At 37.9% G+C, this 144,179-nt stretch overlaps 1 protein-coding gene across 3 annotated transcripts; it reads left to right on the forward strand.

Moving 5' to 3' along the window:
- The first annotated feature begins 14,597 nt into the window (after positions 1–14,597).
- Positions 14,598–116,705, forward strand: PXDN (peroxidasin). 3 transcript variants are annotated; one of them, XR_012041339.1, is made up of 24 exons: positions 14,602–14,968; positions 43,304–43,375; positions 44,996–45,067; positions 51,800–51,871; positions 59,160–59,231; positions 59,826–59,897; positions 61,917–62,086; positions 63,427–63,544; positions 65,726–65,895; positions 66,848–67,120; positions 68,485–68,601; positions 69,804–69,962; positions 72,395–72,507; positions 73,511–73,667; positions 77,335–77,443; positions 77,870–78,027; positions 83,134–84,637; positions 85,480–85,614; positions 88,017–88,225; positions 97,270–97,390; positions 99,942–100,074; positions 101,322–101,435; positions 102,028–102,219; positions 116,568–116,705. XR_012041339.1 is itself a non-coding variant. In XM_072855111.1 (23 exons), the coding sequence occupies exons 1-23, from the start codon at positions 14,733–14,735 to the stop codon at positions 102,148–102,150; spliced, it is 4,479 nt and encodes a 1,492-aa protein (XP_072711212.1). In that variant the 5' UTR covers positions 14,603–14,732; the 3' UTR covers positions 102,151–103,746. The 3 variants fall into 3 exon arrangements, 1 of the variants encoding a protein (XP_072711212.1); XM_072855111.1 differs by lacking the exon at positions 116,568–116,705 and having other exon boundaries at positions 14,603–14,968; positions 102,028–103,746; XR_012041340.1 differs by lacking the exons at positions 97,270–97,390; positions 99,942–100,074; positions 101,322–101,435; positions 102,028–102,219; positions 116,568–116,705 and having other exon boundaries at positions 14,598–14,968; positions 83,134–84,405; positions 88,017–88,153.
- Positions 116,706–144,179: the final 27,474 nt, after the last annotated feature.

A 144,179-nucleotide genomic window follows, 5' to 3' on the forward strand; every position in this document is an offset into this window, starting at 1 on the left:
GCCAGTGGGCTAGTATGACGCAGGGTACATAAAAGCTTCATGTTCCCTATGTTAGTAGTCAGCTGATCAGCGGTAGGTGAGGTAGTTAATGCCCACTCCCCGCTTCTGTTTCCTGCCAACATTAGTATTCCTTCTGAGAAATCCTTTTGCCAAAGGATATGAGCCAACTCCTCTGGTCTTGTAAGACTATTTTTCCATTGTTGTGATCAACAGGCCCTCCTCTGTGCCTATGGACTTAATCCTTCTCAAACTTTCTTTGACTTGATCCTTCTTGAGCCTACTGTTCCCAGTATCCCAAGAAATGTATTCATAAATCATAGAATCACAGAATCATTTAGGTTGAAAAAGACCTTTAAGATCACCAAGTCCAACTGTAAACCTAACACTGCCAAGCCCACCACTAAACCATGTCCCTAAGCACCACATCTACACACCTTTTAAATACCTCCAGGGATGGTGACTCAACCACTTCCCTGGGCAGCCTGTTCCAATGCTTGACAACCCTTTCAGTAAAGAAATTATTCCTAATAGCCTGTCTAAACCTCCCCTGGTGCAACTTGAGGCCATTTCCTCTTGTCCTATCACTTGTTACCTGGGAGAAGAGACTGACCCCCACCTCCCTACAACCTCCTTTCAGGTAGTTGTAGAGAGCAATAAGGTCTCCCCTCAGCCTCCGCTCCTCCAGGCTAAACAACCCCAGTTCCCTCAGCCAATCCTCATAAGACTTCTGCTCTAGACCCTTCACCAGCTTCGTTGCCCTTCTCTGCACACGCTCCAGCACCTCAATGTCTCTCTTGTAGTGGGGGGCCCAAAACTGAACACAGTATTCCAGGTGTAGCTTCACCAGTGCCAAGTACAGGGGGACGATCACTTCCCTAGTCCTGCTGGCCACACTATTTCTGATACAAGCCAGGATGCTATTGGCCTTCTTGGCCACCTGGGCACACTGCTGGCTCATATTCAGCCAGCTGTCAACCAACACCCCCAGGTCCTTTTTCTGCCTGGCAGCTTTCCAGCCACTCTTCCCCAAGCCTGTAGCATTGCATGGGGTTGCTGTGACCCAAGTGCAGGACCCAGCACTTGGCCTTGTTAAACCTCATACAATTGACTCTGGCCCATCGATCCAGCCTGTCCAGGTCCCTCTGCAGAGCCTTCCTACCCTCAAGCAGATCAACACTCCCGCACAACTTGGTGTCATCTGCAAAATTCCTGAGGGTGCGCTCAATCCCCTCATCCAGATCATTGATAAAGATATTAAACAGAACTGGCCCCAAAACTGAGCCCTGGGGAACACCGCTTGTGACCGGCCACCAACTGGATTTAACTCCATTCACCACCACTCTTTGGGCCTGGCCATCCAGCCGGTTCCTTACCCAGCAAAGAGTACACCCATCCAAGCCATGAGCAGCCAGTTTCTCCAGGAGAATGCTGTGGGAAACATGTCAAAGGCTTTACTAAAGTCTAGGTAGACAACATCCACAGCCTTTCCTTCCTCCACTAAGCAGGAACACTAGATCTCTCTGCTGCTATTGCCCAGAAATACTTTCCATGTTGTTACATCCTCATATTACATTTTCCTTTTTCTTGCCTGTTCACTGATGACTCTTAGACCTGTGATCAACTGTACATTTTGATCAAGTTTTGGAGTATAGCAAAAAAGATTCTATTGCCTCTAAGTAATCTCTAACCTTGCCTTTTTATTTAGTCTGTCACGTCAACAAGTTCTTCAGGTACAATATAACAATTCTGTGCTGATCAATCTTCCCATCTTTGGTCATTTCTGGTATTTTTATTTAAGATCACTAATGAGATTATTTGCCTCAGTAGTACCAAAAAGAGAAAAACGATGGCAGAAACTATATTCACAAATAACTGTGAGCTCTGTCTTGTTGCTACGATATATAGAGAATTTTTACTTCCATCATAAAGGGAGGGATGATGTGGAATGGGGCATGTGTAATCAATCACACTTTTTGTGAAGAAAAACAGATCTAAGTCTAGAGCAAGAGTTTTCATTGCAGACACTTTTTTCAATGGAGGCATTGATGTCTAAACAGAACATTTAACCCTGCCGACAGTAGACTTGATTTTCTTAACTACCTCTCATGGACTGTTAGGAATAATTTGTGGATTCTCTGGGGTACACTGACTGTACATTGAAAATCACTCCTCTCGCAAATACTTCCAAAGAGCACAATCAGCCAAACTGTCTGTGGAAGGGATCAAAACGGAAGAATAAAAAGCTGTGGAACAAGTACACAGGGTCAGTAACAAGCAAAAGAAACAGGACAGAGTCAGACCATCAAAAATGCAGGCGTATAAACTGGAGAAAGTAACAAAAAAGATAGTAACAGTTGTGCTATGGCATCACAACTCTTCCAAGAAGAAAAAGGATGCACGATACAGTGGAGCTGGAGGATGCAGGCATGCCCAGGGGAAGTTGTTCAGAAGCCATTTTGTTTTTCTGAAATTCGCATATTAACACTTGCACTTATAACTTCCTTTTGCGTTAGGCTCTGGGGTCTGTCCTGTCTGAAAATGTTGCTCCTTTTGCTATATGATTTAGGCTGAGAAGCTTTAATCTTAAATTAGCTTCAAATGTGTCCTGCTTTTATGATCTGAAAATAAGAAATTCTTAACATTGAAAAGTCAAACAATGCTTTATTGAAAAAAACAAAATTCTGTCTCCTACTGCACAGTAAATGTTAGGGCCACAAACACTTCCCATTGAGCACCTGATGTCTGAGGAGCAACCAACTGTACTGTTGGGATTACTGATCAAGTTTCTTTCTCCAGCCCCAAAACACTGTGTGTGTTGCATCACCTACATTTGTGGGCACCCGTAATTTTGCTCAAGCACCCAGTTTTCATTTGGCACTTAAAGAAAGAGTGAGTATCCCCCTAAAGAACAGAACCTTGGGCCAGGTTATCTTCTTTGTGAGATCTTGTATCCTCACACGAGGATGTCCCTTGCTCCTGACTCCTCTGGTGATGCTCGTCCTGCTATGCCTTACCAGTAGCTCTGAGGCTGCAGGCACTGAGTGGTCCTGGGGCAGTGAGACCTGCAGCAGCTTCAGGGACACCAGCAGCTGCAGCAGAGAAGACACTGGGGTGACTGCTTCGAATTAGGCTTTAGAGAACACTCTTAGTTTAGGTCCTTTCTGCCGTTATTTGTCATGAAAATGTGGCATCAATTTCTACGCAGCGATTACTTATAATGGGAACAGTACAAGTAGCTGCATTTTTCCATTTTTGTGGTGATCATAAGCTGGCTGTGGTTATTTTTAAATGGTTTTGTTACTTGAATTAATAGAAGTAAACATGTTATATTCAATAGGATCTGAGCAGTGTGCTGTTAGTAAATAATATGGTTTATATAGAATGAGCTATTCAGTGACCCTCCTAACATATGGAATTGCTTCTACACCATTCTTCACTAAGCATGGCTTTTATAAAGAGAGAACAGAAGTGCACAAGTCATTACTGGCTTTACACATTAAGGAGATGCAGCAAAATGAAAGCCGGTTTCGAGATTTTTCACACATTTAAATCTTTCTCTGTATGGACCGTGTTGTCATTGCCTGGGACATCATTCCTAAAGAGATTTATTCTCCACATGCATGAAACTTTGATTTTTTTCTTGTAACATTAGCACAAAAGATTAGTGTGTGCATATGTGCACATAATCTTAAATTGTGAAGTGTGCTGCCTCACAAAATGCCTGGCCATGCCCCAGAGCCCTCAGGCTCTGCCCAGATGGATGCCTGAGATGTGTGAGCCACATTCATATTTAATCAGATCATTGTAAACACCTCCACCAACAGACATGTTTAAGCCTAGGTAGAAGTAAGGTCTCCACTCTGATATGAGTAACATCTAACCCTTATTGCTAAAATAGACATTTCAGCTCTTCTCACTACACATGACAGTACCTGTTCACCTCTCATGTCTATGTACCCAGACACATTTTTAGAGTTAATCTTCTGTGATTAAAATGCTGATACCCCAAAACTTCATGTTTCCTAAGAAAAGATGGATCAGGAGAGCCGTTGCCTCTTGGACCAAGAAAGAACTTTAGCTTTTAGCTCACCTTTCACTAAAGCTTTCAGTAAACTGCAAAAAGAAAACTTCACAGTAAAATCTATTTTTGCTGCTCCACCCAGGAAACTAGCATGTCACCAGCAAATTTAACTAACTCAGGCCTGTTCAGGAGAAACTTATTTCTGTCAGGTGTCAATTTTTCTCACTTCCTTAGTTATATTCTACTTTCTTAAAAAAAAAAAAGGTTTTAATCTTTTGAATTTCACTTCCAGTTATTCCACCCTTTCTCATTTTCACCATCTATGGTTATCAGAATACGTGAGGAAAATTTCTGAAAATAAGTTAAGCTGAATTTCCATCTCAGGAGGCAGCTCTGGAATACACTGTCTGGAAGAAGAATTCATTCCATGCAAAAGAAAGGAATGATCTTTTTAAGCAATTGCATTTACTGTAGGGCAGCTGATGCAAAATATTTAAAATTAAGAGCAAAATTGTGGTATGTCTAAAACCAGATATTGCATGATCAGCTGAATTGCTAAGTTTTTGTAGTTATAACTTATATGACTGTGTATCATTATAAGCTGTTTTGAACTGACTGGCATAAAAAGAATCTTTTTCAGGGTAGGTGGGTAAATAAGCAAGAAGCAATAGCAATATTCATGGCAAGGGCTGCGCCTCTAATCGGACATGCTGATTCAGGTGAGGCTGCTAGCATTGCACGTGACGTGATCTTATCTATAGATAGGGATCATGCAAACCATCCCATGGTGCATCTTGTCTACACATGACCAGAAGCTGTCTGAACAGAGGTGCTCAGCACCCTGGAAAATTATTGTTCTTACATGCTTCAGTTTGAAAAACCTTGATTTTTCAAACTGCAATTTGAATTCATCCACTATTTCCTAAGGAATCTGATACGCATAGTTAAATGCTGATTACAAACAAATCCATAGATAAAAGGTAAAATATATATGCTACCTGTTATTATTAATACTTGTCTATTAAATTATCTGTTTCAAACATTCCAAGTGCACTCCCTCAAAATCTCACTGAAGTCAAGGGAAACTATGATTTTAATGAGCAGGACTTCAAAATGTGAATGTGACAAGGTCCTGAGCTGGCTTTGAAGAGGATCTGCCTAGGTGTTCTCCTCACAGTAAGCTCTCCAAAGAAGATCAAAAAGATTTTAAACACAAAAAGACAGGTTTTGAACAAAAGTAAGAGTTTTATTTTTTAAACAGGGAAGGCTCACAGCAGCTAGAAGAGAAATAAAAAGATTGTACAGATGTCCCCATGTGCTCCTTGCAAGTATGTCCTTACTTCCAATGACTTTCTGAGTCACTGACTGAGCCCTTGGTTAGGCCCCTTTGTCCCAGGAAGCTCTTTGAACCCTCTCTGCTATGACTCAACCGCTCGCTCCTCCAGGCCCCAGCGTTCAGACAAAGGAGCAACCCTTCTGCTTCTGTGCCACTGGGTTTCACCTTCCTCGATATTTTTTTAGTAACAAAAAATTTATAACAATCAAATAAAATTAACACCGTGAGTCAAAAATAGAAAATGGAATTAGGAATCACTCAAGCACCTTCTAATGTTCTGGTTTTTAAATCTAAGACCTAAAAACTTTGTGCCTTGGTGAGAAAGGGCAGGGAAAACATTAAGAAGAACAATGAAAAAGAAAGTCTGAAATGAAGAATTAATGGCTGTGTCCTTTTAATTCTGGTACCTCTGCAAAACTTACAAACTAAAATACTAAAAGTATGTTGTTCATTATGATCTTACAAATGATACTGAGATTTATTTTTTTATTTTAAGGGCTAGCATTTTGTACTAAAATGCCAGTCAACTGTCAGTTTGCTAATAGATTCCTGTTAAAGAGGACAAGGTCTTTTCTTGTCTGTTTCTCCACAAAATTCTTGATTAGACTTTAGCTAATTGAATTGCAATGCAATTATATTTCAACATAATTGAAAAAATACTGTGCAAATTATAATATGCCATTTTGCTACTGGTTCAATATGTATTTGTCAGGTAAGAGACATTTGGTGCATATTTACAGTAAAAATATTTTCATTTTTTCAGTGGGGAGAGAAGACATGAATTAAAGTTTCAGATTGAAATATGATATATCTTCACTACAGAACATTTCAAATGAATGGAACATTTTAATTGCACTGGATTTTTAAAAGTATTTGCTTTTTTGATAAAACAAATTAGAAGTTTTAAAAAAAACCCTTCCTCCCTCACCCTCATTACTTCCTGACAGCTTTTTTTAGCTGTTGTTGTTCTGCTAGCAAAAAGAGACAGTGAGGAGAATAGAATGAGAACTAACAATGAAACAAAACCAAAGAAAACCAGAAAAATCAACAGAAAAAAACCCTGAAATTTGCTAATTTTCTAAAATTCTTCCACCTAACTAAAGTTTCAAGCTATATGATAGGGATAAATAATAGAACCTTAACTCATGTAACCCAGCCATATTTTAAAGATATCATCACTTCCAGTCAGAACTGGATGGGAATCATTTTGCTTTCCACAGGCTATGCAAAAAGAAACAAAGAAGAACAAACCAGCCAAATGTCCATTTTGTGGATGAGTGTAGGACAGAGTGATTAGTGGAGGACAGTGGAGGATGTACAGCAAAGGTCGTTGAGAATATAATTACTGTCTGTGCAACTGAAGAGAATTGTACATTACATTGATTTGCATGCAAAAGGTACCGGTACTGCTACAGGATTTAGTAGTGGGAGTTTTTTTCTCCATTTATTTCTTAAGCAGGCCCTGTTTTGCTTACTCTTGTCTAAGCCTTGCATCTGGAAAGGCTGTTTTGCTCCTCTGATGGGTCATTCTAAAATTCAAGGGCCAATAGGAAGAGAGCATAGATGGCAGACATTAGGTTTTGGTCATGATTCAATAACCCGAGTTACAAATCAAGACCCCTGATTTCACTGCTACTGTAACTCAGGGTTGGCCACCTGGAGCAAAGAACATATTTTTGTTTTGTTCTCTTTTTAGTACTTATTTGTCTGTATTCCCCTTTGCAAGACTGTTTTACTGTCTAAAATTACTTAATCCTAACCAGAGATCCTGTAACAAACAACAACAGAACATCAAAGGTGACTAAAGGAGGAAGATCAAACAGGAATTAGGCAATCCAGGGAGCAATTAGAGGACGTCAAAACTACCCTGAGGGAGCGAACAGGACTGAGCTAGCCCACCCTAGTTGAACAGTCCTATTGACTTTGATCAGACAGGAAAACATGGATGAGTTGAGGGAGGTCTGTTGATAGCCCAAATCTCAGACAACCTAGCTGAACACACCCTCTTGCCTCTTAGTGTACTTTGGTATCTGACCCGAAAGTTTGAGGAACTGTATCTTTCTGGCATATTATTTTTAAACATAAAAATCTATGTGGAAAAAAAAAATTTCTTCTGAATGTCCTGTTAAAGTATCACATTGCTTCTGGTTTTTCAAAGGCCTTTGTTTAACTATTACTCTAATCAAATTATGGTAAGTTGATTCTGCTCCCGAGAACTGTTGCATTTCACTGCAGGCTAAGGCCATGATGACTACAGCAGACCATTCCTGTCCCAGATTGTGTCATACTGGTAAAGCTGCTAATGACTCACCTTTTAGGCTTGTGAGGCATCTTGCCCGAGCTAGTCACCTAGGCTCACACTATTGTTAACAGCGAGATGGGCATTTCCAAAGGGCAAGTCAGCTGAGGACAAAACCACAGAGATGTTAGCTGGAAGGGATGTCTGAAGGCCTCTTGGCCAGCCTCCTGCTCAGACAAGGACTATTGCCAGCACTGTCTCATATCAGCCACGGCTTTGTCTAATCGAATCTTGAGAATCCCTCAGAAAAAGGATTCCCAGCATTTCTGTGTAACCTGTGCCAGTGCCACACTACCATGCTGGTGAGAAGTATTTTTACGCAATATCCGACCTAAACTTTTCAAGTCACAATTTACAGCCATTGCACCTTGCTGTGTATATCACCTGCCACTGCAAAGAACTGATTCGCTTTATCAATTTTTGTAGTTTCTCTTCAAGGTGTCATAGGTTACTGTTGGATCACAACCTTGCTCCCACTTCACCAGATGAAACAAGCCCGGATCCCTCAGCCTATGCTTATAGGTCAGGTACTCAAGGCCCTTGGGCATCTTGGTGGTCCTCCTTCCAGCTTCCCATCATCCCCATTGACCTGGAGAGCCCAGAACAGGATGTGTCCTTCCAGGTGGGACGTCACATGCACCAGCTGAGGAGGAAAGCAGCTTCCCTTGGTCTGCTGACTATGTTTCTCCTGATGATGCTCATTCTTTTAAAATTAAGAACAGAAAACATTTACACTGCTCTGGATTGTTCAACGGGGTTTGTTCAACACTACCTCTAGGACCCTTCCTAGGATTTGGTATCCCCGTGGCAGGAGCAGCGGGGGCTTCTGGGGGCGGCAGCGCAGGGCCTGGCAGCCAGGGCCCGTCCCGTTCCCCAGCCAGGAGCAGGGCAGCTGGGGGCACCGGGCCAGCCCCAGCCCTGGGCATCAGGCACCTCCCTGGGGACTGCGGTGAGCCAAGGCTGGGCCAGGATGTTGACCCGTGGGTTGGGATCACACCCACTGGGGGAACCGGGGTTAGACACAGCCCTGGGGTGGCTGGGCAGGGCCGTGGGGATGGGGCTGAGCTGAGGCCAGGCTGGAAGCGGCAGTTAGCTTAACAGCAGGGCTGTTTGCCCTTGCAGCGGGGGCCTGGCTTTCCCCACAACAGCTGCCTCTCCTCAGGGACCGGCTCTGCTCTTTCTAGGCTGGCACTGCACCCCAGTAGCCAGGCCCCCAGGCTCAGGGCACCCAGGACCCTGACGGTATCCATCTGGGAAATGGGCATAGTCTTACTGCATTCGTCTGTCTTCAGAAAAGGCACCGTTTTTTATTTATGTCTGTAAAACATGTGGCTGGGTGGCTCTGATCCTGGCTGAGGCCTCCAGGCAGAGCTGTAGTACAAATAATAGCCTAGAATCTCTTCTGGGTGAGGTATTTCCTCAGTGTAGGCAAGGGATTAAACTAATAACAGCCAATTTCCCGCTATGCTGATATTAAGGAAAATTACTCTGTGGGAAACCAGGAGCTTGTTGGTTTGAGTAAATTTTCCTTGGGGCAAGTCTCTTCAGGGGAGTTTTCTTATTTTCCTTTACCATTACAGGCCAGCTCTTCCACTAGGTACGTCGGCTGGCTATTGAGCAAGGACCTATGGTTTCCTACGTTTTAAGCAAGGCTTAATATATAAAGCTTAATATAAAGCAAGGCTTAATATTATTTTTAATTTTTTTTTCTAGCATATTGTTTAAAAGGCAGGATAAAAAGAGGGTTATCCTATTGCATTATCTATTTTTCAAGCTGACTTTACTCGCCAATGCAGGTTAATAAGTGTTTTAACCCCACTGCCATCTGTGATATCGTGTGCAATAAAAAAAAAAGGCAAATAGATCTAATAGATCCATATTGCACAGTTAGTAAAAACCAAAGCTTACGGGCATTTCCTTAAATATCAGATAATGGGTTAGCAAGGTCCATTTCCTATAGCTACACCCAACAAACTCCCTTTGAAAGGGAGGACACATTAATAAAAAACTTTGTTCAAAAAAACCCCAGAAATATCTGGCAAATGTAAGCTATACTGGCTGATTTAAGATATGGTAAGCATCTGTCCTCGGACACGTACACTAGCACCAGGTAGCCTAGCTGAGGTGAAGACTCAAAGATACTTTGAAGAGAACCTTTGCTTTTTTTGCCAGTTTATATAGAACCTGTCCCAGGAATTTCTTATTATATAAGAGACTAACAATGCATATTTAGATGATCTACAAGACATGAGGCAGTTAGAGATACCCTAGCACATTCCAGAGAATGGTACACTCTTGTTTGAACTTGGAAGGAACCTTTCTCATAATGTAACCAGTGAAGGAGTAACTTTCCCCAGAAATTCATATTATATTCAGGAAAGGAAAATGACAGCTTTTAAAGATATCAACATCACTTTCGCAGCTGAGAGGAAGAAGGATATTTGAATCTGACTTCTGTGGAGAAAACATCTTCAATCTTCTTTGCTGGACTCGATGATCTTAAAGGTCTTTTCCAACCTAAATGATTCTATGATTCTATGTCATAAACTCTTGAATGTCCATGGTCAGAGAAGTTATATTGCCTCTGACTGATCTATGAAGAAGCATGCAGTATTTCAAAAAGTATTTATCCAAGTATAGCATAAGGTTTCCTGGATAGTTGAGAAAAGTTTATGAACAAGCATTTATGAACTTAAATAATCGACTTGGCTGATACCCTGAGTGTAGCACATTTGCTGACATGCCATCCAGCTACCCCATAATACTCGCTTTGCATGTGTAATAGAAATAAAAGGTATTATTATATGCTTCCAAAACCAGTCTGAATTTTGCTTCTGCCTTTAAAAGGTTAAAGATCAGGTGTGTTTAAGCTTTAGTCCTGTGCTGGTATATTGTAATAAAACCATTTTAAATATATGTTTTTATTATGCTTCTTTATCAGTTATTTTGACAATTTGTTCCTCTTAACTGTTACTGTTACTGTTAACCAAAAGGGTCCTAAACAATAAACTAGGTCACGATTCTGTGTCTGCCGAAGTCAATGCAAAGCCCTTCCATTGTCAGGTATCTGAAGGCATATTGAAATGTCTCAAATGCCTCATTTTACATCCAGAGACAGAATGTTAACCTGGAGATATAAAGTAAACCGAAGAGGATTTGAGCTTGTATTTCTTATACCTGAATTTTTTGGAAAACAAAAGTATTAAGTATTTGATATTTTGGAAATTTTTTTTTATTACTTCAGCAGAGCAAAAGCTACAAAACTAAATTACTGGCATGGAATAAAACCAGCAAGTGGCAGTATTTGACAAAAATCTGAGAGGTAAGTAGGAAACTTTTAAAAGCAAATGGAGATTTACACTATATCTAGCTATAAGGTATGCACTTCTACTAGCATTCAGAAGGAAAGATCTCTCATTTCCAGCATAAATACCTTATTTTTTTTGTTAGGTCAACTCCTCAACTAGAGAAATCGGAAACAGAAGATAAATTTCCCATGGATATTTATATGCAGGGTCAACAAAAATGACCCTGCACATTTTATAAAAATTCTTCTATGAAAACTGGCTAAGAATAGAAAGATATATCAAAACCATTTGGAAGTCTTATTTATCAGAAACCTTCCCTGCCACCAATTTAGAATAGCATGCAATCAATATTAAAATCATTATACATTTTTTTTCAGTGCATTTTATAAAAGAAAATAAGACGTAGATAAACCAGAAAAAAAAAAGACAACTGCAATTTTAAATCATAACAGAGGTCTCAGAAGCCAAAAAGGATGTCAGCATTATTGAAAAGTATAATTATGGAGTGTTGTCTATATTTTCAGCACCAAAAACACGCAAGGACCAGAAGACAGAGAGTTAAATTAAATTCACAGCAGAAGTTTTTCTCCAATCTTTAAAAACTACAGATCCATGAATACCATAAATGACCACACAGAAGAAGCCTTTGGGACTGATTTTCTTCTTACTTACCGAAGTCACCGAAGTCACAGAACTGCTTGTCATTGATTTCGGCTATAGTAACGCTGAATAGTTTGTGGCTCAAGTTTGCTCAAGACAAACTTCTTACTCCTGTTATTTTATTACACAAATACTGTTTGTGGAGGAAAAAAAAGAAATAGGAAAGATTTTGAGGTTGTAAAATCAAACAATAAAAAACTTAGGAAACACTAGAAATTTGCCTTCTCCCTTGTGCAACTGCATTGAAACAGTCTTCAGTTACTTAATAAAAGACATTTTCCCACAGGTTTCCTACTTTATTTAGTTCAAAGAATAAATAATAATCTGGGGATGAAAGCTCTCTTATTCCAGAAAGTTTGTGAAGAACAGTTAAGAAACTGTGAGGACTTCCAAAAGTTAGCTTAACTTACAACACATAATAACGTAAATACCTTTCCTATGCAGCTTTAAGTAAAATGGATTTCCTTTTTAACCCACTCTCTAAGCATCTTTTTAAACTCCCCCTTGACTACTGGGGAAAATCTCTTGAAAGCTTTTTTGGATCTTCTTATTCATTTCTGTGAAGACTTTTCAATCCACCCATATTTCTCTCTTCTCTTCCCTGCCAAACTAGCATTTTATAGACTGAAAACAAGATGCAGTTCTTGGCCTCAGAAAATGTAGCCTTGACTCTTTAATCAGTGCACTGACGAGGAAGGAACTGACTGCTGTCTCAGCATCTCAATGAATGTCAAGTTGTTCTGCATTATATTTTAACTAGAAGCATTAATATTCTATGCAGTGTCTGGTGCTGAGCTAATTGCACGCCACCTCATACTCTACTGGATTCCACAGGGCATGAAAAAAGTCCAACTTAAATGACTTATGAGGCATTAATACTATATTAACCAAGAGCCTGGAGGTTACGTGTAACTTAAAGTAAATGGCAAGAATGCTACATAGCATGTTAAGGCTAAATTGCCTAATTAGAGTGAAAATACCTATGCACTTTTAATCTCACTCTCAGAATTAGATATGTATAGCATAGATCCTTCCAATGCATAGTACAATGGTCTAGCAAGTCCCCAAATGCTAAAAATTTTTCAGAACAATTTTAATTTCCTATAGAAAACATAATTAATTTTGACTATGTACTTTATTTTTGAAAATAATAATCATAAAGCACCAAAATGCCACAAAATAAACTGTCATCATATTTTTCTAAATGCTATGAATATCCCAATTTAGTGATATCTCTATATTACTGTGTTTAATTATCTGACCTCAGATGTTCTGCTGCTTTTAGTATGGGCACTGCAGGTGACAGATTTACAACCAACAAGATGCTCTAATGTGAGTGGCATTTCCGGGACAAAAACTTACTTGTGCCAACACTCGCACTTTGTAGGTTAAAAGTGTCCGAGCTTTTCCTGGACCAGGAAACAAACACAATTTTCAGATTAAGACATGCATATATCCCCACACTGATTACAAATGCAGAGGAGGTGATACACAGAGCCGCTGCTTGCTGAATCGACATTGAGGTGACGCACATTTTAACCTGCTTCTTCCGTAAACTCTCACAAGGCTCTCCAGGCTCCCAGTTAGCCAGCCTCCAGCTCACTGGGAGGCTGAAGGATGCTTTAAAGGACTCAGGACTCCTTAGAACAAGAAAAACACTTCTATCCTTCCATCAGCTAACTCCTTTTGAAGATATAAGCAGACATGCCTCACTTTAGAGAAGAGAGACATAGTGACTCAAGAAAAACACAGTCAAATAGTACTTCTGCAGAAAGAAAGTTACAGATAACGACTCATCTCAGCATATTCTGATTCTGGGCTCATGAGTGATTCCCAGCACTGATACTTCCAGGCTCTGATTTCCTACATGAGGTGTTTGACTTGGTGTTAAAAAAAAAAAAAGGTAATTCCCTGACTCATGTGCTAAACCCAAGTTTTCACAGTGAGATTCAGAGTAAGAATTACAATAGTTAAGCTGTAGGCAAGAATGGCCTCTATGTTTTTCCTTGGAGCAAAAGGCATGCAGGCAACCCTGCAGAAGTGCCATGGCTTATTTCTGGGGTGGAACTGGGAGCGCTGACACCCATCACTTGTAAGAGAATATGTTGCTGTTACACTTCCTAGGTTAGTTGTGATCACTTATTGTCCTCACAGAAATGACATTCCAATGTTTTCACCCGGGATAGTCAAAACATGGAGAGGGTTGGAGAAAAGGTATCTATCTACTTTGGACCTGACACCACAGAAGAATGACAACATATTTAGGGCAACGTTAGCAATCTCAAAGGTAATCCAGTTTTGTTCTCACGCAAGATTTGTTTTGAGAAAGTGTTGAGATCATGGGAATTCAGGCTGCAACCATTATTCTTGTACGTAAAGTTACGTTCTGGTACGGTTCTTCCACCTCCTTGCCAGTGTACGCACCTACCTAAAAACATCAACTGAATGTAATTCAGGGCAAATCCGAGAGATTTTCCTGGTTCAGCAGTGTAAGTTGCAGCACTAAGAGGGGGTAGGTCCAAGCGTTGTGTATGCGAGTCTTTCAGAGCGGGGCTGAAACGGGACTCTGTTGAACTTGCTTCTTCCCATAAGGGTTTCTCTTTCCCTTCTCTTTTCCCCTCATCTCTTCGCTTCGCTTTCTGCCTCTTTTCCTCTTCTCTTTTTTCCTTTCCCTTTCTTTTCCCTTCTCCACCCCTCTCACTTCCTTTTCCCTTCCTTCTCTCCTCTCCCGGGGTGCACGCAGCCGCCCGTCTCAGGGGGTACCTTCACCCCTCCCTTCCCGGGGGTGGAGGCGAGGGCCGGGGAGCAGCAGCCCGGCAGCGACGGCCGGGCCCCCCGCCCTCGGGGCGCTGCGCGGCGCGGCGCAGCCCCGCGGTGCGTGCGCAGGGCGGCGCGGAGCCCCCGCAGCGGGGCGGCCGCCCAGCCCGCCGCCGGCCGGGGCGGGCCCACCGCCGTCCCCTCCTCCAGCCTGCGCGGGGGGACGGGATCGCCCCGCCGCCGACCAGAGCGGCAGCCGCGGCCGGGGAGCGGAGCGGGCGCGACGCGGACCTGCCGGAGCCCCTCTCCTCCTCCTCCTCCTCCTCCTCCTCCTGCCCCGCGCCCTGCAGCATGGCCCGGCGCGAAGCGGCGGCCGCCCCCGGCCTCTGCCTCCTGCTCCTGCTGCTGCTCCGCAGCGGGGGGCTCGCCCCCCCCGCCGCCGCGCAGCCCCCGCCGCCGCCGCTGCCGCCGCAGCAGCGCGGGAGCGTGTGGTGCCCCAGCCGCTGCCTCTGCTTCCGCACCACGGTGCGCTGCATGCATCTGATGCTGGAGAGCGTCCCCGCCGTGTCCCCCCAAACCACCATCCTGTGAGTAGCCGGGCGGGAGCTGCGGCGGCGGCAGCTCGGCGGGGCGAGCGGCGGCCCGGCGGGCAGGGAGAGGGGCGGAGGGAGGGCAGAGGAGGAGGAGGGGATACCTGGGGTGGGAGGCACTTTGGGTGGCGGTGGAGCCTCGGCCCTTTGTCTGCGGTCGGGGGAGGGGGCTCGGACCCGCGGCGCTGGCTCTACCCGGGCGGCCCCGGCCGCCCGCCCCCCCGTTGCTGGCGGGGCTCCTCGGTGAGCGGCGGCGGGGCGGCCCGGGGCTGCCCGCGGCTCGGCGGGGCTGGGCTGGGCTGGGCAGGGCAGGGCTGGGCTCGCCGCCCCGGGCTCGCTGCCTGCGCGGCCCCGCGGCGGGTCCCAGGGGGCGGCGGTGCCCGGCGCGCTCCTGCCCGGCTTTGGCAGCGCGGGGCGGGCGGGGTCTGGCCGGTGCCCGGGCTTTGCGGGGGCGGTTAGAGGTGGATGTGCCGGTTAACCTGCGGGCATTGCGTCGCCAGCTTAATCGTCCCTGGAAGGATTTCGCTGCTTCCTTAGTATCCTGCTGAAAAGCACATTCAGTTGGCAGGAGGATCGACCGGGATATATGTAGCACTTTTCTGTTCAGTTCTGAGACATGGTGGGGATGTATGAGCAAACCGGGACCCAGCCCTGGGCTTACTGAAAACTAACCCGGTTCAAGTTCCTGCAGAGACTTGTGGACATTATTTAATGTCCTGTTTTTTAATTCAGGCACTAATGTGTCAGTCGAAGTGTCCGGCCATTCCTCTATAGGGTCTGGTCACTGTTTTTGAGTGGGATTGTGTTGGTAATAAAATTCAGTATTGACAATGATTAACGTTTATTTCATTCGCATTGATTTTACTGAAACTGTTACCTTTCCAGCCATATTTGCCTGTAATAAATGCAAAGTTCTAGACGAACATCACACACTATTTTGTTTCGAGGCTTGCTGCGAGGAACGGATTTGTTCCACTGACCTGCTTATATGTTACTTGGGCTCAGAAAGCTCTTGGCACCAGCCCTGTCCTTCCCTTACACACACGCAGCCGTGGAAGCTGAGCAGAGCTTGGCCCTGGGAATTTTCTGCGGGGCCTCCTGTAATAAATTGACTTGTGACTTTGTCAGATATTTTCAAAAGGGATCTATAAAGCCTTGGTGTGTTTCAGCTTCCAAGTATTATTTAATGTGAAGAGTACAGTCATTTAACATTAACTGAGTCCCTCTTTGGCAAGAAGCGCAGCCTTTTGGCAGAATGGGGTTAGTCCTGCAGTACTTGTAAACCTTTTAGGGAACAATACAGGAAGTGGGTGGTTAATGTTTCTTACATTTGAAACAAAAGTACATTTACAGAACACCTTTTGCCTTGAGATTACAGGAAACTGTGTAAAGCTAGTTTTGTGAATCATCTTAAATGTAAAAAAAAAAAAAAAAAAGAAAATCTTTAGGGTATGGAATCAAGTCTTAATGGCTTGGTTTCATGTTAAAGGTAGAAGGGCCTGCAACAGCAGAAAGTATTAGGTTAAACCTAGCCAGGGTGGAGCTCCCCTTACGGTGGGTATTTATAATCTTGCAGTGAGTCAGAGGAGAACGTGTGAACAATGCAAGCATTATACTCGTCTAACCCCACTAATATATCAAATTGTCTAGTATCCCAAATCTGAATTATCATTCTGGTATAATGCAAGCTGCAATGCAGCAGAAGTAATGAAAAAGAAGTTAAAAACATTTTTTTCAGCTGGACAAAGAACAGTAATTCTCAAAATATGCCTGCGGATGACCAGCATTCTTCAAAACAGAATGGTGGCCTTACTTGTCATCTGGTAATGGGTATTATCCTTTTTCACCAACTGACTAGGGGACTTATAAATAAAGTAAGTAATACTACGTCTGTAAATGCCAATTACTCTTTCTGCTACAGTTCTGCTGAATGGCTGTGAATGGGGAGGAGATGGGCCAGAAGATAGTCAGGCAGTAGGAATCTCTGGGACAAAGAAAAATTGCACAATTTATTTAGTAATCAGTAGCTTGAAGGTAGCAACTATACATAAATAGCTTACCTATTGTATATGAATTGCCTGCCTTTAGCTGTGGGATGTACTTTCAGAATAATTACATGTCTGAGGTACTCATTGAATTACTAGAGGGTTTACCACTCATTTTTACCTTACTCCGATGTAGAACTGCAGTTCTACACAGCAGTGTTGTGCTTCATGGAGGTAGCCCATCACCCACAGAGGGCTTTCTACACTCAAGAATAGTTTCTTTTTTAAGCATGAAAATAAGAAGCAGTTATTTCATCTCTGGTTTGACTCTCACAGTTTGTCTTTCATGTGGAGCCTGTATATTAAATGTATTTTCTTTAGTAGTGGTGTTGATAGCTAGGTAATTAGAAATAATGAATTAATTTCAGTTGAATGCCTTCCCCTTTAAAACATGGAATTATGAAATCCTGCAAAGTGTGTTGCTGATGGGTTAAGCCCATTTTTACTGGCATTGGTAAATTCCACATTCTTGTCTGTTTTATTTCTTCCTTAGGGCACAGACTGACCGTGCAAAGTAATTTTGTAAAAAACCATCACCATAAGTTTTTCATCGTTTATAAGTATATAGTTATATTGGTTTTTGCTGAGCACTGGTTCTGAAAACTGTCCCATTTTGGAAGCTGAGTTGACTTTGCTTTATTTCACATATAATTTGTTATATGGATTAAAACAGCATGGGGCCCAGACCAACAGTGCAGCCAAATGTTTTTCCCCACATATCAAAAATGTCTACTCCTAATCTCAGGCTCTCTTTTGAAAACTGTTCATAACATTACTAGTTGCTGACCTTGCCAGTGCTACTTCTGGCTGTACATTTTCTCACTCTCTCCTGCTTCCCCCACTTTCTGGCACTTCCCCCTTCCCTGCTGCAGGCTGGGATCCATGGCTTAAATTTCTTCTGCAGGGTGGATTCTGCGAGCTTCAAAAGTGCTCGTGGAGCCTTGCGTGAGCACGTGGTTTCACCCAAGATGAGATTATTGCCCAGACTCTTTGTAGGACTGAGGCCGGCATCCCAGTCAGCAGGTCCTGTGCTGACTTCCCTTAAGAATGGAGACCCACTTCCAAAGCGGTTTGCAAAACCACTTCATGCCTAAGTACGGTCCTGGAAGTTTCCTTTCATCTCTGACTAAATACAGAGTGCTCATGTATTCATGGAAATTGCTGAAACATATTTACATTAGATTGTTTAAACGGTTGAGGAATGTAAAATCCTGGGTACAGTATTATTCCTGTCCTCTCTTCTTTGAATTGTATCCTATCTTACATTTATTTAGGGGATTTCTGTGTTTTACAGCCATTTCTAGTTCATGGTATTTGTAATTCTGACAGCGGTCCTCTGAGTATCGATGCAATCTGTTACTATTTGTATCTTCTCTAAACATGACCAAAATCCAAACCTGTCTACAGGACTAGTTACACATACCCAGACCACTACTAAAACTTGTTCAAAGTTTTTCTTGGCAGCACCTGGATGCTCTCTGATTTTTTGCTAGCTGTACAAGCATAATTGCATTCACTGCAGCTGGGTCTCAAAGACTGAACAAGAGTAGAAACTAATGTTCTCTTGTAAGCAGAAAAGGTAAAAATTGACAAAATAAATTGTCACAAAAGAAAGTGGACTTGATTTGCACTAAGAATGGCATGCAAATTATTGAGGAGAAAAATTTATTTTGAAATAAGTCACTCGTAATAATATTTGCTACAGGCAATTATTACTTTGGCTCTCCTGCATGTCTGTTTATGAATAAAACACCTTTTCAACACACAAGTATAATTTTAAGTGATCAGACCTTAATAGGACTTTTTAAATTGCAGTCATTCCACTGCAAGAAGGTAGTCACTGAAATTAAGTTGAAGGCAACAGTCTCGGTGTTGCTTGTTACTGCTTTTGTTTACATGATTCCAACATATTCTAAAAATTGGATAGTTTAAATATGCATACCTTTTTATTTATTTTTCTGTTTTAATTTCTGGTTTGTCATGTAAATGTCAAGGATCCACCCAAAGGGCAAGGGGAAAGCGTTAATTGTTTAATTCTATGGTGAGTTTCTAGACAGCTGTATAAGAAATACTTACATTTTTTTCATAGCTCCATGAGAATTTTTGTGGAATCTAATGTACAGTCACAGTGCCAGTGAAAAGCATTACTGATGCTTTTCAAGAGCATCTATCTTAATACAATTTAAAAAAAAAACTGAATTACACAAATCACACATCTGTTTGGAGTGTACATGAGTTACCAAAGAGATAGGGGTAATGGAAACATAATGACACTTTGCATTTCAGTGTTGATTTATGATCTCATTATGCCTCTTAACGGAGGCATTTAGGGAAAAGAAATGGGTGATATGTATGCATTCTGTCAGTGCAGGAGTCTCTGGGCTATCATAGCAGACGGATGCATGCTATTTGCAGATGCGCTGTTTGCAAATGATGCATTATCAGTCAGCAAACCACCAGCCCATTCTCATCTGAAAAATGCAGGATCCTTGCTTCTGATAAGATCTTTGAAACTCTTTTAGAAAAATTCCAGTAGATTAAGCAATTAAAACAGCAAATAAATACACCTCGACACTGTGATGGACAAAGGACTGTAGTCTCCAATCTGGACTGTGAGTAAGCTCGATTACTGCTGAGCATCAATTTACATATAGGAGGTAGTTGAGAGATATGGCACTGGTATAAGATTTTAGTTAAGACACAGAGATTTGTATACTTAGTGTTCAAAAAAGAAGAACAGATACTGAAGTTTTACTTGAAGTGTTTAGAATAGTTGAATACCAACACAGATCTTGACAGACTCTTGGCTGGGCAGCAAACTGCATTAGGTGCCAATGATGATTTACTTGAATTACACAAAGCAGGGGGAAAGCGTAAGATTATTTCAATAAAAATTATCTTAGGTCATCCTTCATGGAAATTTTTATGACCAAGTGCAGAACTCAATTTGAGATTAAAACATGTACATTTAAGTCTCTATACACAGGAATCTACAGCCATGTTTGGTGTCTGAGCTTGCCTTCTAGTGTATAGCAACTTAGTCAATACAGCCCATGGTGCCTGGAGCAGGACTCGGCTCACCCGAAAGGGGACACCTTCATTTGCTAACTATAGTGTCTAGCACCATTTGAATTCCCTTGAGAAAACAATTTCTAGCCTCCAGCTGCCTCTCAAAAAAGAACACTGGTCTCCCATTGTGCCTGCTTGCTCCCAACAGATGTCTCAGATAGCTTAGGACATCTAAACCAAGAGCAGGCACCAGTGTTTGGACAACTGAATTAAGCTGCTACTGTTTGGGCAGTTTATTCATTCTCCAGCCTTCTCAGCATGAGTGTGTTTAGTCTTCTGTTGACACTAAAAGGAGTTTAAACATCTGTATGTAGATGTTGATATTTATTCATCTAAACAAAAGCTTAAAATATTTTTCAGAAGAGAATGCTTTCGTAGTATTTTCGACAGAAGGAAACTACTTGCAAAAATCAGGCTAAGGAGTCATACACAATACAGAAAGTAACTTACTTTCAAGTATGTTAATTGTTGCTAAAAGGAGAGTATTTCTCCTCCATTAAGCCCTGTTCTCTGAGTACCAACAAATCAAATGGATACCGCAAAAGATACCAGACCTCCTCAGCAAAGCGACTTTGGAGGGTGTGTAGGATGTGAACCCAGCTGAAGTCATTCCTGGACAATGTGTCTGTACTGCTGATGGAATGAGCCAGGAGCAAGGCATTAATGTGTTAAGGAGACATTTGCAGAGCTTGCAGAATGTGCTTGGTCATTGGGGGGGGGGGCAGAAGGGCACAATATTGATAGAGTGTTTGGCATTTACTGGGAGACATTAGGCAAAGCTGCTGAGGGATGCAGCGGAAGGCCCAAATGAGTCTTCGTTTCAAGAACGTATCTGCAAGTCACTACATCCGCTAGTGGGAAACTATTTTTGTCATCTCAGCAGCAAGTTAACCCTCATCAAATTCTTTATTGAAGAATGGGAAAACATGTGGAGCAAAATCATACCCATCGTTTCCTGCAAGTATCTTACTGTATATTTTACACACTGTCATCAGAGGAATACGTCGTCTTATGTTACAGCTAATAAATACAATTTCTGGTTTTCATCTTTTTTACTAAGATGTATTTTTGACCAGTAAATGCTTAACATTTGAGTGTTAAAATGCTAAATATGTACTTATTTACAGAAAGATGTCCGTAATGAGTAAAACCAAAGATCCATTTGACCTAATATCTGTTCTCTGAGGGTGACTGAAAGTGCAGCTTATAAACAAGTAGACAGCATAGAGCAGCATGTAGTAGTTCATCCCTATAGTAATTTGCAGCTTAGGGATTTTCTGAGCTAAAGATTATTTCTATATTAGATGTAAATCTTCATGGATTTCTCCTCCACAAATTGTGTAACCTCAGGTTTTCAACTAATTTAGCTGTTACTTACACTGATAACTTTTGGTGACGAGTACCACACAAACTACATGGTGTAAATTGCTCTCCTCTTTTGTTTGAAGCCTGCAAGTTGCTAGCTTCACTTGGTGTCCCCCATTTCTTCTGTTGGAAGAGACAGTGAATACTTGATCCCTCTCTATCATCTCAATGCCAGCCATGATTTTATGACCTTTGATCCTAAGTTTCTCCATTCATTTATTTTTAAAGTTGAGGAGTCTTCTCACTGAAAAGTTGGTGTTCTTAACCTCTCATCACCTGAATTGCTCCTTCCCCACTCTGCTGTGTTTTGAGGTGAGGGAATTAGAAGTTTCCCCAGTATTTGCATGGACAGATCTGGTATGTGGGCTAAATGGGAGCATTAGAGCAGCATTAGGAGGGTCTCTTGTTTTTATTTTCTGTTCCTTTCCTAATAATTCCCAACATCATATTTCCTTTTCTTGAACTGTTGTTTTAATGGAATTATCAAGGGTAGTTAAGATCTTGTCCTAAGTAGTAATGATCAGTTCTATGCCCACCATTTTATTTGTAAAGTTTGGTTTTCTCCATATATGTTACTTTGTACTAATATGCATTAGGTCTACATTTTAATAGCCATTCACGGACTGTTGACAGGTCCTTCTGCTGTTCTTCCTAGTCAGACTTTGTTAAAATAGATAAATATCGTAACTAAAACTTTGTTGTCTCTGTTGTTCATCCCTCTTCCACTTATGAATAAATTGAACAATGCAGAAAGCAGCACAACTCTCTGTGAAACTGGTGACCTTCCCCCACTATGAAAATTCACCATTTACTACCAGCGTCTCTTTATATGCTCATCTGGACTGTCTAGGATATTTGCTTTCTAGCTGTTTCAAAGCTTTGGGAGTTTGGACTGTGGTCAGCACAAGATTTTTTTGTTTGTTCTACTGAAACGTTTTAGAAAGCCATGAAGATTATATACATCAGTGGATTGCTTGGTATTGTTGTCTAGGCCCCCAGTTGAAAATCACAGTTTTAAACATTTTTCTGTATTCCTGATTCTACTGGCAGATAGCTTCAGTGCCTCTGCTGTTACTCAGTATTCCCAAACAAGAGCAAAATTAAAAGTGACGAGTTATATCAATTCTCATCATTACTTTGGGGAATTTAAGGGCATGAGAGACATTGAACAAGAAATTTTTGAGTTGCAGAGACAAACATGGGATTACTCACTGGAAAGAGTAAGAAATGGATGCTTGGACATGAGTAAATACACTTTTTTCCAAAGAAGGCTGGTGAAAAAATAACAGGGAGATGCCTATCCCTTGCATCATCAGGAGGGTCTGGATCTGAGACACAAGGAGAGGGGTGAGTGTCTCATCTAACATTGTGGTAAACACATGCCTAAGAGAAAAATATGACTAACAAATATTCTAACCTCCTCCATTTTTCTGAGTAACTCTTACTGACTTCTCTCCCGGATGAGGTCAGTGATACGAGATGGGGATAGATACGAGATGGGGATGTCATTAGCTAGCAGAAAACTTGGTCATTTAGATATTAAATAAATGTTAGGCTGCCTACATGTGCTTATGGATTGGCTTGTAAGTAAACTAAGTTTAAATTAAAAGGTTGAAAGTCTAGCAGAAAAGAAAAATAGAAAGTATAGCCAGTAAAGAAGAGAACAGAGCTTGGGGTAAAGATAGAAGGAAGCTGTGGAAAGAAAACAACATAATAGAAGAAATTGCTATTGCTATTATGACATGGAAAAATAGCAGACAACTATTCAGAAAATGACAAAAGAAGAAGAGAAATAGTGCATGATGTGTAAAATTGTGTAATATTTTATTTTTTTAATTACAAAATGTCCTTTTACAGGAATATTTTACTGTGTATAATGCGTAAAATGAAAATGCTAGATTAATGTTTTCAGACCCCAATTCTATTTTGAACAATTGAAAAACAAACTATAAATTTTCACCCATCTTGATTCATCTCTCAAATGGTATTTTTTCAATTATTTCTTTTTGGATTCATGTTTCTGAGACTTTCAAAGCTTACTGTAGTTTGTTTACAGTATTTTTCCCCACTTCATATATTATTTTGTGATCAAATATTCTGTACACTCTAGATCTCATCTTGCAAATGTGAACTTATGCTGAGCTTTCTGTACATGAGTAATCCCCAGGTTTCTGGTTCTTCCTGGGTTTGGACATTGGCCAAGTCTCTTTCCAGCAAGCCAAAGTATTTACAGCCTTATAGGCTAAGACTTCACTTACAGAAAAGGTCCATTTATAAAGGTGACATTTAAAATCTATATCACACAAGCTAAATGTTTATAGTTGCTTGTCTTTCTGGAGAAGTTTATGTATAAAAATAAGTTAATATTTTAAATACTTGTATGTGTGTCTGGGTTTATATATATATATACACACACACATGCTATACATATTGTGTGTGTGTGTGTATATAGATACAGTAAAATGGAAACAACTGAACCAAATTGTCTTTATCATTTGTTCCATTTGGAGTTGACGAAAAAAAACCAAAACAAAAATAGCTTCAAAACCAAAACAAAAATAGCTTTACAGGCGTTATTATTGCAAACATGGGCAGTCTCAAGACAATCCAAAGAGATGGTGCAATGAGAGCTGGCTGAGCTGGAAGGGAATGACTCAAGGTTTATTAGGCTGCCAAATTTGATTTCTTTTTGGTATGGAATTATTACTGTTGCTAATGAGAGTCAAGCGATTCTTTGAAAAAGAAAATTTAATGAATGTTTAATTTATTGCAAATAACAAAGATTCTCAGGTTTCTTGAGAAAGACACGAGGGAGAGACCAGTGTGAGCTCTCAGCTTCACGTCTTTTTGTTTAATCTGTATATACAAAGATTAGCAAAGATTAGGACATTGAAGAGTTTGTGCAGTGCCTGGCATGGCTTCTTGAACCTTGTGAAAGTTTGTAGAGTGAAAACTGTGAAGTTTGGTGCAATGTAGTGTTCTCTCTTGGTTTTTATCTGCGTTGTTCTCTAAGTTTTACTAAGCAAAACAATGAGCATACGTATTTAACTCCAAAATTAGTTTTAATGACTGTGACATTGCTCCTTTTTCTGTTGTGATCTGTTGTTTGGACTTTCAGATCTTTTATTCTCTTTCCAGTTGCCACTCCCCGGATCTTTCGGAAACATTTTCTTTCAGCATTCTTTCCCCTTAAATCACTTATTACAACAGTCTGGTCATTGCCTGGCTGGTCTAAAAAAGGAAAATAATATTACTTTGTACACAGCATTACCTTAACTAGTGACTGTTTTTGGTAAGCAGGATGGTGACTGCTAAGTGTCAAGTTATTTGCATTGTGTTAGCCAGACTGATGGACTTAATAGCCTTTTATTAGCCATATGGCTGGCGGTTTCCTTTGTAGGAGAAAAAATACAGAATAAGCAAGTCCATGCTTGCTTTGACTTATCTCCAGGCAGTGTGAGCATCATAGCTGGAGCAGCATGAAATTCAGTGCAAACTTCTCAAAACAGTTAAATTTATAGGCTTATAGTCTCTGTCCAAGGTCCACCGTGCTCTACAGTAGGTAAATATTTTGTTTTTACATGGTTTTGGTTGGCCACTTCGATATAAAATCTCACTCTGATATCTTGCGGTGGCTTCTATTTCATGACTGATTGTCATGATAATCAGATAAATTTCATGATAATCAGATGAAATCTGTCATCAATATTCAAATCTTTAAAGTGTGTCTGTCATAATGTCTTATAAGTCTTATAATGTTTTAATGTCCTATAATGTTTTAATGGTGGGTCTTACAATGTTTTAATGGTGGGTGAGGAAACTTTTTTTCCAGTTTTTCAAAAATATTTTGGAAAATATGTGGGGCAGTGTGTGGTCTGGTGCACAGGTAACTCTAGCGAGCCATTCAAAACTCAAAATAAATACAAAAAATGCTGCATTACATTGTCTGCTAAGATAACGTAAAAAGCTGGAGCAGCAGTGTGATGGTGTGGCATATGTATATAAAAAATACACAGTGATTGATTTGCTGCTGGAAAGCTGCCTATCAAAGCACGATGCCTTTTAAGGGATATTTTGTCACTCTTTGGGATAATAACTAATTTGGGTTCAAGAAAAAAGTTTTGGTTTGATGGCATTTTGATAAACTCTCTGAGAAATTTGAGAGGTGGGAGTATTTTAAGTTATGTTTTAAAGACATAAACTGAATCATAAAATTCAGATCTTTGACTTGGGTAACATTCTCAGGCTCCAATAAAAAAGGTCCAGGCATTTCGTTTAAAGTGCCCAGAGAAAGGACAGGCTTTCATTGGGCAGGAGGAGCTGCAGAGCTGCAACAGGGCTCCAAGAGCAAGTGAGAACAATTTGATTATGTGAGTAGGTGGTTTGCTCTGGCCAGATTCAAGTCATTAACTTTCTGATTTAATTTTATTGGCCTGGGCAAAGCTTAAGTGTAATAGCACCTATGTAGGGGGTAGAATCAGCTAAAGTAAATAAATTAAAATGTTTGCTAGTTAGACTTTTATATATAGATAAAGCATGTTTTATGTATAGATTGAAGACACAGCTGACAGGCATGTAAATAATTGCTACCAGGCAATTATTAAAGGTCTGTAAAGACCTTTCTTAGTATAGAAACATCTCCTATACTTTATTTAAAGCAATTTTTAAAACTCAGACTATTCTTTTTCCTGAGTGCTCTATTAATAAGCTACATCACTTGAAATTTCTAAAATTTTGATACATGCCGAAACATCTTTCCTGATTTAGTGAATGACAGTTTTGCAAACTTAGCCAGAAAATCTTCTAATCTTCCCATTATGACATTAGTGTTTTCTGAGATGTTTTATAATGTGTTAACATCATGTTCTTGCTGGAGTAGATGTTTTCTTTTTGACATCTTCTGTTTTCCTTATACATTTTGGATACATCTTGCATGTGAAGAATTGCATAAAAGTAGTGGAAACAGAAGAAATATTGTCTAAAATGTAAAAATAGTCTGAGACACAATATTCATTGGATAATTCCAACTGAACAGTTTGGCAAAGTAATTTAAGTGGCAGAAAGCAAGATTTACAATAAAAAAATATTAACCAGCATTCAGTGTCAATCTTTATACTGTCATATCTGTATAAAAGATATCTATCCATCAATAGGTGTAAGATATAACTATCTTTGGAAGAAACTTGTGGGTATGCCAAACACTTTAGATAGTACAGGGGAAGTTTTCCATTTGTGATGAACTTGCAATGTGAACAACACTTAGAGAACAGATACAAGAGGCAGGTAAGTAACTTGTGTACGGCCCCCATACTCAAGTAGTCAGGTGTATTATGTAGGTCAGTTTTGTAACTCCATGGCATGTGTTTATAATCCCTTATTCATCAAAGAAAGAAATAAGAACTAGTTGTGGTTTGGCACTCACCATTCAACAATATCAAACCATTCAACAATATCAAATTGAATTCAAACTAGTTTTGTCTTTTCAATATTGGTAAAATTTTGAATTCCCACAATATATATGAAACCAGTAATATCTGTGCAACCCAGATTCTTCAGGTAACTGTTTTCCATTACCTTTCATTTACTTCTTTTCTGTGGATATCCATGAGGAGTTGTTTTTTAATAGCATTAGCATAGAGCAAGTACCTGTCTCGCTTGTCAGACATTGTTTATGACAGAATTTGTATCCTGGTTGTTTTTTGGGCTTTTTTTTTTCCATAACTACCTTCCCAAACTCTTGTCCTGAAAATCAGAAAAAAAAAAAATCTCATCATTAGTCTATAATAAAAAATACATCTTGGTATCTGAAGTAGAATTTGCATTTATAGGATCCTGAAATATTAAAATATCTTTTATTTACTTATTGGCTTTTGCAGGTTGACATTGCTTTGAAAATATCCTTACTTCTCTGGAGGGATATTTCATTTTTCAGGAGCCAATCTTCTGGACAGTATAAACAAAAAACTGCTTTTTTTATTTTTTAACTTTGAACTTTGGAGATAATTGGACATGATGGTAGATGCCCATAAAATAAATTCTTTTTAAGATCTGGACCCACATGCAAGAAATTTCCAGTAGCATCAGGATTTGAAAAACTTGTTGAATGACTTGTGGATTTAAAATTTGCTTATTTTTCTCTTGGTTGGTGTCTCTTTTGTTCCGTAAATCTGTTGTTTTTAACTGCAGAGTGACAGAGCTTCAGTGGGAGGGAAATAAAACGTCCATTCAGCTCAGCCTTATCTTTAGCCCTCTGGTTTGGACATGGGAAGGATTTGTTGCTCCAGAGATCAGAGCAAGTGTATAATCTCTCAGGAGAGATTTCAGCCATAACACTACTGTAGTAGCACAACATCTGATACCTGAGGAAAGTTTACCAATAGAAATTTATGCACTTAAGAGGTTAAGTAAGTGCTGGGTTTGTGGCTTGCAGTCTTCAGCCTCTTGAATTTTACTTAAGGTGTCTTAAGTATTTGTGGAAATCCCAGCCATAAATTGGCATTTGTATGCCTCTGGATCAGAGGGTGTATTTGTACTTCTGACCAGTCTTACAGCAATGATAGTTTAGCTGTGGGTCCAGAGGATTCTTTTTCAGGTGAACTTAAAATTTGGTAAATAATATTTGTGGGAAAGAATTTTTTCACTGGCTTTTAAGCCATATATATGGCAGTGTTCTTAGTCAGGCGGAGTACTAGCAGTTTATACATTTCCAAGACATGTAAATATGTATTTTTGGGTAGTAGAAACATTCTAAGGACCTATTATTCAAAGCTGAAAAGTAATTAGTAGATATATCTGCTTATTGAAACTCGTTTTTTAAAAATTTTTGGCTGCATATAGTATTCCTTTTTTTGAGATGACTATTTATACTGTATATTAAAAGAAAATAGTAAGTCTAATGTATTTACGTAGCTGGTCTATTTAGTATATTAATGCTAGTATCTACCTACTTGTTTTGCTTCAATTTTCTGTTTTAATTTACAAAATAGAGATTGTACCCCTTTGCAGTTAAAAAAACCCAACCCAGAAACGCCCTGTGAGTGGTACTTGGGTTTATTTTGGCTGCTGGGTGCCCACAGGAGTTGCTCGGTCCTGCCCTTGGTCTTCTCAGTCAGTTCTCAGAGTTAGCTGAAAAATAAACAAGGGAAAAAAAATTGGTTTCAGTCTGAATCATTTCCCTGATTTTGTGGCCTGTGATGTCCGTGGCCACTGTGTCAGCCCCGGTGAGAAGGTGGCCTGGCAGGCGGCAGGAGGGGAGGAGCGTTTCCTGAGGGAAGCTGTTAGCTGGCCCCTGCGGCCGCTCGCTTTACCACAGAAACAGGCCTGCCCTCAGGGCAAACCTTAAAAATAAGCTGAGTTTGTGATACAGTTTGAAGGGCCAGGTTCTGCACACACGAGGGCTGTAAATGCCCATGCTGAGACCTCCTTGCAGAAAAAGTCTCCTTCCACTTTCCCTCCTTGCCGGGAAGCGAGAGCCGCCTGCCCCAGCTCCGCACTTCCCCGGGCCTGCTGCTCCCGCCCAGCAGCAAAGGCAATGTCTTTCTTTGGCAACGTTTACAATTTTGACTTTCCCGAATTAATTTTTAGTTAACGTCCCATCTATTGAGTTGTCATGCTAGGTATTTATTATGTGGATATTTTAAAACATCTGATTTTCCTAAAATGCAGGTATGTGTTTTAGCTTAGAGATATTTCTAATATTTTCTTTCCATTCTACTTTTGCAAGACTAATCAAATGTTCTAACTTTTCCCCTTTTGTTGCATATGCGTGTGTTTGAAAGCATTTTTCTTTCCTTTTGAACTCTGGGAAAGACCCCTTGAGAGTCCATGTTAGCTGTGATGTGTTACTGGGAAGCACGTGAAGTTGCTCTCCATGTGGCCCAAATGGTTTTTATATGGCCTGAGTGATAGCTAGTGTGTAACTGATAAGGGGTGATGAAAACAAGGATGTAAGTTGAAACGTGTTCAAAATGGAAAAATCAGATTGAATTATAACTTTAAAAATGGCATTAGACAGTGAAGACTGAAGTAGTACAGAATTGTCTTCTCTTACACTCAGAAATATTTGGCCTTAGGAACAACATGTGTGTAAAAACATTTTCTGTATAAAAGTGTTTCATGCTTCTTTTTTAGTGTTTTTAGTACTTTGTTAATGTGATGAAATAATTACAGAGATATTAAAAAGTGCTTTCTAATTAATTGTTGACTTAATACTGCCAATATTAGAACTGCTAGGAAGAGGGTGCATGACTTAAAGCAAAATAGATGTGATCTCCTGAGACCACTGGAATTTGAAATAACTAACAAACACACAAGACTAGTAACACTTATTTGGAAATTTCAGACACATCTATAATTTGCAGCAATCCAATTTTCCAAGTTTTTTTTAATCTGGTCAATCCAGATTTACTTTAGGTAGAGAAAGAAGAAAAAGAAATATGCAGGGAAGGAACTTGTAGGCATTTTATTTAGTTCAGTTCTACTTTTGCAGTGTGAGGTAAAATGAGATGGGTCTTGATTGATTCAAGTTATGGCACATGATAAACATGTATAAAGCATAATATTTATGATTAATATTTTATTTATTCTCTTGATGCATTCTGTAAGATAACTTGTTCCCTAATGAGTAGGAAGCAGGAGTTGGAAATGAGTAGTAAATTGCTTTAATTGTTTTTTTGTTTACAATTTTGATATTGATGTTAGGATGGACATAGCAAGAAGAAAAAGGAAGGAATAATCTCTGTTCCCAGAGATTCCCTTCCCTGGAAGTCATTCAGCTGGGTATTTTAAAGTTGAATGTCTTCTTCTAGTAGCCGCTTCCATTGCTCTTTGTAGGCAGAAAGCAGCTTCTCTTCTCCCAGGCGACAGGAATGCAGAGATGCCTGTGCTGAGGCTGTCTGCACCCATGAGGAATGAGGAGATAAATATCGGAGGAGTCCTAACGCAGCCCTGTCACTCCCGGTTCCTGTTCTGAGTTTGCTTTGCCAGGAGCAGGAGGAGCTGGAGGCAGAGCAAGAAAATAATTAACTTATCTGCTCTGGCAGCCTGTTGTTAACCTCAGGAAGCAGAAAATACGATTCCAAGAGCTGCGGCCTTTTCAGTGAGGTGACCTGGGATTTTCCATAAAGTGGAAGGAAGAGCTGTCGCTTTGTCTGAAACCAGGAAGCTGGTCTGCAGCCAAGTGATAGAGTACCTGAATTTTTGTTTTTACTCTTTATGCAAGCCAGTAGTGCTTTCCATATTAATAGTAAAATGTCCTTGGCATTCGATAAGAACAAGTGTCCAGATAAATTCTAACAACACCTCTTGAGTCTGTTTGAATCTAATACGGCAATCTCTGTATTGGAAATAACTGGAAAGTACGTAACAGTTGGAAATACGTTGCGATAAAATCCACCTAGTAGAGAGGGAAGAGTGACGCATAGATTTACAATGAATAAAGGCTTTTGAGTCAAATTTAGATGTTATTTTTAGATGCAGTAATTCCTTCAATTTTCCACATCCTTTGGCTTGATGTTGATCTTGTATTGCAAGACTTCTTTTTGAATTGAAGGAGACAAAATGGGCATTCTTTAGTAAGGTCATTGGCATTGTAGATGCTGGATGTTATTTACTGGTATAGTAAATATAATGCAAGCTCACATGCACTGCATCAGTGAGGCTTCCTGCCCTGAGGAAAGAAAAGCCCCCAAAACTGCACTGATGGGGAAATCACACTTCTATGCTAGAAGTGTGCTTCTGTGCTTCTATTAGTTTACCTGCCCAGTCTGTTACCAGTTCTTTCCCAGCACTCAGTCACATCCCTGTTTTCGGCTGTAGGGTCTTCTGTTGCTGAGAGCTCATGGCCCTCAGCTCTCCGCTGATACTCGCCCAGTGCGGGGGGTACCCAGCTGGTTACTCCTGTGGGAGGGGGGCTGATGTGTCAGAGCTAGAAGGAGGCTTAAGAAACAATCTGACCTCTGGCACTCTGGTAAAATGGAGGTGACTTGTCTGTATCAGGGCATATTCTCTTTTATGAATATGCATGCTCATTTGCTTGCATTGCACCTGCATCCGTTTTCCTGACAGGGAAGGAAGAACTAATCCACCATAGAACATAATCAGAAAAATCCTCGTTACAAAGAATTGTGAGTATATTTTCCTGCCCACCCATATTTGGTGTTTTAGGATTTTTTTTTTCAATTAGTCTTTAAGAACTGCTGCAAAAAAAAATTCATGTATGAACTTCAGTGCTTAACTCCTCTGGACCTATTTTAAGAAAAACAGTCAATGCTACTCCTCACTTACAGCTGTTTGCTTCTAGTGAACGGAATCTGAAGATAAACACACTCAAGCTGGATGCAGGGTTAGACTATCCCATTTTTAACAGTGAATATAGTTAACTGCCAGAATAACTTGCTTTAAGTTTTGCTTGATTCATGGTCTTTTGAATCACAGTTTTATATTTTTCTCAAAGGGATGGCTCAGCTCTGACAGCAATAATTGCCTTAAGACAGGAACTTCTCTACCATTGTATGACTTGTCCTCTGTGGGAGGTCAGGGGATGATAATGTTTCTTTCTGGCTTTCAGTTCTTTCCTCTGAGAATATCAATATTTCATGGATATAGAATTTACACTTAAGCATCCCTGTGAGATGGAGAAGTGCAGAAACATTATTGATTTTGCAAAATGGTAGATGGGGCGGGGGAAGACTAATTTATGACTATAGCATGAAAGCAGTATTTCTGTAGGGTTTTTCACAGTAGTAATTCACATGACTATTAACTACAAAACCAAACAAAACTGCTATCTATCTCATTTGTTTCAGTAGTTCATGGTATTCCATAAACTAGTCAGCTTCCCTTTTTGGTGTCTTCTTTAGCCTACTATAGAGGAGAAACTTTTTTTTTTAATTGAAAAGTAAACTTTTTTTTTTAGTTGAAACAATAAATATTGAGAAGGAAACCGAGAGAGGTCGCATCTCCAACTGTTGCTAATCCTCTAAAAATATTTCAATGTATCAGTAGCTCTTTACAATACAGACTGTGCCAACCATCAGTTCACTCTGTGCTTGATCCAAGACCTTAACTGTCATGTACTTCTCTTTAACACAGCACTCATGCACAGCTATCGTGCCCTGTTTTATTGGGCACAGCACAAATGCAGGACAAGAAAGCAGCCCTTTCCCAAGGGTATTTCTGTAAAAAATAATCAGTAATGAATCATATGGCTGTACTGTCAACAATCTTTTCATTGTTTGGTTTTAGAAATAGATCCTCCTGAGAGGAATAAAGACAGATTTCGCCTTTTCTTGTTATTTCTTCAGACTGCAGAAATAGCATTACATCTCTTTGAGTTCTACCCATACTGTTAAAAGGAGGGGGTTTTGGTTGTGTGTTTTGGTTTTTTGTTGTTGTTGTTGTTTTTTAAGATAGCATGAGAATTAGAAACAATTATAAAATAAAATTTATAATTTCAAAATACAGTATTTCTGTAGTGGATGGATTTTGGAAGACTCTGAAGGTGCATGAGACTAAGAGCCATGATCATGCCAGAGTAAAATTTCCATGTATAATTCTTGACAATTAAGCCTACATGCCTAAAACTTAGAACCAGCAAATCCCACTTGAATCCTATTAATGGCACTGCATAGCTGGTTGGAAAAATTGGCAACAAGGGCAGCAGAGGGATCTACAGACTTAGTAAGACAATACTGTATTGCTTTTCATTGAGTTCACATTTAAATGTTTTCCTTTCAACTCTAATGGCAAAATAATTGTTAGTTAAAACAAATCCTTAGCTCTTGGAGAAGGCTGTGTCATAAGCTTTCCATTCACCAAAGCTGTACCTGATAAATATATTTTTTAAGACTTATAAACTTAAAGTCCCTTTCAACAAATCTTAAATATTTGTGCAAATCAGGTATTATTTTAATTAGATAATTAATAGATCATCCAGATTTCATTCTTTATATTTTCGTAAGCATGGTTTTATATCAAGGTGAGTACTGCCAAATGTTCTGCATCCTGTTCTACAGATTTCAATATTTTTGTGATCCTACCATTTACTTTTGTTACAAAGATTATGGTATACTGAATATTATTGACTATGATACCCACTCACCATGTAAGAGTGATCTTTTAATTTCCCATCTAAAAATGCAGTGGCTTTATTTTATGTGCTGAGCGCTGATGTACAGATAATAAAAATCTCTCAACGTAAATTAGAGAATATCGCATATTGTATCTAGTAATTAGACTGGGGAAGAATTCATCCAGAAAATGAATTGCCAAGAAAAAGGAGAACAATGTAATTTTGTTTGTAAAAGAATCACTAGGGCTAAATCTTAAAACCAGGCAAAAAAAAAATCTTGGTTCCTCTGGTATTCTAGAAAATGTTATGCTGCTAGCAGTGAGGATTACTGTAAGTAGTGCTATAGCTGAAAGTGGGGTTTGGTTTTATTTTTTTAAAGTGGTGGCCTTCTCTTTGTTTGTTCAACAAAGTGACACATTTTTTTACAGGGCAGTAGTTAAAGCAGCATTAAAGTGCCATTGACATCATCCAGTTACTGCACTGACTTGATTATATAACCTCTTTTGTGCAATTTTCATGCTCTGCTCTGTTTGAATGTTTTTACTATGCTGATGGCTGTTTTTCATTTCCTGCTGGGATGACCTTGAATAAAAAAAGAATAAGAATAAAGTAGACATAAGCAATGTAGTCTTGCTGGCATTTGCAGATCTTTTGTTCTGTGTTGAGAAACATAGTAGTTTGGCATTTATGGTATAGGTTATTTCTGCTGGGTAGTAATTAATCTTCAATGGTTAGAAAAAATTAATGTTTTTCTCTTATTTTGTTCTTTTGAATTTGCCAATGGCAAAGGGATCCAGTTATGACAATTCCTACCTTATTAAAACATCTGAAGAGAGCTAAACAAATGATAAATACATTGGTCATTCTTTAACTTAGGTTATTAATTTAACCTGTTAAATCTAATAGATCTATGAATCTATTAAATTGCTCCCTCTTTTTTTAAAGGAAAAGAAGATTAACTAGTTTGCACTTTTTTCCAGATTCAGTACATATCATGCAGCTGAAGGAACTGTTATTTTTCTGATTTGGCACTTCTTGTTGTTGCCAATCCACATTTCATAACTAGCCTTACAAATTAATAAGAGACTACATTGTCTTTCACATCTACATCTTTTTCAGAGTTTTTATATCTCTCAGTATCAGAGCAGTTATAACGATGAGAAGTCCATCCTTTGAAAGTAGTTTGCATTATTCCTGTTGATTCTTACCACGCCAAAGCCACTGCCTCCTTTTAATTTGTCAAATTTAAGTCATAAAGATTATATTACCATACAGTTTACAATCACATATAGAGGAAGAGTTTTAGCTTTAAATAGTTTTCACTGGAGCTTTTAAAAGTGTCTACCTTTGGGGCAGGGGGTTGGGCTTGTTCTTTTATGGTCCACACTTAGTAGTTTTTAAGAGACTTAAGACAGTAGTATCCTTTCAGATATTTCCATTTTGCTGCTGTGGTGTTTTTGCTTTTCTGAGGAAATATCTGTGAATTTAAGTTCATCCAATGCTGAAGTACTGGTTAACCCTTGAAACAAGGTAATGAGATACTTACCTTCACTGCTAATAAAAGATCAAGATGTGATTTCATTGGCAAATGTTTCAGTATTTTTCGTTTTAATGAAGATTGACAATAGAAGTCATTAATGTGTCAACATCATATTTCAAACATCAGTGTATCATACAACTATGTTGATTGCATCCACGTTGCCTTTTTCGTGTCCAAAGCTAAAAGTTGCACAAATATTTTCATCTTGAAGTATGAAATCAGATGCTTTCAATATGATGGGCTAATACAAAAGCAGATCTTCTAAACTTGAGTTTAAATGCATTGTTTTATTTTGCCAATGGTAAATCTGATGCCTTGGCTTTATTCTGTCTTGATAGATAACTGTTTTTGGAGAAACTTGGCAGTCCTACTTTTTTTTAAATTCTTTTTGGTTTTTGTTTCACTGAATCTGATTTTCATGTAGTGTTTACGTGAATGTATGAATGTGATTTATAATCTATCTGAGAGCAGTACACTGGAAAACAGTCCTCCAGAGCAAATTTAATAAGTGTAACACAGTGTTTGCTTTGTTCTGTTGATTACATCTAACATTATTAAGCAAAGTAACAGAATATTTTCATTTTTGGACAAGAAAAAGTTATGACAAATGCTGGGAGATTACCAAATGATTAAAGGGATCTTCTAAAGTTTGGAAGTATAGGTGGTGTGGAACAGCAGATATTCCCAAAAAGTAGTAAGAAGACGTAGTCTCATGTCACAGAATTATTTGGGGTTAGTACAAGCAATGAATACTTGGTTAGACTAGCTACTTGTCCTCCTCAGCCTCAACAGTAAAAAAAGTAACAAATAAATGTATTATTTAAAGTTTGTTATTTAATCTGAGAGGGAAATAGAATTGATAGCCTATTTTTGCATTGACCTTTATCATAATCAGGAGGGCTATAAACAGAAGATGGAATTACACACTGTGCCTAAAATTTTTCATTTCCATATAGAGTTCTCCTCTCAAGCAGTTTTTAATAATAGAACAAAAAGTGTCCAAAGCAAACTGAGTTATCTCCCTTACTTTAGTCTAAGATTTTTCACATATCATTATTTGGGAGGTATGTTGGTGATTCTAGCGGTTAAAGTTGGAAACGATTTCCTCATGTTGTATTTTGTAAATCTTAATGTTATACCCTAGCAAATGAGCCTTCAGTTTTATTTTTGCTTTCATTTCCATCCTGTAGCCAGGAAGATGGGAGATGGATAACCAAAGTTCTGAATGTTTTCAGCTGTCTTTGCTCTTATGAAATACTTAATTTAATGTTCTGAAAGCTTTTGCATTCAGGTTTAAGTGCACTATAATTAATCCATAGAAGACTGTATATAGCAAAAAACTGTATAACCTTTAAAAATGTCAAGAATACTTGTAGTTGAGGTACTAGATTTGAAATCTTTGTAATTGCAGCATTTCTGTCCAATGTGAGTGCGACATGTAGAGTTATTTGCTAATGCCCTGATGGTGCTTTGCATACGTACATTATGTCGCAAGATAAATGTTTTTAAGTAAATCATCACATTATACAGTGTTTCTATGTCTGTGTTAGAATTGGCTAGTCACATGTATATATAGAGTGAGTGATGGCTATGAATGAAGCAGTAGTTTAAGATGTTATTTTTTGCTTTTCCTTTTTTTAGTAAAGATCTTTAATATAATGGTTTTGTGCCATGATAAATTTTTCTGACACAAATTAAAATTGAAAAAATGGAAAGCTATTTCCTATGTTCTCTCTATAGCAATGAAGGGATCTCAGGGAAATCCCCCAGGCCTGGTGAAGCTGTTAGGGTACCCATGGCTGGGGTGGAACAAGCAGAGGAGAAGAGGTGTCCTCCTTCACACTGCTGCTCCTGCGATTCTTCATCAAGAATTTGCCCATTTGCACTTTTGTATTTGCTGCTGATCTGTGAGTGCTTATTACTTGGCAGCCGATAGGTTATCATCAGTGACTGGGGGTTACTTGTTTTTGCATTGAATATCCGCAACAATCTGCAGGCTGCCACCTTTTGAGGTGCATGACAGGAATACACAATGTTTTCTTGGCAGCTCTACTTTTAATCAGTTTTATTTAGAACAGTTCATTATTATTCTCAGTTTGCTGGAACAACAGAATCTTTACAAGTTGAACACATGCAAAAAGGAACCGGAAGCAAGATCATTAAAGTACACCAAGTCTAATCTTTTATAAAAGTAATGAAATGTAAAGCCTTAACTCTCCTCCCCATTTGTTGTTTTGCAATAATTAGAAAACAAAAGAATAAACGAAAACTGTACTTACTGTATTTTTTATTAAAAATTTTCAGGTTTAATTTCAGTGCATGGTTTGTTCTGAGAAAAACAGTTCCTCCTCTAAGAGTGATTCCTGTAATTCAAACAGAGTGATATGAAGCTTCTTTAATTGACTTTTCTTTTAAGTTGCTTGATGTTCAAGTTGAATGTATTTGAAACTTGTATAGTTTGCTGTATATCCTTTGTGACGTTCATACTGCAAACATTTACAATGCCTTTCAGTACTTATTGCTTTATTTATTTTATAAAATATTTTCTTGTAAACCTGCAATTAATTTATGTGCCCAAATATTGTCTTGCTCCAGGAGGATGTGTTAACAGGAACCCATGGTTTTCATTACTGTGCACTGTCAATGCAAGCTTCAGATAGGGCGTTCTGGAGTGCCAGGAGCTGCCACGGGAGCATTGGATTTACAGGACAGTAACAGCTGCATAATGTTTTTTAATACTTATATATGTAGAAGTTTTCACTGTGTTTAATTAGATAAAAGTATTGTTAAAAGTTAATTTTCAATGCTAGATTGGAAATATTACTAGTTTACTGTTAGGAATGGGCAGTTTAAGGGGGGGAGACTAATGGACACAGTTAGTTCCAATAAAGATTTTATCAGGAACAGAATTTATTTTTGTCCAGACAAAAAGTGTCCGCAGCACAGCTCTCGTTTGCTTTGTCACAGAAAAGAAAGCATATGAATATTGTATTTATTTCTAAGCCATACATCTAGATCTTACAGATTTACCTAAAACCTCGTTCACATAATGGTGCATAGCAAGCCCGCTAAGTGACTGTGTATGTGCACCCCGCTTGCCGCGTACTGCTTGGCACACTTCCTGGCCCGTGGCTGTTCGCGGTGCTGTGGGACCCCGACCACTCCGAGGCGCTGGAACGCGACTCTCAGGGGCGTCCAATTGCTAAATTGTCAGCGTGCTCCCTGGCACGTTCTTGGCCCACACAGCCTCGCGCTCTGCCGAGCATTTCCTGGTCGCGCTCCGTGATTTAGCACAGAGCAGATGACGCGAGGCCAGGAGAATAATCCTGAGAGTATTCAGTTTACTAGGTGTTGTTGACATTGTTGTTTTGTTTGTGTTATTCAGGGGAGATGTAATGCTTCAAAGTGATGGGCTTAGCTTCTGTGGAAGTCCATATGGCTGAAGTGTATTTTTACAACTTAAATAGTTAAGCTGTGGAGGGTTGCCAGAAGGAGGAAAGTGGTAACCATTAGCATTTAGGATGTTTTTGTGAACTGACAGAAAGACAAGTTTTAGGGCTTTATGTAGAAGTGAAAGTTCATTTTCGTTGCAATGACTCTTCTTTTTTTACATATGTATATACATGTGGATGCGTTTGAGAACGAGAGCTAAGAGATAACACTGTTAGCAAAGTGTTCTGAGAGGTCAGGCAGAATTGCTCTGAAGGAAGATGCTTAGGTACAGGACCACATGCTAAGAGAATTCAATACAAGAAAGCAGCAGTGGCATACTCTTCCTTAAAAGTATTATGATGTTGTCTAGGTATAATTTTAAGGAGTAAATGTTTTCACTGTGAAACACATAATAAAGGAGACAATGTGAATTAGGAGTTGGGTGTACTAGATTTTTATTTGAAAATCTGAATGCATGACATTTAGGTTTGGATTATTATGCAAAAGTAACTATACTACCCTAAAATCCTATGCCATCGTCATAGGTATTTGCATATTTTTTATTGGTTGTTTCATTTATTATTTAGAGATTAGGAAGGGGAAAAATGACAGTCAGCAACTGGGGTGGACTCCCTCAGTCTGCTGTTTTAACCTTTTGGTGTAGTCTGGCCAGTCAGTCGAAGTGAGGCTCGCTGAGCCCCGAAGCACAACATATGGCCAGGATGCAGTCGGTTTGTAAGAGCAAAATGGGGGACAACGAAAAAGGTGAAAGAGAAATGAATGGGGAGGGAACAGGCTTTTGTCAGTAAAAGGTCATGTGGCAGCACGGTTGGGCAGGAACTAGTCTGAAAAAAAAGGGACAAGAAACCTCATCATGCTGATTAACTGCATGATATTTCAGCAACACAAAATATCTTTGAAGATCTGGATTGTAATGGCCTCACTTGAGCTCATTTTTCAGTCTAACACAGACTCATTCCTGATGTCCATTCTCCGAGGACATGTTTCCCTGTGCTCCGGTTGCATTACACTTTTGCTCTTAGCTCTTCTTCTGTCCCCTGAAATGCAGTCAGTTCTCATAAGCTGGACATGGGGTCTGTACCATGGGAGGATGACATTTCAAGCCTGTGAAATGGTGCTTCTGTTTAGTATGGAATATTTTTTTTTCTACAGTGGTATGGCAGTGGTGACTGAGGCTTTTTAAATTATTTTTTCGTCATCTACTGAAACCTTAATTGGCTTTGAAAGAACTGGTGGCTGTCTGGTTCTTCCTTGTCTCCTTGCTGTTCAGTTGATTATTTCCATTTATCAGGGATTTATAACTTCAGGCTTGTTTCTAATCTCAAACATCATCCAGAATATTTGCAGCCACTCCACATTTGCCAACATCTGCAAACTTCATAAGCTTATTTTTTCTTCTACCAACCTTGTCTTAAAATATTTAATAAGTTATGGCAGATTTCTGCCCAATTCTACTTGATACAGCCTTTCAGTTCAATAACTAGTCTTTGCTTATCCTCTTTTTGCCTACCAGTTGAACACTTGGTTTACAGAGATTTCCTCTAAACCATTTTTCTCTGGTTTGTTTATGTGAATGGCCTGTATCAAACCCCTTAAACTAAAGTATGCAATGTATACTCTATTTCCTTTATCCACTTGGCATATTATGCTGTTATATAAGGAAATTAAGACAGTTTGACAGAATTTCTTCTTGAGAAATCTACAGTGGTTATGACTTAACTTTTATCTTCTATGTACAAGAAATACTTCATGAAGTATAATTATATTAATTTGGAGAACAAAAGAGGTTGTGTGCTCTTTATTTTGAGCAGCATTTGTGATCTGCCTCACTCTTTATTTTGGGGGGTTTTGTGCTGCAAAATTAATGAAAAAACTTCAAGTTAACACTTAGAAGTGTTACTCCTTTGAAGGAAGAGCTTCTCTTTGAAGGAATGTACCAAAATCATAACCCTACGTTTTGATAAGATTAACATTGTATTTTCTCCAATTTTAATGTAGTTGTAGTACTAACTTTAAACAAAACATATAATTAATCTTTATAAAAATGTATTGTTGTCATCATAGCTTTCTATGAAACATTTTACTTACAGATACCAAATGCACTGGGCTCTAGAGAAAATTTGGGCGCTGTGTTTTATTATGGCTCTTTTTTAATACCTTTATGCAGAATGAAAACAAATGGGTAGGGTTTCAAGCATGATGTATTATTTAGTCTTAACAACTTCATGAGAGAAGGGCAATAGTGTCAGAAGTTGGGATAAAATATCACTATATGCAGCAATAGTAAAATAATATAAATGATTTTGATTGGTGTTGCTAATCTCTAGTTATCCTAGTGAGTTACTGCAGAATGGGTTTGACACATCAAAAGGGTGCTCATTTTGATGCAGATTCAGAGGACTGCCTCTTTCATTGCATTCATGAAAGTTATGTACTTATTTATAAGCTTTGCTTCTCTGTAGGGAATAGACTTGCTTTTCATATGGATGAATGTATATTCTTTGATATTTAAAAAGACATTCTGCATTCTGTCTATGCCTACTTTGGGTAAAGACTTATTTTTAATTGTGGAACTTCAAAAAAATATGAATTTGAGAAGTCCTGTGTTGTTTAGGAGCTAAATATTGCTAGTTGTAATAGTATTTTGAGGCTTTTGAAAAATACTCAGTTTTCAATACTCCATTCATGAATATTTGATTTTTGCACTTTTGATTATTTTAATAAAAAGCAAAATGCTTCCTTGAAACACAATAAACTTTCAGATAATCTAGACAAAGCTCTCAGTAAAGTGGAATGTCACGTCCAGTGATGCTTACAGAGGGATCTGCTGTATCTTCTCTCAGCGCACACTACAACATTCAATGCTTGTTTAGAAAATCTCAGCACCTGAGATTCAGTGACTTACAGGCAGCATCTCCTTCTCATCCGGGACATGTGTGTTTCATGTGTGATAAGTGAGTATTTCTTGTGTGAGTGACAAACAAAACGTAACGCTGTCTAGCTATAACTAAAGAAGGTGCTGTTGTAAAGAACAAATTCAAGCTATGACAATTTGTGCTTCTAAATCTGGAAATCCTCACTTGAGCTGGGAGTTGAGTAAGGGGGCTGTCCTGCATATCTACAGGCAGTTTAACTACACATCTAAATAAGGGATAGCAGTTTGCATCCCTCATTTATTCCGATCACTGATCAAATATTTTGGTGGAGTGTAATGCAAACAAAACCACATGTCTAATCCTTTCCTTACAATGAACAGTAGGCCACATCCTAAAACACTTACGTAGAAAAAGTCCTTCTGAGGCCATTATTCCAGAGCTGAATAAGCCCTGATGGGCTGATTCATGAGGAATGATGCTTAAGTATGTACTTCGCAAAAGGCTTCAGGCACATATACCCCCCATTACCGACAACCTCAGCCAGTGGGGTTATATGGGATTTGTATGCAGCTGACTTTTTGTCTGCTTTTCTGTATTTCCTTTGACTAAATCCCAAATTCCAGAGAGACTTCTTGATAACATATTACCTGTTAAAACACAGTGCATATTTATGTTTTAATTAGGATGGGGTTTGGTGCTAAGATTGAAGTTATGACAGGTTTATGTCCTACTTTTTGAAAGCAATTGATAAGTGTGTGTTCTAGGAAGGACAGTGCAGTAAGTGTGATCACAGTCTTTCAGATTTTACTTCCTTTCTGTTTGGTTCCCTTCTGTTCGCTTGCCAGAGGCTAAAAGGTCCTGATATCCTTGGTCTGCTGCTAGGGAAGAGGACAGACCTGCCGCCCTCCTTCCTTTCCCCTGGTCCCGCTTTTTCCTCACAGTCCCTCTCTCACCTGTGTGGCCTCCCAGGAAGCCCATTCAGTTTGCTAATCAGGCAGAAAATTATTTCCTGGGGATTTTTGCATGGGTTTATTGCTAGTCCAGACGAGTTGGTTAAATCAGTTTCTGAGCCGCTGAGAATACAAAAGCCAGCGTGAGCAAGCAGCAAGACAGTGCGACTTGGAGCCAGGGAAGGAAAGGAGATGGGCAGAGTTGGAAAATGCTACCACTTCTTTCAGCAGGAGAGAGGTGTGAGACTGGCACAGCCGTGGTGTTTCCCCACGTCCGCGCCCCGCTGCCACCTCGCTCCCTTGTCCCTGCTCGCTCTGCAGCACCTTGCTTGAGAAATCAGTTTCCCTCTTCTTGGAGAAGTTCTCATTAAGCTGTGGATATAACAAAAAGCTGAAGATGGTAAAAACATATCAAAAAGTAAGAGAAAATAAAATGAAATGAGAAAATCAATAGCTTCCTGCAGCTGGATTTACAGGTTTTAAAACCAGGCCAACATAAAGCACTTAAGCCTCCTGACCCAAAACAGAAGAATGGAGTAGCTTAAAAGTCTTGAAAGCTGTCTCTTTTTTCCTGAGCTTTTTTCTGATCCCAGTTTTTCTGTATCTGTTTCACTGTATTGTTTACAAGCAACTTTTAAAATACAAAGACGGTTCAATTTCGTGAAATACCATTTAACATCCCGTTACAAGATGCTGCACTGTGGAAGAGGACATCCTTCATGACCACGTGTTCAGTTTAGGTACAACCTTCAGCATTGACTGCTGAGGCTGGATTTGGTCAATCCTCTGCTTAAACTTGTCAAACAGTGTTTGAATTTGTTTGCCTTCCCCTTTGGTCAAAAGCTATAGTTTATGGACAGAGGCTGGTCATGGTGGTTACAAAAGACTCACACTTAGTTCAGTTTTTCATATGAAAAAATATGTAGATTTTTGTATAACATGTTTCTTTTTCTTTATTCTACAGAGACCTAAGATTTAATAGGATTAAAGAAATCCAGCCTGGAGAGTTTAGACGGCTCAAAAACCTGAACACACTGTAAGTTCTTTTTCAATCCTGAGGCCCTTTCCTCTTTTGATTAATGTGATTAATTTGATAATGTGCCAAATTTGCTTGCTTTTCACAGGTAAGTACTCTCACAAATTTCAGCTGTAGTATTTACACAGGTGAGAGAGAGAGGTTTAGGCCCAAAGTATTTGAAAGCAAAACCAGGTATATGTCTATTAAAATAAAAAAGGAAATTATTTACGTCCTAATGTTTTATTAAAATTCTTTATTAACATTCTGAAAAATACAGACCTTTCCTATATAATTTTTTCCAAATTGTGCTGAATTACTTTGGTGGAATATCACATAATAAATCATGGAGTTACAACAAAGCTGTTCAAAGGCTCAGATGTGCAAATGTGTTGCAGTTACAAAATATTTGACAAACTCTAATGTTTTGAACTTTCCTATTCTAATGTGCTCACCAGAACTGCCAGAAGTTGGAAGGTTTTGTTCCTACTGAGCTTCCTTTTACAGAGGTCTCTGTTACCATATGCATTTGTAAAGAGAAGACCATGTTTTCTAAAAGACTTTTTACAAACCCATAATGCCAATAGTATGTGTATTATAGATTTAACTTAGTATCTCCTTTGTCATTCCTTCAGACATCACTTTTGAACAGATGCATGCATGTTTCTCTTCTCTACAATATTAGCAGACATGAGCAAGATGGACAGTTGTTCTTACTTTTAAATGTACATAATTTATGACTGCAAATTTGACTGTTTTCTAGAACACAAGTAGTGCGTGAACTGAAATAGAATACAGTGATATCAGTGAGCTTTGGATTGTTACTATCTATTTATCCTGCAAGCACATAACAAAAAATTTATTGAAACATCTTGTACTGTATATTCGCACCAGAAGAAATGATAGGACTTTCCCCCAAAAATATATTGTCCAAATCTGTGCTACCAAGATGTTTTTACTAGCTATCCCAACACCTAGTCACCTTTGGTCATACCTCTGTTTGCAGTTGATCCCCAGTTTTGAATTACAATTTCTGTCAGATATCCAGCCTCAAGTTTTAACTGTTCAGATCACTGATCTGAGATTCACAAGTCCTGAATAAAGACAGGATTCATTAAGTTTGGATTCCCTTCTCTTAATAAAACCACTGCATGAGAGATGAGTACAAATCTGTGAATACAGACAGTTGTGTTTCTTTATGATGAAAAGGGCCCAGTACACAGGATATCACTAAGAAACCTCTAGGAAAAGTCACTTCAATGCACCTGTTAATGACAAATCTTTGTTAAAGTCAATTTTATCAATTTCAACCCTCTGTGTTGACTTGGGACCAGGATTTCTTTTTGCTTCATCTTCATCTTGGATACTCACAAAAAGCCACATAATTTAGGTTTTTAGATTTTTTAAATTTTTTATTTCTGCCTAATTTTTTTAGTTTTCTCCTGCAAAGTAGTGACTGAGCAGCTGTAAGCATGTCACTTTTTTTCTTCTAACAGTTACTGTTAAGGGAGAAGCTTTTTGTTTTGTTATTTTTTTAAGTTTTTCTTTTAATACTATGTTTACACGTGCTGTTACACATTTTCATTTTTTCCCTACTGTTTGTGTATGTTAAAATAAACAGCTGTTTATTTCTCTTTATAGGCTTCTAAACAACAATCAAATTAAAAGAATACCTAGTGGGACATTTGAAGACCTTGAAAATCTGAAATATCTGTAAGTTAAATGAATGCAATTTTTTGCATCAGTATGTAATTGAATTTCTTCAATGGGAAAGTGTTTTAATCTGAGATTGTGTTTTAATCTGACACACTATCTCAGGAGATAAACTGATTTGAAAATCTGTGAAATGAATTTATGGGGTGGGAGCAACTGTGAATCTTTGTTTCTATAAGTAGATGCTTTGAGATTTGCTAATATAAGACAGTGATATGTGTAGGTAGGAGATTTTAAAGGACTTATCAGTTACTGTTTACTATATGCAACTTAAAAGATAATTTAAAAAGGGATCTGTTTAAAGGTTTAGGAGGTCACATCTTTAAAGGTTCCCTGAAATCTTCATACAAGTACTTTTTAAGTTTTGAAAAGTGATTTAAAAGCAGCTCGTCCAAGATTTGTGTTTACAGAAGCTTGTAACTATATAAGCTTTTTAACTAGTCCTAAATTGTTCACTGGATGCAGTATAAATTCATAAGAGAAAAATCTAGTCAAACACAAAATAAAAAAGTACCTATAGGATTGGCTGTAAGGTCTGTGTCTTCAGGCAACCTGTATATTTTAAGAACAACTCCTCCCATTTTGAACAACCATACCAAGTGTATTAATTATCCAAATAAACAAAAAGCATCAAAAATTGTTATTTTTATCTGCAAAAAAGGCTTAAGTTGTCATGGATTCTCAGCTCTAGTCTCTGGAGTCCACCTTGTGTAGTGTCACATAGAAAAGTTTCACTCTGTTATCTTGGTGTATTGATCATTCCTTGAGTGCTATACAGAAAAAAATGGTCACTTTGAGATTTCATTGTTTTGGAAACAATACAGAAACTTAATTTTCCACCTACTTTTCAAGAATGCAGCCTAAATAGCTCTGAGGAGGTGGGAGAAGGGAGGAAAATAAAAATCACGTGCAGACACATTACCGGCTTTTCCACACTGTGTTTGATTACATTTCATGGTCTCATTTTTATGTGTATTGTCTTTCAGTAATAAAATTGTTTAAACTATACACAACTGGAGGAAAAAGAATACTGAACAGACTATGCCCAATGAATTATTGAAATCTATGATGATTGTATTTGTTACAAGATGTGTCTGTATGGTGGATCTGGTAGTGCCGTATGTAAAGTCTACTAATTCAGGATGGCTAAGCTTCTTTCCGTAGTCAGCAACTGTGCAGAAATGCTACTTGGTTCTTGTTAGTTCTTTATTTTCACATGCTTGCCTTTGCCTAGCTGTAGTAAACCTGAGATAAAACTCAACTATGCACTCTATTCCCTTCAGTAGAAGAATTAAAAGAGATAACTGAACTATGATTTGTTTGTTTTCATATACATGTAGTAATGTTTATATCTGTATTGCTGAGAAGAAGTTCTTTTTCCTCTTGTTCCCTGGAAAATTTGAATATAAAGTTCAATGTGGTAGTTCATTTAACCGTAGAGAGCTCTTCTTTAAAGCCATCCCCTGTTTTGCTAAAATAAAATTAAAGATCTTTTTGCTTGTTTCAATGACTGTGATATAAATATTTAGCCTTAAAATGCACAGTCTTAAAGTTAGAAGAATGCTGGTACTGGTCAGATTTCAATACAGAAGGCTGAAATGTACCAAATAAATACAGTTCAGCTGTGAAAATGTTAGCTGAGTAAGTATATGCTAAGTGTATTCTATGCAACAAAGGAAACAAAATGGACTACTTTTTCCCAATAGGATGAACTGAAGTAGAAATTAGGGGGATGGAAACTGTATTATTTATTAAAAGTAAAAAAATATTGTTCAGAATTTAATATTATATAGCCAAATCGTCTGGAATATTTGAGGCTTTGAATGGTTAGGATCCTATGGATATTTGCCAACCTAACTTGCATTGTCCTGTTTCATAAAATGAGATAATTAGTCCATTATGTTATTCGTGTTCTTATGAGCACTGAAGTACTGGATTGCAGATGGTTCTGAAAATATATAATTCACTGAGTAATTTTAGAAAACCTATAATTTCTCAGTGGCTTTGATTTAGAGAAATATATAAAAATATAAAATATATAAGCATGTAACTTTTTATATATACTATTTTATAAATAAATATTTTTCATAACTAAATAGATAAATATAAAAATATATAACTATTAGTAAATATAATTATATAAGTATGTATAAAATACTTGTAAATATATAGTTATATATAAAATATGTAAGTATAAAACATAATACAGTATTTTAAAAAAACCCAACAATGTCTGAGAGATAGACATAAAGGCTCATGCCTATATCTGTACTGCAGTTTTTGGTCTTTTAGACAAAACTTTTTCTAGCAAGTCTCAAAGAAGCCCTGAGATTTTCAAATGCTTCTTTGTACTGTTTGTTTCTGAAATTGAGCTTAGAGTTTTATGAGGTATATATGTTTTCAGAATTGTCTGTCTGGAGAACAAATTTTGACAGAGTAATAATGTTTTCTCAATTTTCTGTGCATTAAAAATATTAATCATTGTAAAAGTTGGTTCTTACATTATAAAAATAAAATTATGCACATATGATTTTTGAATGTTATTTTTTAGGATTATTTGTTTTGTTCTTTATGTAATTGAAATTTTGACAGTTCTGTAAACAGTTCTGCATGATCTTACTGTGCTGTTTGTGGTAATAATTTGTCTTTGAATTCATATACTAAAAGTTGGAAAGAAATAGATGTCATTATTATTGTTTTGTGATGAAACCAAGAGGATACTTTTTCTTTCTGCCTTTCTGTCTGTCTTATTTCATATACCTTAGTGCTGGCTATATGGTTCTTTAATAAGGATCAAACAGGCATTAGTAGCTTAGACCCTATCCATAATATAGTTTCTTTCTGCACTTCAGTGATTCTGTATACTTTTTTTGGTCTTCTGTTCCCCCTTCTGCAAAGGATAATGTAAACAGTCCTGTCTAAAATAAACTTAAAAAGTTGTCTTCGTATGAGCAAAATAATTGGTAGCTTGTTTGTAATTTGTTGCTCCTGATACAAGATGTATATGTATATGTATACATGATGTCTATGGTACGCTGAATATATTTAATTGACTTCCTGTGAGTTACTCGGTTTACTGACTAGAGACGATAGTACAGAAATATGAGAAAGAAAAGCTTCCCAACCTTATAATATAGATGCAAGCAGATTTGTGGAAACTTGGTAAGATAATCCTTCCTGATCCTGAAAGTCAACAGTTTATTCTCCAAGACAGAAGATAATTGGGAACTGAAGGTAGAGACATATTACAGTTTTAACATGTAGGATATTAGAAGATTTGGAATCAGCAGTGGAAAAAATGAGGTTAGGATAAAAAGAAAGAATTTAGGGAGGAGATACGGAAAAATATAAAATACAGATTAGTGATTACAAAGAGCTTTCCAGATAAAGAGAAGGTCCTTGATATTTACAGAGCAGTAAACTAGAAGAGAGTGTGAAGGAAATGAAGGAAAAAAAAACGGAGAATGAAAATTACTTTGGCAACAACACTGAGATATGTTCACTCAGTAAGAAATTGAGAGATGAGGAATCACACATGGCAACAGTGCGATAAGCAAATGATAAATGGCAATTAAGACTGTATGAAATGTATCAGTTCCGGAAATACTAAAAGGGAACATGCAAGATCTGTTTTGCATTTGATGAATGAAGTAATAGTGGTAGAAGATACTTTGTAGGTTTGCCAAAGTGCAGAGCTGCTCACCTTACCTTTCCAGAAATGGGATTAGGTCACATTTCCTTCTGTGCCTTTTGCCACTGTTGCTGTCATGGTCATGTTACTTTTTCCTTTGAATACCTCCTGTGATTACGGATCTCATTTCTTTGCAATTCATGTTGCTGGTTCCACCAACTGTCTCTTTTATGTTTCTATATAAATCTCTCTTTACTGTATTTATTTACTTGACAGATTTTACTCTACACTGCCTGATACTGCCATTACTTTGAACATTTTTTTTTCCTCTTGTTCCAAACAAATATATCTGCATCTTGCTTTCCTTAAATCACATGACTTGTAATACAGTCCATAAAACCAAAAAACGATCCTCATAGGGGATCTGTCAAACCTTCTTAATAGGATATATCCCTTGTCATCTTAATGCACTGTTTATTCATCCTTTGGAAAAGTCTAAAGGTTCAGTTGTGTAATAGAGCTTTTAGGTAAATCAAATGATAAATTACTTTGTCCCTAATTATACTTTAAATCAGTTTTCTGCTAATGTGACTGGGATAAATTTTGAGATTTTTTTTTTTAGTGCAGTGTTTGCAAAGTTTCACTTGTTAGGCACAATAGCATTTTAGAAAGACATAAATATTTTTTGTGAGTGCTACTTAGTTGTATTTTGTATTCTGTCATCTCTCTCTTCATTAGGCAAATATATGTTTTTTTATCTTTTTGTTAATATCCTCAAGGAAACATTTACACAACTAAATGAAAGTGTGGTTAGCACATCTGTCATAGGACATACGTTTTTGAAGCCTTGGGTTGCTGGGATTTCTCTGTGGAGTGGGGACATGACGGACTGAGGTCAGTTGAGTGTCCTGCAGCTTGAGAGTTTTCTGATCAACATGGAAAAAGTTGTAGTTTAAAGTTGAATCCCAAAGGAAGTCCTACCACAGTGGCTTGGTAAGAGGTCCAAAAGTGGACATGAAAGGCTACTGCCTTCCCTGCAGTATGGTGGTAAAAGTCTGCAAAACTACAAAGTCATTATCCCGGTCTTCCTCTAACCCACCCTTGTTCTTCACTCTGCCTTACTTTGTCTACAGAAAGTAAATACAAGTTACATCAGTGATTCTGAACTTTTTCTTTTTAATGGGATTAATTCAAACTTCTTGAATAAAATTCTTCAAATACCCACAAGAGATACTTAACTGAGGTCAGCTATTAAAAGCATCTTAGTGCACTCTGGATCACTGGTCTGATCAGAAGTTTAGCACTCAGAGGAATAAGAGTAATTTCCAAACTGCCAAGCGGAGTGTATTAAGAAAGGTAAATAACACTTCGGCTGTTCAATCGTCGAAATTTTCTAAGGAGTGAGAAGAAATGGTGCATTGAAAATTCTCACTGGAAAATAAGATAGGAATTTAATATCACACAGAGAGGAAAATTAAGGAGAGACAAAATTGTGATGACTGTGATCCTCAAATGAATTGGTAAATCTGAGTCAAAACAAATATTTGAATACCCGTGAAATGATATATTTTGCAAATATAATAAAAACCAATTCCACATCCAAAATAAGTGTAGCACACCTATTCTCTCTCTTTAAAATTATTTTTAAAGTTTCTACAGTCATTTCACATGACAGTATTTTTTTTCTGGTTTAATTTGTTCAGAATTTTGAGCATTTAAAAAACCTCATAAATTTTTGCTTATTAGTTACTCTTTTATTGGAGGAACTCTGGTTTTTGTTCAGATGGATGTCTTATGTTAATTAGGCGCACCTGAGTCTCCTAAATTGTGACTCAAGGGAAAGATACTACTCCATATTGTCCCCCAAAGTTGTCATGAGGTGAACATCAGATGTCTACAACTTTTTTCGTTATTAGGGCCTATTGTGAAATGTTGCCCTTTGTCAAGTCAGTGTAAAAACTGCCACCAACTCCAGCAGAGCCAGTATTTTAGCTGTTGCATCAAAAGAAGTTTGCAATATTTCCGCTGTTACCGAAAATTGTAACAATAGAAAAGCCAAAACCACTACTAATAAAATGCCTGCTAATAAAGCCATTTGTGGTCCAAAGTCTCTTCATCTCTTTTTCATAGAAATCCATGCCTGATTAACTGAGTTTCAAACCGTTTGTCAAATAATTGTGAGAAAGTTCTTTCTGCGAACCTGTTCCTAACCTAACACAAAAAGAGAGTAACTGTCACTGAACCCCAATAGTATTTTTATTTGCTGCCTCCATGCAGAAACTGCAGTCATCACCTAAACTGTGTGATTTTTCGCCAACACCCTCTCACTAAACCATCCTTACTGTTAAAAGCATGATGAACATGAGCACATACACTGATCCATCCTGATTTATTTTTATTCTGTAGAAAAGGTATAGACAGTACATGTGAACATACTGGTACTCTGCATATGTTTATTGTGTTTATATTATAGAGTATCAATGGGGACCTAATGTCCATCTTCTACACAGTGATAAATATACAATGCTGTTTTATGGATGCAATACCAATATTCTAACGTGTAATTTTTTTGTAAATATTCAAAAGGTGACACAGGCGGAGTTACAGAAATTCTCACTGTTTGTTCTCCAAGTCCAGTGAAAAGATTAATTCCGTTATAATTTGAATATTTGTACCAGTATCCAGATGAGATATTTTAAAGAAAGTAAGAGGCCAATGGCATCCCGGTGTGCTCTGGTAAAGGCACTTCTGATGCAATTCTATCCCATTAAGTTGAATTTATTTTGACTTTTGGCAAGCCCATCCAGAAACTGAGGGGCAAAGAAACAGTAAGTAATAACAGTGAGCACTGGGAAGCCCAAACCATCCGGGTGACAGCCTCAGGGCCTACAAGGCCCCAGACTTTTGTCTTTCCTGGTGAACATTTGGGATGAAATCTCAATGACAAAGTATTTTTATGTGTATGTGTTTAGTTTTTGTTTTGTATTTTTTTTCTAATATGTAGTTGAAAAACTGTCTTCATGTGTCAACTTAATTCTTCTTTTCCACCTTCATGTAGCTCTTGTTTGTGTACTAATATTACTGATTGTTTCTTGTTTCAGCTATTTGTACAAGAATGAAATCCAGTCAATTGACAGGCAAGCATTTAAAGGACTTGCCTCTCTAGAACAACTGTAAGTGCCTTTTCTCTTCTGTGCTGTCATCTCCATGGTTCCCCTGCAGAGGAAAAGTGCACGCCTTGATCCGTACATCCTGCCTGCATGCTCTGCATGTCTGCACTCCCTGGGTTGTTAGGCAGAGAGCCCCATAATCATTTGCATGTGGAAAAACAAAATCGATCTCTGTGTCAAATTCCTCATTTCTGTGTTTGTCTTTTATTTGTGATTTGCATTCCCGATGTCCCTATACATTGTTACACAGCTGTGACGAAGAAGAAGCATTATCGTGGAAAATGTTGAAAATTAATGTGTATTGCTTAGAGAGAGATTCTGGTTTCATGTCTGTAGGTTTTATAACATTGCATTTCCTTTGACTGCAGCAGTTACTTTGGTTTATGCTGCATAACTAAAGCTGAATTAGTCTCTTGAATTTTAACCCAGTTTTGTTATATTTTAAAACAAGAAGAGATTTTAAAATAAAAACCTTACTATTACTGATACGTGTTAATCATTGCCATATACAGATGTTTAAAAAGTAAGAAAGTTCATCGTTTGTAGTGTAGATGTTTCAGTAATGTCTTCTAGAAAGATTGATTAAAATCATACTCCTTTTCCTGTATGATGACTGAAGAATAATTTTTATTGAAAAAGAATGAAAAATGCAGTCATTAGCGTGACAAAACTGATTGTATTGATTCCATTAAATTTAACTATATTTTGTTTTATGATCAGAAAGCATTGCTATACATTCATTGTGGTAATGTTCAGAAAAACAGAAAGAGCTATAAATGCATAGCTGTTTCACAGTTTGACTGCCAAATAACAGTACTAGACCAATGAGTTTTGTAGCATATAAATTTTGGGGACTGAACATCTTTCTTCTAGGACCAACATAAATTTTGAAACTCCTGACAGTTGTCAGTGTATTACAAATTTTCTATGATATGTACCAGTTTCCTTGTTACTGTGAACCTCTAGTGGATATTAGTGGACACAGTGTGTATCTGAAATAAAATGGCACTTCAGATGGGTACAAAATCATACAAGCTCATTTTAGAGGGCAATAGATGCCTTTTGAAGGAAGAGCTTTATACAAAACAAAAGTGATAATTATAAAACATATATAAATATGTCATTTTTTTCCTTAATGCCTTTCTCTTCCTCTTCCTCCTACTCTAGAAATGATTACTGCAGCATATTGACAGCAACTGGTAGGGCTTACTTGCATGCTAATAGCATTTCTTATTTTCTGTGTAGAACTTTAAATATTGAGGCCCATTTATTGAATTACTAATTCTTCCAAAATAATATTCTTCCACATGCCACAAGCCTGATATGCTGCAAGTGGCAACAGTTGTCCTTTTTTCTTTTCTATTTTCTGTTGATCTATGTTATGACTGAAAACCATAAATCACTTTGGAATATTAACACCTTCTGAATGTACTTTTCTGCTAGGTTGCAGTTAAGTCTCTGCCTGCAGTGATATCACATTGTATCAGCTTAAGCTCTAACTTGAGATATCAACATTATTCTGTATGAAATTAAGTTTTAAACAAGATTTGATTCTCATCTCTAGCTGGGAAATACGGAGATGGAGCCCAGCACAGTCACTGCTCAGCCACTGCCCTTGTGTCATGGCATCAGTTGCCGCAAGCAGCGCCTACAGCTGGCCTGGTGAGCTGCCAGGGAGGGTTGCTGCCCTGCTGGGTGCCCATCAGAAAGCTCATTTCTTTTAGAGCCTTTCTCCAGGGCAGATCTTAAAAAGAAGGCTCTTGAAGTGTGAAAATGGGAGCACAGGAAGCCAGTGACAGGCTTGGAAATAAACTTAATGGAGGGTATTCATTGAGATTTGTAGTTTATGAGAGATTTTGTCATTTATGCATCTTTAGCATGAAAATAGATTCTGACTCTACAAGGTCTGTTTAGCACATTATCTTTGGAGAAAGACTGTGTTCACAAGACAAAAGTTAGTCTTTGTGAACAAGTTCCCAAGTCCTCTAACTTCAGTTTGGGACTGTATCGACTACTCAGTCGATGTTTCCACATTTGAGGCTTCTGTGGTCTCAAGTTATCAAACACATTTTGCTACTGGATGTGTTGACTCAGCCAAATGCTTGTCTCAATGCTTAGCAGAGTTCTCAGAAGCAGATGCTGTGGTCCACATCTCAGGGAAAGACTTGATTCATAGTAATTTCTTCTACTCCAATGAAGCAGAATGAAACTGATAGTTGGGTTTTTTTAAAAAAAATTGAACAGCAAAGCAAACACTTTTCTGGTTTTTTTGTTTGTTTTTTGTTGTTGTTGTTGTTCTTTGAGAGAAACTGTAAATATAGTTTGATTTAAGGAGGCCTGTTGCATGTATAGGGGAAGAAAAAACCCAGTATTTACTGCGGCTGGCAGTATCCTTCTTAAACCTGTGCGGCAGAATTCTTAGCTGCTGATGTAGTAGAAATATCTTTTTCTTCAGAAATTTCTGCCAAGGGAGTAAGATCTTTGAATTGGATCTTGAAACTTGCTTGTGCTAGAGTAGATTCTGAAAAAACTTGACAGTTTTAGATTCTTGAACACACTGAGCCATACATATTTCATCACCTAACTCTTCAGTCATGGCAGGGCACGAAGGGAGAAAGTCAGCTGATGAAAAGTAGCCACTTGGTACCAGTTTAGGCCCTGTTAAATCTGCAAGACATATGTTTGGGTCTGGCAAACGTGACACAAAGCTGCAGGAAACTTGCATTTTTTCAGAGCAGCATCCAGAAGGCAGACAGAGCACCCAAAAGGCAACGAAAGCTGCCTCTATATGCTTGTGCTTAGACAAACGCTATATGCCTCTCTACACCTGTGCTTAGACAACTGAATCCCAGCTGAAGTGTCACAAATAGCAGGCTTGGGAGGTCATGAGTTTGCTGTATCTGGATCCCAAGATCGAGCTCTAAATGCAGTCTATTTCCAGATCTGTGTACATTGCTTTTCTTCCAAATATCTACTGTATTTTTTGAGATCTCAGCTTAAGAGCTGTATGCATCAGGGACAAAATGTTCTCTGCAGTCCTTAATTAGTAGGATCCCCAAATACTAATGGTACTATTTAAATCTCCTTACCTAATCTTAGTGGAATACTAATTACGCATTTTCTTTTAACTTCCATATTAACATACTAATTTTGCTCTTTATAAACTGTTATTAGAGTTATGCTCTAGTTTGTGTACACATGTACATATTTTGGTGGAAATTAATAGATAAAAACATTATCTTACATATAGTGATATACTTACATATATTGTTATATTCATTTTATTTCCCTCAATTCAATTTTCAGTAGCTTTGAAATGTTGCTATGATTTTTTTTAAGTTTTACATTACAAAGAGTTCCTGGTTTTTGCATAACTGTATGTGAGCAGTTATGCACATTTAAGACAGTGGAGCCTGATTAAAGTCTCATTGCTGCTAAAAATACCTATGGTAAGGAATAATGGAAGAGAATTAATTAGCAGACAAACAAACCCAAAAGGTATGAAAAGGGCCTTGAGAAGTACATCCTTATTATTCTAAAATAAGATCAGCTAGGGACAACAAACCTAGATGGCTGGAAACAGATATTTATCTAGCCTTATTTTAAAAGTCTTTAAAGAGAGGATTCCATAATCTCCTTAAGTATCCTGTCCCAATATTTTATAATGTTACTGTAACATCTTATTTAAATCTCTTTCCTGGTGGTTTAAGCCTGTTACTTCTTGTCATACCCCTGGGCAGGGAAAGCTCTTTGATAAATGTGGGAAAAATACGTTTGTTCATTCTATTTCAAATAATCAAAATGGCAAACATACTATTTAAATATCCAGAACATAGATTATACTCAACTAATGGATTTTAAATACTTCCCCAAAGATGTGGAGATACTATTAGAAATGAACAATTGGCATATATGATAAAAGTAATCCTCTACAAAAATATTATGCTGCAGAAGATATAATCCTAAATTTAGTGCTGTGAAAAATGCCACTGGGACTGAATATTACTGTAAATGTTCATCCTCCAAGATTAATGTCAACAAAGAGAAAATCTGTGCCATGCTGATTTGATCAAATCTTTATCTTCCTCTAGGTGTGTTTGGTTTGGACTTTTTTTTTCCTTTAAGTATTTCCTTTCCTTCTGTTTCATCCTTGATAGTGAATTCAGAATTAAAAATGGAAGACACAGGGGTATTTAAAAATCACTCTTGCATGCTTTTTCTTTAAATTTCCATTATGAAAGTCTTTTTAATATCAAATTCATTATATCATACTACTATTTAAAGAGCATTTTATAGTCTGACCATAAAAGATGTCTATAAGACATGTCAGTGTGAGATTATTTCCTGAATATGATGACCTTTAAAGTGAATTTCCAGTCTAAGAAATTCTCATATTAATTAAAATACTAAAAATCCTTTAAAAAAGCATCAATGTGGTACATAGAAGAAAAGAATGTAAGTGATAAACCTAAGTGATAAAATGTGATTAAAGTGTAGGTCATAAAGCCAAGGATTTTTTATTCTTTTTATTGTAGACTTACAATGCAATCTAGTTTCTGCATCTATTTTTTTAGAATTACACTTGTTGCTAATTACATTGTCGACATATTTAACACCTGGTTCTGTTCATAAATTGCCTGACAAGTTGCTCAGGACTTTTTTGAAGTCATAATTTAAAGACCTGCAAAACCCAACTAACTTGTCATATGAAGCAGTTAAGGGTATTTTCCAGTTGGACCTCCTGATTTGATTTTTTGAGCTACTTTAGGCAGCATGATTTCTGATGAGGTAAAGTTAACCGTTACAATGTGCTTCAGTGCCTGAATTGTAGTTGTATCTGTGAGGTTGAGGTTGTAAACAAGGCGAGGTTTGTAACAGAAGTATTGTTTTAATTAGACTGATTAATTTGGTTGGAAAAACAAGATGAGTTTTCAGGCACATAAAGTATTCTTTACATCTGTAATTATAGTAGTCTTGAATACTAAACAGCAGTTATGAGCTGTTCTTTTGAGTTTAATGATGTATGCATCACTTAAACCACCTGAGAGAGGTGTCCGTCCTTTTTCTCTCTTTGCTAATCTCCCCTCTGATCCATGGACCTGAAGAAGGGGTTGTGTGCCTCAGTGTGCCTGCTTTTACCAACGTTATTTGTTGTTCTAGTAAGAGGTATTACTTGTACCTACAAACCTTGCCTTGTCAATGCCAAAGAAGTACAAGAGATTAATTTATTGGGAAGATAAGGAGATATGTTTGCAAGGTGCTCATGAATCATAAAAATGCAAGTAGAATTAACAAAGTTAAAATGGAAAAAATCCCTGTTGGCTGCACAAGATAATGCATGTAGTTTTTTCCAAAATCAAAGCCGCTTCAGAAGAAGTAACAAACCCTATAGTTGTGTCCGTTTTTCCCTTCGTCCTCTTTCACTGCAGTGGTCCCCAGCTTGCCTTGCCCCCTCACAAATGCTGCTGGTGCTGGGGAGGTGGGCGAGCAGAGCCCTGGCTCCTGGCGAGCTGTGCCTGCCCACCTCATGGCCAGGCCCTGCCCACGGGACAGATACTGGCCCCGTCCTGCCAGGCCTTCCTCAGGGCTGGACCTGACTGAGGTCTCTCTTCTCTCCGCTGGAGACTCAAATGAACCTTGCAGGAAGTATCTGCCTTTGAGATGTCTGTCTTTTTAATTTAGGTGGAATTGGCCTGTATTTTCAAAAGGGAGATGAAGACTGGCAGGCACAGCATGATTATGCACTTCTTGTTTCCTTATGCAAACAGGATCATACTCTATGCTCACTACAGTTTGTGGCCACGCGTTGCACTGGCAGTAAGCAGACCTGACACTCCGATGTGCCTGATCACATCCGTGCTGATTTATTGGCTTTTTCTGTGGTCCCCATTCATTGCTCCCTGGCATCGCTCGCTGGCTCGCGCTCGGGCCGTGCTGCTGCTGGCAGGGGATCTGGGAGGCTGCCAGGCACGTGCCTGGCTTCCCCGCCGCACGCGCCTTCCAGGGCTCGCTGCAAACGACTCTGCCGTAATCGCTGCTTGTTCCCGCTTTCCTCTCTCTGTGGCGACCATTCGGCTCAGGTCAGGGAGCAGGGTGCGTGCGGCGTTTCAGCACAAGGGAGTTCCCATGTCCTTTTACTTTTCACGCTGAAGGATTGATTTTTCAGGAGATTTTGGGGCCTGAGATTTTCTCTTTGTTTTTAAATGATAGGCTTTTTCATTCTTCATCCCACAGTGATTTCTATCCATGCACATTCTCCAGATGTTCCTGAGTTTGTCAGAGGTCAAATAGGAGACTTCAGGAGGTTTAGATACAATTGGATATAATCAGGATCCAAAGTCTATAAATCATTTTTACAGTTCCTTGTGCAAGTCTTACAAATTACGTTTTGTTTTCTCATCTGTGAGGTTCTGGAGTACCTCCACAACATGGTCAAGACTGGAATGACCCTGCCTTTGCAGTCCATTTTCACAGCAGTTACAGATTAATAATCTGGTTAATTATCTTGTTACCTTAGACTTTTTCAGTTTTACAACATTCATATTTGGTCTATTTACAGGTCTAATATTTGTTGCTGTGTGATATTAATAGGTTACATAAGCATCAACAGAGCATCAAATAGAGCACAGCTGTGGTGGTTAATTGTACACCAATTGCTGGGAAGCCCTTTGTCTGAAAGCAATTCAGTCAAACTTGTTTTTATATTATGAATTTGTTTGGCTTTTGAGCTTTTGAGAGCATTCATAGCTTTAAATGCCAGTATTCATGGACTAGAGCAGGTTACTTCTCAGCATCTTTCGAAATTTTCACTCAATGTGATAGCAATGAAAACAGTTGCCCACTAAAAATGTTCTGTTGGAAACTGTAAATGTTTTCTAAACAACCTGCAACATTTTCCTGTAAAAAATCGTAATTTTCTTATTTCCATATATATTTATTCAGGTATGCATACTAATGAAAACTAAACTTGGCAAAAGAGTGTTCAAAGTAGTATCTCCAAAATCTCCAAAGTAATGGTTTTCAAACAGGTTTTTTTGCACATATATGTAAAGACACACAGACACAGACACACGGACTATATAGTGGTCTGCAAACCCGTCTTTGTCATGTCTTGTATTTCTCAGATTCAGGTACAGGATTCAGATGATAACAGAAGAAAGTTAAGCCACTACATCACTATCACCGTTTAGATGTGTAAACAGTGTGTAAACAATAATAAACGCTTTATAATATTTCAGCTTCATTAAGAAAACTGTTTCAGTATTTTTCTTTTTGTTTAACATATTTTCAGGTATCTGCACTTTAATCAAATAGAAACGTTGGAACCTGAATCCTTTACCCATCTTCCAAAACTTGAAAGGCTGTAAGTTTGTTTTTCTTGGGGTAAGATTCAGAAGTCAGCTTGCTTCTTTTTTTGCATTAAATCAAATGTTTGAAACTGGAAAATAATATTTTTATCATTTCCATAGATTGTTTTTAATCTAAATTTTTTATTGTAACTGCTACATAGTCTTTGCCAAGAACACTTTGGTCAGGCTGACCTTAGAGGCATGTTGAAGTGAGCATTGCCTGTGGTATGTTTTTCTGTTGCAAAACTATTTCCCAAAGAGCTGTGATCAATGTTTGGCGTAAAATAAATGTTATGAATGAAGAAGTAGAAGATTTATATTAAGACTTTTTTTTTTTTTTTTTTTAGTTTCTCATTTGAATGTTTATGAACTCCCTTCCTTTTGGTTACTTTGTCTTTTTATGGGTTCTTTTTCCCCCATATGGACATACCAAATACACCTTGGAGGCCACTTAAAAAATAGCAGCCAATGAATTGCTGAAAAAGGTTCAATTTTTTTTTTATTTTGTAAAATTACTTTCTCTTAAAGGACTTTCAGAAGGATGTAAATGAAATGAGTAAGTCTCAAAATCTGAATTGTTACATGCATATTTCTGTGCTTTTTAACAGATTTTTGCATAACAACAGAATAGCTCATTTGATTCCTGGAACATTTAGTCACTTAGAATCTATGAAGAGACTGTAAGTAAATTGAATTATTATTGAACTAAAGAAAGTTTAAATAATCTAATTATACTGTATCTCATCTTGCCATATTTATCTTCCTTGCAAATGCCTTTCATTGTATAATTGTTTTAAATATTAAATAGTTTTTCCTAAGCTGTGCTCCAGTTGTTTACGTACATAGATTGAGACCATTGCTTCATATCCTACCATCTTTAGTGACTGACTAAATCTTTTTGTTTGTTTCCTGTCTTGGAATTATTTGTAATCATACAGTCTTGTTTTGTCGACTAAATAATATACACGGATCCTTCTTTGTTTTTTTTTTTAAATTTTTTTATTTTGGGGTTTTTTTCTCCCCTCTTGTCTATGTCTTACTGGGTGATCCTTCTATGATCTCTCTCAATATTTAATTATCTTGGTATTTTCTTTTAATTGTTTTACTTGTCCTTATCTAATGATAAAGACATGATTTTAAAAAGGTGCTTGGTGGTTTAAGAATATAAGTATTACTTTCAAAAGCAACTCCAGAAGCCGGTTCTTCTTGAAATTCTATTAACTTGGAAAATTAGAGGCTTCTTAGTCCCTTGGTAGCATCTGAAAACTGGAACTCAATAAGAGTACCATATTAAGGTGACTTTCAGAGAGTTTTCTATGCCTCACTTTGGATCTTCACTGATCTAGGATAAACATTCTTTAAATTATCCAAGATTGCTGTTTTGAGAAAGGCAGTCATGCACGTATACCCCCCTTTCTGGGAGGACTGCTGAGAGTGTGCAGCAAGTCACAGTGCCAGCTTTACTGGGAAAAGAGATTGCAAGGGGCATAACAGGAAGATGGTCTTGCGGCACTGCTGGTTTAGGACAGTAGTGAAACCGTACCTTTAACTGTGGGCAAAAGCCAGAATAACGTAAATTTTGATGATGAATGCACCTTCCATAGTAGCTGCTTCACTCATACCTCCCTTAAAGTCCTGTGGAGTTCAAGCAAACAGAAAGAGATTCTTCTTCACATAATACCTAGGTAAAGGGGAGTTTTAATAGTGGCTATTAGTGGAACAGGACACTGGGCTAGACTGACCTGGTGTCTTCTGACCTGGGACAGCTTATCCCTAAAGGTCACACTGTGACTTTCATGTTCCGGATTTAAATTCTACCAGTAACACCTGGTATACTGGGAGACATTTGTACAGTAGCTTGTAAAATAATTTTGCTTGTTCTTGCCTCTTTTTTGTAGGAGAACAAGGAAGAAAAAATATCTGGGCATTTGTACAAGAGGTTAAAAAAAATATTAAAAGACAAAATGATCAAAAAGTTTACGACCCCCAAAGATGTACCAAACTGGGGTTGCTTTGCTGTGCGACTTTATTTCCAATTTATATATAGATATATTTAATGGTACAGATTTCTGTACTTAATGTTTTTTTTCCTACAGGGCCTTCCACCAGAAAGTGCAGTGCTCCATGTAGTAACAGGGCCCTCCACTACTGGAAAGAAAGTCAACAGAATTTATGGGTTCTCGTTATCTGCCATAGGCAGGTGTTTTACGAAGTTACTGACCCACTGAACTCAATGAGAGCTTAATGCTTAAATAAAACTGTGGGTCTTTGTCTCAGTTGCCTGATCAGCAAAATGGGAAGTTGTAAAAATGTCAAGTTAGCTGTGAAGTTACTACGGTAATAAGTATTAAACAGAAAAAAATGTGGGGAGAATGGTGTACATTCCTTATTTAAGCAAAGTTTGTATAACATCTAAATAAAACTTGATTTATTCACTGAATGCTGGGGTTAAAAAAGAAACATTGTTTAGATGCTTGCTACGTTGAACACAGTCCTACCTGTGCAGTAAAAATACTATGCATTTCTGTAATAAAGACTATCAGAATGCATATAAGCAAGTAACTGTCACCTGTATTCCATATTGACCCTTGTCTGTATTCACAGATAAAGGCGCTGCTGGTATTGCAGAACCATTTTGATCCTAACAAAATAGTAGGAGCTTGCTAACAGGTGTTGTGGCTGCTTCTTATTTTGTGCAGGCGTTTGGATTCAAACGCTCTTCACTGCGACTGTGAAATCCTCTGGCTGGCAGAGCTGTTGAAGACATACGCAGAGTCGGGTAATGCTCAAGCAGCAGCTACCTGTGAGTATCCAAGAAGGATCCAGGGAAGATCAGTGGCCACGATAACACCAGAAGAACTTAACTGTGGTGGGTTTGCCACTTCCTGCTGGCTTCTTTAGCGTGTTAAATGTACCTAAACTGTATTTTGTTTTGTTTTGTTAGAATTTGTTGTTCTGTTCTCTTGGATAACACTGACCACCTCTGGTCAATATTAGTTGTTTTCAGAAATCTCCCTGTGTTCTGTGTTCAGAAATCTCCCTTTGTTCCTTCTCAGTTTTTGTCTGCTTCTGATAGAAATGATTGCTTTTACCCCTCAGCCTATCTTTAATGAGACAAATATAGCCATGTTTGAAATTTCTCACTGAGGAACTAAATGTGATTATCCAGAAATAGTTTATCTTTCCTTTTTATATTTCAGTTTTGATCATAAAAGGATTGTCGACTAGGGTCTTTGGTGTTATGTTAATATTGTTTGGTGTCCTTTATTCCCTTCTGTACAAGGGAAAGGGAAGAAAGACGCTGTATGCAATTGCTCCTGATTTCACAGACCTTATTGTTAAAATTCTTGTTGATATTATTGGAATCAGGGTCGGGCCACTGACAAGGAGTGCCCTGCACAGGCACTAAAATCCTCTGTCACTGAAGGATTAATGGATAATCACTTTTATTATAATCCTTTTGTTTGTCTGTATTCCTTCAGCTTAGGGGTGCAAAGGCTTCACCCCATGGGCATCCTGGGGCTGGCCCCACACCTCTTCTGTTATGAAATCAGAATGCAGATTTCTCATCAAGCTATGGCCATTTGCCTGCCCAGCCATTTGACGAGGCCAAGATATAAGTAAATTGTCCTTTTGGTTATGTGTTGGATATAATTCTGATCATGAGAATTATGACCATAAGCATCTACAGGGTTCTTGAAAAAGATAGTAAAAAGAGGATTTGGTGCAAGAATAATTTACATGTCATCCTACCAGCTCTCTGCACATCTAAGGAGCCTGAATATGGAAACTGCAGGAAGCAAGCTGGCCAAATTATTCTGTAGGAGGCAGGTTAGGCACTGATACTTATCTAGAGGAAGTTATTTTAAATGGCACTTGTGCTTGCTGCTTTAAAGTTTTTCCTTCATAAGCAAATTGAGCCTCTGTTCAAATAAATAAAACAGCTACTTTAGAACCTGATACAAATTTGCACAATCCATTTCCAGTCTGCTAAACAGTCCTAAGGAACAATGGAGGAGGTCAGAAAGCCCGCAGTCACTTTTGCATAGGGAAAAGTGCGTTTAATCCTGAGTAAGCATATAAATATTTTAAGTTAAAACATTTGTGAAAAATATTTTTCTACAAGGTGTGTGGAAAATTTTTTATTTACTATGCTTTAGTAGTTTTAAAACAAGTAAGAGTTCCTTATACATTTTATTGTTGATACAGAGAGGCCAAGAATTACATCAGAGCCTCAGGATGTGGACGTTACCTCAGGGAATACAGTGTACTTCACTTGCAGAGCTGAAGGCAATCCTAAACCAGAAATTATCTGGCTTCGAAACAAGTAAGTTTAAAAGAGGAAGAGAGTATCTTGATGTAAGTATGTTTGTCTGGGTGTGTGTACATTTCTGGGTGCATGTCCACACGCATTACATGCTAATATATGGAATAGTTACAGCAGAAACATATAATTAAAAGAAGTATATGAAGTAATAATGGCCCATATCTGTTTTATTAGTAATTCGAAACACTTAAGAGCTGATAACTTTAGAAAATATTAATTTATTACTATAATATTATTGGTAAGATTTTCAACTGTATTCAACATATTCAACTGTATTTCAACTGTATGATATTCAACATACCTGCAAAGTTGCTCACACCTGTAAAACTGTAAATCATTTATATTTAAGTACCAGGCAATCCAATATGGACATGTTGTACGTGTAGTTTGTGGGTTTAGCTAGTGTTTGCATACTCTGTGGAGATCTGTTTGCATTACATTTTGAGGCAGAGCAAAAGCTACTTTTTTAAAGGACTCCAGCTGGATAAGAGTTAGGTTTCAGAGAAGGTCTTCCTTGAGCCCCAGCTCCTTGGAGGCAGCTTTCCTCTGAGGTGTATTTGCAGGAGAGGAGAGATATATCAATTTCCAGGCTCCCCAGACCAGTACATGGAGGGCAGGCAAGTGCTTATATCACAGGAATGTAGGGTAATTCAGGTTGGAGGGGATCTCAGGAGGTCTCCAGTGCAGCCTTCTGCTCAAAGCAGGATCATACCAGGTTGCTTTATCCAGTTAGGTCTTAAAAGCCTCCAAGGATGGAGGTGGCACAAGCTCTCTGGACAACCTGCTCTGTTACTTCTCCTCACTGCTTAGGGGATGAAAGGAAGGGCCTATAAAGGACATGCATCTTTCAGCAGCCCAAGGGCCAGCCTACTGCAGAGTGGCTGCTCAAGCTCTGCCCAGTGCCTGGCTCCCTCCAGCAGCACTGGGCATGGCATGGCTGAACCAGCCATGTGGCAGCACGTCGCCCCCCCTTAAACTGATGTGAATTTATGATGTACACATGAATTGTGAGTTTACCATTAGATTAATCAGACTTTGGCTTAATAATGCTCTTATACAAATCGACAACCTGATCTGGAAAATATATTCGCTCACATTTTATATTAACAAATGACCCATTTTCGTTTGTTAGTTGCTGATAAAATGGAACAACGTAGAGTCCTGGTTCTGTAGCTTTGTGCTGTTGTCAGTAAGAACCCCACGTGCAGCAAGGGTACAGTGTTTATGGAGTATGTCAAGAACAGAGTCTTGAATTTGGATGGTATAATTATTTCATTAAAATTTGCTTTGGCTCATGTACTTTTTATAATAAACAAAGAAAACATGTATTCAGAATACACATATGAAAGAGTTTTAAGAAGAAATTTGAGCTTGGGGTGTGGGATTATTGACTCTGGCTTGTTTCCTGGCTGCATGAATGAGAGCAAAGCTCTTTGCAAGGTAGTTGAATATGGCAAGATTTCAGTCAAAAGCCATTGACCTGTTGAGCAGTATGTTGAATAGATCAGCAGTCAGGCTGAGTTTTGTACATAGGGGGTGAGATCTCATCCCTCCTCTGTGCTTTCTTCATCATGTAGTGAGGGATGGAGTGAGAAACAGTTCCTTTAATAAAAACCCCTAACTGTTCTTAGTTAATATCACAAAAATGTATCCATGACATAGCCTGAAGACCTGATGTTAACTTATGTCTCAAGCTAGTACAAATTATAATTATGCAAATTATCATTAGTGCTCCTCGAGCAATCCAGACAGAGGTTGGCATAAAGATGGTTTTATAGCAACTGACCCCTCTCTTAGTAGAAAGTATCTTGAGTGTTGAACTTAGGTTATATACTTCCAGCAGAAACATTTTAAATTGATTTGCCAGTTAGAACAGCCTTAAAATAAAATGAGACCAGGTATGTGTATTTTGTTCACTTTTTTCCCTGTAAGCTTTTACTCATAAAAGTATTTTGGCTTTTCATTTTGAAGATGTAATACTTGCATAAGCAAAATCAGTTCATTTTTTGGTTTTCCTCCTCTCTTTAGGAGAAAACGAAAAGTTCTATTATTTTACTTAACACAGTAAAACTTTTTTTTTCCCCAAGTTATTTTGGGTAATATATTTTGGGTTTTATTATTTGGCAGTTTTCTGTGCTTGTGATTTAAAGGTTTAACTCCAGCAGATTCTTTTCTTCACAGTAATGAGCTCAGTATGAAAGAAGATTCCCGTCTAAACTTGCTAGATGATGGCACGTTAATGATTCAGAATACTCAAGAAACAGACCAAGGCATTTACCAGTGCATGGCAAAAAATGTGGCTGGAGAAGTGAAAACTCAGGAAGTTACTCTTAGATACTTTGAGTCACCAGGTAAAGAACATTAAATCTGAATTTTGCATTCAGATAGAGAATTGTTTCAATAATAAGCTTGCTAAAAATAAGATGCTTTGGCTCTTGTATGTTCTTGACATGTAGATTTCTTGTTCTTGGGGCATCTTAAGAACTAGATCATGAAGTTATAATATCCCTAGAACAAAAACGCAAATCAGCCAGTTAATTAATATCTTTATTGTAGTATGCAATTCTGATAGTAGTCATGTAGGCTGTTTGTAGAAGGGTTAGGAAAAGAGGCTGTTGCATTGCGACGTTGCTCAGTGCAATAATGTTCTCTCTGGATACCTGAAAACCACAAGCTTCCGAGCAGGCCACTCATGAAAACTTTCGCACACCCTGTGCAGCCATCCTTGCTCAGGAGCTTTTTAGCCTGAATTTAGCCTGAGTCTAGCCAGTGCTTCATGTTTGCAAGTGCTAAATTCCTGCCCGGGACTGTAGTGTTTTTAAGTTCCAAACTTTGCTGTGAGAAAATTTTGTTTTGACACTCAGCATCAGGTAAACTTAAAATGTCACTGCAAAGCACACATGTAGTTGTGAAAAGTTACTAAAAGGTAGCTTTATCAGTTTTGTCTTTTTGTGCATTTACGGCAATTTTCAGCCAGTTTGTTTTCTGGGTCTCAGTGTCTATGCCTCTGAAGAGACCTTTGTAAAGATCAGCAAATGGGAAGGAAATGTTTGAAAATTGTTTTAATGGGAGTTAAGAAAAAACATCAGTGCAATTACATGAGCTTTTATTTTTTATCTGTTGATATTTATAAATGTCTGCAGCTAGATTAGGCTTAAAGCGAGGCAGAGTTTGCACCAAGATTAGAAGTATGTTGGAACAGAGCTATTAAAAAACCCCTCAATTCCCCAAACTATTACAATGTTCAGCTAAATTAGTGCTACGTGAGCTAAGTCATGTTTAGGCATTGCTCTTTTCTCACAGCCCGGCCAAGTTTTGTGATTCACCCACAAAATACCGAAGTGCTAGTTGGAGAGAGTGTTACCTTGGAGTGCAGTGCAGCCGGGCACCCTCAGCCACGAATCACCTGGACCAAAGGCGACAGAACCCCTTTACCAAGTGATCCTCGCATCACGATAACTCCGTCAGGAGGACTTTACATACAAAATGTGAAGCAGGAGGACAGTGGCGAGTATACCTGTTTTGCAACTAACAGCATAGATAATATCCATGCAACTGCGTACATCATAGTCCAAGGTGAGTAACGTTAAACTAGGAGTGACATGCTGTAAAACATTAGGAAGTATTAAATTGTGTGGTTTTGTCTTTTTTTCTGAATTGTCCAAGCAGAAATAAAATAATAAAAGTTTTTTTCTTTTAATTACACTGTTCTATTGTAGTCCATAGGAAAGTTGCTATACATTTCACTCAGAGTAAGATACTATATACTAAAAGTTATAGTTAAGTTTCAGTGATTCATAAGAAAGTTACGTTTCATTGATTATTCTCAGAAATTAATCACTGGTGTTTTGAAATGTTTATTTCTTGTTATGTTTTGTTTGCCTGTAGGAATAAACATGCAGTATCAAATTTGTGGGGGATTACACTGTTTCTGTAACAGGCAGCAATCCTAGAGATCAGAATTTGTGTCTAGAGAACTAGAAATGGAGTTTCGAGTACAGATCTGTGCTGCCTTTCTTTTGTAGACACTTCAGTGAATGTGGGAACATTTTCTGCCGAGTTTCATGGAAACTATCACTTTGCCAGCTGAGGCGTTAGCATAGCTTTTCTGCAGAACAAAAGTCAAAGTACTCTAACTTACTGTGATTGCAATAATTTTGGTATTGTATGTCAATAGTATGAATATAAAGTATTTCGAGAACAATATATCAAAAGCCTCCTATATATATGGAGAATATTTTTAGCAAATGTTTTCATGCTGGAACTTTTATTTGCAAAACATTTTGAATAACCTTTAAATTTAAGTTTGTTTCTGTTCTCATGCTAAGATCTCTAGTTGGCAAACAGGTTAGGTTGCAAATGCTTTCTTAATGAGTTCAGTTTTTCAAGCTATACAAAACAACTTGTCTATGTGGTTTGTTCATTTATTATTCACCAATGGATGATTGTGTTTTGAGAGCTGAACAAATTACTTCTCACACTGATAATGCCATGACGTTACTGCAGAAATTGGCCCACGCTCCACTCACTGCTTTCCTTTTGTGTAGGAAAACAAGCAGCTCAGGATGGTTTTTGACTACGTTTTATTTTCTTACAATTTAGCTGAGGATTTTTTGAGGGAAGAAGAAGGAGGTATTTTTAATCTAGGGAACACTCTGTGTTTGATTCTACAAGTCTTACCGTACCTCTTATTTTGGATCTATGGCAGTAGATCCCAGAGGCCTTCACTGACACCAGGTTGTGAGGGAGATGTTCCTGTTGCACAAGTGGCTGCCCTAACTCTCTGCCTTATAGCAGTCACAATATAAGAGAGTCTCATTAGCATCTCTCTTCCCACCAGTGTGAGCTATTCAAGTCACACAGGAAAAGGTACGTAATTTCAGACCTTCGCACATTTTTCAGTTGTGTTTTTTTTAACCAGTTTATTTTCTCTTCTGTAGCTCTACCTCAGTTTACTGTCACTCCTCAAGACAAAACAGTGATTGAGGGACAAACCGTTGACTTCCCTTGTGAAGCACAAGGCTATCCTCAGCCTGTTATTGCCTGGACTAAAGGAGGTAAGTGTATTCCATTTTTACTTTTAAACTACTAGAATAGTTTAGCTGTCATTTTGGAATTGCTCATGCATTGAAAGGAATTGCGTGTATTTGTTTAGTTGCTTCAGTCTCCGAAGGAAACAGGGCTCATCTCTTTCTGCTTTAGCTAGAAAAGGCAAGGTGTCCCACAGAAGGTAGCTGCTGAACCATTTTTCATTATTCAGTAAAAAAGAGTCACTAAAATATATGTCTCCCTAATAGATTCCTAAAAATAAATGTTTAAGAAATATGAGACAAATCACATGTAGCGATACCTATCACTGCTGATTTACTGCAGAAGAAATGGAGATGACTTCCATTAACTGGAGATCTGAAATTAGGTGGGATGTGCTCTCTTCAGAAACCAGAATAGTCCAACCTGTAACTGGCATCAGTATAACTGCACTTCTGTCGCTTAATGTGGATTGACAGGAACACTGGGGTGCACTCTGCTGACTGTTTTATCAGGTTGCGGCTGTAAAGGCATTAAGCCAAATCCAGCGGGAAGAAATACTGTAGTGGATGTTTTATCAGTAAGTAAATATTCCAGTTGAATCAAATGAAATAGTTCTAGCAGGCAAAACAACTCTTAGGAAATTCTAAATTGTGGTAGATAAAGCAGATTTTTAACAAAATCTTCATCATTTTGATGCTAATAATGTCCCTGTTTCTCCCTCTACCAAGATTGCTCCAATCAAATGAAATATCCAGAAAGGAAGAGTAGGGTACAGACACTGATGTGCCTTTTATTTCATTGTTATTGTATTCCATTTTTTCAGGGCTGTACGTATTTTTCTATGGATTCTCCAGATGACCTAGGCAGATGAGATGAATTGTGTCTTACACACACAGCAATAATATGAAATGAACAGTAATACCTGTTGGTGTTCTTCTTATGATGCCTTCTCATTTGGATGCTTTATCATGCTCCTTAAATGAAAATACTTATTTCTACCACAAACATAGAAGAGATCAGGATTATGATTGTGTGCATATGTATGTTTTGTTTGCTTTGCGTGTTTATCTTCTACAAAGAAAAGGTTTCAAACTTCTTTTTTTCAGAGACTTCAGTTTTTTCCAATGTTTTATCAAATTTAAAATATTCTGGATTTCCCTTTTTCTGACACAAAGGGACTCTGTTCTACACTGCTATAAATAGCAAATGCTGTTGCTCTGTGTTTCAGGAGGCCAGTTGTCTGTTGACAGAAGGCACTTAGTTCTATCCTCTGGAACCCTAAGGATTTCCAGGGTTGCTCTGCATGACCAGGGACAGTATGAATGCCAAGCTGTCAACATTATCGGATCTCAACGAATTGTCGTATACCTGACTGTACAGCCTAGAGGTACGCTCTCCATGTACAGCTGCTGGGAAAAAAATAAAAAAAGATTTAAGCTTACACTTAAATATACAGTACTGTGTTTGATTTATTTTTTTTCTCCAAATGTAAGATTGAGAATTAATTATTTTTGGTGGCACAAAATGTTAATATGAAGTAGTTTATCTTTGTTTAGAATTAAAAAAGTATCTTTGTTTAGAATTAAAAAAGCTTTTGAAACGGAGCTTGAGTAGTGCTTGGGTTTTTCTTCAGGACTTTTGCTGCATTTTACAATGATTCTAAGTTGCTGGTTTTGAATTATAAGATGTTTTATTAGTTTTTATAAATTGAGCATGTGGGACAGTGTGCCCTGATAGACTTTGTTCAAAGTCACTTGGAGACTACATAAGCTTACAACTAAACATGGCCTTTTTTGATAAAAGCTTGTTAGAATGAGGCTATATCTTCTGTTGTTTAGAAAACTTGCTGTTCAGGGTATTGCTAACATTTCACATTTCTCGTCATTATTTCTGAGTATATCTATTTTTAGATTCCAGGTGATTTTTAATAAACAACATGTATGGATACTTATCAGTATTTGTACACAGTATCATTCCTTTAGAACAGTCTGTCTTCTGTGAAAGAGGTTTATCTGATTTACTCTTTTTGGTAAAGAATGGAGGTTTGCTTTGTGTACGACAGTATTCCTATGCTTGGGAAAGTATATTTTGTTTTGTGAAAAGACTAGTTTCTTATAAGACTCTATGCTGTTAACTAAATAGTGTTATTAACATAACGTTTTGATGTCCAGAAACAGAACACTTTATGTTACAACAGCAGAGTGACCTTCACAGTGAAAAGTCATTCCTTATACTTAAAATAAGCTGACACAGAAAAAACCCCCAGTCCATTTTTCTTAGGCTTTTCTTCAAGTAAATTCTAAGTAAGCTACTTCTAGGATTAATTAGAACTATATCAGTATTTATAATTTAGTTAAGTACTTTGGTGTTTAACTAAATGCAAGGAGATTAAACATTTAATTCAAAGCATTTCTTGTTAGTGACCTCATTTTAAACAGTATTTTAATGAAAGGGGCTCAAATGTCTTCCTGAGCTTAGATGTTTATCGGAACAAAATTCCATTGATTTTTCTTAGTTAAAATTAGTACTGGGAGATTGATTTGTCAAAATCGAGATTTTTTTTTCACCTATATAAAATTGTTGACTAAACTCAATTTTAAAAATTTTATAGCCTTCCAGCTGTGTTAAACTTCACTGAACTTGAGTAAAGTTTAATCAGATGAGTTTTGTGTAACTCTGCAAAATCCAGTCACCAAAAGATTGAAGGCTGCATTATGCAGCCTGAAATTGGAGCTCTCCATACATTCATCACAATGCTATTTTCAATTGTGCAAGAAGAGAAAACTTTTTCTTCTGGGCTTCTAACAAAAGGACTGTTCATCTGAGGAATGTCTAGTCAGTGGTCGCTGTGGCTAAATCTGTATTAATGAATACAGATTAATGGTCCAGGTCTGTTTGCTGGCATGACATGGCTCACATCCACAGAGCCAGACTCTACCTCCTATTTCTGGACGCCTGCCTCTCGATGCCTTATTTGAAATGGTTTCTGGTCCTTGATAGCCATTTGCGTACAAACAGTTCAACAGCAGGGCCAGATTTGGTTGGTAGTATAAATGTATGCTGTGTGGCCAAATACTTCTCTGTAAATGCACAGCCCCCTCCTACTGCCCCCAAAATACTGATACGTTACAGCAGAAATACAATTCTTAATGTCTTCATAATCTTGTAAGAGCTTTTCATGATGATAACTGAGTGCTGGATGTCAGTCTGCATTTGAAGGAAATTAGGATCAAAAAATGCATTAATTTTCTTCACACTGGATTTAGGTAACTCTGTACCCTGCGTCCTTAAAATTGAAGGTGATTTTTTGATGTTTTAAGGCCTAGGGCTTATTGGTGTCAGGGGCGGTAGGAGCTCTGTGAAGGCTTAGCACCTCAGCAAGTTGGGCTGGGAGAATCACAGTTGAATGAGTTGTGGAAAGTTTTGCTTTTATCATCTTGATATTTAAAAAATTAAAACTTAAAAAAATTGACAGAAGTTGATGGAATATTCATTCTGGTGACTTTGTTCAGATTCAGCTATTCACAGAAATTTTTTTCAGAGCATTTAATTTATGGAACTTAAGTGTTTTTGGCAACTACTGGCCTGTTTTGTTAGAAGTTAAGAGTACTTAAAAGTCAGCCTGAAGCAGACATTAGGAATAAGGAATTTTATCTCTAAGACAAACTTACAAGCAACTAAAAGCTTGCAGACAGAATAGGGTTATAGATTAAGAAATGTTGGGTAACTGAAAAAAATAAACAGCGCTGACCTCTTTTTAGATCGTCTTTTGCACAAGTTGTATTTCATACCTTGTCAATGTATCATTTGTTTTTTTAGTGACTCCTGTATTTGCCAGTGTTCCCAGTGACATGACAGTGGAGGTTGGCACCAATGTGCAGATCCCATGCAGCGCTCAAGGAGAGCCGGAGCCAGTAATTACATGGAATAAGGTACTAGATATTTGTTTTATTGTTGCAGAAAGGCAGTGGCCTTTCCATCTCTTCATAACTAGCTATTTAAAGTGCATATTGTCAAATTATTGCTTGCTCTAGTGTCTGAAAACGTTACCTGAAGTTCGATCAGCAAATCTTCTTTAATACAGAGCATGTATACAGATACCAAACCTGAATTTTATATATATATAAAAAATATATATGGTTATGCAAACCATTATACAGACCATTCATAATGTAGGCCTTAAAAGGCCTATGTATTTTAGTGACAGTTCTGTGCAAATACCCTATTAATATTCACACTTTCAATGATATTATGGATATAAAGCAATAAAAAATACTGTATTGCTGAGCTCTTTCACACTGTTAGGTTGACACTTCAACCAGGACATGTTTTGGTAACTCTTTGGTAACCTCTCTGTGGCTTTGATTTCCATTGGTGCAATAATTGTTGTATCGAACTATTAGTTAGAGTTATTAGCAGAGTTACCGGTGAATTAATGGATTGCTAATATTGATCTTCAATTTTCCTGATTATCTTCTTGTCTTCAATTGGTGAGCATTAGAAAATGTACTTAATGTACCTTAAATAGCTTCTAAATGCATAGCGCATGAAGAATTGATACATATAAAGCTCTTGAGATCTTTTCTAGTTGGTTAAGTTTGAGTAAAATCAAATATGTATGTTCTCAAGAGCTATCTTATTTTTCGGTCTTAAATGTTATGTGGTGAGGCCCTATAACTATTAAAATACTTTGATTTAGAATAATGAGTACTTTTAAAAGTAAATAAATACACTGTACAATTTAGAAGTACATGCAAGTCTTCCTGTCAACATAACAGCTTTTTATATAAGTTTATCTAAATCTATTTGACTATTATCTTGGCATACATAATATAAATATAAAATAAAATGTAAAAATAAAAGAGAAAAAGAAGACAAAAATTCAGGTTTGAAAACAGAGTGTTTAGAATAACTAAACATTGTGCTTTGCTGCAGGATGGAGTACAGGTAACTGAGAGTGGAAAATTTCATGTTAGTCCAGAGGGATTTCTTACCATTCGCGATGTTGGAACAGCTGATGAAGGTCGATATGAATGTGTTGCCCGGAATACCATAGGATATTCCTCTGTTAGTATGGTGCTTAGTGTTAATGGTAAGTTATATGAAGCATAGGTATGTGTTAGATTATTAGTTTTACTCTAATTGCTTAATTTGTAAGATGAAAAAAAGTTAATAAAATTTTAAATTCTTTCTTTTATTCATATTTTTCTTTTTCTCCCATAATCCTCATTTTTTTCTTAATTTAATTCAGGCAATTATCTGCACAGATGTAAGATGGGAATATGTCAGCCAAAATGTCTCTAGGAGTTAAGCTTCAAAACAAACAATGCTTTGGGCTCCAGTTAGTCATACTACTTTCCTCTTGAGATATTATTTGGACCTATTAGAATTTGCTAGTTGAATACGCAGTCTAATCTTTAGGGATAACTTGACAAAAAGTCCTGTGGCACCTTTAAAGGGGCACTTACAGCACTTGGTTGAAAATTAGGCTGCAACCATTGTGAAAGAATTCAGGAAAGTCATAATGATCTTAAGAAGCTAAAGGAGAAAACAGAAAGAAAAGGAGAATATTTGAGCTTATTCTAATTATTTGAAAGTAATAATGGCAAATAGTCGTTATCAATTATTAATACATAATAATTGGTAATAAAGCAGCCAAAGAGGCTTAGGAAATAACTTTGTTACACAGATTGACCCTAATGCTTTTCTGACTTTCTGAGTAAGACTGCTGATTTTTCAGACTCATTTTGATGGAAAATATTAAGGAAACTGTGTGATTTTTTGTCTTGCAGTAGAAAATATGACACACTATTTTTGTATAATTGAAAACTGAGTATTGAGCAGTGATTTCTTTAACATATTGGATATTGTTGCCCAGTGTTATGTCTGATGTTCTGTATTTTGTTTACTAAATTCATAAATAGATATCAGTGATTTTTCTGTGTTGATTACCATGATATCAATCACATGGTATCAATAAAACTGATGTTCCCTGGCTTAACCTGCTTAGTAGACTATCAATCTATCCCCTCCTCTATGAAAAATAATATTTCTTCAATCTGTAAATACGATTTCTGAGAGAAAAAATGCAGGACTTGGAATCATTCAATTATAAGGTTTAATCTACATATATGAAGTCTGTGAATGAAAGAAAGTCCATAAAAATCAGTTAGTCTTGGGTACTCTGGAAATGCATAGAAAAAGTTTTTTGTTTTTTAAAAAAAAAAAAAAAAAAAGATTAGCCAGATCTCAAATCAATAAGAGCTCTGAAAAATGAAAGCATGAATTGAACTACAACGCCAATGGAAACCAGTTTCATTCACTCAGTGCAGGTGTCAACTGCTCATTCTTATCTGCTGAAATTAGCAAACTACAAAACTTGGTGGTAGCTGATCTGCAGTATTGACTTGTATTGTGGTTATTTTTCTTGTAAATTGTAGCATCAATAAACATAGAATTGATTAATCTGCAGTCACTCTGACTCAGTCACTCAACTGTAAATGAAGTTTCTCCTTAAAACTAGTGGGATATCAGATACTGTTTCTCTATGGCTGCTATAAAAATGAAGTAGTCAGAGAAGCAAGGAGGGCAAGTGGACAGGTTATAAGTACTGGATACTTGCTATCTGGGTGGTATTAATAATGGCATAGCCAGCAATGCCTAAAAACTTGCATGTCAACATTTCTTTTAAACAACGTTAATGTTTTATGAATGTTCATAATGCATAATCTTTTCTTAACATTGAGACAGAATAAAGGCAAGTGTGTAGAAGCTGGGGGGCAGGTTTTCCTGGCATTGTTTGATAATATTTTAAAGATGCATTTCTTTTGCCATTTTCTTCTGTCCTTTTCCATTTTTTTGTGAAAGTCTCTGGATTAAGTGTAAGGCAGGATGTGTGTGGATTAAGTTTTCGTTGCTTAAAAAAATTGCCATTCTCCCCCCCCCCCCCCCAAAAAAAAAAAAAAACCACAAAAAACCAAAAGCAAAAACCCCAGGTATTGTGTGAAAGGCTTGAAACATCTGACCAAGGTTTATGATTCAGCCCATGCGTATCATTAATCAGAAATAGCTCTGCAAAACACGTATCTAAAGTGAACACCGAGATTATGTCTATTGTACACAGCACTAGGGAAGGTAACCAGCCACCAGATTTTTACAATCATCTGCAGTGTTGCAGTGTTAAGATGGTTTATGGCACATAAGCACTCTCTGAGACAACTAAAATGAGGGTAGCAAACCTGTAAATTATATTTCTCCTTAAAATAAGTAGCTCATCTGATAATGTTTTTGTATGGTTGCTGTGAAAATGAAGCTGTCAAGCGAGGAGGACAGTTGATAATTAGGACAGATCAGGGACTATTGCCGTTAGGCACTGTGGAAAGGGTTAGCTCGTTTTGGATGCTGGGAGTATGTTGTCAGCAGCCCAAGGCAGCTGGCCTCAGGGCAGAGAAAAGGGCTTCAGCTACAGCTATAGAGTGCCAGGGACTGTTTTATTTGACAGTATAGATGGTTAAGTTTGATTACCCAGGTCTAGACTCTGAAACTCATATAGACACAGCCTAAGCTGCCAGTTATGAAGGAATAATGAAATATTGCCTAGAAAAGAAAGAAAAAGTCATGAAAAGCTTGCAAACAACTGTTTTTATGTCAGCTGATTTTGTACATCTGCTGATTTTATTCCAGTGTATTTGCTTTGGACTTGTTCCCTACTTTACCCTTCTTCCTGTGTGACTCTTCCAATCTAAACACACTCTGGAAATTGTTAGCTCTTGCCCCTGGATCTGGTAGTTCTTGATGTAGACTGAAAGGAAGGTTATTAGCCCTAGGTACATTGTACAAACATCCAGCTGCAACTGAGTACTGTATAAAAAGGCAGCTGAACGGGCCTATGCATTAGTGAGTTTCCAGTATTATGCAGTCATTAAATGGCTTTTAAGCATGTGATTTTTAACATAGTATTAAAAACCTAGATAATTTTAAAGTAGAAAGCAAAGTAGTGATCAAAATAAATAAAATATTTATAGCCCTTTAAAATTAATGTGTGTTCCTTACTAGACTAAGCTCAGGAGACGAGCAATGTTTATTTACTGTAGCTATTTGGGAATATATAAAATTCTGTGGGCTTTTTTTAAATTTTGGGTTTTTTTACGTTTTATTCATTTTTTTGTGAAATCTCTTTGAATTTATGTGATGCATATGTTCTAAAAGGCAAACTAAGTCTGTCAGTGTTTTCCACTTGTTGTAACACATTCCTGTAAACCCTTTAAATTCTTACATGGAATTCAGTACTAATTCAGTACTAATCAAAATCAAAGGGAATACTTGCATTGATTTCAGTAGATATAGGTCAGGCTTTTGATATCAACACCTGAAAGCTGATAATACACCACACCAGAAAAAAACCTGTTAATAATAATTCATTTTTTCTTTGGTCATTTTTACTTGAAATTGTAGGACTAATTAATGGACAGTTAAACGCTGTATGCATTTATCTTCACTTTATTTTGGTTTAGAATTATAAGTGAGCTGACTTTTAAAATTACATTAACTTCTGTTTTAAATGAATTTTGCTCTACTGTAATATGCTTTGATAGAATTCCAAAATGGTTAAGAATTTTATATTTGGATGAACTAATGCTTAAAGAACAGGGGTTTACTTTGTACAACTGAAATGATGTCGTGTCTAGACTCTGTTTTATAGAAGTATCTTTTTGTGTGTGGCCATTTTTGCAATAACACGTGAATTCCTCTTTCTGTAGTCCCTAATGTCAGCCGAAATGGAGATCCTTTTGTACAAACATCAATTGTGGAAGCAATTGCGACTGTTGACAGAGCAATAAATTCAACACGTACACATCTGTTTGACAGGTATCTCCTTCTTTTTTTTTATATTGAGAAATCAAAATTAATTTTGTAGAGACTAGAAATAATGGAACATTTATTAAGCAAGAAGCCATTTTATTATTTAAATGACATTGTTAATATCTGGTTAGTTCTGGGAATACTAATAGTTTAATACTAATTGTTTAAACACTCCTGTTGAGATCTCTGTTTGCTGCGGCAGTTCTCCTGCTGACATAATGTGTATTAAAAGGCTACTAAATGTTTAATTGCTACTAAATGTTTAATGTTTTATTATTATATTAAATATCTATTTTTTTTGTTTGCCTTCCATTTTGAGATGAGTAGCCAGGTATGTACTAATCATGTTGCTGAGTGTTTACAAGATTTACATAGTATTGTTATTTTGTAACTCCTGTGTACACTTACTATTTTTTTCAAATTATCTATCAGTCGTCCTCGTTCTCCAAATGATTTGCTAGCCTTATTTCGATACCCAAGGGATCCATACACTGTTGAGCAAGCAAGAGCTGGGGAAATATTTGAAAGGACATTACAGCTTATTCAAGATCATGTACAAGATGGTCTAATGGTTGACCTGAATGGAACAAGTCAGTACTCTTTCCTTATTTTTCTGTGTTGAAGTGTATTTGCCTTCTTAAGTCATTGTACTTCAAGAGACAGTTATTTTCTGAGTCTGGGTCCCAATTGCAGAACCATTACATTGAAATCAGTGGAGTATTTGACTTTGAAAAACTTTACCAAATATATATGTTTGCCCAATTCAGTCCTTGGTTTGTACATTGCTACATTATGGTGTAACTCATTTTGTTTGAGCTCTCCGCGTAGAGTGTTTTTATTTTTCCTCATGTTGACATATTAGGGAAAAATTCATGGTCAGATTCTTCTACTGGTCAAATCTGGTATAATGGAAGTGCATAATGTGTCCTGTTTGTTAATTCCCTGTGTGTTAATTCATTAGGACCATTGTTTCACAGCAGAACAGACTTTTCTGTTATGTATTAAAAATACTCAGTATTTTGTTCATGTTTCTTTAAGTAAAAGCATTTAGTGTCGGTGTGCCTTGGCAAGGAGAAAAGATGATATAACAAGAAAGACTTGTATGCTTTACAAACCAGGGTTTCTGCATGTACCACAATAGTAGTATTCAAATAATTATTTGCCACTCATTCTATAAGTGCGTATCAAACTAAGCTAATTGTTTCCTTTAACACTGAATCTGATGTAATGAGAAATACAGTTTTTGCTGCTTTTTATGAATGGCAAAAAAATGCAAAGTTTAATATTTCTACCTTTTACTTATTGAAGTCCAAGTTCAAATTCATGAAGTCTAACTGGAGCATATACAACTAATGTGTGTAGATATGTGTGTGGATAGGCTTGAGACATGGGACTGAAGCATTTGGAAATAATGATAGAGTTTTAGGAGAGCTTTTGAGACTTGGGACATAGCCAAAAGCTACACTGAAAATCTAGAAGAAATATTTTTACTGATTATATTCTTTTTGATGTGTATAATTGAGTATTTATTGTAACTTCCGAAAAATTTAACTCTGACCGTGAACTAGGCAAGTATTTATAAGACCGAAGACTGCAAGCTTTGTGGAGTATTGTAACATTTGCTAGTAAAAGGAGCTTGTTACTCATTATTAGAGTTGGATAAATAATTTGTGATTAATAGTTTACCACAAAAACTTATATAAAAGTCTTTGAAGGCTTGTGTTTTATAAGAGCAACCCGATTTAATTTGTTTCTCTGATTAGATGCATATGCAAGCATATTGAATATAATACTGGGAATATATGAAATCTGATGTATGAGAGTTGCTTGACTACTTTTCACTAGGATTTGTAATAGTGAAATTCAGTCACCTAATGTACCAAAAATTGGCATTAAAACATACAAATACAAATTAATGAACACAAAATCAGGCAACTTTCTGTGATACTGGAAATTCTGTTTGCAACCAGAGCTTGCTTCTCAGCCCTACAAAATCCATAGAAACCTGGCTTTAAGGGCAACTTGAATACTAGAATAAATCTGTTTTCATTTAAATAGCCTCATGCTCAGATTTTAATACTCATATTTGTCTTTACTTGGTTTTATTTCAAAATGCAGAGCCCAATGAAAGGCGTTATTTAGCACTTTTGCATTGGGAACAGTTGAGAAACTTGACAATTTCCCATTCAGAGGCTTTTTTATGTAAAATCTTAGAATATCCCAAGGAAAGACTGGAGCCAAATTCTCCTACGCAGTGCCAGACTGTGTAACAAGGGGAATGGCCACAAACTGCTGCTTGGAAGGTTCAGATTGGATGTTAGGAGACACTGTCTCACCAGGAGGCCAGTGCAGCACTGGAACAACTTATCTATAAAGGCTGAGGAGACTCAGTCTTAGAGGTTTTCAAGCCCACTAGACAGGGATACAGCTGAGCTGATCCAGTGCTGGAGACAGCCTTGCTTCAAGCAGGAGCTTGGTCTGGGTAAGAGGTCCCTCTGATCAATATTTCTATGACTCTATGAAACATCTTCCTTGCAGTTTGAAAAAAAAATATAGCTAATACTATGTGATTTGAGCTAGCCAGCTTCTAAGCAATGGAAATGCTCAGCGCCCAGCCTTTTAGAAAGCAGAGCCAGAGTTAGTGCCTACAATGTGAGGGGTAATTAAGAGTCTGAGACTGGCATTTATGGCAGCCTCCACTCTGCTCAGAAAGCCATCGAACCTAATCCATAAATGAGACATTGCCTCCAACTTGAACTTAGAAACAGAGGAACTGAACTTTTTATTTGAAATTGGTGATGAAGGTCATTCCACTCAAAACACTTATAGTCTGATTTCAGAAATGTGGGTGGCAACCAGGATAATAACAACATAGACAAATGTTTATGTAAAGACTGCATGAATAATGATCTTGTCGTGGTTTAACCCCAGTCGGCAACTAAGCACCACGCAGCCACTCACTCACTTACTCCCCCTCCCAGGGGGATGGGGGAGAGAATCTGAAAAGCACAAGTAAGAAAACTCATGGGCTGAAATAAGAACAGTTTAATAATAATAATAATAATAATAATGATAATGAAAATGACGAGAGAGAGAGAGGGGGGAACAAAACCCAGGGAAAAACAAGTGATGCAACCGCTCACCACCCGCCGACCGATGCCCAGCCTGTCCCCGAGCAGTGATTGCTGCCCCCCAGCCAACTCCCCCCAGTTTCTATACTGAGCATGACATCGTATGGTATGGAATAGCCCTTTGGCCAGTTTGGATCAACTGTCTTGGCTGTGTCCCCCCCCCCCCAGCTTCTTGTGCACCTGGCAGAGCATGGGGAGCTGAAAAGTCCTTGACCAGTGTAAGCATTACTTAGCAACAACTGAAACATCAGCGTGTTATCAACATTATTCTCATACTAAATCCAAAACACAGCACTATATCAGCTGCTAGGAAGAAAATTAACTCTATCCCAGCTGAAACCAGGACATGATCATAGGGAAAGAATGCCATGATGAATGAAGATCATTTAAAAAGGAGTGTTATTATAAAGAAGATATGTTTTCTGGGTGTAGTTTTAGAATTAAACTGCCCTAGTAGCCAACATATTATAATATGTTATCAATAATATCCTCAAAGAGTGTATTTTGCTGCATTACCCAGTGGCACTTACTGGTTTTCCTCTGTGGTTTATTTTTCTTTTTCCTAGTCCGGAGTATTCCATAAAATAATTTATGTATGTCTACAAGAACAGGTTAGTTTTGCCTAATGCAAGCACCAGGTCTCTAATATATTTGCTTTGACTTGTAAACCACTCAGAGTACACGTAGCCTGAGGCTGAGAAAACATAGATCCCCTGACTGAGCACAGGTCCTGTCCCAGCTGAGCAGCTATGAGCAATCCAGTCCCGTTCAAGGCAAAGACAAAGAGGGGCCTTAGGTGGTTTGTTTGAAATTGCCCTGCATTGTAGAAATTGGCAGAGAGCAGCAGTGTGTGTAGCACACATTTATGTGTTGAATGTACATGAAGGTTGGTGTCTGCAGCCACTCTGGGACTGAGGTCAGGACTAACAGGAACATTTCCCGACTGTGTGCAATTAGCTTGCACCAATGTCTTGCAAAACTGCATTCAGTTCATATTCTTGAGTGATTACCATCATGGTGGGAACCCCGTGAGCCTGTGGGAACACAGTGCCACTGTACGCTCACTCATTTCCTTTTTTCCTTCTGCCTTTATTCCGCTTGTTCGGTTTTACTCCTGACTTGCAAGCTTTCCAGATCAAGAACCATGGTGGTGTATGATGGTTCCTAGTTAGCTAAAAGTACATCTACACTGCCAAATATTCTACCTCCTGGGCTCTCTCCCGGATCCTGGAACCTCACTCATCCACACTGTATATCCATTAGTCACTCAAGGTGTGCCTATGCTTTGCATCAGCAGGGCCCTTTTGAAATGAATCTTCCAGTTGTCCCCACTTACTGTGCTTTGGTGTGAGTTGTGGTATGGGCTTGAACAGTATGGATTCTTTTCAAATTAAGTGAAAAATGTGGCCTAGGGCCACATTCAGTCCAGGAGAACAAAGTAAAGCTTTTCTGAAGGAAAGCTGCTCCTATTGCACAATGGATACAGTAGGGATGTCTTTCTCAGCATCAAAAATTTCGCTCTACAGACACATTTCTGTTGGTCTACAGAAATGGTAATATAGATATAGCCCAAATTAATGACTTTTGTCCCTGAAATGAAGCCCAAATGTTTCTAAGAAAAAAATCATTTTTAGAATGATTCCTAATAGGCAGCATGGACAAGGCGCAGCCTGACTGTTCTGCTATTTGCAGTCATGCAGCACTGTACTAGGAGGCCTTATGGTCTTCAATCCTTCCACATGCTGTCATACCACAGCAGAGATGATGCAACACATAGCCGTAGTTTGAAGTTATAAAAACATAATAATTCTAATGAATTATAGTATATATTTTGTATATACTATTTTTCTATGAACTGAGAAAAAGTGCAGGAAAGCGATAAGTATGTTGTAGTCCCAGAGGTGAATGGTGTGGATTGCAGAGGAAACCTGCACCAAGTGTTATGCAAACACGTTTTCTTTAGAAACTAGTCCTGGGTGATACGAATGTGAGTTACTCCACACCACTTGTCCTAGAGATCGTTACTCTGTTTAGCTACATTGCCTGTGGTTATTTTCTTTTGTGGTTTTTGTTGAATTTTTTTTCTTAAAATTCTGCAACTTCAGCTGTAATAAAGCAAAACAAAATAGTAATGTTCAGTGAATTATCAAATCTCAAAAGATAAAGTCTTGAAATCCATGTAAATGTTACTGACAGTTTTTAAAATGCTTTTACTAACATGGGGAAAATTTCTCGTTTGTCTCAATATGAGGCTTTTATTTCTGAAAGTATCTCTGCTTTCTTAAGTGACCAAATAAGTAATGAGCTCCTTTCGTGAACATTTTGTAAAAGTTGTACTTGAATTGGCATTTTACAAAGTTCCCTCCTGACCTAATAGTGGTTGTTGCTCAAATGACCTAGTGCTCTAAAATACATATGTGATTATTATTGTTCTTTTTAAACAATAGGGATATTTAATCTGGTGGGAAATGCAATATAATAAAATAACATTTCGAATAAATTTGTGATCTGTGGGGACCATGAGTCTATGAAGTCTTTTGTTTTCTCTCTCTCTTCTGGTTTCAGGTTATCACTATAATGACCTTGTATCCCCACAGTACTTGAATCTGATAGCTAATCTCTCAGGCTGTACAGCCCATCGACGAGTGAACAACTGCTCAGATATGTGCTTCCACCAGAAGTACAGAACACACGATGGAACATGCAACAACCTTCAGCATCCCATGTGGGGTGCTTCTCTGACAGCCTTTGAACGTCTGTTAAAGTCAGTCTACGAAAATGGATTTAATCTGCCTCGAGGAATTGAACCCAGGAGGCTCTCTAATGGCTATGCACTCCCAATGCCTCGCTTGGTTTCAACTACTCTGATCGGAACAGAAACAATAACTCCTGATGACCAGTACACTCACATGCTCATGCAGTGGGGTCAGTTTCTTGACCACGACCTTGACCTCACTGTGGCTGCCCTAAGTGAGGCCAGGTTTTCAGATGGTCAGCATTGCAGTTCAGTTTGTACAAATGATCCTCCATGCTTTTCGATCATGATACCACCAAATGATCCCAGAGTTCGAAACGGTGCACGCTGCATGTTTTTCGTACGCTCCAGTCCGGTTTGTGGAAGCGGCATGACATCTCTTCTGATGAATTCTGTGTACCCACGAGAACAGATCAACCAGCTGACTTCATACATCGATGCGTCCAATGTGTATGGCAGTTCGGACCATGAAGCACTAGAAATCAGAGACTTGGCAAGTCAAAGGGGTCTTCTGAGACAGGGTATCGTACAGAGATCTGGCAAGCCCCTTCTTCCATTTGCTACTGGGCCACCAACAGAATGTATGAAAGATGAAAATGAGAGCCCAATTCCCTGCTTTTTAGCTGGTGATCAGCGTTCTAATGAACAGCTGGGTCTTACCAGCATCCACACGTTGTGGTTTAGAGAACACAACAGAATTGCCACAGAGCTACTGAAACTGAATCCACACTGGGATGGTGACACAATATATCACGAAACACGCAAAATTGTTGGTGCAGAAATGCAACACATAACATTTAGCCACTGGCTACCTAAGATCTTTGGAGAGGTAGGCATGAAGATGCTTGGCGAATATAAGGGTTATGATCCCAGTGTTAATTCTGGCATAACTAATGAGTTTGCAACTGCCGCTTTTAGGTTTGGTCACACACTCATTAATCCTTTTCTGTATCGACTGGATGAAAACTTTGAACCTATTCCACAAGGCCATCTACCTCTTCATAAGGCATTCTTCTCTCCATTTCGGATTGTAAATGAAGGAGGCATTGATCCACTTCTAAGGGGATTGTTTGGTGTTGCTGGTAAGATGCGTGTCCCATCACAATTACTCAATACAGAATTAACAGAAAGACTCTTCTCCATGGCACGTACTGTGGCTTTAGATCTGGCAGCTATGAATATTCAGAGAGGCAGAGATCATGGAATTCCTCCCTACCATGATTTTAGAGTTTACTGTAATCTTTCTTCAGCTCAGACTTTTGAAGATCTGAAAAATGAAATTAAGAATCCTGAAATCAGGGAGAAACTTAGCAGGTGAGCCTGAGGTGAAGAAAAACAATCAATTGTCTAAATGTGCATGCAAAATTAGTAGTTAAATGTCTTCTCTAGAAGAAAGTATTTGTTAAGAAAAGGGTAAAGGGATTTTTAAAGAAAATTCCATCCATACCAGGAAATAGATGTGGAAAATTCCCACATGCAGATAATTTCTCCACTTCTACATCTCTGTGAACAATAAGAAGTTAATATATACTGTATGTGTTCATTAAAGTATTAATGTGAAATATCTGGTTTTATAAATGCTGTTAAATATGAATGTTATTTCAGTGTAAGGTCATCTTTAATGCCAGTCTCCTGCAAGTATTTATATGTTCAGTTCCATCCATTCCATACACTAAAACAAATGGGAATATGGTTCACTGTATTTTCCTGTGGACATCCTTCACTACCAGTAATCTGTTCTTCTTTAGAACATGAATGTTTGAAAATAAGCCTTCAGCTACCTGCCACCCCTATCTTATCTACACAAAATGAGACAGAGAATTAATCTCAGCTACGGTAAAAGAAAAAGTGTACAGAGGGGCAGGAAAGAGAAGCTATTGAAAAAGAAACAGTTCTAAGAAATCAGAAGAAAGCTACTAGGAGAAAGGAAATTGTGGGGTAGACTTGCAGACCCCTGTGATGTTACTCACATATGGAAGCTACATTGCAGGATTTCTTGCATATACACCCACAGGTTGTTCACAAAAGATGTAGCACTATCACTGTCATTTTTACTGTGAGTTGTTCATATCTCTTGCCCTTGGTTTTACCACATACTGGTTATTTTGTGAATGTAAAATATTTGATACTAAATATTTGTGGTTTTCTATTTATAGGTTGTATGGTTCCCCACTGAACATAGACCTATTTCCTGCTCTAATGGTAGAAGACTTAGTTCCAGGGAGCCGACTGGGGCCAACTTTGATGTGTCTGTTAAGCACACAGTTTAGGCGTATTCGGGATGGAGACAGGTAAATTGAAATACCATGGAAACCAAAAGTCATTTCAAATTGAGGATGCTTAATAACAGTTGCAATGTCTTGTTTCCAAATCAAACTGCATTTTATTTTCATTTATGATTTTAATATATAATTTAAAAGATGAAGAATACAGGTTTAAAACATTGTTAGAAGCTATGATTAATTTATTTTTTATGTCTGTTACTTTTTATGGTGAATATGTCAGACTGACCTCCAAAAAGCACCACAGTCAACACATGCTGAGTTTCCCTTTACCAGTTATTCAAGTCACTTCCCTTTCTGAAAAGTGAATGTTACTCATCTCCTTTCATTGGTATTTAATTATTGTATTGGCAAAGGAATTGTGGTGATTGAGACACTTTCACCATCTCCATTACTTAAGCATAGGTTGGAAAAGTATCAGTCTGTGTATATAACCCCTATACATATTTCAATACAAGCAGTTTGTGCACCAAAAGAGTGTTGAAAGCAGACAGGTTATCCCAAAGAAACAATTTGATAATTATTCTTAAATTACTTTACATGCACATTATGAGCAATTTCTCATTTTCAGTTTCTACAGTACCTGAAATAAGAAAATAGTTATTGCTATTTGTTACCACAGCCAGATGTCCTTTGCATCCTTTCAGCACACTCTTTTGGAATCTGAAAATCAATATTTCCCTCACGGTAACATAATTTGTGACCTAGAATCCTGGTTTTTGCATGGCATGAGGGTAGAAAGACTTATGCTGATTAGTCCCATCCTGGTGAAAGGGAAACAGAGGAAGAATTAGGAAATTAGATTTGATTCACTTATCTAATGTTATTTGCTTTATGTAAGTTATAAAATTGCAACTTAAGATAGCATAAAGGCTTTTTTATTTCTGTAGTCAATAACACAAGCCTTTTTGTATGCTTTTTTTAAAGACAAATTTCTTACATAAAATCTGTTTAAAAATTAAGCTGTGAAACATAAAACTCTCATGCCTGGAGGCAGAGGGAGTAAAAGGAGAAATATATGCAGTATGGGCTCCAGATTGCTGGTGACAGGTACCTATTTGTGTCACAACAGGATAACGATACTGCCTTTTTGTGTGTGTCTGTTTGCATTTTTCCAGCAAAAGCTTTTTTTCCTTTTTTTTTTTTTTTTTCTGAAACAATATTTAGAAACTATAGGAAAACATTGAATATTTAGGAAATGGGATTCTGCTGTCCAAAGAATACAAATGTTTTGAAGCAACATGCCAGCAAATAGTAAAATATTATTAGACATAATGAAAGCAACTCTCACTTCTTTGAAAAGCCTTTACAGTGGGCAGAGGATCAAAGCTGCCAGCACCATGCAAAACAAATATGCCTGTGCAGGGAAAAGGAGTGATGTTTGAAGGGAATCTAACTTCATGTCAAGACGAAAATTTCAGAATCTGTTTTTCTGATCCCAGTACTTGGAAATTCATTGGCCACTGTCCAGTGCCTTATGAAAATGATACAATAAGTAGGTAAAATGAAATTTGTTGACCATTCTTCTAAGTTTAGTGTAAAATTGTTACTGATTTTTCATAAAACTTAAAGAGCCTCCTACTTATTTTTGGTTGAAATAGGTGGAAAAAATATCAATATAGAATTATAACTTTACAGTTTTGTGGGACGTAAATGATATCACAGTGAGAAATTCTTATATGTTAGAGTAGTGTAAAATGTTTTCAAATCCTGGACAGTAAATTAAAATGTTTTCTTTTACGAGGGCTGGCTTGCTTAATAGTAATGTATTATTTATATTTTCTATTGATAATAAGCTTTTAGCCCTTCATGTATGAAAAACAAATTATTCAAAACTACAGTGTTTCCTCCTTCAATGTAATGAATTCACTGAGCATATATTAATAATTCCCTGAATTAGTATAGTCATTATAATAGTTTTACAGAAAATAAATTTCCTTAGTACATTAAACAGTCTCACTTATCTTGATAATAAGCTAGGTATAGATTAACCATTCTTCTAATCTCAGCAATTCTATCACAATTTTTTCATACCCATAGGAAAGTTGCCTGGAGAAAGAAATCTGTGGTAATTTAAGCCTCTACCTTAAAAGAACTAAACTTGGTAGTCTAGTGCCATTTTAGATGTCCAAAGATACCCAAGACATTGAAATGGGGCTAGAAGAGAAGTCAAAGGATTTGCTGAAGACTCGGGCCCTTTCAGAGTGTCAGCATGACACCAAGTAAGGCTGAAGTGGCACCAAGCGCTTACATTTTGGCATCTGGATCACTCCTTCAAATACAAAATACAAAATTGAGAACAGGATTTATGGAATAATTACTTTCATTCTGAATACAGTATTGCAATATCTCTGGAAAACTGTGTGTTTTGTTTTTTCACTAGCAAACTTGTCTTTTCTGTGAGATTACAGGTTATGGTATGAGAACCCGGGTGTGTTCACGCCTGCTCAGCTCACTCAGATCAAGCAGACATCTCTTGCCAGAGTTTTGTGTGACAATGGTGACAACATAACCAGGGTACAACATGATGTCTTTAAGGTGGCTGAATTCCCACATGGATATAGTAGCTGTGAAGAAATTCCTAAATTGGACCTCAGGATGTGGCAAGATTGCTGTGAAGGTCTGTATACAGGTGGATTTGGGTGTATTAATGTGTGCTGTGTTTAGTGTCTGTTCATTTTAAGAAGATATTTGACTGTTGTTCAGGTTTTGTTAAGATGTTACAAACTCAAATCTGGAGCACAACGCTTGTTAAGTGAGCGATCATTCCATATTTTATATTAAATAGCCACATTGTAGACATAGCATAGATCTGAGCATTACATGGTATAGATAACTGTTTTCCTGTTCTCTTCCTTTTGTGGATAAATATTCTTGTTCACTGTCATCTCCTTCAAAAGTTAGGACAGTGGGATGATATGTTTTTCTTCAGAAATAAACTTTTTTTCTCCAGAAACAGGGTTTACTTAGCTGCATGAAGCACAGGGCACTGAGAATCCCATGTTGCTTGGTAGCATGTATGTTGGCTTCTATCTCACATACGGATTTTCTGCATGGCCTCTCTTCAGCCATCATCACATCAGACTTCACTGCATCTGTAACATTTAGAAGATCCCTTCCTAAGAGAATCTTCTGGGTCACACAGATTTGCAGAATTTGCAGTAGCATCAACAACAAAATGCTTCAGAGGACAACGACCTCTATTGAGATCTCCTTGACAACGTTATCATTTTCTTTTGACAAAACTCAAATGACATGCCCTGACTGAAAAAATATATTCAGGAATTTTAGGACCTTCTCTGTGAAACTCTGATTGTCTAGAAATTGCTGTCAAACAAATTACTAACTGTAAAATACTTATTCTTATTAGAGAAGGTAATGGTACTATCAGTTGAGGATTATTAGAATCTTATAATTTACCTAGTAAGAACCTAGTTTGCAGTAGCAGTATCTTGTAGATTTGCTGATGAAAGGTATCCAGATCTGAGTTCTTCATCTTTTCTACTGCAGATTCTCTTGAGTTTACTCCCGCTGAGTAGGCTATTCAATATTCTGTCAAAAGATAGGCATGAATAAAGAACCAGTGAATTGTATTTCTGAGAGAGATCACACTCTTCCACTAGTGTCCATTTAACTCTTTTGGTAAGATATAATAGTCCCCGATGACAGAGAGTCCTTTGGTGATATAGCTCAGAATTTAAGGCAGTAGGTAAAGGGTAAACTGATGGAGGATGTCCCTTCAGCCTGGTATAGATACAGTAAATACTGAGGAAGGTTTCTAACTAGTGTGACTTTACCATGAGAACAAATTCAGGTATCATTAAAAATGAAAAAAGTAGAGAGAGAGTTACTATTCAAAGATATTGCACGATGTAGCTTTTAAACTGACTACCATGTTGTCTTGTCCAGTAAACAACTCTTTAAATAATAAATCACTGTCTAAGAAAATTCTTCCTTGGAAGGCTTGGTTCAAAATGTCAGTTATCTGTGTGAGACTAAGTGAAATAAATACTTGAGATTTCAATGAAATCATGTACAATATCCCCCAGATATAATTTCATTCAGGTCTTACTCTAATTTTTACCATTTTTTTTTTTTTTAGGTTATTAAGATTTTTTAAACAACATTTACCAGGTTCGCCATTCCCAAATAGATGATAATAGCTTATAAAACTCTAGATATGGTTGACGTGTTGTAATTATAATGCAGAGTCTTCCAGAATCACTTCAAAATAACCCTGACATATGCCAGAAGCATTGAGAGAAAATCAATTATCACTCTTCAAATGCTTTACCATAAGCAAATAAATCGTATTATACCAGTTCAGGATAAGTTCACTTTGCCATGGTTCATGAAGTTTGGCAGACAGTTTCACAAATACATTAATTATATCGATTTGGAAAAATTGTAAAGCTGTTCTGATAAATTATGTGTTGATTCTCTAAATGTTACGTTATCACTGAGCCTTCTAGAGCAGATGTTATCTTTGGAAAGTCTTCAGCCATTCAACAGCCTAGCTTGTATTTTCATTCAAGAATGTTACTACTAGAGAGTACTACTGGATGCACTACAGTTAGACAACTGCCAAGCAAAAGAAAGGATGAATAACTAATGTTCTTTAAAAAATTGCCTATCTGTATCCCCTTCTTCTGAACTCTTTTGAAGTCTGTGCAGAGGTTAATGAAGAAAAAACGAAGTATGCATGGCTTGAACTGCTTTCTTGTGTGGATGAATGGGGATGACATTTTCTGTGGGAAAACAGGTTTAAGCAATTATTTAAAAAATGTCTTTCATTCTGTGGCACTAGGGACTCACCGCTACTTTGAGGTGGGGGACATATACAGCATACATTCAGGAACAGCATTTACTTTAAGTTAAACACATTCTGTTTTTTTTGTTTCTTTGAATTTATTATTGTTTATTATTTAAAAGAAAAAAAATGAAACCATTCTCCACATTTAAAATACTTCTGATTATTTTATAATAAAAATTATCCTAAGTTAAAATTTAGGATACAGAATACTGTTCATTGCACTTTATGTATGTTTAATCAGTGACCCATATGTTCAGCTGTTTCAGCTTGGTTGAAAAACACATCTGTTTTTGTTATCCTTCCTGTTTTGTTCAAGTCAAAATACTTTTCCATATGAAGAATATAAAAACTTCTTACTTTCAAAAAGCTACTTCTTAGATTTCTTGAGTAAAGCTAGTATTTATTTCTTATAAATCAGAGCATTATTCCTTCTTATAATAACAATAGCAGACTACTTTTAGATTTCAGTTAACAAATCATACAACAGATTTACTAGTTTATGGTGGGAAAAAGAAGGGGTTCCACTGAGGTACACAAGTTTTTCTTCTGGTTTCCTTCACTTTCTACCTTTCTGTGTCTTGTCAGAGATGGTGAGGAATTACTGCAGATTTATTGCAGCTCTTTATTTGAGCAAAGAGCATCCAAGCTTCAGATTTTCCAAACAAGAAACTTTTGGTGCTTTTTTCAGGCTCTCTAGTGCAAAAAAAGACTCTTTTTTTTTTTTTAACGTACTCAGTGTATGCTTCCATGATTACTCTTACTGACTTTGTATCTCAGTTCTGAACCCAAAACACAGAAATGATATACCTCTCTTCCCTCAAATATAAGCATACTGTTATGGTTATCCCAAATATTTTTGTGAGATGAATTATGTAAAAAGAAAGACTAGAAATTAGGTGCAAAGGCATATTGGCCCAAATGGAAGCATGGTTTTACTCCAAATATGTAAATTTGAAATGTTTTCCATTGTGAGTCTGTAGAAGTTTCACACTTCTTTTTTTTTTTTTTGTAAATGAAAATGAAAAATTTCCTTAGCCTTTTGTTTTATGTCAAACAATGACTGAGGAGGAAGTGATACAGACAAGATGCCCATCATGCTCATAAGCATAAACTGATTTAGGAAGGTAATTCTTCTTAACTGGTTCTCAGATAGTGACCAGTGCATCTCCTGTATCAGATATTGTTCTTTTTTGTTCAATTCAGGAAAACAGCCTTATACAATTTATGATTAAACGTATTTAAATCCCACTGAATTTTATTAGAAGAATTAAAGACACATTCTTAATCTGAGTGCATTTATACATGGTCTTCCAGTAGGGTAGACCTATATTTATGAATTCCTGCATTTTAAGACCAGACCAACAATTATGCCATCTGTTGCTTCTGTACTGACCTCTTTGATTTAAGCATTGCTTCTAGAAAGCCATCAACTATTTTTTTTAACGATTGTGCTTTATTCCAAGTTAAAAATTGTCTGGCTTTTACTTCCAGTATTATATCTTACTATGTGCTTCTCATTATGCCCTTTCATCTTCAATGAAAATACTAAGCAACACTGGGCTAAGCACTAAATGCTGTGGAAGACTAACATTTTAAAATGTTAACAGCAGTCTCAGTGTGAGACTGCAAGATCTTTTGTGGCAATGGAAATTGTTTACCAAGAACTCTTCAGAATACCAAAATGATGCAATTTATGTCTGAACATGTTTTCTCTTTACACAGATCTTGTGGTTTGCTTCTGTCATGTCATATTTATTTTTGCTTTCTACATTTAAATGTAACTTTTTACATTTAAATTTACATTTAAAGACAGTGTCTATTAGCTTAATAACAATTCAGACTATGCCAGGCTACTAAAATAAAGTTTCATGGTCTGTAATTTTAAGGATTACATCCTTTTCTTTGAATAGAAATACTTTTAATATAGTCCAGCATTTCTGTATGATTATAAATTTTATTGAAGGAATCAGTATTTTTATTTATATTTCACCCAGACCAAGAATATTTTATCTTTTTCAGGTATCCATGATCAACAAAATACAGTTCTAATTCATAAAATTAAAATAAGGAGACTTAATCTATGACATTGCTTTGTCTTTGCTACCAAGTATCTCATGCCAGTAGTTGCCATCCCTAGTGAAAAAGTGACAGGGAAGCAGTTGGCTGTCATTCATTGTGCTTAAACCCAAACTCCGGAATGAGTCCCCAAATCTAAGATCCTAGCCTGTCGAAGTCCTGCTGCAGGCAATAGAGAAAGAGATGCCTCTAGAGGACAATTCAGGCTGCAGTCTCTTCCTGTGTCAATGTCCCTTGAGGAAACAGGGGTAAGAAAGCATCCTAATGGAGGTGTCCCAGTGATTCGTGCAAAACTAGGCAGTTAGGGCCTTTCCTTCTTCCCCGTGGACCGTTACTGCCTTTCTAAGACACTGATACCTTCACAGTCTAATGGGCAGGTCAGTTCTTAGTGTCCTTACTTTTCAAATTTCCAAATTTATGTGGATTTCCAGTCTGTCTGAAATTTTTTTCTCACTGATCTTTGATATTTATTTTCCAAAAGATGCATGGTTTTGATCTGTAAAAGTTTCTAACTAGTCCTGTTTAATTTTTTTGCTGGGGAGACTGCATTTGCTTTGGTTTGGTGGCAAGAACCTAACGGTTCTCCTTTATCTTCCTGCAGGCCATCCAAAACCTATTTAGATCATGGAGACATGATATGTTTTTAAATATCTTTAGGCTATCATTAGCCATATATTAACAATTTATATAATCATGTTCTGTAAATTACCTGGATACTTGTTTTCCCAGCAATGCCAACACCTTCTAGTTTTGGTAGCATCAGTCTGTGAACTTTGAGGTCAACTACAGAGAACATCTTTATTATTAGAATTCCTGAGTATGTCAGCTGGGAGATGACAGTCTGAGCTGTCACTTTATCTTCTACCTTCTATGCCATTATTTTTGTCCAAATGTTTAAATAATGTTTATGCAAAATGCATCTGTTCCAATCTGAGCAGATTACTGTTGGATTTTAGACCAACATATTACATTTTTCACTGCTATTTAATTTATTATTTGTTAGAAAGTCTTATTCAACAGAAGAAATGAAGAGGTGCAGTGTAATGTGAAGGGATGTGACCTATTTAGCAATAACAAAACAAGCTATTTTGAGTTAGAACTTCATTTGGGGTGAAAAGTCTTTTTCCTATGTTGTGTAATTTTTAAGTAGCTGCTTTGTCAAAACATCTCCTCAAAAAATCTTTTGACGTTTCAGACATTTTCAGTGTTTTTCCTCCCTTTTACTGCTCCCACTGGCACAACTAGGAGTTCTTAGATATATACAAATACTTAAGTAACAGCAACTTAATTCACTACATTAAATCTCAGAAAACTGAAGTATGATCAAATAGAAGCAATAGTGACATTATAGGTGCTTTTCTTCACATTCCCTTAGTCTCTCAAGTTGTTTTGGTTTAATCTACTGTTAGATTAATTCACCTTGACCCAGATTTTGAGAGGTGATTGACTGGGAATAAAGAGTGCTCAATATTTCTAAATGTCAGAGGTTTTTCTATCCAATTTACATTATAGGTGCATTTTTTAAACCTTGTGGGAAATAGGGGATTTTCTGAAGATGTGAACATGGCTTCAATATATAAATGGATTATCTTGATACTTGCAGTGTAACAATACCTAGCTTCTGGAAGAAAACGTTGTCCATAGAGAAAAAGAATTATTAGGTTGCTCTTAAACATTCAAATTTTGTGCAGAAAATGAATTGGACTGGGTATACTTAATTTGGGGAAATTTTAGGTAAGCTGAAAAAAGCAGAAGTTTAGGCTCATTTTTCTCATTTACCACAACTGCTAAGGTTTTCTTCATTTAAAAGATCTAAACTTCTTGGTTTAGGCTTTCTGAAAGCTAGAGTAGAACATTCTGTCCTGCACCACTCAGCAGTGACAATCCTCTTCCTTGTAACTGAAACTGAAAGCAAGAACAAGAGTTGTTCATTTGGCAAGTTGAGATATTTGAGTCTTTAAAAATTACAGAAATGTCAGGTCTGTGTACTTGAAGCTGCCACTGAACATATGGTTCTTGTATTTACCAGTCTAAGGTGATAAAACCTTCCCAGGATTTCAGACCTTTGTTTCTAAAACACAGCCTAGGAATAAAAAAACAATGGACCATTGTGTTATTGTACCAAAAAAAAATTAATCTGTATTATGTGAGATGACCTTAGCAGTTACTAAACAAAGGAGGATAGCAGAAGCCTTTCACAAATTGCTTCCAAGAGAAACTAAAATTTCTATGACACTCAGGAAAACTTGAAGCAACAGATTGCTTTAAGAAGAAAATTCCTCTGACCAAAACTAGTTCTTTCTCCAGTGGCCCTTCAGAGTGTGACCCCTTTTCTCACCATACTAAATATAGAAGTGTCTAAGGGTGATCAAAAATGCCTTCATGCCAAGCATCTTACAGACACAGCGGTCTGTTCCCGTCTGAAAGAGCTTAGTTTCTGAGTAGGCAGCAAGAAGATTGTGTGAGAAACGGCAGAACACACAAGAAGAATGAACAGTATGTTGGCAGTAAATATCATCTAGTTCTTTGGTGGTGCTGTTATTATAGGAGGAAGGTAATAAATTTACTCAAGAATGGGACAAGCTGCAAGGAAAGAAAGGGAAGGAGAATTGTGTGGATAAATTGTATTCAAGACTGATCTGTAGGTATTGTTTTTGAACTGAAAAGAAATTGGTACTTTTTTTTTGTCAGTCTTTTTTTTCTATTTTAATTGATATTAAGCCATGGACAAACTTAAGTTTTTCCTAACAGAGAAATTGTAATAGTCTAATTTAAGTAAAAGTCCAATACAATTAAAAGTAGTCCAAGATACTTATTTTTGTATAATCACAGAGCAACTTTACATTTGTTTCTCAAGTTGCTCAGTTCAACAGTGTTATGAGGCTCTTTTCTTGACTTGAAACTTGTGAAATAATTTGTGTTAATACTTTAGGTATTCGATCTAGCTACTGCTAAACTCCACAAAATTACTTTATAAGATGTTATTGACTTTATGAATAAATTTGTTCTGGTGCAAATTAAGAGAAACATTAGGGAAAATGACTTCTTCCCCTGTTCAGTTCCTTTCATGGCCCATTCTGCTAATACCAGACTTAGTTGGGCTATGTCCATGGGATTCTCTATTTCAGCTTTCCCTTCTGTTTTCTTAGCAGACTCTTTGCTTAGAATCATAGAATCATTAAGGTTGGAAAAGACCTCTAAGATCATTTATTCCAAACGTCACCCCAACACCTCCATGCTTACTAAACCATATCCCAAAGTGCCACATCTACACGTTTTTTTAACTCCTCCAGGGATGGTGACTCCACCACCTCTCTGGGCAGCCTGTTCCAGTGCTTAACCACCCTTTCAGTAAAGAAATTTTTCCTAATATCCAATCTAAACCTCCCCTGACGCAACTTGAGGCCATTTCCTCTTGTCCTATTGCTAGTTACTTGGGAGAAGAGACCAACACCCACCTCGCTACAACCTCCTTTCAGGTAGTTGTAGAGTCTGATAAGGTCTCCCCTCAGCCTCTGCTTCTACAGACTAAACAGCCCCAGTTTCCTGAGCTGCTCCTCATAAGACTTGTTCTGCAGACCCTTCACCAGCTTCGTTGCCCTTCTCTGAACATGCTCCAGCACCTCAATGTCCTTCTTGTAGTGAGGGACCCAAAACTGAACACAGTATTCGAGGTGTGGCCTCACCAGTGCCAAGTACAGGGGCACGATCACTTCCCTAGTCCTGCTGGCCACGCTGTTCCCGATACAAGCCAGGATGCCATTGGCTTTCTTGGCCACCTGGGCACACTGCTGGCTCATGTTCAGCCGGCTGTCAACCAGCACCCGCAGGTCCTTTTCCGCCAGGCAGCTTTCCAGCCAGTCTTCCCCAAGCCTGTAGTGTTGCATGCGGTTGTCATGACCAAAGTGCTTCTAGCATTTGAACATGCTGTTGGTTCCCGCTGCAGCTTGGCCCATTATAAGTTTTTGTTTTAAAGCTTCTGTGAACAGAAATGAGAAAACTTCTATTTTCTCATTGTCTCCTCTCCAAAATGCTGTTCCAGTTTTGTTTTGTTTTCCTTTTCTTTTTTAAATGGGACTCCTTCCAAATACTCACTGTGTTTGGAAGGCTAAAAAAAGTGAACTGAAGGAAAGAAATGCTTCATCATGTGAAGATGTCCTCTTAGGATCTTAGGAGAAGATTTCTGTCATGATTATTCTCAGGCTTGAGATTTTCACTCTACACTGGGGTCTTAGGGTCTAAGTGACTGGTGATACCTTCAAATCCCTCAAATTTGGAAATAGGGCTGGTCAACCAGTAAAGTGTGTCTGCAAATGTTCTCCAGGATTTAATTAAAGATTCTCTTCCAAATGCCAAAAATAACTAATAATAATGCCTGGAATAGATGAGGAAGCAACAGGCTGTTTTTTCTGTCATTGTTTTCCTCCATATGTAACTACCCCATTCCAAAAGCAGAAAATAATTAAAAGACAAGAGAGTGGAAATTTCAGAAGTTAAAAGAATAGTTAAAGTAGCAGTGATATATTTGTGAAAATAATCTTTTATTCCTTTGTTTCATACCAAAAAGCTGGTCTGTGAATAGTCAACTTCTCTGCATCCAGCTGGCTTAAATGTTTTATCGCCAAGACGTATTCAGCTGCCATCAAACTGATTCCAGAGGGATCAGACTGAATGTATTAATTGCCTTTGCCAATTCAGAAGATACTGTGAAACCATATTAATAACTGCTGAATTATGCTGTAGTTTATAATGTGTAATTTCTTGTCTAATTTCAGACTGTAGAACTAGAGGACAGTTTAATGCATTTTCATATCACTTTCGGGGAAGACGTTCTCTTGATTACAGCTTTCAGGAGGACAAGCCCTTGAAGAAAATGAAAATGTCCAAAACAGCAAGGTGAGATTTTTTTTTTTTTTTAAGAAGTATGAAAAAACATTTGTTTTCAAAACTGAATGAAACTGAATGATTTCTTTGTAAGTGCATACCACTTTTTTCCAGTGTCTGCTTTCTCAAGTTTATGATTGATGAATTTCATTCTAACACTTCTGCATATCTGCTAACAGTAAAACACTTTTTTTTCAAGCTTAAATTTGTGTAAGACCCTTTGTGAGTGACACAGTATAGTGCTTTTTTTCTTCCTGTGGTTTTCATGAAAAAACTCAGTAATGAAGCATAATTTGGGGGATTTGGAATCCCACATTCCTACTCTGCCTGCAGTAACCAAACTAAATTATTTCCTTTCCTCCTTGGGGCTGCTAGGTCCTCCTGTAGAAATAGGAGGAAACTGAGCGTTGATAACACTAGCATAAAAATTTGTGGTAATGGTAGGGGTTGCTTCTAGTACCAAAATACTCAGAGCAGGAACAGAGAACAGGAGTGGTACAGACAATGTTGTTTATGACTCCTTAATCCTCAAAATACTCTAGCAAGGAAGTAAATCACAAAGTCACAAATGCTCAACTGCACAGGGTCCCAGCAACTTCCAGGGGATCAAAACTTATCTATGAATTAGTGAAATGAAATGAGTTCTGCTCAGACCAAACATTTCTTGTGAAGATCCTTCATGATGGGCAAATTTGAGACTCTTGAATTGTAGCTCTTTCCATATAGCATGTGTTCTTTTAGCAAATAAAATAATCTACTTGACTGAGATGACCAGGCAGAATCTTCCCACTCTGGCAAGGAAAGCAGCTAGACAGATACGTAGACAGGTAAATTTATTTCAGCAGTTTCAAATACTCATGCAGATGTTATAGCACTGAAGAAACACCACCATTATATTTCACTTAATTGATAGGAAGCTGTCCTGAAGTAACAGAGCCTTTAGGTGTTTAGGATTTTAGACAAGAGAAGACAGCAGCTAAGTATAAGCTTACTTACAGAGCACAGAAGAAAGGTTTCTTTGAAGTAATTCTTGAAGAAGGATGTTTTGTCTGTCTTTGCAAGTGAACTGTTAAAAGTTTTTAAATTTACAGAACAGCAATTCACTTTTTAAAGATGCTAGTCCCATAATTCTAAAACTCTAGAAGGGTTAAATTAAATAGAAATGAAAGCAAGAAAAAATAAATGCTTATATCTGAGAAGCAGTTTGTTTTCGTTAACTTGCTGTTTGACTGTGTTTCAGAAATGAGGCACAAAAATCTACAACAGTCTAATTACTAATTAGTACTACAAAATAGTAAATTTACAATACTTTATTTATAGCATAAATAAAACTAAAGTAACCTCAGTCCTTTAATATTTTCATCAGTTCTCATGCTCATTGTTGTATTTAAATTGCATTTGTGGTGAGAAGATTTTTTTTCTCCTTTTTTTTACTTCTCATTTTCAATAACTTGAGCAGGTGGGGAAGATTAAACTTTTTGTTATACAATAGCAGCTGGTTTACTTGAATTTTGGCGTGTTATATCGTTTAGAGTTCTTTTTCTTCAATTTAGATGAAAAACTATGGGAAACTAAGTAGCTTGAACACCTGCCAATAAGTGCTGTTTTAATTTATGCAGAAAGATTATAAATCATGAGCCCTATTGTATGAGAGAGGATTTATTTGCTAGCTCATTCTTTGGGTATCCCTTAGCTCTGGAGAAGACATGCTAACAAAACAGGAATGCTTGTATGGGTTCAAGGATCTTAATGTAATAAGTAACTTAATAATTAGTGTTATCCTTGGGTTTGAATACATGTTTTTTAAGTGGTGCCAAATAATATATTATTAGTTATGGACAGTTCCTTTCATAACTGTTTCCCATCAACAGATTGAATTGATCAACACAATTTAGTGTTGATCAACACCTCTTATCAGATATCAGCTGGAAAGTGCCACAGACAAAAGACTCTAGAATTTGTGTACGATAATCAGTATTGATTTCAAATGTTAGTTAAAATGGGACACAGGAATATGTTCATATCTAAAAGTTCTTCTAAATTAAAAGTTCTACCTAAAACTTCTCATTTATTTATGAAAACCAACATTTTTCTTTTTAATATCATATTTCTTTAAATACACAGTTTGCTATTGAGCATATAGAGGGTGAAACTATGAATCTGAATGTGAAATGTGAATTTCATCTTTGGAAGTAACATTTTTTAAGACTCTTTCACTTTTGTCTGCTTTCATGTTGGAGGCTCAAGAGATTTCCCAGTGAATTGAAGATGGTGCTCTACAGTGTCACTGGTGACAACTTTGTGTGTCCCTCTGCATGAAATACATACATTATTTTTCTAAGTAGAAGAAATTCCCTGTTGCTAGTGATATTAACAGTAATCCACAGCTGACCTGACCTGAGGCTGTCTTCAGCACCAGTGGGTCTTGTGTGCTGTTGTGGTTCATACAGTTCCTATGTTTGTTAGTTGCTTTTCTTTTACATTTTTGCTAAGTGTTCTAAAATATCTAGCCAAATAAAAATGAGTTAGATGAATACCCTGACTTGGCATTAATTTGTTGCAGTTCTGTGAAACAGAGTAAATATTTTCGTAATGCCACATCAGTGTCTAATGAAAATACAAACATGCCCGCAGTGAATGACTTCAAAGAATTTGTTTTGGAAATGCAAAAAACTATTTCAAGCCTCAGAAACCAGGTAAGGTGCTATAATGGATAGTTTCTAACTGTAGATTTAATTTATAATGTTTTCCTAACACCACTCCTCTTATGTTTTTAATGTTTAGACATCCACTGCAGCCAAAACCCACCACATAGTATCTAAAACAAAACACAAACACAGAACATGGTGTGTTATTATTCTTTATTTCTATGTTCTTCTGAAATCATACTGAAATATTCTACAATTAGACCCTCTTGACTTTTGAACCTGAAGCCTTGCGTAACTATTGTATACTAAACATGGGATTAGTCTTTCTCTAAAAATTTGTCTGTAGAGTTAGTAAAATCTTTTTTTCCTATCTGAAATGTATAGAAACTATGTAAAACTATGATTAAAATGTAGACTTCATAAGAATATGCCAGACTACAGCTGTAAACATAGTTAAGATCTAGATCACTTAGAGAAGGCTTTTACAATGTGGCATAAATAAACTATTCAGAATAACTCAGCCATAGTGGAATTCAGTTTTAAAAATGTTTACCATACAGACAGGCAAATCCAAAGTAGGCCAAAATGTTTGCCTAGAATAATTAAGTTCTTCCAGAGCAGCTTTTCCATGGAATTTATAGATATGAATCATATGTTTATTTACATAGTAACTTGATTCAACCTTTGATTCCATCTTTGGTATTACTTAATCATTGTTGTACTCATCTTCAATGCTCCCATTTTGACAGTGGAAATGCTGTGTTAAGGTAAGACTTATTACATTTCAGTCAGTTCTTCTGTCTTTTTTGGATGTAAAAAGGACTGAGGAATTGTTAAAAATTGTGCCTTCCTAATTACGGTTCCCAAGAAGCACATAATCAACAAGATAAACTAATCATACAAGCCCTTTTTTTCATCATTAAGGAAAAAATAGAGATAGTCAAAAATCCAAGCAAACATTTTTATTTTTTTTATTTAGCCTCCTTTTCATTCAGACATTTTTGAAAGTTTAGATTTGTCTTTCCATAGATGTCACATGTAGTTTGCTTCTCTTTGTATGCTCTAGTTGTGTATTCCAATGGTAAGAAAGATGTATCTTCTCTTAGTTTTCTTTTGAAAGGCTGTTTCCATACATATTACCTGTTTCCAATCTTAGAGCATTATAAAAACTAAGTAGTGAGAAGAAAAACCCAGTCAAGTATTTATCATGGATTATGTAGCATAAAAGACAGAATACCTTGCACAAATAAAAACCTTTCTTTAATTCAGTTATTAACTTTTTTTAATGTTTTCAGATAAAAAAACTTGAATCACGCCTCAGTAAAACTGATTGCACTGATGAAAAGGGTAAATCATATTCCAGCAATGAAACCTGGAAAAGGGACCCTTGTACTGTGTGTGAATGCAAAGTAAGTATGTGGAAATCCATTTTGAGATAGAAATTATATTAGGTTCTGCTTCTAAAACAGCAGTTCCAGTTTTGTTCCTGCTAATTTCTGGGTAATAGTTGCTAATTGTTTTTTTATGGACCTTCAGTTGTGTGGTGCAAAAAATTATATTGTTTATATACTTTTATTATATTTCCATTTTCATTGAAGTGTAGTTGTACTTGCAAAATTAACTGCAAAGAGACTTATTGAAAAAGTCTACTAAAATTTATAAAAATCAATAACTTAGTGCTAGATTTTTGTTTTCTTTTATCATGGTGAAATTTTATAAAAGGTAGAAGAAAAAAATAAATATGTCAGTACTTGGTATCCCAGAGTTTCATTCCTGAACATTAGATAAAATGGTATATTGCTCCATTAAATATCATATAATACAACGAGCCTTCTCAGTATCAGTTGATGCTGAAATAAACTATGTGGAGTTAATCTTAGTAGCCAAGATCTTAGAGAGGATGAATGAGAACATGTTCTTCAATAATATGAAAAATGTATTTCTTGTTTGGAAAACGTAGCTAAGTATGTTCTGGTTTTGTTACTTTTTTTCCTGACACAGGTTGGTCAGATTACCTGTTTTGTAGAATCATGCCCGCCAGCTGACTGCGAAGCACCTGTGAAGGTTAAAGGAGATTGCTGTCCAGTCTGCTTAAAACAAAATATTACTAAAAAGAAGCCATAAGTCTGCTTTTTAAGAATTTAGGGTGCATACTCCTCAAATCATATCAATGCCTGCTGATGGCAAAAACAGGTAACTACAGTCTTAACAACAGCAATAAATCAAGATTTACAACATTCTAATGGTGCTGTAACAATATAACTTAATGTATCATTTTGTTTTCTGCCCATGAAGGTAATCACAATGCAAAAATTAATGAAAGGGAAATTAGCAAACAGGTCAAAGTTAATTGCATGTTAAACTTCTCAGGTTAGACAAACTCAAACTGGTGCTACTTTAAAAGAACACTGTCAGGTAGTTTTAGGTACCCAAAATGACTGGGCTTAAGACTGACTCTAAAATTAACACTTTGTTTCCTATCTTTAATTAGCAACATTAAAAGTTTACTATCCCTTTTAAGTACCAGTCTGACTTGATTTTTAGTTCTTGTTATTATTTAGTAAATGCAGGGAAAAGGAAAACACAAGACACTGTGCCCAAAGCAATGCCGTAGAGGGCCAGTTTCTGCAAACCCACCTATGTATGGAAATTCTCTTGAATCACACTATCATTTCTTCATCTGGACTAGCAAGGAAATAAAGAAAACTACATGACACCTTTCAACATCCTTTCATTAACTCAAGGAGCAAAATTAATCAAAATTTTCAAACTGAAAAAGCTAGAATTAGTAAGGAAATATAAATAAATGTAATTGGAAGATACAAAAAGCAACTGAATGTATATTAGAGATGTAATTGACAGTGTTCCTCATTCTATGAAAACATACATGACAGAGTAGCATTTGATCTTAAAATTAACATAATCCTTTTTGTCAAAACATATGTAATTGCTTGACTTTTTTTTTGTTTCATTTATCTTAAATCATTGTAACATGACCATCCAGTCCAGTTTTAACGCATGCTTTTCTTGATCTCAGATCAGCTCATGTATTTGTATGGCCCTGTTATGAAAATGTGAAAAGATGTCACATGCCATTTTGTATACAAAGATTCCTACTGATTCATTGTGCATACTGTCAATAGACATATGTTCCTGATTATATTGTGGCACTGTTTGTTGAAAAAAAGAACAATCAAAATCAAGCATCATGATTAATTGTGGATTGACTACTTTTTCTGACAAGTTATTTGATTTTTTTAGTTTTTTTCCAGTTTCATCTAATGCATATATATTTTTACCTCAATATTTTTATCATTCATGTTTAAAATGGTCTGCCAATGGACTTTATTTCCCATTTAATAAATGTTTAACATTGTAGAGTATATGTCTACTCTAGCATTTCAAAGTTGTGTACTTTTTAGAATACAAACTGCATATTTTTGACCAGGAATTATATATTCTATTCAGTGAAGGACAACTATCATACCTCATTTTACAGCTTTTTTGTGTTTATTCAGAATTGATTCTCTCCCTGAATACTTAATATGTTAGAATTTATGGCTCTGTCCTTAAGTCCTAAGTCAGGACTAACTAGAATCAGAACTCTTCTTTAGTTATGTAGTTCACTGGCTTCTGAGCTTATTGTTCAAATTTAGGGAACAGAGATTGGGTGTCAAAGAAATCTGCACAAAATTAAACATTCTCATCTTAAACATTTCAGATTATGCAAACAGACTGAATACTTAATTATTGCATGGTAGATCAAATACCTGTCTAATAACTAACCTAGCACAGCAATATGAGTTCCACTATAATATTTGGCACATAATTTCTCTGATTACTAACATTAATAATTTCTAATTTGATAAACTGATACCGTGACACACATTCAAACTTTGGTGTATCTTTAAAGCTTACTACAGAAACTTGTTTCATACTATGGTAGGAGCAATATGTACACGTGAGTGGTGTGGTGTTAAAGGTGTGTGGTAGAGGTACACATGGAATTACAATTTATATTTTTAAGAATATTTTAATTGATTTTATATACAATGTTTTGATTTATGTAATTTTCTATGTTAATACTTTTAGAAATTGTGTGTGGCGAGCATGTTTGAGTATCATATGGTTCCTAGAGGCTGTCATTCCTGTATTTCTTTGATACTCTGGTATTTTGTTGACTTTTGTTGAGAGTCCAAACCACACGTCTCGTCCTGTAATTCCAACTCAGATGGAACTCCCATTGACCTATAGCAGGAATTCCTCAAAGAGGAAGGATTGTGGAGCTAAACCAAATATAATTTAACTGTCTAAACAGTTAAATAAGGCAGTAATACATCCAGCTGGTTACTACTTGCATTCTTTTATTCCAATTTTATATTAAATAAACTTTCTCAAGATTTCCGCTTATAGAAGAAGAGAGTTTCCATTTATACATTATAAAATAGTACCTTATATCTGATTGTTCCTTTTCTCCAGCCTCCAGAGTAAAGTGGGAGGTTTTCTTCGTTGATCACTGTTTATTCATATGCTATATAAAATGGGCTTAGGAGTCTGGATATGCTTAAACAAGTGTAATATTGAGTTATTTTCCACCATCCATCTGATTATAAACCATTCAGGAAAAACAGGTCTTTATCCACAATTTAAAATGTAATCAGTCATGGATTGTACTAATTCAGTTTTATTGCAGTGTCTGCAGAATCAGCATTGATTTTAACATTTCTGAAACAGTGGCCAATGGCTAGATGACCATTTCCTCAGTATCCACTGTGAGAATATTGCTGTAATATGTTGCAAATTTTACATATTTATTTTCTTTTTTAATGTTACCTAAAACAAAGTCTTTGTTGTTTTTATTTTAATCAGTAAATTTACCAAAGAACTGTTTGCACTGTATAATGAATGCTTTTCAGTTAAAATAAAATGGGCCACATTTCCAAGTAAATTCCAAGTGATTTCTTCTCAATACATGTATTGGTTAGATTATTTGCTGAAGATTCCAGTGTGTAGACTTTTATCAAAGATCCATATTACTTATCTTATGCAGGATTGTCATGATCAAGACTCCATTTCTGAGAACTAAACAATGAGTTAATGAATCACATAGATTCAGTAGGTTCTTTAATATTATGACACACAGAATCTGAGTACCTATTCACTGTTTTCTTCTGGGTGATGGGAAAAAAATACACTTAGGCTCGAAGTTATATTTAAAAATACGTTTATTTCTTAGCACAGATGTGTATTTGAAAACTCTTAGTGCTCAACATTTTTTCCCATTTTTTATGGGAATGTCATAATACTTATATACAGCCTCTTCTTACCCAGTTTCTTCACTTCCTCACGTCTTCAAATAGATCCAGTCATGACTTGCCTTCCAATGCACTTGATTCTACTTTCATTCTTTATTGACATCATTTCACAAATGGATATCCAGGTTCATGCAATCTCAGCTCAAAATGAGTCTCCTGTGCAAAAGAGATCCTCTTATTTACCTCATCTTGTTTCTCCATCATAGGATATTAATTACTGCTGAGTTACTCTCATCCTTTGGTGAGGTGTTATGATCTGTAGGGCACTGGGTTGGTTCCTTTGTTAGATCCACCTGAGATTCCTCTGTTTCTTCATGACTTCATACAGTAAAGCATTTTGTGATACAGTGTAATTGCAATTAATATAATTCTAAGTTGCCTTACAGTGAAATGGGAGAACTTAAAGATGGACTCCAAGATGCAGAGATAAGAATCGTTTTCAGGTTGCAGTTGACTGTGCTTCTCTATAGTTTGACTCTGAGTATTGCATAAGGCAAATCTAGAAAAGCAGAACTGCAATAGGGTCATTTATGTATTTTCCAGCAGGCTGCTGAAATATTCTGTTGCTCTTCCAAAATGTTGATGAGTAGTATTCAGTCACTGTCCTATAAAAATTTTAGGGCAATCATATTTTTTTTTCTCCAAATTCAGATAAAATTAGTTTGGCAAAGTACTGGTATACATTTTTCTAGTAACTTAAATGGGTAACGCATGCTTCTTTTAACAGACATAGTAAGTTCCTAAGACTAATCTAATAACACTCAAAGATTTAAATTTCAACATCTTTTTTTTTTTTTTTACCACGAGACTAAAATAGTCAGAGACTTGAAGAGAAGGTTTTGTTTCAGTAAATAACTTTGTGTTAATCCAAACAAGACAACAGCCAGGGTTCAACACAGTTAATTGCCAAGAAGTTTGCTAACAGTTTTAAAAAAAACAAACCACAAAGTTTAGCCATTTAGAATAAAACTCTTGGGCTAATACTGATATATTTTGAGAAAGATTCACTTATATTTGAAATAAACCAAGTAAATTGAGTTTATTCCTTTTGATTGATTACAGCTAAGAATCATTTGGCCGCAGCATGATTAAAGTTGTCTTTATAGGGAATGACCTCCCATACTCAGTAATTTTGTTTTGTTAAATAATATTTTGCTGCCATAGTGTATGTGTGTATGTCATTATATGATCTAAAATATTTTTCCTGATATTTTCTTTTTAATCCCCTATTAATTTCATGCTTTTTTCCTATAGTATAGTATTTACCAAATCAATAATCTTTGCAGTGAGATTTTTAGACATGTTGGGACTGTTCCATGGCTTTAGTTTGGAAACTAGAATAAGGTATCAAAAGCTCGTATATTTGACTAATTTTCCTAAAACTTCTGCATTATTCTGTTGTCATATTGTTAGAATAGATTAAATGTTTTGCATGTACAGGATAATACAATTATAAAATTACCAGTAGAAAGCAAGACTGACTACTGTCCTCTCATGGTCTCTGTCATCTACAGTGTGGGGTTCAGTGAAGTATATTTCAGAATTCACTACAGTGATCTTTGTTATGCACAAGAAAAAATGAGATCTAATATGTGACAAAAAGCGTGTTAGATAGAATATGTCAACAAAAAATACCAATATGACCATATGCACATGTCTCATTCATGCTGAAAGTTTGTCAGACTCTCAGTGTAAGGAATCAACATTATCCTTATTAAAACTAATGAGAACCAATAAATTACTAAACATGTAATAAATTACTAGATACTAATACTGTCGTAATCAGCTTTGCGTTATGATGTACCTAATCAGGAGATTGTACTGAGTCATAAAAAGGCAGCATTGTCTGCTAATACCGTATTTTAAAGCAGACATCCTAGCAGTATCAGACAGTTATTTTTGCAGTTATCCTGGCTGCTTAGTTTCATGCAATAGTTCCTTTTCTTTCCTTTTTTCACACTTAGCCTGCTGTGACATGGCAAGGAAACCTCTGCGCCTCCAACATACTTTTCCTTTTGTTTTCTGCCCAACATCTTCGCTGTCCACCAGCAGTGTTAGGAATGGTCCTTTCACTGCACTTTAGCATTCCAGCCTGGTAACAGATGGAGCAGAGTACAGATCAGATACGTCTAAGTTACAAGAAGATCTGGCCAGCTGTGTTTAGCTGAAAAGCTATGAATTGAATATCTCTGTTTAGATTCAGAAATGGAACAGAACAGCAATTCCTGTGATAAAGGGATAAACGTAATTGTTGCATTCAGTAAAGATGTTTGTGTCTGATGCCTCCCTCACTGATACAACTTTACATTCCCACAAGTCACATGCTTTAAAAATGTTGCTGTGTTGCCAAAATAAATCCCATTACCTACTTACAACTTTATGAGATGTTGTCTGTTGTTAACCTGGCTCACAGCCATTCCAAGGATCAGCGCAGTAAAGTGCTTCATGTCTCTTTTCATAGAGGTTAGCATGAAAAAAGTACCCAGAGGGAAAAAAGTAATCAGGAATTGTCCTGAGAAAGGAAAAGAAACTATTGCTTTGTTTTGGTGGGGGGAAAAAAGAAAGATTTCATCAAGTACTCCAAATTTTTTCAGGAAAAATCCAACAGTTCATCAGGAATATAGGAACTGATTAAATATACCAAAGTGACACATATACTGGACTGCAATAGAGAGTCTCCAGGCACTGGGAATCAATTTGACCATTTATTTGACCAGCTACTAGAGTGGCAGTAAGGCAGGTTTTTAGTCCCCTACCTCCACTCTGCGGCATTGCCTCTCTTTCAGTGAAGATCACCTTTTCTTTTTTTCTCCCCCATGCTTTCACAGCTAAAGGACTGAAATATGAACTCAAGACTACAAGCCAAAAAGTTTATTGGGGCAAATCATCAGCCTGACCCCTCAGAACGGCAGGTCATAGCTGGTGAACGAGGACTTAGAGGCCTGAATGGGATGCTTCAGAGGAAGGTTCAGAGTCGGCCAGTTAGAAATGTTAGTCAAAGGGGCATATTGGGGTTGCTGTCCTTTTCCCATGCTTAGGTGCCAGATTCAGCACTGTCTGTTACAAATTTCCGTAATACGGGTTTCACAGTTCCAAGGAACTCTGCAGGGAGGCACGAAGCTGAGGGCTCACTTTTTCTTGCTACGTGTGAGAGGACAGTGTGACAGGTTTCATATATAGAGAACAATCTCAGTTGCTGAAGGAATACTCAAGCTGTTTTAATCAAGGGTTTTCTCTCCCTCTGGGTGAAACTGAGTTATTTTGCAACCTACACTTTTATTTAAAACCTCTAATGCTGTCACAGAAAAGGAAGACTTTTTTTTTTTTTTAATTAAGCTGTATAGAAAGGGCCTTCTTGAATGCAGTGCAGCAGACTGGAGACATTGTAGGAGTGGAATAAATGTTTTCTTTCAGCTGAACTGGCTTGGCATGGTTGCATACAGCCTTACTTGTTGCCAGGCTATTCTCTTATGTTGAGAGTATTTAAAGATTGCTATGGGATTATTTGGTTTTTCTTTTATATCAACAATCAGTTCAGGCAATAACAGACAATAGCTGCCTTGAGGTCAGAAAATGACAGCTAGTTTCTGATGCAGGCAAATGTTAATGTGGATTTTAAAACCTTCATCTTAGGTTCTTTCTTTTTTTCTGCGGTAGAATGCTATTGTTACCCCACATCTCACCTCACAAGCAGCTAATATTTTCCATTTGAACTTTAGATGTACTCAGGAAACATCACCTTACTTTTCTAAGATCAAGGATTTTTCACATTGGGAATGATAAAAAGGGGCATAGCTCCTACCTATTGCTTTTGATTAATAGAATTTCAAAGTCCAGAGAAATCACTGCAGTCTTGTCTAGCATCTGCACAGCATGTTAAACTCAATTCATCCAGTGTTTCTTACATTAAGACACTGTCTTGTGTTTGAATAGTGTCTTAAAAAGACATGCAGTCTTGACGGAAAATTTTAAAATGTTACTTTTGCATCACCATAATGTAAATTGTAATAGTGGGTTACTTTCACAAAGAATTTCAGCCTACAATAGCTTATCGGTGTATATGCAGGTACTCAGCTACTGCACTGCTCACCCTGATCCTTAGTTTCACTTTTATTTGCAAAATAGATCATTCTATTTCTTTTTTAAAAAACTACAAGGTTTTATGGGTGCACATTCACAGTTTAAGATGACTCTATTCGCTAAATCACACCAAGAATTCATATTCAGCCAGATCCTAAATCTGCTTTTAGCTATTTTATAGCCCCCTATTTTGTAAGTGGGAGTCACATTCTTTGTTTCCCCATGCATGATTTTGCATTTAACTGTGTTACGCTAATGGGATAAACTCAGTCTAGAAAGCAATCCAGATTTATCTGTAATTATTTTAATTTTTATTAGAGGAAGTCATTTACTTAAGGTTTCAAATTATTCAATCTGGTATAGAAGTTCTGATGCAGCTACAGGTGAATCTCTCTCTTAGATTCCTTGTAGCAAAAATCAGCCAAGTATGACAGATCACACTTGAGAGAGCAAGAAAGTAAAGGAAAAATAAAGAAAGGCTGCTGCTTCCTTTCTGTGGTGAGAAGTTGTTCACAAAAGGAAAAAGGCTGGTGACAGTTGCTGTTGGTTTTTTCCCCATCTTCTGGTGTTTGCTTCACTCTTGATACACTATTTAAAAGTACAACAGCTTTGAGAGAGAGGCTTTGATAGGAAAGTCAGAATTTACACTGTAGTAACATACTTTGTAGGTTGTGTGTTCCTAGTGATAATCTTGTCTCTCCTTTCCCTGTCAGGCCACAAGCTTGTCTGTATTGCAGCCTGTAGTTCTGTCTTTAATTTAAATTAAATTAAGAATAGTCCACACTTATGAAAGAGCAGAAAAACATGGTTGGGGAAAATGTTTATACTAGAAGCTTAAAGAGTTTGGGCTACATTAAGCTATAGCTGTGGTCAGGACTTTTACATATTTTAGTGTTGGATTTGCACCACTGGAAAATAAAATGCCTTGTTGGCCGCCTGCTGAACAGCCATGGTTTGCAGATGTGAGAACTTCCCAGTGCCAGTGAACTCCACCACAACTCTGGAAAATTATTCAGACACAGATGAAGACCTGAGTTCATGCAAGCCTTGGTGTCTCTGCTAAGACTAACACTGCAAGTAAGTACACGTCTTGGTGGGTTTTGTGGTAACTACTTGTTTGCAAGGAGGTAGAAAGGAGTGACTGTTCTATGCAGAATTACTGATAATGGTTTTGCTTCTCCATTAGAAACACTGCAAGCTATCTTACCTGTCTTCTAGAAGCATTCAGATTAGCGGTAGTATGTGACTATGGGCACTTTAAACCCCATAATACTTATTATCTGGAATATTGGAATATTTATACACAGAAAAGTTACTTGCATGGGGTTTTTTTATTAATTACTACTTTAAATTGTCAAAAGGGATATTTTAGAATAGAAAAAGAAAATGCAAATACTACAACAATCACACATTTATTTTGTAAACCAAACATTGAGTGGTTGACTGCTTATTACTACAATACAAACTAGAGTATTCATCCCAGACTTTACAGAAAATGGTATAGTGTCACTTTCACAGATTCTTGCAAAGCAAACAAGACAGTAGTACTAAGTCTGGTCTAAAGAAAGCTGACGGCGATGACTGTGCCAGCTCATTTCAGCTGCTTTAAAATCATGTTCTTTAATTTTCCTATGGGATTATGGAAAATTTAAGCACTTATGATTTAAGATTTTAATAAGGTATGATCTTGCAAAAGTGCTGTAGAAACTGCTTCCCTAAATGGACCGTTATTTTTCTGTTTTGCTTTCCAGTCTTCATCCAGGCAGGTGGCTTTTTTTCATTCTGAAATCCCATGAAAATCTATTAACAGGAGATAAAAGACAGGGCTGGAATCTTGTCTCCGCTAAGCAGATGTGGCAATGTCATTGACACTGTGTGGCCAGTCCTGGGAAGGACCCTCGTTGGGCCAGGATTTCACCCCAAATAATCTAATAATATTCCTGTAGTTCTGGATTTTGTGTGTTAAGGGGAGAAGGAATTTGGTGTCTAAGATACATGATCAGGACAACAGTTTCGATAATGTCAGTCTCCTACAGGTCAGTACAACAGCACCAAACAATATATTTTTATTAGGAAGAAATCCTATCCCCTGTAACATCTCAGGCCCATATCCTGACGCTTGTTTACACATGTGCCCAATACAACAGAATTGAATAAATAGAAAAGTTACAGTTGCAGTTCCTGAAAACAGAAGTATCCCAAGGAACATTTATAACCAATTTACTTACAAATCTTTCCTAATTAGATTGCTAGGGATAGTATGTGACTACGGTTTAAGGACAGGATTTCACTAAAGGAATTCCTTTTACAGGAGACCATCAGGTTTGTCATTTTGTAATAAAAGCCTTGGTGACATTATCCTAGAAAATATATTTTTTATTTTTTTCTGGGTCATTTTGGATCGACACACAAAGTGCATCCCTGTGAGTGCCTAGCTACAAACGAAACTGAAATCCGTGTAAAAACTAACTTATGTATTTTTGGCCAGATTTCAGGAAATCATTCACTCTTTAGAGAATATCCATAACTCTCCCAGCAGATACAGCGAATTCTCCTAGGCAGCTTGCCAGACTGTCAGGATGATGGCTGCTATCTCAGATCTCAGTTAGCACATTCTGGTCTTCAGTGAAGATTCCCAAAGCTTGTTACATCAGTCTTGGCACAGCATGCTAAGGAAGCATGCACAGGATCATGACTTACATGGAGACATTTCTCTTGCAGGCCCTGAATAAAATCTCTCACAATCAGGCAGAAAAACCATACTTCCCTTTTGTCTTGTAAACTTGAGAACCAATTAGTTAAAATATCTCTATGGAATACATGAATTTCCAGCTGTAGACAGGAAGGAAACTTCCACTGAATATGGTATTCCATTATTACATGTACTTTCTTTTAATTATGAAATATTTTATATTATTATGAGTTAAAGTCTTCTGTGACTGTAGTGATTACATGTACTTATTTCTACGATGCATATGATATTCCTTATGCCGATCTAGTGACTTCTATAGTCCACTGTCATGGTTTAACCCCAGTCAGCAACTAAGCACCACACAGCCGCTCACTCACCTCCCCACCCCCCCCAATGGGAGAGAGAACCAGGAAAAAAAGTAAAACCTGTGGGTTGAGATAAAGACAGTTTAATAGGACAGCAGAGGAAGAGAAAATAATAATGATAAAATAATGTACAAAAGAAGTGATGCATAATGCAATTGCTCACCACCCGCCGACTGATGCCCAGCCTGTCCCTGAGCAGCGAACACTCCCCCCAGCCAACTCCCCCCAGTTCATATACTGAGCATGACGTGATATGGTATGGAATAGCCCTTTGGCCAGTTTGGGTCAGCTGTCCTGGTTGTGCCCCCTCCCAGCTTCTTGTGCACCTGGCAGAGCATGGGAAGCTGAAAAGCCCTTGACTAATATAAGCACTACTTAGCAACAACTAAAACATCAGTGTGTTATCACATTATTCTCATCCTAAATCCAAAACACAGCACTATACCAGCTACTAGGAAGAAAATTAACTCTATCCCAGCTGAAACCAGGACAGTATCCACCCCTTATTCTAGACCGTCTACATCATGCCCAGGTCCTACCCTTTCCAATACATTCCAATTAATCACCACCACTTTTCCTGTCTTTTGACATATACACACAGATACTATTCCTTTAGTCTATGGGTCATCCCTCTAAATGTCCACTGAGTTCATTTAGCCCATGAATTTGGGCTCCATCTGTCATAATGGTCTTTCAGGGCAGGAGAGATGGTCTGTGGTGTTGGATTGTTGCCTGCTGAAGCCAGTTCTGGTTCCATCACTGCTGCACTTTGCTCGGTTTCATCAAAGTTCAATCTGGGTGGTTCTTACTGTAATACCACTAATATGGCATGTAGCAACCATAGAAGTGATGATATACAGTATTGTATAGCAATTAACATCATACCATTCAGTTCATTGGCTATTCTCAAAATCAAATCCCCTTGAGGTACACAGCGAACTTCCCCATCCTTTCACATTACCCACCAAGTGCACCCAGGTCCTTGAGCAAAAGCAATCCCATGAATGCGTTTGCCTTTGCCTGAGGCAGAAATAACCCAGACTGCCTTCCCCAGCATATTTTTATGTGCACTACAGGGACTTTATTCCCCTCCACAGTAGGTAAAAGCTTTGATTGGGCAGGGCCAGCTCGATTGGCAGATCCCCTAGTGTTGACTAACCAGGTGGCCTTTGCTAAATGTGTATCCCAATGTTTGAATGTCCCAGCACCCACTGCTCTCAGTGTAGTCTTTAACAGTCCATTGTATCATTCGATTTTCCTGGAGGCTGGTGCATGATAGGGGATGTGATATACCCACTCAATGCCATGCTCTTTGGCCCAGGTGTCTATGAGGCTGTTTCAGAAATGAGTCCCACTGTCTGACTCAATTCTTTCTGGGGTGACAAGTCACCATAGGACTTGCTTTTCAAGGCCCAGGATAGTGATCCAGGCAGTGGCATGGAGCATGGGATATGTTTCCAGCCATCCAGTGGTTGCTTCCAGCATTGTAAGCACATAGCGCTTGCATTGGAGGGTTTGTGGGAGTGTGAGATAATCAATCTGCCAGGCCTCCCCATATTTATGTTTCAGCCATCATTCTCCATACGCTGTTTGATTGCAGTGCATGTTTCACATTCATGGATAACCTGTGCAATAGTGTCCATGGTCAAGTCCACCCCTTGATCACAATCATCGTCCACCTCCAATGCCTTCCCACAAGATGACAGGACCCATCAGTGAACAGGCCATATTGCTTCTCATTTTCTGGTAGTTTACTGTACAGTGGGGCTTCTTCAGCATGTTGTCACCTCGTCCTCTGGGGATATTCCGAAATCTTTGGCTTCTGGCCAGTCCATTATCTCTTCCAAGATTCCTGGGCGACTGGGGTTTCCTATTCGAGCCTGTTGTGTGATCAGTGTGACCCGCTTCCTCCATGAAGCATCAGTTGCATGATGTGTAGAGGGGACCTTCCCTTTGAACATCCAGTCCAGCACCGGCAGTCAGGGGGCCAAAAGGAGCTGTTCAGGACCAACCACTCCTGAAGCAGCTCAAACCCCTTTATATGCTGCCAATATCTCTTTTTCAGTTGGATGCATGGAGCCTCTGGGCCAGTCACAATGGGGTGCTTTTGCCACTCATTCCCAATTAGGCTCACTTTGGCCTCCAATACAGTCAGCTGTTGGGATCCCCCTGTCACTCCACAAATACAGGTGGGTTCTGCCCCTTTATAGCTTGGTGGCATTAGGGTACACTGTGCACCGGTGTCTACGAGAGCCTTATACTCCTCTGGGTCTGATGTGCCAGGCCATTGAATCCACACAGTCCAGTAAACCCCGTTGTCCCTTTCCTCCACCTGGCTAAAGGCAGGGCCCCTCTAGTTCTGGTCATAGTATTAGTTACCTACTTCTCGTAAATATGAGTCAGGAGTTCCTTCATTAAAATCAGGAGTAAGATCAGCCCTTCTACTCTGTCTGGGAAACTGTCCACTGGAAACTGGAGCAGCAATTTTCCTGGAAGAACCCCCTTTTGTGATTTTTTTTCCTTGCAACTCACATACCTGTGCCTCTAGGGTCAAGGTAGATTTTCCATCCTACTTCCTCATATCCTCTCTGTGGTCACACAGGTGAAACCATAGGGTGCCCCGTGGTGTGTACCCTCTCTCTTGAGCAGAAGAATGCTGTCTTCTAATAGCTGAGATACTGGTCTGTACAGGTGGAGAGTAGGACCTATCCTCTTTGAGCCTACTGGCCCCCTTATCCCAGCATCGGAGCAGCCAGTTGACAATGTACTCGCCTGGACGATGGATGAAATCCTTTCACATATCTCGCAGATCACTCAAGGATAGAGATCAAGTGGTTAAAGTCTCTTTTAATTGTTCTTCCCCTCTCTCCGAGGAAGAGGAGGAACCCTTCCGTCGAGTTCTTCCTCGGGGGGAAGCGGGGAATTCTTCCTCTTCCTCCTCCTGTTCTCATGGTGGCCCTGTTTTAGAGTAGTCTGCCTCCTCACTGGTGGGACAGTATGCTTCTTCCTCCTGCTCCCTCTTAGGAGAAGCTTCTTCATCCCTTACTAAACGAGCTGACTTCCACTTCCAAGATTTCTTCTTGTGTATGGGGGCGACTGATACCGGCACGGGTTGGTTCTCTGGTTCAGCTGCACTGCCTGTCGCCGGGGTTTGAGTAGCCGCAGTGCCTGTCCCGGGGGTTGGAGTAACTGCAATGCCTGTTGCTAGGGTTTGAGTAGCCACAGTGTCTGTTGCAGGGGTTGGAGTAACCGCAGTGCCTGTTGCCGGGGTTGGAAAAGCCGTAGTATTCTTAAATAGTTGTTTAACCCTAAGCAGCCCTCTCTCTTACATAACACTGGTGACCCTGCACCTAAAAAAAGGATCCAAAGTCCTGTCCAAAGTATTCTGTCAAAGAGGGTGGATCTAAGAGAAAAACAACATTTATGGTACCACAGGGACTGGTTTCATAAGGGAGGTTAAAAGAGCTTTTGCCAAATGACCATAGTGAAGTGAAGAAATAAGACAACAATTCATAGTTATTTTGAAGGAAATATTTGGAAAAATGGAAGGAAGGGCTTGTTTGAGGTGGTTTAAATAGAATGCAGCTTTGGGGGAGAAAAAGGGTTACTGAGCATTGAGCAAGTCTATTCAGTTCCTCAAAGTGTGGAATAATTCCTCAAGTAAACTGAAGAGATTCATCTGTTCGGTTCATGGTAGAATTTCCACAAATTTAAGTGCAGGGTGCACAAAAATAAATAAATAATAACTTGGTTATTTGCAAGAATGGCAGCATATCTAAACACATCATACCTGCTTTTATTTGTATGCTGATTATTCATCAGTATCTGTAAAGTTCCACTCTTTGTGAAAGGAGTTCCATGGTGTAAGAACTATCTATCTGCAGTATTTGAAATGGGTTTTTTTTTAGGTGATAAATTGCTATTACTGTGTTACTAAATTGTATACTCCTTTGCTAATGATATTAACATGATGGTATTATCCTTATTAGGAGTTTTTACAAGTATCTGATATTAACTTAAGTATTTTTTACATATTGATCCATATTTTAGTTGCTTTTCAGTAACTGGCTTTTCTATTCTCTATTACAGTTCTGTTTCCCTGACCTGAAGGCAGCACAGACCTGTGTACCGAGAAGTGGAAATGTGCTGTTTGAGAGTACTCTACAGTCTGTATACAATACCCTGTATTTTATCTGTTTTATATATATGATGTAACTAAAATAAAACTTTTTTTTTTTAAGTAAATGCCAGAGGTAGAATTAAGTGTCCAAACTAGAATAAGAAAGAGAGAAAATGTCTTTCAACTCTTCCAGTCAAGCTGTGAGTTAGCCCAAGCAGTTAAATGGAATTTAGGAGGAGGTTTTGCTGTTAAACACATCAAAATGGGTTGTGTTTTGAATAAGTAATTTAAAGGGGTTTGGCTGCAACATGTTTGTAGAGATTGTTTATCAGAAGTGCTCTAAAAAAACCATCTGGACTGCTGGATGGTTAGAAAGGATGTGTGGTTAACAGAGCTGCTGGCCCTCCTGTCTCCAGAGTTGCTGGATTCTACATTGATACTATTTGTCATCTTGATCCTAAAAAAATATGCTGGACCAAGCCAGAAAGAGGGAAAAGCATCTCTTAACCATTGTCTGGCTGAAGCTTGAACAGTTAATTGAAGGCAGGATGGCCTTGAAGATAAGAAACAGGATGGTTTTATTATTGGATTAGCTTTCAGTGTATTTGGGCAATTCATTTAATCTCTCAACGTTTAAGTCTCCCATCTGTAAAAAAGACATAATAATGCAGGCCTCTGTAATGTGTCCTTTAAAATCTAATGAAACTCACCGGTGGTCTTTTGTGTCTCAGAGAAAGCTTACTGTTGTTCCTTCTTCTGTGTTATTTCCCTTTCCTGTTTGTTTTTCATTTTCACTATCTTTGCCTTTATTTCGAATCGGAATTTGGTTGACTGAATGAAGGCAAATCTACCATTTACAACATCTCCGTGAACTTTTAACCAGAAGGGGAAGCTGAGTCTTAGATGACCTGATTATTATAGAAGTTTCCCAGGTCTCAGAGTGGCTGATAATGCCATTGCAGTGCCTGTCACTTCCCACCAGCTGCTCTGCAGGGGAGATTAAGGGCTAGAAGTGACATTCTCTGTCCTTTCTCCCTTCCTTTCATGTACATGGAATTAGGCATATGGAGAATTAGTAACAGCGAGACCATACTTACGCATATGTAATTCCTGTCAGATAGCCTATACCCTTAAAAATAAATCCTCAGATCGCTTGAACTTCAGATTACTCACCCAAAATTAAACTGAAGAAAAAATGTCAGTTAATACAGTTTGAAAATAACGATAGAACATCCCAGAATTTCATTGAAACCCAGTGAACTTAAAATCATCATTGTCAGACAAGACAAATACAAGCACGTTGGCACTGCTAGCAGATAGAATTAAGTTTGCATCAGTTTAACTTTCTGAGATGTTGGATGAGTCTTCAAGCCCATCTTTCATCAGAATTTCTATTATTTCAGACAATCTTAGGCCAGCGTTGAATTCACGGCCTGTTGTCATCCTTCCCTTCCTTAGGTTTTCCCAGGCAGACATGGGATCAGGTGAGACATGCTTCCACTTTCTCAACACCCTAGAGCTTCTGCAGCCATGCAATGTCCAGTCTTCCTCAGTAGGAAGTTTATTTCTTCCAAGTTCTGCATCACAGGCATTTTGATAAAGTTGTAGAGATGCCCCCTTTCATAAATGCACCTGACAAAGAGCAGGATTCCACTGCTGAATTCAACAACTTCTGACTGAAGATACCTGTATCTTTACAGGCATGAATTACATTTTCATTCCGATCCCCCAAAAGGGGTTGACAGCTTTAATTCCATTTAAGAGGTTCAGTTAGATTTCCCTCTAAAAAGTTGAGAAGAGGTAAAACTAAGCAGGGCATTTCCTAGATATACTCTTACTGTCAGTCTTCAAATTCTTACCTCGTTTTCCCGGGTGGTTTTACTAACATTCATTGATAATCATCAGTGATCTTGTTACACTATGGCAAATTTTCTGAACGACCATTACTTGCTTGATGTTGTAGCATCAAAAGTAAATTGATATTAATATAGATCCCTAATAGGAAGAACAACTTTCTAGTCATCAAGCTGTTGTTAACAGAAAATACTGTGTACAATAGTAGACACAGAATAAATATAGTATTTTTCAAATGAGTGAAAATCTGTCTAAAGATGTCTGCTTTATAATTAATACCACTAAAATTATGGTCAGAGAAAGATGTGAGATAAAACCCTCTTGGTGTGAAAGGTGAAATACCACATAGGTTTTCCTTTATTTACAGCTCTGGACCTTCAGTTTGCTTTTTCCACGTTTCCATAAAATAATCCAAGTTTTCTATTTTTCAGGGATGTTTACAGGGTCCACAAGAAAGAGTTGCCTTAGTGCTGGGCAAGACCAATTCTGTGGGAAGGACAACTGTTCCTGATTAGTAACTCTTGTGTCTGTGCATTTATTGTTTGTTTTTAAAATTGTCAGCATAGATGTTTTATTACAGTTCAGTAAAAACATTAATATTATTTTTACTGTGATATAAAAAATAGCAACATCAAGAATCTTACAATGACATCACTTTGGGCATCTCAGGAATTTGTTGTTACATAGGGGTTAAGCACTGCCCTCTTGTTCTTTTAGAATTTGCTTCAGGTTTGGATTTTGATCACAAAGATCATGTTTCTAGTAGCCTTATGCTTTTCTAATGGTGAAACACATTGCATGACTGGGTTTCCACAGTTCTCATTTCCATGAACAGCATTTTATGACATCCCCAAATGAAAACCAGCATTAGTGTTGTAATTTGCATTAACTGTGTCATAGTCCCCGCTGGCCTTCCCAAAGTGCAGCATTGGCAATTCTTTTTACAATACAGGTGTGGTTTTGCAAAAATAGAAACCCTTCCTAGAAATAAGGGTTTACTTTATTATTAACACAGGATAATAATTTCTGTAGATAAGTATTGAAACTATCAGTAGGACCTTATGCAAGAGATGTGTCCCCCTAACTCTCACTGAGGAACAAGATGTCTTTGAAAATTTACAGACCTTTGCATGTAGATAGCTGGTCTAAATCTGCTGTTTAAGAAGAGGGAAGAGGAAGAGGAGCATGAGGAAGAGGGTTATCAGATAAAGGGGTGTATTCTTTCAAGCAACTAATTTGGATATTTGAATACGAATTACACTGATATCACAAGATTTTCCTGCCTTTTCAAACGTACCAACTTTTCTGGTTTTGATCACTCCATTAGCCACTAAATGTAAAAATCATGCTATTATTTGATTTTATATGATATTATGAATATCCAGTATCCACTCTTTGAGGAACTCTCTAACATCACTTGACGTTGAACTCTTTGACAAGTGCTTGCGAACACTAGATGCTATAATACAAACAGTATATTTACAGATTAAAGGTAATAGTGAAATTTCCTTTCCTGTGAGTTGATCAGGCAAATCTGACTAAACAAATGTCAAACTGATTTACTCATATCTGTCAAAATCTTGAACCTAGGTTGGCTTTGCATTCTGCCAAAGTGAAAGAAAAGCTGAAAATATGCTGCTGATGCTAGTATATAAACTGTACTCATAGTATCAGGTGTTTGGTCACAGAATCACAGAATGGTTGAGATTGGAAGGGACCTCTGCTCCAACCCTGCTCAAGCAGGGCCACCTAGAGCTGGTTGCTGAGGTCCATGTCCAGATGGCTTTTGAAAATCTCCGAGGAGGGAGACTACACAACCTACCTGAGCAACCTTTTCCGGTGCTCAGTCACTCTCACAGTGAAAAAGTGTTTCCTGATGTTCAGAGGGAACCTCCTGTGTTTCAGTTTGTGCCTATTGCCTCTGGTCCTGTCACTGGGCACCACTGAAAAGAGCCTGGCTCTGTCCTCTTTGCACCCTCCCTTCAGGTGTTTATATATGTTGGTAAGATTTCCCCTGAGCCTTCTCTTCTCTAGGCTGAACAGTCCTGGTTCTCTGAGCCTTTCCTCACAGGAGAGATGCTCCAGTCCCTTAATGCTGGCTCATGGTCAACTTGGTGTCTACCAGGACCCTCAGGTGCTCTTCTGCAGCGCTGCTTTCCAGCTGGGTGGCCCCCAGCATGTACTGGTGCCTGGGATTGTTCCTCCCAGGTGCAGGACTTCATAATTCTTCTTGTTGAACTTTATGAGGTTCCTGTTGGCCCATTTCTCCAGTCTGTTGAGGTGTCTCTGGATGACAGCATAACCCTCTGATGTATCAGCCACTCCTCCCATTTTTGTGTCATCTGCAAACTTGCTGAGGGTACACTCTGCCCCATCATCCAGATCATTAATGACATTAAACAGGATCCGTCTATGGTCCATCTATGTTTATTTATGCCCAAAGTGACTGGTCACAGGGTACTGTGACTTTTTGGCCTGTGGGTAAATAAGAGGCCCAAATTGCAAGTATGACGGTTCTAGGAATCTACAGAAGTCAGTACACCAGCTGGCTAATAATTTGAAAATATTCAAAAGTAACTGTCTTAAAATAGAAGAACTTCCTTAAATAAATATTTATCTTTAAGGTACTCAGGTCCTGAAAAATGTCTGAAATCTAAGTATTGGATATTAAGCTTAATATAATGCATAATGAGAGTTAAGAAACTGAAAATGGGATGTATGAAAAAGAATATGCTGAACAGTGAGCAACCTAAACTAACCTGAAGGGACACCCTGAGAATAAGGTGATGTATTAAATATCACCCCTGTCTGGACTTTGTATTTCATTTGCTGTGGAGTTCAAAGCAGAATTCCTTGTTCCAAGCAACAGCATTGAGCATACACTTTAGCCATCCTTTTAAAACAATCACTTCTGTGAATTCGCATTTTCCTTCATGTATAACTGAGAAAAGGCAGGCTACTGTTAATTTTCAGCTACTTGCTAACACTTAATTTAAAACTCTACTGAGACTCTATTTTTTTTAGTGCTTTTACAGTAATTTGATGACTTGTAAAGTGGCAGAGGAGTACTTGAGAGACTGAGAACTAGGTATTGTCTAATATTAAATGTTCATGGAATGAAGGCAGAGAAAATACACAGCAGTAGTAGTTCTGTCACTGTAGTGACTTGAGAACAACTTTATCCCAAGGCCAGGCTGCTCTAAATGCAAGAACAGCTGATTGTAAGCCAGGGCAGTGATGCTGACATGCAGCTGACTCCAAGGGACTGGGATGATGAAGCGCTGTATGACAGTAAATAAAACGGTGCCAGGCTCCACACCTGCAAACTTGACTGTTTTGTTAGAAAGAGCCTGCACACTTTCAGCTCATTCCGACTAACACTTTCCAAAAAGTTAGCCAATCAGTTTTAAAGGGTGGCAATTTTTAGACATCTAAAAAACAATGGACTAGATGATGCCTGGGATAACTGGCAATTATGTGAGCTGCTTGAATACTACAATTCTATGTAATTCCTACGTTAGCTGACAATCCCTATTTGGATCTAGCCCTGCTGTCACTTCTCTGATGCATCCTTCAGCTTGCCTTCTCTACTACACTGCCACCTTGGTTGCTTGTTCTTTTTCCCCTCCTTGCATCCTTAACTCCTCACCTTAATCCTTCTACTCCCATTAGCTTTTTATCCAAGTCTGCTCACCTCACTCCCACTTTGGCTCCAAGTTGAGCTTAGTTGGAAGAATCAGGCATGTCAACAAGCCCCAGCAGAGCAATTTTGAGCCTAACATAAGCAGACGTTTCCTGTAAACCTGATACCTGGATTATTTCCATGATACAAGGATGACAAATGGCTCACTAAATAATAGACTTCATAAATACATGATCATTTCAATGAAATGTTTCATAGCATTTCTGAAAAGGCAATAAGAAGTGAACGTAGTGTAATTCTCTGCTGAGCTTCACAGCCAGATCTAGTTCCAGGTCCATGTAAGATGCTGAAAAACAAACTGGGACATGATATCATCACCAGATGTTGGATATATAACTTGATGTATTTCTTGTGGTTAGTGGGCTGAAGAGCTGATCAAACCATTATTCCCCTTTGTGTAAGAGCAGCTTTACATCTGTTAGAAATTGCACTAGGACCTTTGGGATTTTCAAATGCAGCAATGCAGTTTTGCAGATGTAGATAATTATACATTGCTAGATAATGAAGATTCAGATTTTTGGGGGTGAGGGGAGAGGAATGTATTCCATATTTTATTTTCTTAGTATTATAACTAAATGTCTTTATATTCTAGCTCACTTTGCAGAGGGCAGCCTTGAAAATGAAACATTTTATTCGGTTTATTTTTTTAAAGAAGTGCCAGCTACTTCTCTCACATTGATCCCTTTACACAGCACTTGCCATGTAAATGTCATGATATTTCAAAGATGAGATAAACTGACTGTGGTAAAGAGTTGGTCTTACGCAATGGCCAGCACACAAGAACAATGCAAGAATTTTGTTAGTGATGCATAACATTTTTTTACAAAATCATATTTTAATCATTGCCGTTCAATCTCTAAAATGCAGAGACAAAAGAAAATTTAAGCTAAACTTGATATTCTCTTGACAGTAGATGCAGATTGTTTTCTTTGAAATTTCGTAGTTCCAAAGAAATGCAAAAAATAATTTCAGTGGAAGATATAGGGCTAAAACCTAGTTCTTTGGAAATCCCAGTGTCTATGTCTTGGAGCTGAGCTGTAGCATGTAAAGGAGAGGTAGATTCAGGGTTGTAAAGCCTGCAAACACAGCTGGTCAGAGAGTTGTCTCTTTTAGAACATTATCTACCCAAACATATAATTTTTACGCCAGCAGCTTTGGATGTTTGGTGAGGTAACTGGTTTTTACATTTGCTGCTGAAATGTGTATATCTTGGACAAAATCTCTTGTCTCTGACAAGTGTTTTTTGCTGTATATACTATCTCCTCCCTATCACTTTACCTCATTTACCTAACAGTGATGATGTTACATAACATCATTCAGTCAATTTGTGAAAACAATTCAGGCAATACCTTGTATATCTTAATGCAGGAAAGCTCTGGTCAGCCTGTGAAGACATTTTAAAACACTTCTTAAAAGTAAAAAGTTTCTCCTTGACCACCTGAGAAATCCTAAAGTCAGCTAGACAAAAATATATGTGTTTTCAATTTTCATCAACAAAAGAGAAGGCAAAGATCAGTCATTTGCTCAAACAGCTCTTATCACCTGATTGCTGATCTGATATTCTGTGGATATAATGCAGTAACTTGGTTGTTCATAGCTTATCAATGCAAAAAGCAAGGGTAAGTCAGCCAGCAGGCTCGTCCCTTGCAGTCCTCAATTCCATAGATTGGGATAGTTTGCTTGGATCATGAAGAATATTGTGGCTGTGCATGTCCAGCCTCAGTCCTCCAGGGTAGTGTCCACAGGAGGTCTTGTGGCTGAAAGCTCTTTTTTTTAACCACGATCATGAAGATTTACTCCAAGACAGAGGAATAAGAGGAATCTGAAACAAAGAAATAAGGTAGGTATTTGATATGTGCTATAGCATGGGCAAAACTGAGGGACACTATAGGGGTGCTTTAAAGGCTTGAACTAAATATCCAGGTTCTGTAGATTAGTCTGTAACAACCTGTGGCCTCTGCATATAGGAAGATTCATTATACACAGTCATTAAGAAACAACAGCTACATAAGAGAAGCTACCTCTTGAGCCAACGTTGGCATTTCTTGTTATGGATGCCACCACCTTCTGAGGCCATGCGACCATATGTGAGCAGAGCAGCAAATCGAGCCCTGTGAGCCCTTTGCAGCTTAGCAGGATCTCCTCAGGGGCTCCTGATCCCTGTCTGAGGCTCTGTTCCAACTACAAAGTCACTGTTGGTAGATGAAATCCACTCAGTCTGCTCACAGGCTCAGGGTTGCAGGACACAGGGTTCCTCTTTTCAGCTTTAAAGAAGGACAGGCTCCTGTCTTTCAAAGGAGGGAATGAGGATTACAAAGTATTTTGGCACATTTCATTATATTGAGGGGAAGCAAAGGAGGACTTCCGCAAATGATATGGCTGGTGATATTTGCATATGTGAAGTAGTTTGCCTGTTAATTTCAAGGACATTTGCAACAAGCTGAACATCCCTCTGTCTGGATAAAAACCCATTCTCTGGGCTGCCATTTGAACTTGTCCACTTTTTTTGCAGAGATCTTTTGCTCTCAACCTCAAGCGTATACTTCAAGTCTGTCTTTTCCCCAGTAAAAAAATTTAAGAACTTAAAACAACCTCCTGAATTTCCTCTAACTCCTGCTAAAGCTATCTGGTATACACTGAATTGCACACAGGTTTGAGGTTTTGCTCTCTTCAGTTTCAGGTTTGCAGGACAGGTCTGAAATATACATTCGCAAATCCTTAATGTCCCCCCAAAACAGGACACTAGGCAAGCTACTGTGTGTTAATTTTAAGCCTTCCAAGTCTCCTGACATTTTTATTTCCTTGAAAGAAAGCAGCAATTATATGTTTAGCCATTTGTTTTGCAGTTGAAAAAAATCAGAAATATTTTCTCTCTTATAAACCAGACCAGTTTGTGGACACCAGGGAGTCCTTATAAACCAGCTTTTCTCAATATTATACTTTCTTCCAGGTGGCTGAGGAAAATAATGCATCTGTTCCAAATCTCAGCAGACCCACACATTACAGACGTCATCAGAGCTCTAAAACAAACATGTTGTGTAAAGCTGGAAATGTTTCAAGAGTTCCCACAATTATGAATTCATCTGATATTCACTTGAGAAACATAACAGCTTGGAACAAATTATCTTTTCCAAACTAGCTAGCTGTAGCTAGATTTTCCTTGGTGTGTATGTGTGTGCAAAGGGGTAAGAAGACAGCGGGGCAGACAGATGGGTTGAACAGTGTCCTGTGCTGAGCCAAAAAGGGACAGAGGGGGTTCCTGGCAGCCCAGGATCTATAACTAGGAACGAGGTAATAAGTTACCAGTCCCAGGTTTTACTCTTCTCTGGTGGTTTGAGTTGTAGTATCCATTGATTTAAATTGTCAGCGAAAGATACATGAGGAGAGAGTAAGTTCTCAATAGCTCAAAGCAGATCCCTTCTGCCAGAATTAACTCCCTTGCTTACTTTATTGAAGCTATTTATACATTATATATTTCATGAGGAAAATCCCCCTTGTGACACACTTCACATTTTCAAGGAGGTCCTGGGAAATTGTTATGACCTCACGGTGGATATTTTAGCTTGTTTCTACCTGGGACATATCCAACATAATTCATGTTTTCTGTGACAGGGCATTTTATGAAAGTTTTTTTAATAAGAATTTTCAGCAACATTTTATCCCCATTTAAACACCAAAAAAAGTTCCCCTAAAGACACCAATCTGTTTTATCATGGTAACCTCATTTTCATATGTTAGTTTTTCTTATTTGTCATCTTTATAGATGGCAGTGTTTAAGAATTTTTATCTCTTCAGAAGTGTCTATACTTTTAATTGCCTTATTATTTTGAGCCATAATACAGTAATAATGATCGTGTCACATAATTGTGTTGTATTAACTTAGTATTTAAAAATTTCACCCCTTGTCAAAGATCCAGAACAATACCATTGCTTATCAGTATAATTAAAACCCCCTGTTTTTAAGTAGTCTAAATAATGCCTTTCTGAACATGAGGAAAATTTTCTGTGAGGGATAGGACCTGAGGGAAATGACAAGATGCATGAGAAAACAGAGAAAACAGGGAAAAGAAAGAAAGCGAAATAGAGGTTTTACTGTGTGTAAGGCTTAAGTTGTTGATACAGCCAAGGCATTTTTATGACTTCTTTTTAAAGGTGACTGTCTAAATTATTTTAAGTCCCATAGCTTGAACTGATGCCAGCCTGTCTCTATCATCTAGACTGTTTCTTGTTTTTAACTTATGCCTATTTCCAATTTCTGTTTTATTGTAACTTCTTTTCAGTCTTTTTGTATTTCTTTTCCCTTATTTATATTCTTCATTAGTTCCCCTCCTATTTTTGGCCAGGAAGCATGTGGTGGGAGAGAGCAATGATCTTCAATCTGCCTTTGTACAACTTCCTTAAGGCTCTCCCTCAGCATATGCAGGAGTGAAGAACAGCCCTTCACTTGGATAGCTGAGTTGGATGCCCAGCCCAGGATGTTATCAATATTTGCAGTCGTCATATTGATTAACAGTGAGTTTTCATAATCCAAAGACCTTGCTCTTTCTCTTCTTCTGTCATGCTCTCCCAACAGTTTGTTAGAAGTGATAAAGTCCAGAATAACTGGAGAAAGAATACAATTTTGTGAGCCCAGCACTTTTTTACTGTCTGATTAATTATGTGTTCATGTGATTGACGTGATACTATTCCTTCCCCCATGACCCTGCAGACCTAGGGACTTTCACTGATTTTATAAGGTACACTGACAGATGTCATGCTATTTGGGATGCCCTGGAGCAACCTGCTAAGAGTAGCAAGAGATGAGTTTTGATAAAGAGAGAAGGAGATAAAAGAGTGACAGGAGTGTCCTTGCTTTGAAGCTTTGTCAAAACTGGATCTTCCATCCATCTTCTTCCTGCTGCTGCAAACAGTGTTCTTTCATGGCCATGACCTTTCTGAGACTTGTGTTCTCCAGTGAGAGAGAAGGGGTGTTGGCAAGTAAATAAATGTAGCAAAATTAAACATGGGGGATTTGGGTTCCCTGCTTCAAGATAAGAGTGACAATAACAAAAATGACTAAAAATTTCTGCCTCGTGACATAAGAGATGAAAAATATAATTTCTGGATTTGGAGAGCAAACTGGTACATACTGTTAATATTCCCTAGAAGTAGAGTTCTTTACCAGATACACATGGGCATGTCCTAGATATGTCCTCTTTTTCACCTGAAAATTTTATCTGAATGGAATTTGAGGATTACGGGGATCTGTGAGGACGATTTGTCTTCTGTTAGCCACTAACTATAGCTACTACAATGGAGGCTAGTAGTGCTTTATGTATATTGGGACTGCTGTATTAACTGTATTGTGCATATGATTCACTGATAGCTCATGTTTTGGATGGACCAGACCTATTACAAATGTAGACTTCTGCTCAGAGAGGTCAATCTATGCATCACATATGCAGTGGGCTCCATGTGTCCTGGATCTGTGTCCAGCTCATTCCGTTTGAGTTGTGGAGCACATGTGCACGTATTTCTGCTTAGGAGGTATCAGTCAAAAGCTGCCTAGACAACAGTTTACCTTACCTAGGGCAGGAGGAAGGGAATTTGCAACCCTTCTGGTCTCAGAAGCTTTGATAGTTCAGTTACATCTGTTGCTGAAATTCTGGAATTGGTAGACTGGAAAGAAGGATAGAAGGAAAGAAGAATATATTTTCTCTATTTGACAAACTAAATGTGTTGAATTTTTTCTTCCTCCTTTTCAAGTGATGGGAGAGAGATATTTCAAGGGGCAATGGCTGCTGAGAATGATGAGGTGAAGAATTTATAAATTTGTATTTAGAGCAAGTGTTTCCTAGATCAGAGGCATAACGTGAAGCGTCCCTTTCAGTGGCAGTCATTGCTCTGGTGAGCTGCAGGAAAGAGCTCTTCGACCTTTAGAGTGAGATGCAAGGAAATGCTTTTAAACAATCATGTGTTTGGTAGAAAATACTATTTTGCTAGTTTGAGCATTGTGGGATGCTCAATTAGTTATTTAGACAATGATTAAAATCAGGTATAATATTTATCTGGCTATGAACTGTTCATGATTACCATTGTTAATATATTGTTGTATGCTAGTGACATTTTAATGTGTTTTGGAGTATAGATATATGTTTTTAGAAACTGTATTTAACATACATGGTTTTAAATGTTTGGTACAGATATGATGTTCAAGTGTAAAATCATGTTATGTACTTCAATTACTATGCCAGGTGTTCATCTTCCCCAGCTAGTTCCTCCAATTCTCTCCTGAAAATTCATGCTCCAGATCCTCTTCCTTTCCCTCATGTTCCTTGGGAACATTTCCTTCCTGCTCTCTGAGATCGCTACAGCAGAAACAGCATGATTCCCTGTCTTCAGTATACCAAGTTGATCTTTTATACATTCAATTATAAGCAATTCATATTTTTCACTTGTGAAAATTCACATAAGATATTGCTGTGACAAGAAATACAGCTTAGTGAGCTCTCATGGGAATGCCACAGATATATTATGCTGATGGTAACAGGTATTTCTGCCCTGGAGTAAGGAAATCCCACTCATGCCTGGCAGTGGCTTAGATGCACCTCTGAAGATGATTGATGTTGGGCACTGAGCAAAATGATGAGATAGTCATGGGAGAAAGTGAGAATTTAGGAAATGAAGGAACAGCAGCAGAGCCACCTACAGTGCTTAGGAAGTATTTGGAGAACTGCTACTATGTGGTAATTTTATTGTGATCATTGTATTACTTAGAGCCATGGGACTTTGTTCAGAGGATATCCAATTAGGAACCCTGAAAGAGGAGAGATTAGTCTGTGGAAGCCTTGGCAGTAGCAGGGAAATATTAATTACAGGCTGAAAATTACCTCTGTTCCTCAAGCCCCATCATAAAACCACAGAGTCTTGGGCCAGCTCTTTCTTTTTCATCCCCATTGTGACACTTGGATCTCTGTTTGCATACTTAAAGTTATAATCACAGTGTACGTTATTGCTAGGAGGCTGCAGAGATCATGCCTTTTCCTTGCTGTAGTCAGGAAGGGTCTGTTTTTCTCATAGCATTTTTTTCCACTTGTCCTCAGAACAACTTATTGCTCCAGTGGTTACCATAGGGACTAGAAAGACATTCAGCATATTCTTCCGCAGTGTTTTTGCAGGCTGCTCTACGAGCCTGCACAATTCCAGTAGCATGACACCATGTTATCTTTATTTATTTAAGACTTTATCTCTTCTCTTAAGAAAAAATGCATTCTGAATTCTAGACAAGTTCACAAGAAGCAACAAGTAGCACTGGCCATCTCATTAGCTCATTTTTTTCCATTTCTTCATTTTAATTTTTTAAAGAAACTTAAAAAAAAAAAAAGAAAAGAAGACACTTCAACCCTTTTTAAAATCTCGGGATCCAAAAGCAGAGATTGCCCTTAAGCTAACAGAATGATAATTACTTTTGCCTTGCTCTCTTAGTCCTACAAGACACACAGATGTAATCAAGATTAGAGAAAGTTAACACAAAGGCCATTTCATTTGTGTTCTGGGAGTAATAGAACAAGAATCCTTCCTTGTTATTAGTCATTAGATCAAAGCTGCATTATGCAGGAATGTTGTATTTATGTTCTAAACTTGGATTTCATTCAGCAAATGGCTTAAGGCCCAAGCTTTGGTGATTAAATTAGGTACTTAAACTCTGATTAAGCACTTTAATGAAAAAAAATTAAAAAATACTTGACCCATGGTTCACATTTAGTTCTGCCCTATTTTACTGCAAAAAAATTAGTTTTTTCAAAAGTGCCCTGGTGGAATATGGTCCTGTTTATTTTTCAGTGCACCTAATCACTTACGTGTCAAGTGATTTTGGGTGTTTCAGTGCTAGGGCAAAGATGCAAGGCTCTTTAAACTCTCCTCTGCTTGGTCTACAAAATTTCAGGGATCTAAAATCACTCAGCAGTTTAGAGACTTTTACCCTATCTTTAAAACAGTGCCCTCTTTAAGTGGAAGCTTGTTGTAAAATTCTGTGGCTCAACCAGTAAAACCTCTATCCCTAGCATTGGGATATTTTCTTAAATGTTTTCCTTACATTTGCTAGGCTTTGGTATTGTAATAAATGGTATTCTTATCCTTTTGGAAATAAAGGGAAATTGAAAAAGCTCCAGAAAGGTTCTAGTCCAAACTTTCCCCTTTCTCTAAAGTTCCCCTTCTTACATGAATAACTGTATGTCTCAAACTAGACATTCTCTGAAGCTGACCTTCCCCAGGTGTTTTTTGCAAAGCTGACCCTGTTTTATTCTGCTGTGAAGGCACTTAAAGGCTGTTTGTCAGATGGTCAGGCCAAGAGAGAAGAAATAAGGCTTAATTTCTGGGCATGGGTCAGGACACTACCGTAGACCCAGCCGAAATCTCCCATTTACAAAAAATTTCCCCTAAGAAACAACTTAGATAGGCTTACAAAAGATATGTGGTTGTCTACTGTGCACTAAATGTCCAGCTTTTCCCATGCAGTCTCCAGGCTAGTGAATTTTAGCTCTGTGCTGCAGAGCTATGCCATACCCAAGCTACCATAGCCTTTCCTGCTTCTTTTCTCCATTTAAGTCTTACAATGTATTTTGTCCCTGGATTGGAATACGCAGCGTGTGTTTGTGTGGAAAACTTCATATCTTCAATATTTGCTGGACACTCAGCAGGAACCAAGTTGTGTGCTTAATCTGATAAGCCCTCACATCCCTGACTCTGTGAGCTGTTCACACTATGAGGTTACGTGAGTATTCATGCATACTTGGATGCGATGGGCTTCTAAAAATATCGCACTCCAATGTACATGCACGCTGACAGCAGAAATGCCAGACATTCCTCACTGCTCAAGGCTTTTCTATTGAATGTGTGTGCGTACAAAAAAGAAACCAGTTTGAGGAACGAAACCACCTCCCAGTAAGGCAGTACTCTAAGAATTCTTTTAGCAGAGTTTCTTTACTAATTGTTCATAGATTGTTTCAAATAATCGGCAGCTGTAGCCCCAAGTACTGTAGATCTTCTCCTGCCCTTGGCTATTCAATCAGCTTGACTAACTGTGAAAAAAATCAAAGGAGTGACTGAGGGAGGGCTGCAGTCAAAGGAAATTGAAACAAAAGTGAATCTGCTTCCCTGCCAGACTTTCCATGGACAAAAGGGTATTTGTTTTCCCTTTGGTACCCACGGTGGCATGGCTTTCATTAGAAAGTTAGCAGGCCAAGGTTACAGCTGTACAGGATTGCCAGCCAGCTTTTGCAGCCAAATGGTCTAAAGCAATCCATGAGAGCACAGCTGTCTCATAGTACAATGAGGTGAGGAACACATGATGAATAGCTAAGGCTGTGTCTGTGGGTAAAGTGAGGAAGGAGAAGAGATCACCGAGGCTATTGCAGAATGCAAGTAATACAAATTATTCTGAGAATTTGCTGTCAGTTAAATGAGCTATGCATCTGATAGTGCCTGAAAGAACAGATGGATTGAAACTAGGATGTCACATCCAACTCATATCTGTGGCCAAGAAGGGCGGGGAATCATTTGAATTGCCAGCTTCAACATCACTCCTATGCTTATGGTTTCCAGTAAGATCCAAAAGCTGGAAGAGCCTGTTTCCCATTTGAGATGCAGCCAGATTCTCAAAAAACAACAATTCTCAGGAGGTTTCATGAGATTTTTGCCAAAACCACATAACTGTTAAAAAAGATTTTGGCACAGTTGGTTCTACCACCAACCCAAACTGTAATTCTGGTAAGCTTAAACCTTCAAGCTTAAGCCAAGACCAAAAATCTTTTCTTCAGCCCATATTTACTAGCAGATATATCTGCTGTTTTGCTATTGGTAGAATAGTCTGTATTTGAGTTCAATAGTAGTGAACAAATCATTGCATTTATTGAATTTTATCTTTCATCTTTAGGACTTAAAAGTGCTATGTGGAATCAATTATTTTTAAATACAGATATCCTTAAAATCTGTCAGGTGTGTGTTAAATCAATAGTATGTTATTTTTTGTTCCTTTGAAACTTTCCAGGGCCCTGAGAGCACCAGCAGACCTTACTGGCCCTGCTCAACCTCCACTGGGCCTCCCCCATCCCTGCTTGTAGGCCCAGGACCCCATTTCAGCTCAGCCCGGGGCTTTCTGTCCAAACTGGTTTGCAACTGTGTCTGTTTGCAGCCATTTCCCTGGCCCCATCTCCTTTTGCTCCTGATGGGATCCCCAGCATTGACTGTGGACCTGGGTCCAGGGCTGTTGGTGGACCCTGCTACCAGCCCACAGCTCTGTGCACTGTGCTCAGCCCCTGTGGGACTGTGCGCCCTTGGAGAGGGCACGGGTAGTGCTGGATCACCTTCGACTCCCATGCCCTTAGGCAGCAGCTGGCCCTTGCAGCTCCCTGACATCAGGTTTTGATCAATGGATTCCTTTTTTCTTTTTATTTTTTTAAATAGAATTACATTTTGTACACAACTCTGCAGCACCGTTTAAACCTCAGCTGATAGTTACAGTCTGATTCTGCCTTTAAAGAAACAGGGAGATATTCAAGCTTCTTCATTAAATGATTTGTGTACCTTGCCTCTGTTTCTGACTCAGGCAACTCTTTCTGTGGTTTTCGTACAAATAGAAGCTGATATCCAGTATAGGGGAAAAAAGGTTACAAGAGTGGACAGTCCTCAGTATCTGGCAGTAGCTCCACATTTCCAGAGAGCCTTCTGCCAAAAGTCTAGCTCATGAGGGTGAGCTAAGCAGTAGTGATGGACGAACTGGCTGCATGGAGCCTGCTCCTGATGCACATGCATGGGAGAAATAAATCATAGTGGCCAAAAGTCTTTAGTAGGGATCAGCACCAGAAATGTCCTTCTGTCTTTCTCTCCTCCTCATTCTCTTCATTACTCTTAAAGGCAGAAAAGATTAAGTCATGCCAAGTTTTGTCCCCTCAGCCCTATCTAGATTATCCAATCTTAATTCCTTCAACCTTTCTTTATGGGCCATGTTTTTAAGACCTTCAGTCATTCTTGTTGCTTGTCTGGACTGACCCACATTCTTCTTGATCTGCACTGCCCAAAAATGGACACAGTACTCCCCCTGAGTCATACCACTGACAAGTAGAATGAAAGAGTTACTTCATGTGTTTTGCAGACAAAACTATTGTTTATCTATCCCAGTATGGTATGTTCTGTTTTTTGTAGCAGCTTAACATTGAATCGTTTTCAACTTGTGACTCACTGTAGTTCAGAGACCTTTTTCTGTAGCACCAGAGATCATAATTATTCATCATGTCATTATACAGCTGATTGCTCTTACTTATGTGCAGAACTTGACATTCATTCTTGCTGAATTGCATTGTATTATTCCCCAGATGATTTCTCTAAAATTGCTCAGTGATTCTGCTGTAAGCCTATTTTTAGAACTACTCTTGTTAGCGGGAGGTGGCTAAAGCCACCATCACTGATGCCTCATTACCACAGGTAATATTTGCAGTGCCACTTCTGTCACTCTGCATTAGGGGAGCCCAGACACTGATGGCACTGAAGACACCTCCATTTAGATGCTTCGGGGTAGATATCTACAGGCATTTTAAGGGCTTAAACTTCCCCTGCAGGCAATGAAAATATGGTTCAGTGTGATTTCTGAGGTTTTGAGGATTGTTTACTTAACCAGCCCATCAGCACAGTAGTTCCTGAGTGCCATCTGAGATGCCCTAGGCTGACACAAACATCCACAGCAGAATGACAGAGGGTGTCCAGGAACCTGGGGATATCTGCCCTACCAGATAGCAGCAAGGTGTCAAAAAGGAGATCCTAGGACCTTTCAAATGGCACTGGATCCCTCCGATAAACTGAATCAACCCCTATGCATTTAATAAAGGGGGAACTGAAGTGCTCTTCAGGCTCCATTGACAGCACACATTAGAACTCCATACACTGTAATTGGAACTTAGCCTGTCATGCTGATAGATACTTATGTGTCCTCATTGCAAATTTAAGACCTTAATATATTGTAGCAGGAGGAGGAACTCCATTGCTGAGAGGGGAATGCTCATTTTCATCCTCACATAAGTGCAATGTAAAGGATTTTCTCACAATTCCTCCCTTCTCTGAAAAGAGAAAATGGGATGCTGAGATTACAAAGGAAAAGGTAGGGATTTCACCAAAATCCTAGGATATGCTGTCTTAAGTGATGGACTTTCTCCTTGTTGTGGAGAAAAATTAAAATGCATGATGGATAGTAACTTGAATTTCCTTGTGAGCAGCAGTTAAAGGTGCAAGATCACAGAATCACAGAATTGTATAGGTTGGAAAAGACCTTTAAGATCATCGAGTCCAACCATTAACCTAACACTACCAAGACCACCACTAAACCATGTCCCTAAGCACCTCATCCAAACGTCTTTTAAATACTTCCAGGGATGGCGACTCAACCACTTCCCTGGGCAGCCTGTTCCAATGCTTGATAACCCTTTCAGTTAAGTAAAATTTCCTAATATCCAGTCTAAACCTCCCCTGGTGCAACTTGAGGCCATTTCCTCTTGTCCTATCTCTTGTTACCTGGGAGAAGAGACCAACACCCACCTTGCTACGACCTCCTTTCAGGTAGTTGTAGAGAGCGATAAGGTCTCCCTTCAGCCTCCTTTTCTCCAGGCTAAACAATCCCAGTTCCCTCCGCTGTGCCTCATAAGACTTCTGCTCTAGACCCTTCACCAGCTTCATTGCCCTTCTCTGCACACGCTCCAGCACCTCAATGTCTCTCTTGTAGTGGGGGGCCCAAAACTGAACACAGTATTCGAGGTGCATCCTCACCAGTGCCAAGTACAGGGGCACAATCACTTCCCTAGTCCTGCTGGCCACACCATTTTTGATACAAGCCAGGATGCCGTTGGTTTTCTTGGCCACCTGGGCACACTGCTGGCTCATATTCAGGCGGCTGTCAACCAACACGCCCAGGTCCTTTTCTGCCAGGCAGCTTTCCAGCCACTCTTCCCCAAGCCTGTAGCGTTGCATGGGGTTGCTGTAGCCCAAGTGCAGGACCTTGCACTTGGCCTTGTTAAACCTCATACAATTGACCTCGGCCCATTGATCCAGCCTGTCCAGGTCCCTCTGCAGAGCCTTCCTACCCTCAAGCAGATCAACACTCCCGCACAACTTGGTGTCATCTGCAAACTTCCTGAGGGTGCACTCGATCCCCTCGTCCAGATCATTGATAAAGATATTAAACAGAACTGCCCCAACACAGAGCCCTGGGGAACACCGCTTGTGACCGGCCGCCAACTCGATTTAACTCCATTCACCACAACTCTTTGGGCCTGGCCATCCAGCCAGTTCTTTACCCAGCAAAGAGTACACCCGTCCAAGCCATGAGTAGCCAGTTTCTCCAGGAGAATGCTGTGGGAAACCGTGTCAAAGGCTTTACTGAAGTCCAGGTAGACAACATCCACAGCCTTTCCTCATCTACTAGGCGGGTCACCTTGTCATAGAAAGAGATCAGGTTGGTCAAGCAGGACCTGCCTTTCCTAAACCCATGCTGGCTGGGCTTGATCCCTTGGTTATCCTCTACATGCTGTGTGATGGCACTCAGGATGATCTGCTCCATCAGCTTCCCCGGTACCGAGGTCAGGCTGACAGGCCTGTAGTTCCCTGGGTCCTCCTTCCGGCCCTTCTTGTAGATGGGTGTCACATTAGCTAATCTCCAGTCAACTGGGACCTCCCCAGTTAGCCAGGACTGCTGGTAAATGATGATTGCACACATTTAGGATACACAATCTCAGCTTTGCTAAACTGAGTTACTTGCCAAAGTCTAAATAATGACTGGGATTTTTTCTTCAAGTGCAATGATCTTTTATAATCTAAGATTAATGAAGTCTTCACTTGATAGAGAACTTCAGGAATGCCCAGTGTTCCCTAACATTAAACATTTTTAACAAATACTGAATTGAATTTGTTGAACTCTTTCAACATCTCTGCTTTTTTTTTTGTTTCAGAAAATGTTTTATGATATGCAAAGGAAGAAAAAAATCAAATTTTCTTTCAACATATGGGAGTAGGACTGTTGTACTCTTAGATTTTAGTCCTTGGGATTATTTTTCATTCTAAATGAGAAAAATGTTTGTAATATATTTCTGGATTATTAATATCTCAAAAAAAACCTTACAGTATTTCAGTTTCAGGGATAATGGCTATGAGCTCCATACTTTTCTGGGTATTGCTTTCAGGATGTCTCTTTCATGTAATTATTTGCTCACCTAGTTCTTCAGACTCATTATTGAAGTATCTGAACCCTGATCACTAACTTCAGAATGTCCCCAGAATGGACAGCAGTATCTAGGTGTCTGGCATGTGCAAAGCTCATATAAAGAGATTAACTTTAAGCTTAGCCGATCACTCTGTATTTTCTTTTGTTTCACTCTGTCCAAAAATAAATTAATTTCACCTGTTCTCAAACCTTTTTGTCACACTCCTTAAAACTGAAGGAAAAATCATTTTTCCAAGGCAAAGCATGGAGTTCATAGAAACAGTTTTGTTCCCGGTCAGTAAAAATTCATCCTCCATGAGAAATGTTCCAGGCTTGGGGGAGGTGTCGTGGCTGGCCGTGCCCGGTCCGAGGGTAGAACCTGTGTCACAAAGAGGAAGCGATGGGTGACAGTGGTCAGAGACTGCCTTCTGTGGGGAAAGGCAGCACCTATCTGCTGACCAGCCCTTCTGTCTTGGGAGTTTCACTGCTTGCTAAGGGCCTGGATCCAGAATGTTGCAGAAAAATTGCTGAGGCTCATCTGGCACTAAAATGAGTTCTTTTTGCTACAGTGGATGTTGTTTCATTTGATTTTGGCAAGGCCTGAACACAATCTTGCATATCATTCCTATAAATATGTTGTTGCACAGACTGAATGGATGGACCTTTTTGGTCTCAAAGGACAGTGGTCAGTGGTTTACAATCTAACTTGTGGCTGATTACAAATTGTGTTCCTGCAGGGCTAATGCTGGGGTCAGTGCCATTTACTATCTTCATGAACAACCTGGGCAATAGGACAGAGACACCCTCAGCAAATCCATAAAACTGAGGCAAGCAGTCAATATGCGATACATTGGCACTGCCATCAACAGTGACCTTGACAAACTGGAACAATGGGCCAACTGATACATTGTGGATTTCAGTAAAGACAAATGTGAAGTCTTGCTCCTGGGACAGAACAGCCCCAAGCAATGGTATAGACTGGGGAGTGACCACTAAGAGAGCAGCTCTGCTAGAAAGGATTTGGGCATCCTGGGGGATAGCAAGTTGTACAAGTCATCTGTGCATGCTTGCAATGCAGGGCCACCACATGCTGGGCTGCATTAGCCAGAGTGTAGTCAGCAGGTCAAAGGAAGTGAATATTCCCCTCTACCTTGCATTAATTAAAATTATATGTATGTGGAGTATTGGGTCCAGTTTGGGGCCTTTCAGTGTAAAAGAAATATTAACAAACTAGACCACGTCCAGCAGACATCCATTAAGATAGACAGCGGTCTGGTGCATAAAGTATAAGAGTCTAAGAAGAAAGATGGGCTTATTCATCCCAGTGAAGAGAAGGAAAAAGGAAGATATCTAACTGTTATGTTCAGCCACCTAAGGAGGGGAAGACAGATTTAAAATCTTCTTAGATATGGTCAGTGAAAGGGAAATTCCAGCTGGATATGAGTATAAGATTTTCATTGTGACAGTGGTTAAGCACTGGAGGAGGTTGCCCAGAAAGGCCGTGGGATCTTCATCCTTGAGACAGTCAAAACTCAACTTGGCAAGGCCCTGAGCAACCTATCCTGGCTTGATAGCTGGCCCTGGTTTGGGGAGGAGGTTGGACTAGACGGCCTCCAGAGACATCTACCAACCAAAATTATTTGATTCTAAACAACATGCAAACCAAAGCAATGCTAGATTTTAATTTATTTAATATTGCTTTCACATCACTTTTAATTAGGAGATGGAGGGACAGAAGAAAAAACAGAAGGGTAGGAAGGACCAGTAACTGAAGATATTTCCTTTTTATAATTGAGAAAAAACCCAGAAGTCTATGGCAACAACTGACATTTACTTAATTCAAACACCCTTAATTAAAATTAATAACTTTTTTTTTATCAAGCCTCTTTATCAAGTTTATGGTGTATTTATTTCTTATATGACACTTCATTACTGTCAACCATGACCTGAGAAACTTGACAGATGGAGAAAGAAAAGCAGTTCACTGGCAAAACTGGGAACTAAATGCATTCCTCCCAGTAAGAGCAATTGGAAGAGCAAAAGTAAGAAAACTCGTGGGTTGAGATAAGAACAGTTTAATAATTGGAACAAAATAATAGTAATAATAATAATGAATTGTAATGACAAGGAAAACAAGAGAGAGAGAGGGACAAAACCCAAGGGGGGTGGAATTGATACAACCGCTCACCACCCGCCGACTGATGCCCAGCCAGTCCCCAAGCAGCGATCGCTACCCCCCGGCCAACTCCCCCCAGTTTATATACTGGGCATGACATCATACGGTATGGAATAGCCCTTTGGTCAGTTTGGATCAACTATCCTGGCTGTGCCCCCTCCCATTTCTTGTGCACCTGGCAGAGCATGGGAAGCTGAAAAAGTCCTTGACCAGTGTAAACACGGCTTAGCAACATCCAAACCATCAGCGTGTTATCAATATTATTCTCATACTAAAATCCAAAACACAGCACTATACCAGCTACTAGGAATAAAATTAACTCTATCCCAGCCGAAACCAGGACAAAAGCTTTGGACAATTTTGCCTGTTTCCTGTTGGGAGAGCTCTTTTTTGACTGCTGTCAGTTTTAATGGGTATTCAAAACTAGGTGAACACTGTGCATGTTCACACTTGGACAAACGTGGTCAGCTTGCTAGGTCATATTAGAAAGCAATTCACTGGCAAGTGTCTCTGCTGATGTAACGTCTAATTTATTTATCTTAAATGACATTCACGTCATCTGAGTCCCCATATTCCAGTGAATATCTGAACAAAGAAAAAAGAAGGCATACACAGAGTTTTTTCTCCCAAGATCCCCGCATAAAATAGAAATGTGAAGAAATAGTCACCATAGGAAAAGACTCTTCTGTTCCAGCTGCTCTATTATGACAGCTTGAGCCCTTGAACGTTCTGTCTCCTGTTGAGCTACTCCTTTTCCTGTCTTGTTTTCTCCGGCCTGACAGCTAATTTGCTGGCTCCCTATTCACTTCTGCCTTCCTTCAGACTTCTTTCACAGCCTGTTTTGTAGCTTTGCTATCCTTTCTGCTCTCATTTTTGGATCATGGTGGTATGGATACTTCTGGCAGGTCATTGTAATTAATCATGTGCATGTGTCCAATCTGCTTTGCTGTAAGACCTCTCTGAGGAAAACATACAGTGGGATTCCATTTTTCCTGGAAATTTTTAGTTTGAGCTTCAGTGGATTCTCAGTAAGTTTTGACAGGACTGGATATCTTACTATTTCACTCTCTACTTTTTCATTTGGCAGTCAAACAGAGAAACCCGAAAGTCAGCCACTGTTGCTTGGCTTGCAAAGTGTGCATGACTTATCTGGATTTATTTTTTTCTCCTGTTAGCTGAATGCATTTCTTATAATTGACTTTCTGATTTGGATGCATACACCAACTTGTTTCCCACCTTTTTTCATATCCATTCATTTGTACGAACATACTTGATGAAATATGATAATAAACAATGGGTATGAAACTGGCAAATTCACTATGTTAAAACTGTGAATAATTGTGGGAAATGTTTGTGAAGAATGCTAATAATGGTGAAAGCAACAAAAGATGTTAATTATCTTCTGTCAGACAACTATGTGTGTGTTTCAGTCCAGCAATGGCTGGAAGCAGATGTTTCAGCTTGGTGTAACAGGCTGCTGTAGCAGATACTACCTATGGGGAAGTTCCTTCTCCTTCAGCAGTTGGAAGCTGGTTCATACCTTAAAACCTGAGGACTTATATATCAAAGAAAAGTTCTCTGAATCTTTTCTATCCTCTGGATAATTTTACTATTCATACAAAGGTCCAATACTTTTTGGAAAACAGCTAAGCTATTTGGCTTCAATAATATCATGTCTGAATATTGTCAAAATGTATTCACTCTTCACAGGCCATAAAACATACGGGAATATCTCATGACACAGAGTAAATTAAAGTTAACAGAATTCATGCACTGGAAACAAAATAAAATGCAGTGTTTAGGGCAGAGAGAAATTCTGCTAAAGTTGTGAGCTGGAATGAAATGAAGATCCGGATTTCTCTGTTTAGCACACAGTAAGTGAATATCATTGGAGCAAATGTGATGACTCAGTGTTGTTAAACAGAAGTATTAACATCAGTCCCCAAAGGAAATAGCTTGTTTTTAATCCCCATATCCAACTCCCATTTATAGCAATAACAGCTGCAAATGAAGATCCAGGGTAACAGAAGGTTGTAGGTGTTCTAAGATGACTGCTTCTTGGAAAACTGGAGAAGATATGCACTGTGGGTAACGTAAATTTTCTTCATTCTAACAATATTGATCATATAACCATAGAACCAGTTAAGGAGCATGGGCTGCACTAATGAAACATAGCAGAAATGTATGCATTTGTGAAGGAAAACAGCTGGTAAAATACAGTACTTTGCTGAAGATTGTTTCAGATATGGAACTGTGGTAATTTTGGATGAGATCCATTCCACCTAAAACATCTATAGCAATAAATTAAACAGTGCTATAGTCATTCCAGAAAAGCAGTTTGGATGAAGCCACCCCACTTTGGAGGGGTAAAAACATTTATTATTCATGACATGGGCTGTTTCATGCCAGGTTGCCTCAGCGCCAAAGGCAGCTCCTGGACATTTTTAAATTAGTAGCATAGATGTAGACCTAAGGTCCCTCTTCTTTCCTGAGTTAGAATTTGAATTCTTAAAACTCATCTAGGTTTCACACAGGGATCTTATCAGTCTTAACTTCAAGGTATCCTGTGCATCAATATTAATTAGACACATCCTAACTTAGTTTGGAAGTTCCCATGACACTTTTCAGGCATTTTACATTCATCTGCAGAGGGGCTGTTCTGCTGAGAGGTTTGCTTCTGTCCATGTTTCAACAGACATCAATAGCACTTATTTCTTGTAAGATACCCAGGTGGCTAAAGCCCTAATTCAGAAAGTAGGAGGCACAGGTTTCAATGCGAAGATATTGAATCCCTTTACTAGACCGTTACTTAATTTGTAAGTCATGAGTGTGAAGGAAAAAATATTATTCACTTCAACTCAAGCCCACTGTGCAGTTCAGTCTACAAGCAGCTTTGTGTGAAAAAAACAGTAGGGAAGAGGTGCCTAAATGTTGCCGAGTGGCTAGTGCTAGGATAGTTTAGGTTTTCATATCTTGTTTCTTGGAAGGTGCATATGTTTTATTTTAGACTATTAACAAAACAAATAAAACTTTCCTGCAAGCAGGCACCAGATCTCTGTCTCTGCTTTGTCTCACCTGATTACCTGAGGAACAGCACAGGAAAGTGGTGCCTTCTTGATTACTCTCCCAGCACAATCTCTGGCTTACTTCAGTGCTCAGAATTTTGCCTTCAAAAGAGAATGGAAGGCAAGGAGCTTCCACCCAGCTACTCTATGTTTGTGTGCTTAAAGTTTTCTCTTTTGAACAAAATTGAGCCAAGAACTAAACTTTCTTCTTTCTTCTTTGAGTTCTCTGATCATTAATCTGTTAGACCAAAGATAAGGATGTCTACTGAATACGATTGCGTGGCATTATCAAGAAAAAGCCAAGGATAGACTGCATCCTTGCTCCATGTACTTTTAAGACAGACATAGACTTCTAAATTACCCAAGTCTTAGGAGACTGATGAGCTTGGCATATTCCTTTGGAGCTGCAGAAGGTGCTTCTGCTGGACAGAAAGACTCTCCCTTTTCTGGTTTAGGGACGTGTCTCCATCCACTAAATGGGAAAGTTAGGCACTGATTTTAGACAGGCAGACTTCATATTCACTAATATTATACTTTAAATGTTATTCAGGTAGACTGTGCCATGAGTTCATGAAATGCTCATTTCATACCTATACTACTGTCAGTAGATGGGAACCATCAGCAGGAAAAAGTCAGCAGCTCCCTGCCTAAACCATTCTAAGCTTGAAAGACAAAATAGAAAACTACAGGTTTCAAGGTTTTTGCATATTGTCCTTTAGAAAGCTACTAGATTTGTTTGGCAGTGCTGGGAACTAACAAAGCCAGGGGAAAAATAAAAGGAAGACAGATTAAAATGATTGAGAAACATTCAAGGCCTACTCTGAACTAGACCTAGTTTTTACAAAGGAAAGAGTCATGCTATGGCTAATAAAACTGTCTAAAGGAAACTTATATTATCAGGATCTCAATATGAAAAGTGGACAGAAAACTGGGTCTTATCGTACCAGGATAATTAAACCCAAAGTACAGCTTGAGAATAGTCAAATAAAGTACTTGGCTCTGGGAACAGTTAAAATTCATGGCCAAAAACGTGAGAGGACATTGGCTCAGGATCTGAGACATTAATTCTGAATCTGTCTTTATTTGATCTGACACAAAAGGCTACATATTTATTAGGAAACTACGTGCCTGGGACTATCCTCTGGCACTGAGGCCAAGTGGCATGGAAGAGAATCCATTATCGTCTTAGCCACCAAAGCAGGGTGGCCATCCCTCAAGATCAGTCCCTGGTCTGCACTAACACTCAGGCCATGCGTGGGAATTGTTTGATAGAGCAATTGTTGGCCCAGGAAAAACAGTGCCAGTGAATGTTCTAAGAATTTAACATGTTCAAGTCCCAGTGCCCAGGAATGTTCCCTGGCACTGCTTGATTTGTTAACACAGAAGTAGCCAAAAGCCTTTTGCTTTAGACACTTAGGATGACACCTGAAACACAACTAGCAAAGGATGAGCTCTGTAGAAAATTATTCACAGGAGAAAAATAACACAAAGGGATGGAGAAAGTGATAGATGAGGGGAAGTATGAAAGTTGCAGTTAAAAATATATTTTTTGTTGGATAAATCACTGAAAAAAATAGATACTGATTAATCTCATTTGATTTTAAAATTCTGAGATAAAGAATGGGCCTGTTTTTAGAACCATCATTCTGATGGCATTATGCCTATCCATTCTGAAACATTACTGTGCTTTCTTCTACATTCAAACAGCGCTGACCATCTTTTTTTGCATTTTCTGTATCATTTTACGGACATACCATTTCTACAGAATAATAGACCTGTGCAACTTTAATTCTTATGTACTGAAGTGTTCTTTCTCATTGTCCTTATTCTTGTTGGGGATTATTTTTTTGTATCCTTTTCCTTCCCATTTTCCAACTTTTAATTTATATTTGTTAGTATCAGTTTTCCCAATTTTCTAGACATTGCTCTGGTTTTATAGCTGTCTTCTCATTTTGTTTGTTGGGGTTTTTTTAGCCAGATTTCTTTCTTGCTTATAGGATTATGACTTTCTGGGCATGGAGCAAAATATACATAATTGATTTCCAATTGCCATATGATTTTTCTGCTTAAATTCTGCATAAATTTTCTGCAGAAATTAAATTTTCTGCAGAAGCCAGCTGACTTGACTCATAATTTTTTTCAGCTTTGGGACATATCTCCTTTCAAAGCACTAATTACATATATTACTACGTTGGACTTTATTGTGCTTGATGTAGCAAGCATAATCAAACTTATTTTTTGTACTTACACTACCATTAATTTTTACTTATACAAACAGTTCCTCTTTATCTCTCACAATGGGATTTCACCTTCTTGGGTATACACTCCCATTGAATGAGAGAATTACTGTGTAGTGCATGCTGGAATTTCAAGGATGTTTAAGTATTGTCAGCATCACATTTTTGCATTTCATTCATATTGATTTCTCCATATAATAGATTTATTTTCCTGATTCATCGTGCTGATGTTCACAGAGAGCTCATCCTAGTCTATAGAATAAATTGGAGATTTTCAAAACACAGCAAGTAATATTCCATCTTGTACTCTATCTTCTAAAGCATT

This window comes from Ciconia boyciana, chromosome 3 (assembly GCF_034638445.1).
Source record: "Ciconia boyciana chromosome 3, ASM3463844v1, whole genome shotgun sequence".
In the NCBI taxonomy this organism is placed as follows: Eukaryota; Metazoa; Chordata; class Aves; order Ciconiiformes; family Ciconiidae; genus Ciconia; species Ciconia boyciana.

Coding starts and splice junctions, on each gene's coding strand:
- PXDN (XM_072855111.1), top strand. CDS start 14,733: ATGGCCCGGCGCGAAGCGGCGGCCGCCCCCGGCCTCTGCCTCCTGCTC. Junction 43,376..44,995: donor CTCAAAAACCTGAACACACT/GTAAGTTCTTTT, acceptor TTCTCTTTATAG/GCTTCTAAACAACAATCAAA. Junction 73,668..77,334: donor TATGGTGCTTAGTGTTAATG/GTAAGTTATATG, acceptor CTCTTTCTGTAG/TCCCTAATGTCAGCCGAAAT.